Source organism: Lytechinus variegatus, chromosome 6, assembly GCF_018143015.1.
Source record: "Lytechinus variegatus isolate NC3 chromosome 6, Lvar_3.0, whole genome shotgun sequence".
In the NCBI taxonomy this organism is placed as follows: Eukaryota; Metazoa; Echinodermata; class Echinoidea; order Temnopleuroida; family Toxopneustidae; genus Lytechinus; species Lytechinus variegatus.
The window spans coordinates 39,888,875-40,033,053 of NC_054745.1; the positions used below are offsets into that span (position 1 = coordinate 39,888,875).

Consider the following 144,179-nt stretch of genomic DNA (forward strand, 5'->3'; position numbering starts at 1 on the left):
ATTGCCATGTTAATCCGTTTAACTTTTCTGTAAACATGGGGCAAAATAGCATTCATGTCTGGCTTAAGTGCTTGAACCCAGAAGTGCGATCTCACAGTATACATATATTCTGGCCTGTTTAATCTCGCCAGCTGATCGCGAAACATATATACCTGCTACAATGAGTGAGATGTACCATGAATTTTGAAAATTTTCCTAACGAGATGCAATTTTTGACATACCAAAATGCAATGTTGATGTTATAGTTTGAATTTTCCGATTTCTGCCGTATTTGCGAAGCGAAATGCAAGTTGATCAGATTATTTGGTCTGTAGAAACAGCTTGGTTTAAGAGCGATAAGGTTATTCGAGTCCAGAAAAGATAAACTGTTTTTAATGATTTACTGTAGAAACACGCCAAAAGTTTATCATAAATACAATAAAGATAAATTAAGAAATAAATAATATATCACACATAGAAAGAAAATATAATGAAAATAGGGAAAGAAAATTATTCAATTTGGAACACTAAAAAACATAAAAAATAGAGACCTCTTTTTGCAAAATATATAGAAAATAATATATACAAGATACCCACTTATTTCTTTTCTGTCTAATTTTGCTGTGCTGAATCAGATGAATAACTCAACTATGTGTGAGAAATAATATGATTATTGTCTTACACAGAATCAGTAGTCAATTGTAAGTTTTTACAACCTAGCTTGGACAAAATTTGAATTCATATAATACAAAAAATATATAAATTGTGATTTTGTATATTCATGAGGACTTGAAGAGAACAGTTTTACCAAAAAATAACAACTTTAATTCGTCATAACTTCGTTAATCCGCAACAAATTTTGATGAAATTTTCAGTGCTTTTTGTTTGTCTGATGTACACTTTGAATTGTATCACATAACTTTCAGTCTCGAGTACCTCTAGCCCTCCAATCAAATGGGTTGGACGACCGGTTACATTTTACACATGAAATAGTTATAAGGAGAATGAAGGGGACCATAGAAAGAAAGCATGAGAAAATGGCAGATTTTGGTAAGGAGAGAATGAATCAGAAAAGCATCATGCTGAAAATTTCATTAACATCTAATAATAACAAAGTTATTGAATTTGAAATTTTAACAATATTTTGGTAAAAATTAACCTAATGTACACATGATCGTCAGGAATATTTGCTAGGCTTATTGTATAAAATGAAATCATAATTATTTAATATTTTCATACATGTGTGTATGATATGTCCCAAGTATCATATCATTATTTCCAGCAATGCATATCTTCACATTAAAGGTCAAGTCCACCACAGAAAAGGTTGTTTTGAATCAACAGAGAAAAATCAGGCAAGCATCATGCAAAATATTTCATCAAAATCGGATGCAAAATAAGAAAGTTATGACATTTTGAAATTTCGCTTATATTTCACAAAATAGTTATATGCACAATTTACCCACATGCATATGAGAGAATCGATGATGTCCCTCACTTTTTGTTTTGTTTTTCATTGTTTGAATTCTACAATATTTCAAATTTTACAGATTTGACAATAAGGACCAACTGGACTGAACCAAATAATGTTAAGCAATGGTAACTCCACATGTTCAGTGAGAAATAAAACTTTATTTCATAGGTCAATGGGGAGAAAATTATATTTCATATTTAAAAAAACAAAAGAAAAGTGAATGAGTGATGTCATCAGTTCCCTCATTTGCATACCGACCAGGATATGCATATAACTATTAAGTGAAATTGAGTGAAACTTAAAAATGTCATACCTTTCTTATTTTTCATCCGATTTTTATGTTTGATTTTTCTCTTTTTAATCAAATCAACTTTTTGTTAGGGTGGACATGTCTTTGAAATAAATTTTCACTCCATTTTTTAGAGTTCTCGGAGGACAAAGTGTAAATAAGCACGACTTCTTGTAATAAAATACAAAAGAACAAGTGGGGATATAACATCAGCTTGGGTACGTCGTGGTCTAGTGGTTCTGACTCTCACCTTACAAACAGAGGGTCATGAATTTGAGTCCTAGCCATGGTGTGTTTTCCTTCAGCCCAAAATTTATCCGCACTGTGCTGCACTAGACCCAGGTGAAGTGAATGGGTACCCGGCAGGATCAATTCCTTGAAGCTGTAATAAGAAATATTGGATGAAAACAATGCAAAGGACAGTATATTAGCTAAGGGTTCAAAACATCAATGCTTGTCGTGTGTGTAAGCTTTCTTTAGAAGTTCATATATTTTTTTAAATATCGAGAAATTTGCAGTATACACTACCATTCAATTGAATGGCACCAATTAACAAATATCAACAAAACATTTTGTAAAATATGATAAATAAATTTATGTTTAACCATAGATGGGAAGAAAATAACCTATTATCTCATGGGAGGCCCCAATGATGACAAATACCACAACAAATGAATACCTGAGGACAAAGTGTCCACCCCTCCCCCTCAGCCAACATACTGATTTTTTTTCAGCTATGCCACTGCAGGAATACAATCTGTTTTATCTCATGAAGCTTTGCAATTTTTCCTACTGAAGAAAATTCTTACACACATACCTTTCATAAACTCCATTCTTTTCTTGTACACGGCACGTTTTCTGTGTTCAACACCCGTCGTGTCACTCCCAGATAAGGCTGGACCATTAACCTTATCATCCAGTGTATCCGTCGTCCAAACTTTGAAAATGAAATAAAATCAATTTGAGTGTTGTAAAATCTGCATGTATGTGCAGAATGCAGATACAAGCAAAAATAGAATACTAATATAGTAAAAGAAAAAGAATGATCTTAGAACTTTAATTTTAGAGATATTTTTCATGGATCTCTGATTATCAGCCCAGAATTCAGGAAAACAATAAGGAAATGTGATATTGTTCAGCTTAGTTCAGACAAGGCTGTATTATAACTATGCATGCTTTATACTAGTAATAGCTATGTCATCTGAAATCAAATTTCCAGAGCAGCAATTTTCAAAAGGAGGGTAATCGATGACATAAATTCCATTTCCCTGGTATTGACAATCGCAGAAGCGGATCCAAGTGGGCACATTTGACCTGGAGTCCGTTGTATATTTAGAGTTGCAATAAATCGCAACTCTAAATATCATGCGCAACTTGATTTTCAACCAATCAACAGCGCGCATTTGGGACTTGCGATTGATTTTTTACCTGCGTTTAAACGCAACTCTTTCTGCAATGGACCCCTGTGCCCCCACCTTGAGAGCAAGATAAAAATGTGGCTTTCTTACACAAGTGTTCACCCCCCCCCTCGATAGTTACAGCAAATATTTATATTGAAAATATTGTCTCATACAAGAGGATCTCTTTTTTGGTTTGCTTGTTATTTAAAGTTTCCTTGGGGAAAATCTGCCCCACTACCCCCTTTGAGAAATCATGGATCCGTTCATGGAAAATCATATGCCAGTGGATGAATTCCAGACATTGTTTTAGGCAAGTTTTGATCAGTAAATAAATAAAAACAGATAAAATGTGATCACAGGACAAACTTAAAAAAGGGATAAAATTTACTTTAAAAATTGATATGCCTAGCCCCATGAAAAGATCTAATAATATCCTCCCGCATTAATGCTTCACAAGTTTCACACAAGCCAAATGCGAGCAAAACTCCCCACCAGAAATTGTCTACACACATTTTTCAAAATATTGCGGATCGCTTGGATTTGCCGTCATGTTGATATGGACCGAAGTTATGCGACCAAAAGATTCGCATGCGGCATGTTGGCTGTTTGTTCGCCACATGTAAACATCATTTGTTCGCTAGCTTCAGTCCCAATAAACATTACAGCGAATCCAAGCAATCCGCGAAGTGATGTCTACGGATTAGATCAACGCGTCGAGATCGAAGACTAAATACAGCCGTTCCAGATATTTTGAAAAGCGGTGGTATTCACAACGAACAACTGTGTACAACAGATAGCGGAGCGTGAACGTAGCGGTCGTGTAGTTTTGCTTATTACATGACGTCATCCAGCCCCTGCCGAGAACCAATTTATGAATGAAAATATAGTAAGCATGCGCAGTGCAAGCCTTTTATTTCCTCACACAGAATTCCACCAAAACAAGTGTGCAATTCTCTATCACCTCGTACCAAAATCGACCTAGAATTTCACTTTCCCGTATTTTATATGAATTATGAAAGGTATTCTCGGAGGATCTATTTTCTCACCGATACTGCACAGGTAAGCAAATTTCGATTACTTCTTGCTTTTCCGTCAAAATCTTACGAATTAGCGTCTATATGCCATCGTGTTCGTTGGAATTTGTAGAGTCTATCGCAACGTGCACAAAGTCAATTGGCTTCCGGGTTTCGGAGCGTCGCCTGAATATGCATGAAATTGCAGAGTTTCGATAATTTTCGATCAATACCGGAGCGATCCGATCACGAACCAAAACTATTTACGGCGTACACAAAGTGACCGGATATCGTTATCGCTATCGATACTTCCGCACGCAGTCCGAAGGAATTATTTTTGGGACCACGTGGTCATGACGTGATCTGCGCGATTGACCAATCAGCGGTCTTCGAATCGCTGTGCGGAGACGATCTATCCGTTGTACACAGTCTATGGACAATTGTTCGTTGTGGTATTAACATCGAAATGTGACTGAGAGACCTGTCATGACATTTGGGAACAAATTTTGGTGATGAGGTATGCTGGTAATCGGCCGGTGCAAAACTGCATTAGCGCCACTGCATAATTATTGCAGCCTCTGTAGAAAAATTGAATAGGAATCGTTTGTCACTATGTCCAGTCACAGTTCCACACAAGTGCTCATTTCACCATATGTGCCATGAGTGGTACAGTGTAACTTTATAGGGGCTGCGTAGCCTTTATCATTTTTTAAACTTTAGGACCCCTTCCATGTTTCACCTCCATTTTATCTCATTTACCAACATCTATCAACAACAACAAATTATAGACCTAATTCCAACACTATTTGTCGGCAAGTTTTCAATTTCAGTGAATTAACGTTGTGCAGTGTTTCACAATTAACGCTTTGACAGTCTTGACATTAGATTAACAAATCATTCATTCGTGAATTCAACGTATTCAGAGATGGTTTTTGTAAAACATTGACAATAAACATCAGGCAATATGAGCGAATTACTAATCTATTCAATGCTCGCCGAGCTAAACTCAGCCAACACAAAGCATAAGCACTCCCTATCGCCATAGCCACGTCCCGGCCAGTAGAGCAGCGGCCAGCGCCAACGGGGCAATGGCGGTGGCAGTGCAGTGGTCGTGGCAGTACACCGACATCTAACATTTTGAGACAATTTGAGAAATAAATCAAAGAAAATTGTTATAGAACTTACTGTTTAGCCTTCTACAAATGACTTTGAAGTCGCTGTCCGAATCTGACCCGTGTTCCTGTATTAGTTTTTGATGAATTATCGACGGACTTATCAACAGCAAAACGGCGGTCCCGGTAGATGGAGTTTTCTTTTTCAAATATTGCAATCGGCGGTTAGACGTGCGCGCGCGCGTGCGTGCGATAGAGCTAGCTAGCAAGCAGCCAAGCGGCCCTGCTTGCCAACGCATATGGGGGGGGGGGAGGGGGTGAATTAAAACCAAATTAGGGGTGTCTCCTTTTTCCTCTCGATTGGTTCTGGGTTGGAAACCATGATGGCGTGAGTGCCACTGTTTTCCTTGGATCTTGGAATCTATGAAAAAAGTTTTCGATCCCTTCACTTTTTTTTCCTGTTCTCTCTCTTATATTTTCTTTTTTATTTTCGCTGTCTTTTTTTCTTTTCTGTTGATTTTTCTTTTCTTCTTTGCCTTTTTTCTTTTCTTGTTTTTTCCCCTTTATATATATATTATTTAATCACTCCTCTTCCCTTTTAATTTGCTTTTGTAATGATTGAAATTGAGATTTCATTCAGTAGATTTCTTTTCTGTTACATTGTTCTATACCCTGTATGGCGGCAGGGAATTTTGATAGGGGTGAGGGAGCAAGACCATGTGGATAAATCATTTCAATCAAGTATAATGACCGGCCTATAGAATAGCTCTCCTCTTTATGAACGCCGTCCACAAGTGGGAAAGAATATTTAGGGCCTAAAAAATAGAATTAGAATTTTTAAAATATCATTTGTAAAAAAAAGAGAAATAATTCATGATTGGAAGCAGCTATAATAGCGTACAAATGGGTTCAGAGGGGGTTTTGACGTTGCAGACAGACCAAATCAGGGTTGCGAATGGGAATTTGATAGAGGTTAGGGGACCAAGACAACCAACAGTGAATTCATTTTGAGCAAAATATGGGGCATTGCAAGAAACTTGCAATCGAAGCAATCGAACGCAAATCAATTTCAGACTCCAAAATCATGAGAGTCATACTTTTCATTGCAAACTTGCAACTGATCCATAAAAAAATCCAAATTGATATGTTCTATAGATAAACTTAATGTATCATCACCTGTAAATTTGCATCTGATCGAATTTTGGGATTGATTGCCAATATCTTCTTGGAACACTCAATACATAGTTCTCTTTATAAAAAGCGGCCATAAACAAGCAAAATGATTATAAAAATAGAATAAAACTTATTAATTAAAAATTAAAACCCTTTTTATCAAAAAAGATTCATTGACCGATTGATTTTGTTTTTGCACCCATTGCATCAGATTTAAATTTAGAAGGTAATATGTACAATTGTAAAATATAACAAATTTATGATATTGTATCATAACCACTGGATCAATAATATTTAAACACATATAGACCTTTTACTTTAAATAAGGACAAAGGCAATTTAAAAGAATGCAAGAGATCATGTTTACAATCATGAGCGATTACACTTGATTTGGGGAAGCTGCTCGCATAAAAGTCACAGCTCAAATATTTAATTAACTCTAAATACCTTTTAATCTTTGATACATTTTCTTTAAACCTTCGGAATTATGTTAATGGGTAATGCAATTGGGCATACCATTCACCATTAACACAAATGGCATTCATTAGGCAAACACCACTAAGCCACTATGGCTTTACAATTATCCAACATGATTATATATACCACTAGGCACTTACTACTAAGACACCATATTGATACCAATCATACCATTATAGAGGCACATACTACTGAGACACCATTGAATACCACTGAGACACCATTGTATACCACTGAGACACCATTGGGTATATAATGGTATACCATGCAGTCATACCATTAGAGGCACTTACTACTCGGCACCATTTGACACCACTGAGACACCATTGGGTATATGGTATACAATTCATCATACCAGTCATACCATTATAGAGACACATACTACTGAGACACCATTGAATACCACTGAGACACCATTGTATACCACTGAGACACCATTGGTGCATGGTATACCATTCATTATACCAGTCATACCATTAGAGGCATATACTACTGAGACAATATGGAATACCACTGAGACACCATTGTATACCACTGATACACCATTCGTGTATGGTATACCATTGATCATACCATTACAGGCACATACTACTGAGACACCATTGAATACCACTGAGACACCATTGTATACCACTGAGACACCATTGGATGTATGGTATACCATTCATTATACCAGTCACACCATTAGAGGCATATACTACTGAGACACTATTGAATACCACTGAGACACCATTGTATACCACTGATACACCATTCGTGTATGGTATACCATTGATCATACCAATCATACCATTACAGGCACATACTACTGAGACACCATTGAATACCACTGAGACACCATTGTATACCACTGAGACACCATTGGATGTATGGTATACTATTCATCATACCAATCATACCATTACAGGCACATACTACTGAGACACCATTGAATACCACTGAGACACCATTGTATACCACTGAGACACCATTGGATGTATGGTATACTATTCATCATACCAATCATACCATTACAAGCACATACCACTGAGACACCATTGGGTAAATGGTATACCATTCATCATACCAATCATATCATTAGTCACATACCACTGAAACACCATTGGGTATATGGTATACCATTTACCATTAAATAAACTACCAATTACCATTAAGAACTTACCATTGAAACACCACTTAAATACCATTCGCGTACCATTTACCATTCAGATCACCATTCAACTACCATTCGGCACCATTCAAATACCATTGGCGATTTTTATAAGGGATACGTCACTGTACTTGGAAAACGGTCTTATATATTACGTAATTTTACGTAATTCTCGATTCGCTATCTCTATTGACGCCGCACTGTAACATACACATTTTTCTAACGGGTAGATTCGGTTGAATCGCACATACACACTGCAGGCACAGGCAATTATTGGATTATCGCGTATATCAAGAAGATATGATACACGAAAATGGTAAGTTCAATTCTAAAATTGTTCTTACACATGTCCTATCTGTCATTATATATGCCAACTGTGAAATAAATCACTAGGTCACTTTTCACTGCCGTACACATTAGGCCTATACATTTCCCTGTTACGATCCACGCTCGCGGCGTAGTATTGAACTCGGCCCGGCTGCTTCGAGCACCAAACGAAGATAAACGAATGAATTGGAATCATGGACCTACTAGATACAACTACCTGTTTTCATGATTCATTTTTTTATCGTTTATGTTCGATGTTAGTCGAGTTTGAATCCGTTGGGACTCCCCGGCGACAGCCACATTTGAACAATAATATTGCATTATTATTTAGCTTCAATGAAGCAACGAAGATGTAATTCGTATACGAGACATGAAGACCATACATGTATTTCAAATGTTATATAATGCAAGCGCGGAGCGCGAGCTTACATTTTTTTTGACATTCAGACCTAAAGTAATGACATTCTATGCTCTCTTTTTTTAAAATCATTAATGGTATGGGTATTATACACTCTTAAAACAAATCAGTCAAATTGACTATACCAGTAGTCAGCTGGCCGGGAGCAACTGATATGGCAATCACTGATATTCATATTTCTGACATATATTCTACTCAGAAATAACTCTGTTGCACCCAGCTGACTATTAGCTTGTCATTTTTGACTGATTTATTTCTAGAGTGTATCACCCCCCCCCCCCGCTCGCATCAATAATTGTTTGGTTTTATACCGTATAAAACCAAACAATTATTGATGCGAGGGGAAAATTGAGATTTTAGACCTAAAATGGGACACTTAATTCACGTTTTTGTAAATCATGAAAAAGGATGGGTAATTTTTTGTCTTCCTACATTAAAAATGTGAGCGCAAACCGCGAGCAGAACATTTTTTATATTCTGATCTGAAACTGGATAATTTTAGCACGTTTTGAATAAAGATCAAGCTGCGTATCTCAATAAATATGTGGGTGCGTGTTATAGAGTAAGACAGAATGTGGGCACTCTGAATACATTTCATTTTTTATCATGAAAATCAATAATGCGAGCGGAAAATACTTGATATTCCGATATGAAAAAGGTGAATTCAAGCACTATCTAAAGCACTGTATAGGGAAATTGTGAAGTGGATGTGAATAGCTATAAATGATGCGAGTGCGAAGCGCGAGCTGATATTATTATCATGATTTTGACCTAGGACCAGGACATTCTAGGCCTAAGGGCATTTTGTCATCATACGAAAATGATATGTTCTGTCTTCCTATTCCTCTCCCTAAGCGCGATATAAAACTTATAGATATTTCTTTCTGAAAAAGGGACAATTTAGTCATTAGGAATTCCTGAAAATTTTATTATCATATTTATCTAATGTAATAAGCCTAATGAGTGGGTGAAATTTGTTGACATCGAGGCCTAAAACCTCCACATTTTAAGCACTTTTGTAATCATTAATAGGGTTTATGAGTTGATATATTTTCAACAATAGTGTTAGCGCAAATCGCGAGACGAAAATTTTGATAAACTGTCATAAAGGGGGGGGGGGGAGGTATTAAGTAGTTTGTTATATAACTAATATATAAAGAATCTTATGAAATAAACTAAGACATTATGTAGGCCTACTTGGCAAATCAAATAATGCGAGTGCACAACGCAAAAAAAGCTGCAAATGGTATTCACACAACGAAACGGACCATTTTACAGAGCACATAAATAAATCAATTTGTAAATCAAACAAAATAATGAAGGCTTGATGTCCGAGCTGAAATATGCTTCGTATATTGACTTCAAAACTTCATATTTTAAGCTACATATCAGCCTATATCCGCGCCTGAATAAAATGTGTACACTCTAAATTTCAGGGACTTAAAATTTAAGTCTCAGTCGGGATTGAAATGAAATTAAATCTAAAAGATTAAATTTAAGTCCTGAAAGATTGCTAAACGTAGTTCTTTATCCGAGATTCCAATATTTTTATTTAAGTCCCGAAAGACTAAAAAAGTTTCGAAGATAAATAGAAAAGTGGCCAATAGGAAGATGGATATTTTGTCACGTGACTTGTACTTGCAAGCGCAGCGGGAACTGCAGCGGGAAAAAAATTATCTCTCGCCGATCGAAATCATCGCAGTAATCCATGGATTGAAAATGGCCAATCTGGATGGATTTTTGGAAAAAGTACTGGGCACGAAGGCCGAAGATACTAAACGAATATTGGAGGGTAAGTTCATTTGGTGTTAAGTATGCTAACTTTATTAGAATAACTAATTATATGGCAGCAAAACGGGTGTTTTATCAAGTTGGGAATAGTCAACCTCAGAAAAATCGCATGCGCAATTTTGCCATTCACGTGAATGGCAAAATTGCGTGTGCGATTTTTCTGAGTCGCAATTTCGCCATAGTCATAGACAATTGACTTGTAGAAAACATCAAATAATACATTTTTCACAGATATTTGTTTCCAGAATTGTGACGCATGATTATCAAGCTCTCATTTAAGCCAAGTCTTGTTACCAATTGGGCAATTTTGGTATTTTTGTGAGCGTTCCTAACGTGCCTAACGACCGTCGTTACATACTGCAGCCCATACACACGAAGTGCGGGCTGGACAGTCGTTAAGTTTTTGTAGGGCCTACCGCCCGGTGCAGCGGTGGTGGTTTACCTGGCTCCCATGGGTTGATAAACATTACTGCCAAACGACATTGCTAAAGACAGTCTTGAAAAAAAAGTTCCACCATATTGAATAAGGGGTTTACGTATGCTTAAACATATGCTATGCAGTGGTGACGGTTACCTGTAGAAACCGCCATCGGCACCGCTGCAACGGGCGGTAGGCCCTACAATTACAAAAACATCTTTTGCTCTGGATTTTCTCAAAATCTGTGCAGTAAATACCAAAAATATTTGCTAATAAAAGTAATATGTGTGCTTTGTTATATTGTCAAATTAGAATCTACTTTCAATCGATTAGGCCTAGAAATCTAACGTTAGGCCTAACGTTGGCGAAGGGGCCTAATGAAATCACAAAGTTCCTAAAAATTTCTGTCTTGTCCGGACAAACAACCCGTCCGGACACAACAACCGGGTATAGATTCTAGGCCCTAACGTTAGGTCTAACGTTAAGTTAAAGCCTGTAACTTAGACCAAGGGTCTAGATCTATAGCCTATCTACCCGGTTGTTGTGTTTCCGGACGGGTTGTTTGTCGATCCGGACGACATTTTATGAAGTTTGTGATCAATATTCTAGACTAATCGATTGAAAGTAATACAGACAATAGAATCTAGATCTAGGACAAAGCACAAATATTAGCAAATATTTTTGGTATTTACTGCACAGATTTTGAGAAAATCCAGAGCAAAAGATGAAGCTTTTATCTGCTTAACAGTGAGTTAGACCTAACGTTAGAGTCTAGGGTCTATATAAGTATCCGGACAACGGACCCCCCCCCCCCCCCAATCATACGTAGGCTGTATTGCCTAGATCTAGATCTAAGTCTGCGCAACTGAAATTTTATCTCAATTTCAATAAAAAGTAAAATATTTTTTTTACGATTCATCAATGTTAGATTTATTCCATTCTTTATATTCTAATGATCAATGAAGCAAAATATCTCAAGAAATCATTTAGAAAGAAAGTCTACAAGAACAGTGTTATTTTACAATTTTTAGACAGGCTTGTCGTTTCGTAAAATAACACACACTTTTGTAGTATCTGGATATGCAAAAAAAAATGTGCTCTATGAAATGGTGACCATAAGGTATCCTTTTTGGTGATATTAAATTGAAATGCTCTGGCACATTTCTAAACATGTCACCAATTTTAGCATGTCACATTTACATAGTAAAACCCCTCATGGATCATCCTGAAATAAACATGATAGCGGATTTTTTTTTGGGGGGGAGGGGAGGGGGGAGGAAAGTGATGTTGAAAAAGCAAGTGAAGCATAAAATAATGAAGAAAAATAGTAAGGTTTATACCATCATCTCAAAATGGCTTTTGAATTTCAAGTTATTGACTTGTTTTGTTGCATTGCATATGGTACCAGTCTGCTTGATGGTCAAGACTATAAATGACAATCTTGAAAATGAGATAGAGGATTGATGTTTGTAAAAGTTTTTATGCAAATTTTCAAAATTCCAAGCCATAAAATAAATGCATGTCAAACTCCTCTTTCTATGTAAAAGAAAAAGTCTGTAGCTACTGTATACTGGCATGATTTTCCCTTTTTCTATTTCAAACATTCCTGAAGGTGGCCAACAGCTAAACAGAAGACGTTATTAGCTAAGGAAATAGTGCAGACATGGCCTGTAACCAAAGATACCACACCGGGAATTGAAGGGCATGTAAGTAAACATTAAAGATAAACTCTGGTAAAAAAAAAAATCACATAATTGAACAACATATAAATTTAATTGCATAATTAGAAATTACGCAACAGTTTGAAAGTGCATATCAGACCCAAAATTGCTCAAAAACATGATTTTGTGTACAAAGTCGATGCAAATTGTGTTTTCAATTGTGGTATTATATCCTTAAGTTGGAATTAATTTTTTCTTGTCTTTTTTCTTTCTTAAATGAAGGAACATTTCTTCTCGCGTGATGGCTCTGGCTTTATCCAGTTTAGGTTAAAAAATGTAAGGGCATCGCAAAGTGAGAGAATTAAGCTACCGAGAAAAATGGAACCTGAGAAAGAAACTAATGAAGCTGTAGCAGATAAAGCAGATGAAGTAGCCACTGGCCAACAGCTGCAGAATATTCAGGAAAAGGTAATGAATGTGATGTTTCATGAGAAATTGTATCAGAGATACTTTTGGATAATGTTTATCAAGAGATTAGTATTAAATTGAAGTTATATTTGAGAATCGTCATGTATGCATGCTGTTTGGAACCTGATGGAATAATGGGAATATATTTAAACAGCATACCCTCTCTCCTTTATCTCTTTTCTTATTCTATCACATTGATCTCATTTATAATGTTTGTCCATGATGCTTTGCATCTTGGATTCTGCCTTGATTTTGACGCCTATAACTGAAAATGTCTGATCAGCTCAAAGTTTTGAGTATGAAGATTTCACATATAACTAGGCAACATGTCAAAGAAAAATCACTCATTTATTACAAATCATGTTCATATTTACTTTGAATGTATTTAAATGACATAAAAATATGTGTACTAAAAAGGTGTGATATTGGCCCCAAAAAAATATGCAAAGAAGTGCTCGCTTGCTTTCCTCAATAACTCGGTTTAAATCCTCTCTTTGCTCATTTAACACTAATCTACTGAATTACAAAGAACATTTGTTGTGAGCTTAGTAACATTTTCACTTCCAATATCTTATTCCTGTTTCAGATTGACTGGATGAAGTTTTCTCCTCCCCACCGTTCCAACATGGCCATGCATACGCAATACTTTCAAGATGCACACAAGTACCGGCGACAGCTGGTGATGGATTGTAATAATCCTGTCTCCATAACAGACATGGTGACTACATTTCCCAGATACCAGGACATTCCACATTTGGTAAGCTATTCTTGTTATGAGGAATAATCATGTTAATACTCCCATGGCATTGTTACTTATTAATTTCATTTGTGTTCTATAGGTGGTCAGGAACAAAATTTTGTTTTAGTTGCATTTAAATACAATTCTTTCTGCAATGGGCCCCAGATTTATATCACATTCCATATGCACATGTGGGAGGACAGGTCAGGTTGTGACAGTTAACCAATAGCGGGTATTTAGATACTGTAGTTTACAACTACTGAGTTTGGTCATGAAGTGTTAGTGATCAGGGGCAGCAACCAGACCTTAGGGAATAAATAGCTTGATATTCTTGCTGCTGCATTCCATCTAGGTGCATACACTAGCTGTGGTGCATGTTGGTTGGGCAGCACCACCATGCATACTAGCTTTCCCTACACTAGAATTTACTATCATGATCAGTAGCAATGGCAGTTTCATACTACAAAATTCTTTTGTATTTCAAAGCCAGCATACCACATGCGTGTAGTACACATAAGATTGGAGCAGCTAGCTAGATAGCCTCTCTGGCTTAGCTCTACCGTGCCAGCCAGCCAGACCTAGTTTTGTTAGTATTCCTGTATTTAGATATTTTTTTTATGTGTATGGATTAAATCTATGCATGCATAATATTGTACTTCTCAAGTCCATCAAACTTAAAGCTATTTTATCTTATTTATTTGTTTTAATATTTTGTTTGCTATTTGCCTAATTTTCTTAGATTGGCATCGATTTTGCGTTACTACATGAAGATGCAGCCGACAAACTGCTGTCAAAGTGGTCAACCTTGAGGGAGAAGATCATATTGCAGGGCCATCAGGAATCTGAAAGCATCAAGGAAGTAGTGAAACGCTACGAAGATACAAACAGTAGGTTAATGATTTTACCGCATCCTGTGAACCTGATTCAACTTATAGGGTCCTAAGATGTCTTAGGACCCTGAAAGGTCATGGAAATATTTTCCCAGATTACTGTGTTTAGAAATAAATAGTTATTCAGGTTGAGTAATGTTACATAATTTCAGCAAATTTATCCTTCATATATTTATTGATGTCATGAAAACATTGGTGTATCTAATGTTCTTAAATCAGTGGACTTTTAGTGTTTGGTGACTGGTTGGGCTGGAACTTCCTTGAGTTTAAACCCTAAAAAGGCAGGCAGGGAGAGAGGGAAGGGTGCTTTCATATTTAGTCATTAATGTATTATCAGAATGCAAATTGCAGAGGAGCCGGCAACACTTGTTGTTCTACTTCTCCATCTGAAGGGTAACACATGATCCAGAAATTACCTTGTTCTAAAATGTAAAGATTTCATTTATGAATTTTCATTCATCTTTCAGGAGATCTTTGTGCACTACTAACTGTGCTCTACACACTGCATCGGCCGGTGCCAAAGTCGAAGGGCGTAAACTGTAGCAGATCTGCAGCAGTACACTACCTTGTACAGCATGTGCCAGTGAGTAATTTGATTCTGAAATATTGCACTTTTTTTTAGGGTTCTTTTATAATTCATCAGGGGGTGAACAGCAAATATCAATCCTAACTATAAAGTGAAAATTGTTCTTTGGCCCAATATCCCTACTAAGAGCAATATCCCTTTTTGTATCTGATTCACTAAAGTACTTGGGATTGATATTAGCAGTAAAATCCCTATTAATTAGGCTTAGAGTGATTTGGATTGCTTGCAACTCCTATTGCAAACGACCAATGCTCTTCATTCCCTTCAGACCCACCCTGTGCGCCTTGAGTATGTGCCTCCATGTGTGTCTCCTGCCTGTTTTATTGTAGGCCTAAGCAGTGAAAGTGTGGTCAAACGTGAATAAATGCTTGAAAAGGGCCAAATTTTAAAACAAACTTAAGGTTGAATAAAGTTAACTGATACCTACACAATTTGATGCAATACCTGCACTACTACAAATGGTCCTGAAATTTTTTCAAGCTTGTCCAACGTCTTAATAAACGTATGCTCTCTTTAGTTTCAAGGGGGAAGTTGACGAAAAGTTGAGTCATGACCAGACAAGCTATTGATTATTAGATTGGGTGTCCATGGTGGTGACTGAAATTTGAGGAATTTGCATGCTTTGATTGGATGGATTAGATGCGCTCATGAATATTGATATGCGCTTAGCCTTATGATAAAAATTATTGCAGCCCAACAACATTTTAGCGAACCAGTGAATCAGGATTAATATTTGCTGGGAATAATACTAGTCCTGAGAATCATTAAATTGTTCCCAGTTAGTGAATCACCCCAGTGGGGTATTTACAACTAATGGCTTATACATGTAGGGATTATAACGTAAACGTTACAGCCTCTTCATAGTTTTAGGCAAACTACATGAGCTCAAAGGATATTGGAGTTGTGATGAGGTAAATTGATCTTTTAGGGGGTCTATGGTAACCGTTTGTGCTATGCATTTTTATTATTGACTTTTTGTGGTCTGATATGCCACCAACACTTAAAAAAAACCCTGATGAAGAAAACATCCTCTTTAAATAGGGTGATGTTGTTAAATTGAGCAAGATGAAGGATAATGTTATTTATTTGAAACATGTTTTCAAATTCTAATTACAGGAAGGAACAAGCATCAAAGAAGCCATCAATCATATCAAGCAGACATACAGGCAGCCCCCTCATAGTGGCCATCGGGAAGGAGACAGGACAGCAGCAATACTTCCTGTGCCTCAACAGTCTGCCTTTCAGTGCTGGACAGACGATTGTAGAAGCGTTCGACAAGCTATTCAAGAGTTTCTTCGTCTTTAATGTACATTATCCGGACATCCTCTCACATTTCTATGATTTCTTTGCGGCTTTTGTCTACGAAATTTGGCCCACCCATAAGGTGAAGCCTATGGTGCGTTCCTTCGCATGTTCTATCAAATCTACATAACTTATCCTTTGTCAACCATTTCTCTTTCCCATGCTCCCAACTTAATTCCTGATAGAAGGAGTGGGCTATAAATGGGTGATTTTTTGTTTTACCCTGGTAACAGTTTTATTCTGTTCCATATATCCTACCTCAACATAAAATGACAAAATTTTTGACCACAAAAAAAGTGCAGGGCAAAAATCCAAGATGGCCGCCGTTTTCCTGAAAAATCACATTTTCAGCCATAATTTTGCCATTTTGGGATCTTTTTAGCTGGTTTTGGTGTCTAATCCTATATTGGAGGGAGAGCAATATGTTTATGCTACAAGAAGTAGTATCAACCCTTCACCTGTATAAATAACCCTCTATATCCCTGCTTTGGGGGCTAAATTAGCCCCGCCCCTCTTGACATTTTTCTTGATAATCTGTCAATGCAAAAATATTTCGGACAAAAATATTCTGGACTTTTTCAATTGACATTTCACACCCATTTTAAGACCCTATTTGCGAAAATTGGGGGTAACGGTTGCAGAAAAAAAAAACACTTCATAACCAATCTTTTAAAAAAAAAAAGCGATTTTTCAATGCTTTTGTGTGTAAAATGTATTGGTGCAAGTGCATGTACATTGATCTAATTTACTAATTTTCCTCCGTTCCATCCTGAGATCTCATCTATTTATGAACTGACTGTGACCAAACTTGGTGTGTCCAAATCTCATCATGTATTTTACAAGAATACATAGTCAAATTTATGATATCTCTTGTTATTCTGCAATAAAAAACATTCTTCTGACAACATTTATGGTAAAACCATGTACATTGTACACATATAAGCATTGGAAACCGGCCTATTTTTTGTGATATTGGTCACAAAAACGTGCTATATCTCTTCAACCCTACCCCTGATTTTGGTGAATAGGGTCTTAAAATGTGTGTGAGATGAAAAATAAAAAAGTTATGAAATTTCAGCCCAAAATATTTTTGCACTGAAAAGTTATAGCGAAAAAAGTTAAGAGGGGCGGGGCTAATTTAGCCCCCAGAGCAGGGATATTGAGGGCTATTTATACAGGTGAAGGGTTGATACTACTTCTTGTTGCATAAACAGATAGCCTGCCCTCTAATACATAGGAGTAGACACCAAAACCAGCTAAAAAGACCCCAAAATGGCAAAATTATGGCTAAAAATGTGATTTTTCAGGAAAACGGCAGCCATCTTGGAATTTTGCCCTGCACAGTTTTTTGTTGGACGCAAGGTAAAAAATTTTGTCATTTCATGTTGAGGTAGGATATATGGAACAGAAAAAAACTGTTACCAGGGAAAAATAACAAAAAACACATTTTGTACCTACTTATAGCCCACTCCTACTGATAGTTTTGATCCTTTTGATTATGTGGAAAGTAATGGAAAATACGTAGTTCCTGGTATTTCCAGGTTTTTCAGCGTCATGTTATTTGAACTTTGACCTTGTAGTTATAACATTACCTACAATTTGACACAATTTGAAGAAAATTATGTTTATGTTAATGTAGCCTGACCTTTGACCTCCATTTCAGGTCACAAAAGGTCAATTAAAAAATTGGCAACATATATTTTCTGATTCGTGTGATCAAGTAGAACATATTTTTAGATGTTGCCAAACTTTAAAGACCGTTGACGGAGTAAATACAACCTTACATCGATTGATAGCTAAGTAGGCGTATAACATAAATACCCCCAAAATAAATTAAATTTTCATAACAGTACCGGTATTCATAAAAAGATGATTGAACCTCAACCAGGCCATCCCTCCCAAATACTTGAAAAGTTACCCCTATTTTGATGGCGCGGTTGATGAAGTCAAAGAAGTTTAAGGGAATGTGCTACTGCCAGGCATGATTGGGTTTCGCCTTTAGAAAACACGTTTGTATTGCTATGTCAGAACAATAGAATTCTAGCACACATGGGGTCTGTTGTTCTGACATAGCAATACAAACATGTTTTCTAAAGGCGAAACCCAATCATGCCTGGCAGTAGCATTCCCTTAAACTTCTTTGACATCATCAGCCGCGCCACTATAATAGGGGTACTTTTTCTAGTATTTGGGAGGGATGGCCTGGTTGAGGTTTGATCACCTTTTTAATGAAATACTTTCTAGATGGAAGATAAAAATGCTTAAATTGGGAATTGTTGTATTATGAAGAAATATTAGCTTTCATTTTATATGTCATTTTGGTTTTCATTTCTCGGTCCGGTCTGGGACTTTAACATGACTTGCAAACGAACCTACATTTGGATGAATGAGAGTTAAAGGAAAATTAATGTAAGAGAACTTTACAGACTGTTAGAAAAACAAATTGCTCCTGGAAATCTTCAAGGGCATTAAAATTTTGCCTAGGGTTGTTTAAATTGTTACCATGGACCCTTGGAGCTAGTATATGATAGTGGAACTTGGTCCAAAAAAAGGGTAAAAAGTATACTCGTAATTTGAACAGGATATGAAAACTATCTTTTCTTGCCACAGATGAGTGCAAGGTCTGTGGGCCTCTTGTTATTCTATTGTACAGTGTATAGATTGATTCTAAAATTGTGTTAATGTAGTTTCAAAGTTGTGGTTCATTAAAATTAACTTTGATGTAATGCAAAATGCAGTGTTCTAATATTTAGTCCAGACAGGTTGAGAGCTCAACATATTGTGTGAAATATATTTTCCTCTGACATATTTTAAGCTCAGAGGTAAATAAGACATATTTTGAAAGAAATATCTTAAAATTTGCGTACAAAACAAATGAAGAGTTGTCCATAAAATCAGCCATTTTGAAGCCGATGTTGCCAATTTGAGGATCCCCGTAGAAGGTACAACGAGACTTTTCAAACTTCCATAAATCTCTTATTTTATAACCGATTTTGATGAAACTTTTTTAAAACTGTTCCTCTCATTGTGCTATTTCATTAAAAAAAGTGATTATTTCCATGGGTATTGGTCCCCTTTAATATGAACAGCAGTACCAGTTTTGCCTTTGTATACTTGGCAATATTTCTGCCATTTAATATTAAATCTGAAATGCATCTTGTGTTTGAATAGGGGTAATATTTGACAAAGTTTGAAATGTCAAACTATCATTGAACTTTCCATGAAAAACATTGCTTTAATTTGCATTGTTATGTAGACATAGTACCTTTTTTTAGGACTGTATATAACTAGTCTCTTTACCATGATGTGTGATATATATAAGGGCACATCCACACGGACATTCCTTTTTTTGTGTGTCCATAATGGAGATAAATTACCTGATATTCAAGTAGGCAGTACTGTACAGATTAAGCGAAGGGATATTCTTGCTTCTTAGATATCAGGCTGCTTATCTCTTTTAACTTTAATAACAGGAAAGAATGTTGGGCGTGGAATTTCCCATATACTGAAACGTTCCCATAATTCCATCAGGTTCTAAACAGCATGTGCGCAATCAAAATTGCTTGCGCCGCCATAGGAAGATTTAACCGTAACTTGGCGGGATTTTGGGAGATCATATGGCGGGGGGGGGGGGGGGGTGAAGCCTGCAAGGCCCCTTCACTTCCAAACGTGCCAAAATACCCTGGCCTAGTTATAGGGTTGAACCAGTAAAATTCTGAAAATGTCATAAAAATCAGATGAAATATAACATATTTATTGAATTTTAAAATTTTTCATCATTTTAGGGAAACAGTTATAAAATATGCATATCGAATATGCACTGATGACGTCATTTCCCTACTTTTTCTTCTGTGTATTATATGAAATTACAATTATCAGGATTCAATAATCATTTAATGTGTAAGATCATCATTGTTTTAACATGTTTTCTTGCAAGGAAGATAATTTTATGAATGAACTAATGCAATGTGTATTTTGCATTTTATGTAAATGAATTTTTAATGACATTATTAAATTAAACTTACCAGAATTTAATTTTTGAGTGTTTTGTGTTCAATTTCATTGCTTCAGTATACCTAAAATACAGACACTTTAATTTAAATCTATTAGGATTAAAAAAATATAAGTCCCATACAGGATTGCTTTTAAATCTCTATCAGACTAAATTTTAATCCAATAAGACTTATAATTTAAATCTATTAGACTTATTTTTAAGTCCTTTACAGATTAAAATTTTTTAATCCCTGCAAAGACTTATTTTAAGTCCACATCGATTGGTCCCTACCTACACTCCATGAAAGACTTAAAAATAAATCCTTTAGATTTAAATTTAAGTCCCTGAAATTTAGATGTGTATCCCATCGAACAGGCAATGCGAGCGGCGAAGTGCGAGCGAAAATTTAATAAGTGACATGAAATATACATTTTTAAAAATCGTTTTCCAAGTCCTCCCCTGACCATTTCGTCTTCTTTTGTCCTCCTTTCTTTCCCCTACTTTTTCTTTCTCCCCCCCCCCCTTTTTTTTTGCTCCGCCAATATTTATTTATTTATTAAAACATCTTTATACAGGATAACATGTTCAGATAAAATACACTGTTTTCAACACGGTCCTGTTACATAAAAAATATCAAACAACAATAAAAATGCATACAAACTTAATGAAGTTAAAATACTGGGTATTCACCAAATCTTGATAAGAACCAGTTTGGGAGCGTTCCAAGCTCCTCTACCACCTTAGCACTCATTGATCTGTGTCATCACTGGTATCAGGAAACGGATGCTAGTAGACTTCCAAAAAGCTTTTTGACCGAATTAACCACAAGATTCTTATCGATAAACTTGTTAACATAGAGGTACAAGATTCTTATCGATAAACTTGTTAACATTGGTATAAGTCACAAAATTGTCAATTTGATTCGTTCATTTTTGTGTCAAAGAAAACAAAGAGTAAATATAGGTCAAATTACATCTGATTGGTCATGCTGTCATGGAGGTATACCCCAGGGGACTAAACTTGGCCCCCTCCTCTTTATTATTATGTTGTCCGATTTGAATCTGAATTTTCCCCTAGTCAAATATGTAGATGATACTACTATCTATGATGTGTGTAACGTTAGGAACCAAGATACACTCCAGAGTGCGTTAGATGAATTGGTGTTATAGTCGAATAAAAATGACATGCATATAAACTCAAAGAAAACTAAAGAAATGATGATTAACTTTACTAAGATGGATTTGACACACGCATTAACCATTGATGTCGTACTAATGCTAGATCGTGTAAGTGAAACAAAGTTGTTAGGATTATGGATAAATGATCGGTTGAAGTGGGATACCCATACTGATGCAATTTATTCCAAAGCTGCAAGACGACTATTCCTCCTGGTTCAGTTACGCAGAGCCGGCCTTTCTAGTAATGAATTATGTATGTATTACCATAGAGCTATTTCTCCATGGTATTACAAAGCCTGTATACGTTCTGTTCTTGAGAATGCCTGCCAAGTATTTCATGGGGGGTTAACAAACGAACAGTCGCAATTACTGGAATCTGTACAAAAACGAGCAATACGTATAATCAACCCACAATTATCGTGCACTAGCTGAGGCACTCAAAGAATTAAACTTAGAATTGTTATCTGACCGTAGGAAAATCATGTGTGAAAAGCTATTCCTCCAATCACAAAATTCAGATCATATCTTGGATAACCTCCTCCCATCAAAGAAAGAGTATAAGTATGATTTTAAGATCAAAAAAAAATTTCCCTTGCCAATTTAAACAATTGTCATTATACCACTTATCAATTTCATGTAAACATACCTGTAAATCGCGTTGAATATTACTTAACTTAGAATCGGAAATATACACAATAACATCATCAGCAAAAATATTACAAACAACAGTCGAAATGCATTGTACAATATCATTTATAAATATTAAAAATAAATCCGGGCCTAATACTCCCCCCTGTGGAATTCGAACTGTTAAATCAATAGGGTTTGACTGTTTACCATGACATCTTACTGATTGCTTCCGGTTTGTTAAGTAACTTTTGAACCACATAAGTTCTGTACCAGATACTCCATACTTTTCTAATTTAAATAATAACATTTCATGATTAATTGTGTCAAAACATTTAGATATATCTAAAAAAAACAAGCGCCTACCATTTCGTGATTATTTAGTGCATCATACCAGTCATCAATAACACGATGGAGACAAGTTACTGTCGAGTGATGTTTTAAAAAAGCAGACTGATCAGAAGTTATCAAATCATTTTCAATTAAATAAGAATGAAGACATTTCTGAACTAATTTCTCCATAATTTTGGCAAGATGGCATACAACTGAAATCGGTCTGTAATTTAAACATGAATCCTTTGACCCCTTTCCTTTATAAATAGGTGTTACTCTTGAATACTTCCAGTCATCAAATACGATTCCATTTTTTAAAGAGTAATTAAAAATACAAGTCAACGACGAAAGTATGAGAGGTGATGATATATTAAGAAGTTTACTATCAAAATCTAACATGTCTAAGGTGCTGTTGCAACTAAGATTAGATAAAAGCCTCAAAACCTCACTCTCGGATATAATTTTCATATCAAAAGTATGAATACATTTTGGGTTTTTCCAATTCGGTAGTTTACAATGATTAAAAGAATTAGTCATATTTCGTCCAACATTAGCAAAGTATTCGTTTAGGTTTTCAGGACTTAGGTCATTATGAACAGTTTGAATATTTCATATTACCAGTAGCCATATTAAGTTCTTTCCAAAGCTTTTTAGAGTCATTTTTAAACTTAGATGAAATTTCAATAAAGTATTTCCTTTTTGCTTCACGAATAGAAGAAAGAACTTTATTTCTGATTTTACGATATTCATCTTTAAAGTCATCATTATCATCAGACTTGTCTTTAAGGTAATCACGTTGATATATAAGTTCGAGAATATCATTAGTCATCCAAGGATTATATCTATTCTTTACCCGTACTTCTTTAATAGGGGCATGTTGATTACATATTGATAAAAATGCTTCCTTCTATTTGAACCATATCTGATCATTAATAACTGAGCTTTCATAATCATTACCATTAAAATTGCATAAAACATCACATTTACTAATATCATTAAGAAATGAAGATTCATCAAATTGTTTGGAATCTCTAAACCTGACTGTTTTATGTTGCAATAGTAGTATACTGGTACGTATAGCGTCATAACTAATCCTATTGTTCTAAACAATAGAAATATGAATTATAATCCGATTATAAAAAATTAATCAGATTATAAATATGAAATATGAATTATGGATTATAAATTATGGAAATATGAAATATGGATTATAAATTATGGAAATATGGATTAAAATTAGAACAATAGGATTATAAATTATGGATTATAAATTAAATATGGAAATGTGGATTATAAATTGAAACAATAGGATTAAAAATAGATGGGCGGTCAAGTGACGTCACGAAGGTGTGACGTCATAGAGTGACGAAACCTGAAAAACAAATGACGTCATAGTGGATAGCACAACATCGATGACGTCATGCGCATACTCGAAACAAGAAGAAAGTAAATGGTGACGTCATAGTGGATTGCACAACATCGATGACGTCATGTCCATACTCAAAAACAAGAAGAAAGTAAAGAAACAATAGACAAGTGTCGGACATGTCCAATCATGACCATACTCAAAAACAAGAAGAAAGTAAAGAAACAATAGACAAGTGTCGGACATGTCCAATCATGACCATACTCAAGAACAAGAAGAAAGTAAAGAAATTAAAAAACATGTCTTGGACATGTCCAAGAGAACAAGAGAACGGGTGTAGAAAACAATTCAACTTTATTAATAGTGTATATCGTCACATTCTAAATATAATATCAACGTCATCCTTTCATTATAAAAAATATACGTTATGTTTACCTAAAATAGGGTTACAAAAATGCATAAAAGAGCAAGAACGATGTCGAAAGAAAATAGTGTAGAGAGGACATACAACAACATGTACAGTTATTATAACATCCATAACGTTAAAACTATAGGAGACGAGATGGAAGGTGAATCACGAGAAAATGGATACGAGGGTTTTTCATCGTCTGTACCTCTCTTCATAGAAGAGGGTCAATCGGACATACAATCAGTGAAACAGATCGACCAGAGCAGAAACGTGGAAGGGAAAGATACCACAAATCATCAGAGTATCAATGGTGATCGAAAAGGCATGGAGACTGGTAAAGATATAGTAAGCAACACAGGTGGACGCAATGAGAAAAATGGAACCCACATCGCCAAGTACCCAATCAGTGGAAAAGATGATCGAGCAAAGTACGTCACCGTTCGAAATTTCAGAGGACAAGTCTACGTCGATATCCGAGATTTCTACGAATCTGGCGGGGAATACTTTCCATCCAAAAAGGGGATCACTTTGACAGCGAGGGAGTTCAAGGCAATCATGATGATTTCGAAGAACATAACAAGAGCAATGTACAGCGGTCAAAATAAATGACATCCTTCTGACAGTTTATAAAACGCATCGACTATTAATAGTAGTATTACCATAATCATTATTACACAACAATTTTATTGGTCTTATACTTACAAGTCATGATATTTCAATTTTGTTCTTAATGTTGACTCCTTGCTATACAATATGATTACGATTGTGTTTGGTTGATGATTATTTTGAGCAAACGAATGGCAAGAATAAAGTTTGACATAATTTAACTTTACATTATTTTTTTCTTTTTTAACATATCTTTGGTTGTAAATGTTATAGATGGACAGTAAAATAGATCAATACAGATGAAGCTTTTGTCAAATAAAGAGAGAGAGGGAGAGAGAGGATGGGCAAACGATGAGCACACATTCGAACGTTCGCTAAATGTTTATCTTCTTCGCTGCACTTAACCACGAACTTTATTGTCAACGCTATGAGACAATAGAAATTTAAAATGCTGTGTAAATGTTTTTCACGATGCGGGGATCGTCAACTCCACCCTAAAATGTTGACCTTTCCTCTCGACACTTCACCACGATCCCATTTGGATCTATTTATGGTAAAGCCCCAGTCACATATAGAGCCCGGACCATCCCGGATCTAATCCGGGGTGGTCCGGGGAGAGATCCGTGTTGGCGCCTTGGGCATCCTTGGAGGTCCGGGGTGGTCCGTGTTGGTCCTTGAACGTCCGGGAGGCCAACACGGCAGTTTTTGACTGTCAAAAACATCCGGCGTCATCCGTGGACTGCCGGGTTGGCAAAGCCATCCGGGATGGTCCGTGTGGCTGCCGTGTAGGTCCGTGTGGCTGCCGTGTAGGTCCGTGTGGCTGCCTGGAGTATCCTTGGCAGTCCGTGTTCTTCTTTCCCATCAAATCTTTACAAATCTATTTACTTTATGAACTTTTCAGTAGTTGTTAAACAGTGCTAAATTTATTTATGATTAAATGGATGATTAAATGATTCAGGATGTTTTCTTACGCTTTGGAGATTGGCCCCAACCTAATATTTGTAAACTTAGTGCATATATGAATAATTCGTTTTCTCTTTTTTTTCTAATATTTATCCCAACTTTGTCTGTTATTATTATTTCACATTTCATTTTTTTTATATGTTATATGTATATGTTATGTACCTGTTACATCGAAATTGTACATTAAGTTTTATACTACTGCCCTTCATCGACAGTTATGTGTCATGACCTGGGCCTATCTTAATTTTTATTATGTTTTCTATTGAATTGGAAAATTTATTTCCTTTATTGTGATTTCAATAAAGTGATATCAAATCAGTGGCGTACCTAGGATTTTCCACAGGGGGGGGGGGGGCAAAATCGTTCGCCAAAAAAAATTGACAAGCCAAAAAATAAAAATAAAAAACGGTTTTCAATCCCAAATAAAAGATTTCGTACCCGAAAAAATTGACAAGCAAAAAAAAAGGGTTTTCAATCACAAATTGGAAGTTTTGAGTTTTGATATATTTTTGAAAAACATCATAATACAATGTTGCGACAAGGATGAGAAAAAATGAAACAAATGAATAAATGAATAAATAAATGGATATCAGTTCATTATTATGAGCAGATTTTAATTTGCTGTGTTGATCCTTGAGCTGACGTGTTCATCCTTGAGCTGACGTGTTGGTCCGTGTAGCTGACGTGTTGATCCGTGTAGCTGACGTGTTGGTCCGTGTTGCTGACGTGTAGGTCCGTGTTGCTGACGTGTTGGTCCTTGTGGCTGACGTGTTGGTCCGTGTTGCTGACGTGTTGGTCCCTCCCAGAAGGAAAAACCAATTAGACCAGTAATTTTTTTTTACTGGTTTCCAGTATAATTTTACTGGTTTCCAGTATATTTTTACTGGGCCAGTTGATTTTTAACTGGACCAGTAAAAATCAACTGGAGACCAGTTCCAACAATTGCATTCCAGTTGAAGCAATTAGTCATACCAGTTAAATTGTTTTTCATTAAACTGGTGTTACTGGTCCAATAAATGGTTTCCAGTAGATTTTTACTGGTTTCCATTATATGTTTACTGGACCAATTGATTTTAACTGGAGACCAGTTCAAACAATTGCATTCTGGTTACTGGTCCAATAAATAATGACTTTCAAGTCAGATCATTTATTATGAAAAATGAATCTTGCAATTCAGAGAAACTTATTATCGTTATCATTTATCATTGCTATCATCATTGCTCTTATGATTATCACAATTATTATTATTATTATTATGATTATTATGATCATTGTTGTAATCATTCTAATTACTGTTATTATTGTTATTGATATTGTAATTATTATCAATATCATAATTATCAAGTATTGATATTAACATTAAAATATTTATTTCCTCTTATTATGATTAAGTTCAAAGCAAAATGTATTCCTCTGATAAATAGTCAACTGGTATAAAGTAATTCTATGTTTGAAATTAAACTGGTCAAGACCAGTAATACCAGTAATTCTGATGATGCTGATCACGTGGTTTACCTCATTTGCATATTTCCTGTTTTTTAAAGAAAAATCAGGATTTATAATGGAATATCCTTGCAATAGCACTCATTGTTGCTTGAAAACCTTCAAAATAAGTGTGTGAACTAATTCACAATGAAAATGTGTAATTTCAGACATCACATTCAAAATAACAGCAGAAAGATTAATTTACTAACTATCTTTTCCATCACATTTCACTGGCCATGGTATATAACAAACCAAATGCATGTAATAAACTGATCCAGTAAGACCAGTACAAGGACCAGTTCGACCAGAAACAAGACCAGTATAAAATTCCAGTATTTCAATGAAGACCAGTTTAATTTTTCACTGGACCAGTATGACCAGTTAGACCAGTAAACCGATTTCCAGAGTTACCAGTTAAAATTATACTGGTCTAACTGGTCCAGTGGCTGACGTGTTGGTCCGTGTAGCTGACGTGTTGGTCCGTGTTGCTGACGTGTAGGTCCGTGTTGCTGACGTGTTGGTCCGTGTTGACGACGTGCTCTGCCGGCATGGTCCGTGTAGATCCATGTGAAGCTGCCGTGTTGATGCCGTGCTTACAGTCATCCGGGGCAGAACTATCCCGGACCTCCCCGGATCATACCGGCATTGCCGTGTTGATCCGTGTCTATATGTGACTGGGGCTTAAGTTCCAGTTTACCGATAGACCCGTTTCATAGTTTAGAACAATAGGGATTAGTTATGACGCTATACGTACCAGTATACTACTCGCGCAAGAGAAAGAAAAAAAGGATGGAAAAGAAAAGAAGGCGAAGACCACGCTGGTGATAATGAAGAAGAAGAAGAGGAAGAAGAAGATTGAGCTTGCGAGGTCAATGCAGAATCATGGTGGTTTTTGGCGGGAAGCTTGTACATACACATCTCAAGAAGTATTTGTTTAGGATCGCCCGTCATTCATGTGTGCTCTTGTTTGCGGGCCCGACATTCATGTGTGCTCTTGTTTGCGGGCGGATCAGGGGTATAAGACATCGCAGATTTTAACATCGCATCATCAAACTATCTCCAGACTAGCTTAGCGTTCACACCCTTGACAATTCGTCTCTCCGATAAACATGTCCTCGAACAATTCTAATTCTCAGCGTTCCTTGACTTTCAAGGAGAAACTGCAAAATCTGGTGGCATCCTTCTTTCCTATGAGCTCTTCTCAGCTACAATCTACCGTGGAGAGAGCCGTAGAGAGTGTTCAAGCGGGTGTTCATGCTAGATCATCATCCATCGATGATACTCATCATGGTGAAACAAGCGGGGTAAGTGAACGTGATGCTCTTAACGAATATTCATCAAGAGATGTGGGGTTTTCTTGTAGTAGTAGTAGTACTAATGTTTCCGATACACCTGCCAACACTGACCATTCAGTACCTGAAATTGCTGCGCGTGAAATTGCAGCTCCTTCCCATCACCATGGTCCCGGTTCGATCTACACCCGTCGTGTACCTCCTCCGCATGTTAATTATAACCTCTCTTCCGATGAAGATGAAACACCCGGGCTAGCCCATAGAATGGAGAAACAAGTTGGGGGTAAACGCAAACGTTCTAACAGTGTAGTCGGTGGTAAGAAAAAAACAAAGACAAAAAACCTAACTCCACCCAACAGTGTGGAGGTGGATCGGTAAACTGGAACTTACCATAAATAGATCCAAATGGGATCGTGGTGAAGTGTCGAGAGGAAAGGTCAACATTTTAGGGTGGAGTTGACGATCCCCGCATCGTGAAAAACATTTACACAGCATTTTAAATTTCTATTGTCTCATAGCGTTGACAATAAAGTTCGTGGTTAAGTGCAGCGAAGAAGATAAACATTTAGCGAACGTTCGAATGTGTGCTCATCGTTTGCCCATCCTCTCTCTCCCTCTCTCTCTTTATTTGACAAAAGCTTCATCTGTATTGATCTATTTTACTGTCCATCTATAACATTTACAACCAAAGATATGTTAAAAAAGAAAAAAATAATGTAAAGTTAAATTATGTCAAACTTTATTCTTGCCATTCGTTTGCTCAAAATAATCATCAACCGAACACAATCGTAATCATATTGTATAGCAAGGAGTCAACATTAAGAACAAAACTGAAATATCATGACTTGTAAGTATAAGACCAATAAAATTGTTGTGTAATAATGATTATGGCAATACTACTATTAATAGTCGATGCGTTTTATAAACTGTCAGAAGGATGTCATTTATTTTGACCGCTGTACATTGCTCTTGTTATGTTCTTCGAAATCATCATGATTGCCTTGAACTCCCTCGCTGTCAAAGTGATCCCCTTTTTGGATGGAAAGTATTCCCCGCCAGATTTGTAGAAATCTCGGATATCGACGTAGACTTGTCCTCTGAAATTTCGAACGGTGACGTACTTTGCTCGATCATCTTTTCCACTGATTGGGTACTTGGCGATGTGGGTTCCATTTTTCTCATTGCGTCCACCTGTGTTGCTTACTATATCTTTACCAGTCTCCATGCCTTTTCGATCACCATTGATACTCTGATGATTTGTGGTATCTTTCCCTTCCACGTTTCTGCTCTGGTCGATCTGTTTCACTGATTGTATGTCCGATTGACCCTCTTCTATGAAGAGAGGTACAGACGATGAAAAACCCTCGTATCCATTTTCTCGTGATTCACCTTCCATCTCGTCTCCTATAGTTTTAACGTTATGGATGTTATAATAACTGTACATGTTGTTGTATGTCCGATAGTCCAGCTCTCTACACTATTTTCTTTCGACATCGTTCTTGCTCTTTTATGCATTTTTGTAACCCTATTTTAGGTAAACATAACGTATATTTTTTTATAATGAAAGGATGACGTTGATATTATATTTAGAATGTGACGATATACACTATTAATAAAGTTGAATTGTTTTCTACACCCGTTCTCTTGTTCTCTTGGACATGTCCAAGACATGTTTTTTAATTTCTTTACTTTCTTCTTGTTCTTGAGTATGGTCATGATTGGACATGTCCGACACTTGTCTATTGTTTCTTTACTTTCTTCTTGTTTTTGAGTATGGACATGACGTCATCGATGTTGTGCAATCCACTATGACGTCATTTGTTTTTCAGGTTTCGTCACTCTATGACGTCATACCTTCGTGACGTCACTTCACCGCCCATCTTTTTTAATCCTATTGTTTTGATTTATAATCCATATTTCCATAATTTATAATCCTATTGTTCTAATTTCAATCCATATTTCCATAATTTATAATCCATTTTTTTAATATTTCATATTTCCATAATTTATAATCCATATTTCATATTTCATCTTTCATATTTTCATATTTCATATTTATAATCGGATTATTTTTTTATAATCGGATTATAATTCATATTTCTATTGTTTAGAACAATAGGATTAGTTATGACGCTATACGTACCAGTATACTACTTGCAATTCATGAACATCAAAATCAATGCAAGTAAAGATTAAATAATGGTCGCTCAACCCTATAATAGGGGGAGGGGGCTGGGGCGCCCCCCCCCCCAGATCCGCCTGTATGGAAGGATAATTATCTTCATACGAGGAGCATCCGTGCATACATACACTGTGTGTTTTTCAGGTTCTACTCTGGGGATTTCTTTTTTTGCAGCAAGAATGGTCAAGTGGATACCCGTACCCCCCCCCCCCCCCACTCCTCCGTTACGAAGGCGGGGTATGGAATTTACCGGACTTCACCCAATCCCCTCAGGGGTCGGTGACCAGGGGGGGGGGGGGTAGTCCAGATTGGACCTTGTTGTTTGGAAGTGCCCTTTCCCAAAAGCTAACATAGAGGGCACATGTCTCCCAATCTCTAATCAGCGCCAATCTACTCATCTTGTTGGGGAGTCAAGATGAGTAGATTGGCGCTGATTAGAGATTGGGAGACATGTGCCCTCTATGTTAACTTTTGGGAAAGGGCACTTCCAAACAACAAGGTCCAATCTGGACTGGGGGGGGGGGGGGCAACATCGTCCGCCAAAAAAATTGACAAGCAAAAAAAAAGGTCTTCAACCACAAATGAAGGATTTCGTACTAAATTGACAAGCAAGAAAAAAAGTCCTCTACAGGAAATAAAGGACATTTCGCACCAGAAAGAAAATTTGACACAAGCAAAAAAGGTCTTTAACTTTTTTTTTCAGTTCAGTTTATTTATTTTCTCAGCATAAAAATATGATATGTGTACATGAATGACGACTTGTATCAGAGAAAATTGGAAACTACAGAAAAGTGTATAAAACTTGTGATTAGTAGTACATTGAATGACATTATTATTGAAAAAAAAACTTCAAAGGAGGGGGTCACTTGTAGCTCTTCAGAGATCAGTGCGTGATAAGTACAAAAAGAGGGGCACAGTATGACGCGCGCGTCAAAAATTTACATAATATAAGCCCCAAGCGAACAAAGCAAGCGAGAAAGGAATTTTGTTTTCATGAGAATATAAATTTGAAATTGATTTTGACAAGGTATTCAGAAAATAACAGCATATTTGACATATTTTCTTTCTTTTTCTTGACCAGTGCTATGCGGATTGGGTCCGGCACCAGGAATTTTAATCAAGGAGGAGGCAAAAGAACACCCCCACACACACATACACACACACATATATAAATATATAGATATATTTTTTTTTTGGGGGGGGGCAACGCTAACTTTTTGCAAATTTCACAAATTCGAGCGAGAACCATGAGCTTATTTTCTCAATGTTGGCACTACTGTCTTGAAAAGGGACCTGTTAAGGGACAGCTGTTTGCATGGGATCATGGAGGTTATATAAATAAATAATGCGAGCGCGAAGCGCGAGTTAAACATTTTTGATATCCTGAGATGATAACTGGACGTTCTAAACACTTAAGTTAATGTTATCACGCACGAGCTGATTCTTTTTTTTATTTATGAAAATTATGAAAACGCAGGATGTGTATCTCGCTTAAAACGAATAATGAAAACTCTAATCGCGAGAAGCATTTTTCTTGAACGCTGGATTTTTATTTATGTTCTTTTGTTCTTTACCTTTCTTTCGACTGCTTTCCCTTTCCTGTTTCCCTTATTTCCTCTTATATTTTCTCACCCCTTTATCTTTCTCTATTTCTCCCTTTTCCCTTTTTTCCCGGTGAAAGCCGCCAGGGGAGGGGGGGGGGGGGTGGACTTGCCCCAATTAGATTTTTGTATTAAAAGGTTACATTTTTGCTAGCTCGCATATTTGTTTATTTATTCAATTATTTTTTTTATTTATTTATTTTTTATTAATATATTAATTCATTTACTTATTTATTCATTCATTTATTAATTTATGTATTTATTTATTCATTTATTTACTTTATTGTATTATTATTATTTGTAGGGGGAGGGAACAATATGCCACAAGGGGTGGGGTGCGATGGGTGAATGTAACTACTAACGGCTAGATCTAGACTCGGAACTGTACTATGAAGACTTCGTCACAATTGCCGCAATACGACTCTACTAATGCAATTCCTCACGTTTGTGTTTGTACCCTTTCCCCACAGTCCACATCAAACTCATCAGTAGATCATACAGGCCTATATCTTATACAAATAGTGAACAATACAGTATACTGGATTATATACACGACAAATATAAAAAATCATCCCGAGTGCACCGAACCCGTTGATTAATTCACAAAACTGCATGCTAATAGTTTACACGAAAATGGTAAGTCCTGTTTTCTTCCTGTACATTTTCGAATAGGGCCGACATGTAATTGTCAAGCTGGGTATATTTGCCCAATATACTGTGTTCGCATTGACCGTGAACCAAATCGCCAGGTCACTGTTCATTGGCGTAGGCCTACATATAAATTTCCCTGTTACAGCCATGACCGTCGGTCGCGTTGTGTTCTCGGACGCTGACCATACGGGGAAACTACCACTTCCCGACCGTGTACACAAAGGGAGTTCACAAGAGGAGCAAAGATGATACGAATCATTTGACGATGCCGTCTAGATCCTCCTCCAGAGAGAGGATCTTCGAGGCGCCGAATGGAGATAAACGCCTCACTTGTATTATAACTGTTTGTTTGTATTTATTTCCATAAAAACAGATTATATACATAATCAAATTACAAGAAGAAAAGAAAAATCGTCAAGTAAAATATGGAGGATTGCCCATTTCAGCGGTATTAACATAATGCCGCTGTTCTTCCGGGGGCCCTTTGCAACGTAAATACATATTATAAAAAATATATATACACTGTAAATACACAATACTTAGTAAGTACATTACAAGAAAAAAAAATGCAAAGACAAAACTAAATTACGGTTAAAAAATATCACATTGTGAAAATGCCCCCTCCCCTTTAATCCATCCTATATAACTGTTGATTACTTAAACGCCCAATTTAGTCTGTTATTACACTGATTGCTATCGTATGGCAGTGAATAGCGGATTTCAAATATCGAAATAGTCCAAAAAACTCTGAACGATATAAGAATATTCCATTTAAGTTCAGGGTCCAAATTTAATCCAAGATATTTGAAACTTGTCACTTGATTCAGTCTAGTTGAATACAACTTGATATTGAGAGTATGACGTTGAGAAAGCATACTCTTTGTTCCATTTGACATGCATACTGTTTTACTAGAGTTTATCATGACATGAGTCTATTTGTATTCATCCAAGATTACAGGTCACCTAACTCTTCATATAATACAGATTGAATCTCATCAACATCATTATGGGAATAATACAGAATTGCACTGTTAAAAATACCCTGATATTACACAAAAAATAAAGACTATTTTGCAAAGAGCAATCACAGAATCATTCTGTAAATTCATAAAACAGGAATTTTTCTGCAATTTAACAGATCAGGTCTGTTTAAAAAGGGGAAAAGGGTGTTTTATTAAAGGAAATTTGTAAGGTTCCATACACCCAATACCAATTTCCTGTAAGATTACGCAATTTGGTAAGATTACAGGTGTTCTCGAGACTCTGCTGCAGGAACTTCTTTTATTTTAAGGACAAATTTTCTAACAGTGTGTATCATCGGCATAGAAATGCATCTTACACTTTGTAAACCCCCCAAAAAACAATGGTAAATCGTTAATGGAAATCAAGAAGAACAGCGGGCCTATTATTGACCCCTGAGGCACTCCATAATCAAGGGTTAATACATTAGATAATGTTTGCCCAATTGAAGTTACAATACGTCTATGAGATAGTCCTGGAACCATTTCAATGTTGTTCCATTAACAATATAAGTAGTTTTTAATAAGGACATGGTTGTCGACAGTATCAAATGTCTTATGTAAATCTACAAAGACACATCCAGCATATTTCCCTTGATGTGTTATCGTGTAATTTAAAGATAAATTCCAGTTTTGGTAACGATCTCAAAATGACTTTTTACAGAATCTAATCTAATGACCACCCAAGTGTCTGGTTGTATGAATAAAAAATATGTGCCGAAGGATTCTGGAAGAAATTGTGTAATTGCTGAGAAATGAACCTTTATATTTCTGACAAATGCATCATCTTCAATATTTATTGTTCGTGTATATACCTGGCCCGAAGAAGACGTGTTTGGGTCGAAATGATAATTATTTTCCGAATATTTTGTCAAATTCTATGTCAGAGATTATATTTTTGCCTTACAAAATTACAATTTTTTGCTAGCTCGCATATTTAGTTAGGCCCCCTATTAATATACTTGTTTTATCTATTAATTTAAAGGACAAGTCCACTCCAACAGAAACTTGATTTGAATAAAAAGAGAAAAATTCAACAAGCATAACACTGAAAATTTCATCAAAATCGGATGTAAAATAAGAAAGTTATAGCACTTTAAAATTTCGTTTCGTTTCATTTCACAAAACAGTTATATGCACATTTCGGTCGGTATGCAAATGAGGAACTGATGACATCACTCACTCACTATTTCTTTTGTATTTTGTCAGTGAAATGAAGTTTCATTCCTCCCTGAACATGTGCAATTCCATTATTTTAACATTTTGTGCTTCAGGCAAGGAGGTCCTAATCGTCAAATTCGTAAAAAATGAAATATTGTATAATGCAAACAATAAAAAACAAAAGAAATAGTGAGTGAGTGACATCATCAACTCACTCATTTGGATGTAACTGGCTCGTTCATATAACTATTTTGTTAAAAATAAGCAAAACTTTGAAATGTCATAACTTTATTATTTTACATCCGATTTTGATGAAATTTTCAGCATTGTGCATGATTGTCTGATTTTTCTCTGTTGATTCAAATCAACATTTTTCTGAGGTGGACTTGACCTTTAATTAATCAATTTACTTTATTTTATTATTCATTACTTTTTTTTGGGGGGGGGAGGCATTATGCCACAAGGGGTGGGTTGCGATGGGTGAATGTAACTACTAACAGCTAGATCTAGAACTGTACTATGAAGACTTCGTCACAAATATGACACTAGCTGTGTTTATACACCTTCCCCACAGTCCACATCAAACTCATCAGTAGATCATATAGGCCTATATCTTTATAAATAGTGAACAATACAGTTTACTGGATTATATACACGACAAATTTAAAAATCATCCCGAGTGCAGGTTTATTTCACCGAACCCGTTGATTAATTCACATAACTGCATGCAGGCTGTCGCTAATAGTTTACACGAAAATGGTGTATTCTTCTTGTACATTTTCGAATAGGGCCGACATTGTAATCACTGTATGTGGTTATATACTCCTAATACTGTGTACGCATTGACCGTGAACGAAATCGCTAGGTCACCTTTGTTTGATTGGTGGAATAGGCCTATATACATTTTCCTATTACAGCCATGACCGTCGTCGCGCCGTGTTCTCGGCCTCTGACTCGCACAAAGACCAGATCAGAGTACCACTTCCCTACAGAGACCGTGTACACACAGCGAGCAAGAAGAGCAAAGATGATACGAATCATTTGACGATGCCGTCTAGATCCTCCTCCAGAGAGAGGATATTCGAGGCGCCAAAAACTAGGATAAACGCCTCACTTGTAGTATAACCAAAACTTGATATTTCTTTGCCTGTTCTCAAATTCATTTATGATCGTTGGATGTTAGTGAGAGTTTGAATCCCTTGAGATGGCCCTGACGACATCCATGCAGCCACATTTGAAAAATAAAATGTACAACATTGTACAAGTTACAATGATTATTATGTTAACTCTGCATTATCTAGCCTCAGTGAAGATGTTCCTCTTTGAAACAGACCTGTTCTGTAAAATTGCGGAAAAAATCACTTTTTTTAATGAATTTACAGAGTAATTCTGTTTTTGTTTTCTGCAAAATCGTCCTTTTATGCTGTAAAATCAGTTTTTTTTAACAGTGTATGATATTGTGCTATACGTATGAATGAGAAATGAATCAATTTCGGATAGATGCAATATCTTATATATTTGTTCATCTTCCCTGCCCCGAAGAAGACGTGTTTGGGTCGAAATGTAAGTAATGTCTTCTATGCATCGCTAGAAATGAATTGTAATTGTTTCTTCTGTATATCAGAACCAAATATTCTGTGCCGACGATTTAATATTCCCTAAAGAACTTCGCTATAAATTGGTATAAGTCGAAACCAATTTTTACGTATCCCATTTGTTGTCCTGATCAAGTACCGGGATCAAGTATGACATCATTTTTAAGAAAATCGATAGGAAAATCGGACTACGCCCCCCCCCCCACCAAAAATGAGGGGCCGTGATTTAAAAATGCTGAGGATGAACAATGTTTTGAAAGCCAAACTAGCATCCCGTTCTACATGTATGTCAAATTTGCAGTTGTTATTGATTTCAGCTCATTCTATTCTTGTTTTATACATCAAACATTAATACTGGCCTTACATTAATACATGTATACCATTTCATTTGTTTCGTTTTCTTCTCAATCTTTGTATGTTTTATGGAAATAAATTAACTTAATTACATATTCATAACCTTCTGATATTTGCTCGTATAGTTCGATCCATGACCGGTAACACAAACACGACCAATAATACAAAGCTTCGTCATCGTCCTAGAACATTGTTTTAGGATGATTGTATTGACTACAACTTACAAGAATGTACGATTCATCGTGAAAATAAAGATACGATATTCGATACCCTTCGCGTTACGTGAGGTGGCGAGGTGCCGTGGCCGAGAGGTCGAAGGCATCTGGCTACACAGTAAAAGAAAATTATAGAACGCTGTTTACTATATGAACCTTATTATTGTTTTAACAGTTTTAACAATTGTTTAAATCTTAAGCAACAAAGTTTAATTTTCAATACCTAATCTTCAATTAATTAAACATTGATTGTTTAAATAGTTAAACAAATACTGTAAGGTTCATATTAGTAAACAGCGTTGTATAAAATCTTAAACAGCGTTTTTACTGGCCATATATAAGCCGTGGTACCTATGCCCGTGAGCAAATCATTCAATCATCAATGCCCTTTTATCCTGCTTTCCAAAAAATGGATATGCTATATGCATTATTGGTAAATAGGTGTGCACTTGTTACAAAAAGAAGTTACGGGTTACTGCACAAGGATATAAATGCAGTTGCAATGTGGCCTACTCACGTGATAGGGAACCTTTTCACACAACCTGTTTTTATTGTTATAGAGTGCGTTCATGAGGGGCGCTGGAGGGGGGTAATTGGGAATGCGTTTCCCAACTTTTCTGATGTAAAGGATACTGTGGATAATAATTACCCTCTATAATGTTTCAAAGGTAGAAAAAAAATAATAAACGAAATCCCGAATTGATTTATACTCATCATCATCATCATCGTTATCATCATCATCATCATCTTCATAATCATCACCATCATCATCATCATCATCATCATCATCATCATCATCATCATCATCATCATCTTCATAATCACCACCATCATCATCATCATCAACATCATAATTATCATCACCATCATCATTATCATCACCATCATCATCATCATCATCACCATCATGTTCATCATTACCACATCGTCATCATCACCATCATCATCATAATCATCACCATCATCATCATCAACATCATCATTATCATCACCATCATCATAACCATAACCTATCGTGAAAAAGACATCCTTTTTTGGTCGCGCATTGTATCCACTCGTCAATGTAAGTGCCCCCCTCCCCGGGATCGAGAGATTGTCAAGTGTATACCCGTACCCGTGTGGGTGTGTGCGTGCGGGGGGGGGGGGAGGTGCGAGGGTGTGTATATGTGTGGATTTTGGGGTATGTATTTTGCTTATATCCTCTCTGGATCATCATTGTATCACATTCTTGTTGTAGTGTTCTATATAAGGGGCCCCTCTCACAAGCTCTGCTTCTATGGGTATCCAAACCTATCATTTATTCTTATTTTTTTTGTTAAACTGTGTAATATGTCTCTTGTTCGATTGCTTTAAATAAAACTTGGACTTGACCAACCCCCGCCCCCCCCTGTATACGTATGGCTGACCGGCCTTACCCCATCCCCTGAGTCATAGGAATGAAGACCTGGTATTCGGTCAGATTCGGTTCTCGCTGTCACGAGGTCAAGGTCCACTTGGTCTCTTTGTTCCATGTCAATGTGTCTGGCTTGAATGGTACGGCAACTGGACTGGTTTTTACCAGGTCAGGCACTTTTCAATGCACGCTTGTATTCTGATTGAAATAATGATGACTAATCCATATGAATATGATATTCCTTCTGAATCTTATATATTTTTAGTATGGCACAATTTCACATGTTTATTTTATTATGTCACCCAAGAACTACATAATTTATATATATATATATATATATATTAGGGCCTCTTACAGCCTACATACTACTTATAGGGAGGGGGTTGGGCCAATATCATGGCCAATTAAAAAATGAGAAAAAGGAAAGGTAAGATATATATTTTTTTTTTTAAGGTAAAATTTATTTTAGATTTTTTTTTTTTTTTTTTTTTTTTTTGGGGGGGGGGGCATATATGCCCAAATCTTAGATAAATGTTGGTGGGTGTTATTAATGGACGTAACTCATACTAACAGACAGATCTAGACTCGTAACTACTGAGATCAGACTTCTTCGCAAGTGTGACGGCTAAATCCCGAGTCGAGCTGTGGCTTGGATCCGATTCCTGCTGACTTCACAGGGATTTGGGATTTAATACGACCTCACGTTTGTACACCTGCCATACAGGGGCGATTCCATGCTAGAAAAATCAGCCATTTTCACAACATCTATCAACCTGCTGTCCAAACGAACGAAGAAATAAAATTTGCTTTGTGGTAATATTAAAGAGAAATGCCAGTAGGTGCAGTTAACACTGATTTCATGAGAAAGTCTGTAAAACCAGGCTTAATTGTCAGTATATCATCGAGGATCTAGATCTGGTACAGTTACATAAACTGAACTTTGTGAAATCTTGAAATCTACGTTGAAAAAATGTTCAGACTGAAGATCACCAACACAGATAGGCACACGTGGGACAGTGTATTATTATTGCTTGAGTAAAAACCCGACCGAAGTGACCTAATCCGCGCTGATATTTCTCAGCAACTGCACAATTTCTTCCAGAATCCTTTGGCACATATTTTTTATTCATACAAACAGACACTTGGGTGGTCATTATATAAGATTCTGTAAAAAAATCATTTTGAGATCGTTACCAAAACTGGAATTTATCTTTAAAGTACTACTGGGTAGACTTGCACAAAGCTGACAACCAACAAAAATATGTCGTCCATAGGTGAAATAGAATATAAATTGTTGCGTGTCGCACGGGAGATTTCATCTGCGTCCCATACGACACACAGCATTTTCACCTATAATTTACCCTTAATCAGTTTGTTTGTGTGGCTTATTAGTTTTTCACATGACTACCCACAATAGCTTTATCACTGACAAAAAACATTTTATTGCTCAAGCATTCGGCTAGGAAACTAGAAATTGTTGTCAAAATGTCCTGTACGAGACGTATGGAATCTCCCACAGTCACCATGACCACCATCAGAACATAACGATTTTCTCGTTTATTCTTTCTAGCAAGACATATCGAATCCTTTTGATGACAGTGATGCTGTCCACAAACTCGGTCCTCTTGCCGAGAGGTCCTCTAAATATAACCAATGGTTGCTAGGGGTACTTCAGAGGAAGAACTGTCGGAGGATTCTGGATGCCGCGTGCGGAACAGGGTGAGGTGCACATCTATTCTGATGGTGATGTTGATGATGATGATGGTGATGTTGATGATGATGGTGGTGGTGGAGATGATGATGATGATGACAGTGGTGGTGGTGATTAGTCTGCTATGCAGACTCTGAATGGCTCGTATGGTGGTAACCAAAGACCTTATAATATATTACGGGTGGTAACCCAGCGCTTGATGCTGGTTTGCAAACCAGCCTGAAAGGACGAGCAAAGCGAGCCTGCCATAGTACACCTAGTCTGCTCTGCAGACTCGTTGAATCAGCTGTGGTACACACACTGCAGATGTGGGTCGACATTTGTAGACTAGGTGGTGATGATGGGTACGATGGTAGTGAGATCTATGGATTATACTTCGTAATTCTGAAGGTTCTTTATTCCGAAGGTTCGTAATTCCGAAACACGTAAGTTGCCTATACCTCGATGTTCGTTAATCCGAACATTTGTGCCGTTATTCCGAAGGTTCGTTATTCTGAAGGTTCGATAATCCGAAAACGAAATAAGGTTCGATGTTCCGAAGGTTCGTTAGTCCGAAAACGAAATAAGGTTCATTGTTCCGAAGGTTTGTTAATCCGAAAACGAAATAAGGTTCGTTGTGCCGAAGGTTCGTTAGTCCGAAAACGAAATAAGGTTCGTTTATCATTACATTTTCGGACTAACGAACATTCGGAAGTACGAACCTCCCTTTTTTCGGACTAACGAACCTTCGGAATTACGAACCTCATTTCGTTTTCGGACTTACGAACCTTCGGAAATACGAACCTTCGGAAATACGAACCTTCGGAATAACGAACCTTCGGAATATCCGAACCTTCGGAATGGCGAAGCTTCGGAATTACGAATGAATGCGGATTGATGATGGTAGTGGGATTGATGACGAAGATGATAGTGAAAATGACGGTGATGACGTTAGTGGTGATGTTGATAATAGTAATGATGGTGGTAGTGGCAGTAATACGTACATTTTCAATGATGATGATGTTTGATGGCGGCGGTGGTGATGATGATGACGTTGGTGACAATGGTAATGAAGATGATTTTTATGATGATGATGGTGGTGGTGGTGATGATGATGGTGGTGATGATCGTGATAATGATGGCGTTTATGATAATGATTATGATGAAAGGTATACGTAATGGTTCATAACGTTATTCAAGGGGACAACTATTAATTTGTTACCACCACCACTACTTGTATTTCTACTTTATTCACTACCACCATTTAGACCGAAATCACGAATAACCATCTTACTGCATGATTAGGATTCTATTTTCTTTCCAGGGTGGACTCCTTATTCCTGCTCAAACATGGGATGGAGGTCGTCAGTTGTGATGATGCTGAAGCGATGCTGTTTTATGCTAGATCGGAAAAGGAACGACTTGGATTAAATGACTGGGGTAAAAAATCCACCTTTTTATACTTTATTTTCATTTGGATAATTTTCTTTAATATGATTTCAATAAGAACTTGACACTTCATTTTTGTCTCACCTGCGAAGCAGAGTGAGACTATAGGCGCCGCTTTTCCGACGGCGACGGCGGCGGCGTCAACATCAAATCTTAACCTGAGGTTAAGTTTTTGAAATGACGTCATAACTTAGAAAGTATATGGACCTAGTTAATAAAACTTGGCCATAAGGTTATTCAAGTATTACTGAACATCCTATTAGAGTTTCATGTCACATGACCAAGGTCAAAGGTCATTTAGGGTCAATGAACTTAGACAATGTTGGAGGGATCAACATCGAAATCTTAACCTGAGGTTAAGTTTTTGAAATGTCATCATAACTTAAAAAATATATGGACCTAGTTCATGAAACTTGGACATAAGGTTAATCAAGTATAGCTGAACATCCTGCATGAGTTTCACGTCACATGTCTAAGGTCAAAGGTCATTTAGGGTCAATGAACTTTGGCCGAATTGCGGATTTCTGTTGAATTCCCATCATAACTTTGAAAGTTTATGGATCTGATTCATGAAACTTGGACATAATAGTAATCAAGCATCACTGAACATTTTGTGCAAGTTTCAGGTCTCATGATTAAGGTCAAAGGTCATTTAGGGTCAATGAACTTTGGCCGAATTGGGGTATCTGTTGAATTACCATCATAACTTTGAAAGTTTATTGGTCTAGTTCATTAAACTTGGATATTATAGTAATCAAGTATCTCTGAACATCCTGTGCGCATTTCAGGTCACATGACCAAGGTCAAAGGTCAATGAACTTTGGCCGAACTGGGTGTATCTGTTGAATTACCATCATAACTTTGAAAGTTTATGGATCTGATTCATGAAACTTGTACACAAGAGTAATCAAGTATCACTGAACATCCTGTGCGAGTTTCAGGTCACATGATCAAGGTCACAGGTCATGTAAGGTCAATGAACTTTGGCCATGTTGGGGTTTTTTGTTGAATAACCATCATATCTCTGTAAGTTTATTGGTCTAGTTCATAAAAAGTGGACATAAGAGTAACCATGTATCACTGAACATCTTGTGCGAGTTAGAGTAGTATTCAAAGTCAGCACTGCTGCTATATTGAACCGCGTGGTGCAGGTGAGACGGCCAGAGGCATTCCACTTGTTTATAATTTACTTTCTTCTTTCCTCCTATTTCACCTGCTTTCCCACCCCCCACTATATTAAAAAAAATCGAGGGGGGGGGGGCTCCCTGCCGCCACCCTTTCCACTGTGACGTCACTAATGTGAGGCATCATGCCTATTCAAATTTTTCTTCAAAATCATTTAAATATTCGAATTGACCTTTTTGTCTATTTTCCATCTACGCTATTTCCATTCCTTATCTTTATATTTGTTTGTTTGACAAATTATTTGCAATAATTATGAGTAGCTGAATTGATGGTAGTCCAGTTAGCTGCTTATCAAATTTGTGAAAACATAGGTGGCAGAAATTGACGATTTACCCAGCATACAATTCGCAATGTAATATAATTCGATCTTAAAAGTATTGTTTAATCTTCATTTCCTCCCTCGTGTGTGTGTGTATTTGAGTTTTGTCAGACGTGTATCAATCAGATATTATTACTTGCGTCTGGGACCTACCTTTTACGTCACCATCCGAAAGACGTGACCAGGGCTCGAACCTTGAACATCTGCACCAATTTGTAACTTCCACACGTATGCGCACGCAAAATGCCCACTTAAAGCTCAAACTCGTATTAAAGCATGTTGCGATAAAACTTAAAGGATAAGTCCACCCAAATAAAAACTTGATTTGAATAAAAAGAGAAAAATTCAACAAGCATAACACTGAAAATTTCATCAAAATCGGATGTAAAATAAGAAAGTTATGATATTTTAAAGTTTCACTTCATTTCACAAAACAGTTATATGCACATCTCGGTTGGTATGCAAATGAGGGAACTGATGACATCACTCACTCACTATTTCTTTGTATTTTATTATATGAAATATTTTGATTTTCTCGTAATTGTCATGTGAAATGAAGTTTCATTACTCCCTGAACACGTGGAATTCCATTATTTTAACATTTTGTGCTTCAGGCAAGGAGGTCCTAATCATCAAATTCTTTAAAATTGAAATATTGTATAATTCAAATAATAAAAAACAAAAGAAATAGTGAGTGAGTGACATCATCGACTCTCTCATTTGGAGGTAACTGGCTCGTTCATATAACTATTTTGTTAAAATAAGCGAAACTTTTAAATGTCATGACTTTCTTATTGTACATCCGATTTTGATGAAATTTTCAGCATTGTGCTTGTCTGATTTTTCTCTATTGATTAAAATCAACATTTTCCTGAGGTGGACTTGACCTTTACAGATTTTACTTTTCTGATATGACTGTGTCTCACAATTGTCATTATGAGTATTTATGTTTGTTGATTGTATTGTATGTTTGTTGATCAACAGCGCGAGCCCCGAATTTACGCCCGTTGCTCTTTCTTTCTAAAGGCATGGTCCGGGCTAAAAAAATATTTATATCTTAATACATAAGAGTAGAATTTACTAAGAAAAATGCCGAAAATTTCATCAAAATCGGATAAAAAATGACAAAGTTATTGAAGCTTAAAGTTAAGCAATATATTGCGAAAACAGTCGTCATGAATATTCATTAGGTGGGCCGATGATGTCACATCACCACTTTCCGTTTTCGTATGTTATTACATAAATTCATATTTTTGTCATTATTTCATACTTGTGTGAATATATGTCTCTCTTGCAATGAAATAAGTTGCAATAAATATTTAATACACTAGACTAGTTGTCAATCCATTTTTTCTATTTCTTGTAGGAAAAAATTGGAATAAACCTAATTTCATATAATAAAATACAAAAGAACAAGTGGAGATTTGACATCACCAGCCCAGAATATTCATGACGACTGTTGAAACAAAATATTGCTAAAGTTTAAAATTCAATAACTTTGTTATTTGTTCTCCGATTTTGATTGAAATTTTCCGCATTTTGCTAGGTGAATTCTACTCTTTTTTTTATTAAGCTATGAATTCTTTCAGCCCGGACCAGCCTGCTTTCTTTCTACGTCATGTACACTGCACTTCTCTGTCCCTCTCTTCTTCCCCTAACCTTCCCCCCTCCCTCCCTAATGCTATAAAACAAAATATTTCTTGCATGATCCATCTGTTACTTTTGTTTGTAAAGTGCACCAAAATTGTTTGTATTTATTTGTAAACAAAAGTTCTATATATCATTACGACCCAGTGTTTTTTGTGTGTAATGAAACTAAGTTTATTTAGGGTCTTGCCTTTTATACAAGCTTTGCTTTGTTCCGCAAGACCCTCCGTTTTACTTTAAAATACAAATGTCATATTAGGTTTTTTAGTTGTTGAATTGTGTTCCTTAAGTCTAAGATTATGTTATATATATTTTGGCTCGGTGTAAAAATGGCAGAGGTAATAAAAGCATAAGTCATAATGGCAGAGGTAACATTGGCAGAGGTCATAATGGCAGAGGTAAAAATGTCAGAGGTAAAAATGGCAGAGGTAAAATGACAAAGGTAAAAAAGGCAGATGTAAAAATGGCAGAGGTAAAAATGGCAGATGTAAAAATGGCAGATGTAAAAATGGCAGATGTAAAATGGCAAATGTAAAAATGGCAGATGTAAAAATGGCAGATGTAAAAATGGCAGAGGTAATAATGGCAGATGTAAAAATGGCAGATGTAAAATGGCAAAGGTAAAAATGGCAGATGTAAAAATGGCAGAGGTAATAATGGCAGAGGTACAATATAAAATGGCAGATGTAAAATGGCAAAGGTAAAAATGGCAGATGTAAAAATGGCAGATGTAAAATGGCAAAGGTAAAAATGGCAGATGTAAAAATGGCAGAGGTAATAATGGCAAAGGTAAAAATGGCAGATGCAAAATGGCAGAGGTAAAAATGGCAGATGTAAAAATGGCAGAGGTAATAATGGCAGATGTAAAAATGGCAGATGTAAAATGGCAAAGGTAAAAATGGCAGATGTAAAAAAAGCAGAGGTAATAATGGCAGAGGTACAATATAAAATGGCAGATGTAAAATGGCAAAGGTAAAAATGACAGATGTAAAAATGGCAGATGTAAAATGGCAAAGGTAAAAATGGCAGATGTAAAAATGGCAGAGTTAAAAATGGCAGATGTAAAAATGGCAGATGTAAAAATGGCAGAGGTAAAAATGGCAGATGTAAAAATGGCAGATGTAATAATGGCAGAGGTACAATATAAAATGGCAGCTCTGGGTAAAATTTGGCCAGCCTTAAACCCCCATGCAATGAATTGTCAAAAAGCCCCCCGCATGTACATAGATTAAATTAATTAGAAGTGCATGTCACGGTTAGGCATTTCATCATATCATTATGTCTTCATCGGCCTAACAATGCCATTTACGAATTCGTTGGAGGTGTACCGTGAAGGCTTTTTAAAAAATGAAATCAAGCGACATATATTTTTTCATTCAATTCTTCAGGAGCAAAATGAAACTGCACTATTCTCATTCATCATTGTAAAACATTCCTTTTTGTCTGGCTGTTTTTTGTATCTAAAGTTTTGCCAGGTTTACCGTTACAAAAAGGAGGAAGAGTAGACATAAGAGAGGTGCGGAAACATACAGAGAACATAGCGGGGAAATTGCGAGGAACTTGAAATTGTCACGAATGATCGTGGTTAAATATTTTGTTATTTGTAATGTCGTCTGTATTATTCTTTTTTTAATATTTGAATGACAATAAGCATGCGTTCCTAGGCTTGGCACTGAATATGTAACTAAATATGAAAATCAATAATAAGCTCGTTTTGAATGGTAAACCAATTTGGGGTCGATCGAGGGGGACCGTCTGGTTCAGATTCTTTGCATAAAAGAAGACCCGGAACCTTTACTACTGACTGCATTCAATATGAAATAAACACCTTGATGGTAATTAGCTATATGCTAAAATGTAGAACTGATAAAAATCTGTTATTTTTCAAACAGAAGAAAAAAACATTGTTTATTATCTAATTGTTATTATTTGTTGTAATTCTTTTTCTGTCTCAAAAGAACTTCATTTAGTTGAAATATTTTTTTGTGTCATTTTCCCTCTTAACCAAACCCCCTTTGATTTTAAAGTGAAAACTTTTTTTCTCGGCTTTTTAACAAACCAGCACCCCATATCTCTTTCATTTTTGCCTCTGCCATCTTTACCTTTGCCGTCTTCAACTCCGCCGTTTTTTTACACTGTTAGAAAATTTATACTTAAAAATAAAAAATCCTGCAACAGAGTCTGGAGAACGCCTGTAATCTTAATGCACTGTGTAATCTTACATGAATTTGTGTAAAATTACAGGAAATTGGTATTTTGTGCGTGTACCTTTACAAATTTATTGTAATAGAACTGTTTTCCCCTTTTTCAAAACATATCTGTTCTGTAAAATTGTAGAAAAATTATGGAAAATACTCCTGTTATTATAAATTACAAAGTCATTTGTTTTGTTTTTTTGTAAAACCTGTTTTTTTTCTTATGTAGAATCTACTGTTTTTTGCTAACAGTGTACCTCTGCCACTTTTACCTCTGCCATTTTCACCTCTGCCATTATTACCTGGCACCATATATTTCTTTGTTTTGCAGTATTTTCGACCTTGTCATGTTACATTTATCATACTTATGTTGTGAACGGAAATCAATAGAATCAAATCAAATCAAACATCTCCTACTGTACTGTGCTGCAATGCTACCACAACTATCACCAAATCGTATGAGGTTCATTTTTGTGATATGTGTGCATTAGGAAGATCAGTGATCAGAATACTGTATACTGAATCGGTGATCAGAATACTGAAATTAAATTTGTTGATCATTGGCCCTATTACCTAATATTATTGCAACTTAAAAATATCTCTAGAAAGAAGAATTCACCGTTTGTATGTATACTCTTCATTACGTAATCACAAGTTGATATACAAATACAACGAATTGAAGTCTGAAATAAACGTGCACAAGGACAGATTAATGGACCTGCCCCGTTAAGACATCCCCTTGCTCTACACAAGCAATATGACTGGTTGTCCCAGTATGAAAGCGACTTTTCAACTGGAAATAGACATTGGAATTGAATTTGGAGTAATATTAAACAGAGCTTAGAAACTTTTGTATTAAAATCAGAATTTAAAACTAGAATTTAATTCGTCATGCGGACGAATTAGGTGGTCTGTCATGATTTGTCATTCAGTGTCGGCTGATGTATGAAATAAATCATTTAGATATCATTGATAATCTTGATCGTAGACATCCTAAGAATAAGTTTTGACCATTACTAAATGTGATTATTGATGTGGTGATGACAATCGTCAGACATACATCTTCAAACAGATACATACAAGATTATACCTCACGGATCAACACGGCAATGCCGGCATGATCCGGGGAGGTCCGGGATAGTTTTGCCCCAGATGACTGTGAACACAGCATCAACACGGCAGCTTCACACGGATCTACACGGATCATGCCGGCAGAGCACGTCGTCAACACGGAACAATACGTCAGCAACACGGACCTACACGTCAGCTACACGGACCTACACGTCAGCTACACGGACCACCACGTCAGCAACACGGACGTACACGTCAGCAAAACGGACGAACATGTCAAATGCGTTATCCATTGAGCTAGCATATTCCCCATAGAGATTACACGTAAGCAAATTTGAGAATTACAATTCCAATTTTGCAAGCGAAATACGGGCATGATCCCGGCATCTGATCAAAAAATGGAGTGCATATTTTCGAAAGCTTAGAATCTCGGCTACAACATACTAAAAATTCAGGGAAAACTGACAAGAAGAAATGGAGATATGGCTCACGAAATAGAGGAATGTCGAATCTAGTTTTGAGAAAAAGTCATGTCCCATAGAGATTACACGCAAAATACATGTGATATGAAAAAAAGCAATTATAATCTGTTTTATCTTGCTAAATTTAAACTTTTATGCCTTTTAATTATCATAAAGGATGATGTAAGAGGTGGCAAAAAGAAAAAAAAAAATTGAAAAAAAAATCATCTTGTTCACCCCAGGACTCGAACCTCCGCCCTCGAGAAAGCAAGTCAAATGCGTTATCCATTGAGCTACGATATTCCCCATAGACTTTACACGTAAGCAAATTTGAGAATTACAATTCCAATTTTGCCAGCGAAATACGGGCATGATCCCGGCATCTGATCAAAAAATGGAGGGCACATTCCGAAAGCTTAGAATCTCAGCTACAACATACTAAGAGCTCAGGGAAAACTGACATGAAACAATGGAGATATGGCTCGCGAAATAGCGGAATGTCGAATCTAGTTTTGAGAAAAAGTCATGTCCCATAGAGATTACACGCAAAATGAGGAAAAATGACATGCCTCTTTTCATCGCTGTTTTACGCAATGATGCGTTTCTCAAAACGAAAATTTATGGAAACTGAGGAGAAAGAGTACATTCTAAACTACAACATATCGAAATCTGGGCGAAAAATGATCTATATTCGAGAAGTTACAACCAAATTTGCATAAATTTGATGACGTCATTTTTGAAAAAATGAAATTTTTAGTTTAGGCGCCATTTTGATGACGTCACGATATAATTTAGGGACAATGGTGACATGAAATCAAATCTACAACTCATACTCTATCGATATATGAAAAAAAAATTGGGGGTCAACGGACTATTTAAAGAGCTACAGTGAATTTACAATAGGCATGTTTTTGCCCATATATGGCCTGTAGTGAGAGCTCGCGCGCACACGTGCTGCAAACTTTAACGTGTGTTAATTTCGTTATTAATGGTCGTAGAAGGTTGATCAAGGTATCGAATTGTTCAGAATTTTATTATCAAAGCAATGATTAAAAAAAAAAAAACGGTGTTTCTGCATTGCGTTCAGGCGTTACGCGCGGAAACGCGCACGCATGCGTGCGCGCGCGCAAATTTTTGAAATGCTTAGAATGACCTGAAACGTACTCTCGTTTGGTCAAAAAGTGATTTTGAGCATTTTTAAATTTTGACGCGCGCGTACGCGCCCGTCGTGACCTCCAGGTGACCTTTGATGACATGACCTGATGACTCTTGACCTGAAGTTGATGTGATGTAAATTTGATTGATTTTTGATAATTGATAATGGAGATGTGATTGATAATGTGATTTTACAAAATGGCGCCTAGATGACGTCATCATGACCTGTTGACCTTGAAAAGCTTATTCTGACGTGTCCATGACAGATCCTATAAATGACATGAAATTCAATGAAATTGATCAAGTCGATTTTGAGATAACTTGGCGACAAAAAAATCGTTAAAAATAAATAAATAAAAAAATTCTGACGAAATTAAGAGGTGATCTGTCATAAATGACAGACCACCTAAAAAGGTTGTTTTCGTGAATCGCTAGATAAATGTGAGTTATTATTATTGATAAATTCAAACTCAAATTCTAATTCTAATCCTAATGTTAATTCAAATTCAATCTCTAATCATAATGCTAATTTTGATGCTGATTCACATTCATATTTGAATTCATATTGAAACTCAAACTGAATTTAAAATTCAACTCCAAATTCAATTCAAATTTCAATTCAAATTCGAATTCAAGTTTGAATCCAAAGTCAAATACACTTCCAGATTCAAACGCTTACTCGCATTCAACCATTTTAAAATCTTTATCATCAGCTATTTTTTTTGTAATTCTAAACGATAGATCACTCGTGAATGACACTCGACCATATCAACTATGCTTGACAATGAAGATGTTATTTAAATACCTCACCCAATTCCATTTTTGTTTGTTTTAATGTAAAAGCTTCACAACAAACTACATGCCTAACTGTTAACTCCTCGGTTTGCTTTACTTCAAATGTTGTTATTATTGTCATCATAAATATTTGATTTGTACGTTGATTATTTTGGCAGAGGTCAAACGGGCTAACTGGTTGACCTTGGACAAAGACCTTGAAGGTCACGGTCAATTTGACGCTGTTCTATGCCTTGGCAGTTCAATATTACATCTTGTTGACCGACCACCAGAACTCAAGCTCCATCGACAATGTCTGAACAACTTCCAGAAGTTCCTCAAACCGGGCGGCTTGCTCTTGATCGATCACCGTAACATCGATTCGATGATGGATCGGGGGATCGTCGTGAATAAAAACGTGTATCATAAGGTAAGTCTATGATGCACTAGCGTACCTAAGAGGGTGGGGGCAGATTGCCCCCCCCCCCCCGACGAGTCAAAACTGATCACTGACGAGCCACAAGTGGCCCCCTCCTTTGTACTTGAAGATCTTTTGTTTGCTTGTCATTTTTTTTTGCGGACGAATTTGCCCCCCCCCCCTTTTTAGTATTTGTTTTTTTGTCAATATTTTCTATTAGTTGGCATGATACATTATACACTATAGCATATTAAGTGTCATCTCTTTACAATATTGGATACATGGACACCTCATGAAGCACATAATATCGTCGGCCTTATGCCAGAAGGGCCTTAACCCGATTTAGGGGTTCTGAATATTTTATAATAAATTTAACACATTTCATGTAAAACTTAATAACTTAACACGTTTATCGAAATTGGCTTCAAAAGCAAAAAAACGACCACAAACTTTTGATTATTAGAGAGGCCAAAACCTTTATAAACGCCATTATCTCGGAATGGCCAAAAGCAGTTAAGGCCCTTTTGGCATAAGGCCGACGATATACTAACGCTTTTCAATCTTTTCTTTATTGACCCAATACAATAATAAACAAAATAATAGTAATAATAATAATACATGAGATTTGTATAGCGCACTTTCGATCATGATAACTTGCTCAAGGCGCTTCAGAGTAGAACAACAACAAACGCTATTTACATATAAACCAAATCTGAACAATATATGTCTATAAAAAAGCACTCTGAAACAGGTATGTTTTCAGGTTTCCCTAGAAGGTGGTAACTGAAGTTTGGGTTTTCAAAATCTTTTGAAGAGGATTCCACAGGCTAGGCCTTGCATGAGCAAAGACCCTTTCCCCGCATGATTTCTTAGTAACTGGAATCTTTAAGAGATTAGATGATGAGGATCGTAAGGTTCTTAAGGATTGGTAATTATGCATCAAAGACTTATTGTAATTGAGGAAAGTTCCATTGACTAGTATAAAAAAAAATCAAAAGAAAGATTTTAAAGACTATACGTTCCTTCAGGGGCAACCAGTGAAGAGTTTTCAATACGGGGGTAATGTTGCTGCGCGTGTTAGATAGAGTTACATTTGCATTTTGCAACCTCTGCAATTTCCCAAGTTAAAAATTGGGTAAGTTGTAGAAGGAAGCTATTACCAAAATCGAATTGTGAAGAAGTGAGTGAATATACCAGTTTCTCTGTTGCTGAGAAAGTGACATTTTCTTAAGTAACAAGCCAATATTGCGCAATCGATAACGAACTGATCTGCAAATGCTTGTAATCTGGTTGGATTGCGACATGATTTTGGGAGAGGGGATGTCTTTGCCTGAGACTGAAATTGAATCAATGTTGAATCTATTAATTGAAAATTTGAGTAAAAACTAAAAACTCACATTTACTATGGTTCAAAAGTAACGAGTTTGACTTTAATCAAGTGTCAATGTCCATTATGTATCTTTCAAGATTACACAGGGCTTGTGTGGCACTAGTTTGATTGGGTAAAAATGAAACAAAATATGAATCTCATCTGCATATATATGATAATGAACAGAGTGACGTTTAAACATTTCTCGAAGCCCTGTTACATAAATGGAAAATAAAGTGGGCCCTCGAACAGAGCCCTGTGGTACGCGGTAGACCAATGGCCTAGATGAAGAAGTAACATCATTTAAGAGGACTGACTGTGAATGGAATGAGAGATAAGATTTCAGCCATTGTAGGGCCTTGCCCTGAACATGCACCTAAACTAGTCAGAGTGTTCATGAGTAAGGTGTGGTCTACGTTGTCAAACGCGGCCGACAGATCTAGGACTCCCATTATACTGTGGCCGTCATGTAGCTTTATACCATTCTGTTTTTGTTTACTTATTACTTATTATGTTATATATGTGTGCATATATATATATATATATATATACATATATAGCCTACACATATACAGTGCGTCCCAGAAAAAACGAAACCGAGATTTAGCGATCATTTATCATAACTTAATCATAAGGAAAATAGACAAATGACCTACCAATTTAAAGCTTAGAATCTCCTCTTTCATCTGATATTACTTAGATTATTTTTCACTCACGCATGAGTGAGCAAATACACTTTGAAGAAAGGATATCAAAAACTCATTTGGCGGGGGTATCTGGGTTTCAAAAAGAAAACCACATTTCTGAACAGTTCAATATCTCCTCTTTAATTTGATACCTAAATTACAGAAAATGATCAAGAAATAACAAAGTTCTGGTCATTTGAAATAAAGCTTGAATTTCAATAATTTCATAAAATGAAGAGTTTCTCCAGGCTGGCTTTCAAACTCACCCGACACTTCGTTTTGTTGACGATCAGCCATGCATTAAATCTTTTGTTCACCATGCGAAAGCTTGTGTCGGAAACCAGTGGAAACACGTTTATCTCATGAAATTATGGAAATACAAGCCTTATTTCAAATGACCAGAAATTTTTTAATTCTTGACCATTTTCTGTAATTGAGGTACTAAATTAAAGAGCAGATATTGAACTTTTAAGAAATGTGGTTTTCTTTTTGAAACCCAGATACCCCCCGCAAAATGAGTTTTTGGTATCCTTTCTTCAAAGTGTATTTGCTCACTCATGCGTGAATGAAAAATAATCGAAGTAATATCAGATGAAAGAGGAGATTCTAAGCTTTAAATTGGTAGGTCATTTGTCTATTTTCATTATGATTAAGTTATGATAAATGATCGCTAAATCTCGGTTTCGTTTTTTCTGGGACGCACTGTATAACATAATAAGTAATAAGTATAAGAATAATAATAATAAACATAATAAGTAATAAGAATACATGTATATATATATATATATATATATATATATATATATATATATATATATATATATATATATATACATGTATTCTCTGAGCAAATAATTAGATGGCGGGTCGCATTGCAAGGGGCGGGGGATTCCACCTCCCACCCGCCAGATAAGAGGAGAAAAATTAAAAGCACACAAAATCCATCTATTTTGTTCGGATAAATCCGTTTGCATCTTTTATAATTTGAATTGAATGTTAAAATAATGAGAAGTTACTAAAATGTGATTCCTAAAATCGCTGAATTTCACAATATATTTAGGTTATATGTTTAAAAAAAAGTGCACACCTAGTTACCAATAATGCATATAGCATTTCCATTTATTTGAAAGCAATATAAAAGAGCATTGTAGATTAAATGCTTTGCTCACGGGCATAGGTGCCGCAGCCGGGATCGAACCCCGGACTTTCCATGTATAGCCATGCGCCTTAGACCACTCGGCCACGGCACCTCACCTTTATGTACATTTAGGGATCGATTATGTTATAGCTCTCTTTCAATGCTGTACACGATCATAATCCTAACTTTGTGTTTGATAACAATAGGAGGATACATTACCAGGCGTTTCGACGAAAACCATCACCGTTGATGGCGTCCCAACTCAAGTGGATATAATCTACGACATGCTTATGAAGGATGGCGACACGGGAAACAACGGCTTCAATAAAATCGAAAAGTAAGTCATTCATTTTCCGAAAATTCATAAGTCGGACTTGACTAGACCCAAAGATTCTGCAAGGGGGAGATCGGACAGTGCATAGAGGGCGCAATAAAATGCTCGGGAAGAGCGCCCATAGCGTTGAGTAAGTAATCCTTCGCCAGGTTCCATAAGCCCAATTATAATAATAATAATAATATTCCGCATTTATTTAGCGCTTGATACATCGGAACGACGTCTCTTAGCGCTTTACAGATATATTATTACCCCGGTCATCGGATTCTTGCATGCCCGCATACAATGTATGCACATTCTCCACTCCCTGGGGAGCATTCCAACAAGAGTTCCAAGACTTAATTGCTAGGCATTCTACATATAGGCTTTCACATCCTCCCGGGTACCCATTTAACACCTGGGTGGAGAGTGGCAAAGTGGGGATTAACGCCTTTGCCAAAGGACTCTAGGCCATGGTGGGATTCGAACACACGACCCTCTGATTACAAGGCGAGAGTCAGAACCGCTACACCACGGCGCTTCCAACAGGAAGGCTAAAGATATTCGTTCAACCCAACCCATTCGATTTTTTGTTTACAATTTGATTTTGCTGATTGACAAAAGTGTATGAATATTATTGAAAATCTAACACTGATTCTAGAAATGGTAACTGCTGAACTTCCTTTGTCCAAATTAGGAAGATATAAAAATGACTTTTGAACATTTTTTTTGACTGGCGGAAGACTAAGGGCTATTTTACTGTTTCAGTTGACAAATATAATCCCATCATAGTTATCTTCATAAATGGCGATTTATTTTTAAAATGAGCTGGCTACGATACACTTCTCTGGTCAGATATGGAATGTCAGATAAATATCCTATCTAATGGTAGTTTACATTCGACGCACGAATTTCACCTTTATTTTTTATGAATTTTTCGAAAGTGCCATTTTCAAACACAATTCTATGTGGAATGTTTTACGCACATGACACCGCCAGCCTTCGCGTATCGCCATCTTGGGGTTGTGTACAAAACATGATTCTGAGGGAAATTGTGAAGGGAGATACGGAGAAATATCCGATTTATTCATTTTAAGATTTTTTCTTCAAATCTTTCTTTCAAAATTAAGAATGAATATATTTTAGAGGCTCCTGGGCAGTAAAAGATGGAATTATTACCGTGCATCGCCCATGTGCCCTCTCCCAATTCCCTCTCTCTCATTTTCCCCTATGTTTTATATATGTTTTTATATGTGCGATGGTTTACTTACTCAACGACGTTGGGCGCATTAATCGAGAGTTAAAAAAAAAAAGAATCGCCGAAGTGTCCATCTTTCCCTTGTAGTATTTTTTGCTATACCTCACTTTTAGAGTGAGGTAGATAAGTAGATACCCACATACCCGTGTTACCGATGCCAATTGTGATTGACTGAATTAATGTTATGGTAGGCTTCTAAACAAGATTAATTTAAATCCAAATCTTGAAACAGCTTCTCACTTAAAATTTTCTTAAAGAACATCAATTTGCCTTTATTCATACGGGAATCTTCTCAATAAAGTTTGAATGAGTGAGACTGCTCGATTTATATATTTCATCTCTATTTGAATTCAAATATGACGCGCGGCTTGGAGGATTGTATTGTGCAAACGAAAGTCGTCTTATCCGGGAAAAAGGTTTGTCTAAGCCTTGCCGACATAGCAACATATAACGGATAGGCACTCATTTCATTGCATTGCAACTTATATTCCTCATTAACAAATATATAAAATAGACAAAATCAAAACAACACAGATGTGTTAAATGAAAATTATAGAGGCCTCTAACACGACTGACAGATAGCAGAGAGAGAGAGAGAGAGACTAGAAGGGGGGGGGGGGGGGGCATAAGGATGATGACTTTTTGTGAACTCTTTACAATGCGATCACCTGTTGAGCTCTGCAATTCTTTTCTTTTATTTTCCCCTCTCTTTTCAGGGTTACTATGCCTTTGGCTCCCGTCCATGTTCACAAATTTACCGCGCTTCTCAAAGACGTATTTGGAGGAAATTGCACATACACCCTCTACGGCGATCTGGAGGAAGTCAACAACGGGAACACAGAAAACATAGCGTATTTTCAACACGTCGTACATGAATAAATATCATAGAAATTGTCATTCAAGGGGAAGTTCACCCTGACAAACAGATAATTGTAAAAATAGCAGGAAAATATTTTAAAAATATTGGCTTGGGGAAGATCCATTAAAGAATAACAAAGTTATTAGAATTTTAATTACTTGATTTCTGACGTCATGCAATGTATGGTAAAAAAGTGATTTTCTCCGAAAATTCAAATGGTTTTTATTCTGTTTTCAGTGTATCAATACACAAATGATTTCACACCCGTTTAAAAAATGAAACATAAGTTATAAAGTTATACGAATCATTACAAACATTAAATTTATGCAGTTCATTATATGACGTATCGGGCAGCTGCTCATTTATGACATCACACAAAATCTTGACATTGTAATATCTTTCTTAAACTTAAATAGATTTTTATTAGACCTTCACCAATACTTTTTTTATTGCTTTCCTGCTATTTTTACAACTAAATCTTCGTCAAGGTGAATTTCCCCTTTAAAAATGCGTGATATTTAGTGAGTTGCATTCAGATAATGGTAAAAGCAATAGAAAATGGAATAAAAAAGAGGGAAATATTATGGAAATATTTGGAAACTTTTCATGAAACAAATATTCAGTCATTTTCACTTACAAGCTATATATAAGCCTGTGAAATCCATTCATCTGATTGGCTTAGAACAACAAAGTTGGTGAAAATCTCTGAGTGATTGCTCCGTGAAATGCCTCCCCTCTATTATGCCTTCCTAGATGCAGCTGATTACATCAAATCATTTATCATTCCATTTCAGTATACTCTAATACCTAGTCCCCACTTTCACGAGCAATTTGTCCCACGATTGAAACAGTGATGTTAAATGCGGAGTGAACCCTAGGTGGTCTCTCAATGACTGTGTGTTGCAAATGCACAGTCTCAAGATATACGTTTTCATATATCTGCTAATACTACTGAGAATAAATTGACCTATAATTGCATTATTTTGTATAGCAAAACAAGAATTTTTTAGAAGAAAAATAACAGTTTTTTTATACTTTGTAACACAATTATTGCGGTATAAATGTAAAGAGTAGATAATTAAAGTGTTATGATTCACGCGGGTCTATATTACTAGACTACACTAGCATTATGCGTCTGGAAAATAAGCAGGTATGAGTACTTGAGGACTCGAGGTGGCGCTATTGGTTCGCATCTGCTTTCATCGTGTAATTATCGTACTGCTCGTAATAATCAGTCGTGTGATTGCCAATCTTATACCTTACGACGAGTCGAAAACAGCCGTTTTTAACATTTATTTGTACCAGCTACATATAGGTGTTTTACTAAAAATGAATAAAACGACTGTTTTCGACGCGCCGTACGGCCGCCGAAGAACAAATGTGACCGTGTCGTTACTGTTCGCACCAAATTATTTAAATATTTCAAAAATTCTCACGATCCGTTACGGAAGGCAAATCGTGACGTTCGTATCGGATCGCACAATAGTGGCACTAGCTAATTTTCTAAAGCTGTCTGTACACTACACGATCCGATCCGATTTTCAAATGAATTGTAATAGCATATTCCACCCCGATAAAATCTCAACGTTCAAAGTTCGTAATAGAGGAATGAATTTTGAAATCGAAATTCAAGTCTATTCCGAGATCCACCCCCCTTGAAGGAATAATGCTAACTGAATTCCAAATAAATCTTTGCGTCTCTCGGATGGTGAAGCATATACGACTGGTTTGTTGCCAATACTGGTGTGTTGGCTCAGTTGGTAGAGCGTCCGTCTCACAAGCGGGAAGTCAGGGGTTCAAACCCCCGGCCGCGTCAGACCTAAAACAAAAAAGGGATATAGCCTCGTCGATCTGGCGCTGCACAGCGGCTGCCGGGCCCACGATCAATTCGGCAATGCAAATGCAAATTTTCGGAGTATTTCATGTCTATTTCGAACAATGAAATATGGATTTTCATCTATTTTATATGTTCTAGAACGATTAGTTCAAATAATTGCGAGATACGGGTGTTTCATACAATTCAATCATAATTTTGTATTCTTATTAGATTATTTTCAATTTCAATTATTCTTTCCTTCAATTATTTGTAAATAAATTATTGATACACAAAAGAAATTAACGAATCATCTTTCATTTTGTAAATCAGCGTTTGAGTGAAGTTTATTGCTTGAGAAAAGTCTGTCCAAATATCGGCATAATTATTATGCCTCAGCAATGCAGAAAAGAGAATTTCGTTGAAATATATCGGCCTATATGAAAGATAAAATCAGAGCAATATATCAAAGAAGCTTGGAGAACAATTGAATGGACAATAAGAAAGTTATGAGCATTTTTAGAATGGAGATACCTAATGCAATGTCATTCCTCCACCTATATTGGCAACGCGACCAAGCTCTGTGTTGTCACACATATACAACTTCCCCATCACCTTTTTATACATATTTCACTCAAATTTTCTCTTTTATCTGGTCTATCGCAAGACATAATTATTATGCCAACAACGCAGCAATGAAAAAAAAAGAATTTCGTTGAAATAAGAATGAATCCTTTGAACCAGTTGCCGCAATAATGATCGCAATATTCAAATGCCCATATAAACTTTCTCTGTATTTGTCCGATTTTTCTCAAATTTTCTTTGATCTTATTCTTTGATTTCTCTCTTTCCACACAAGTTCACTTGCTCTAAAGGTTTAATTCTCCTTCAATTCTCCTGCTTTCAAACGAGCCACCATGGTGCGCGAGTTTCATTCTCTTCATCCATATAAATTTACGGTGACGCGAGCTGCTCCACCGACAATTGCTCCCGGTCTATTTCGTCTACGATATAAGGTTAGGATTGCAATAGGGTTTTATGGTTTAGGTTTAGGATAGGTTATAGTGTTAAAGGGGAAGTTCACCCTGACGAAAAATTTATTGTAAAAATAGCAGAAAAAAATAATAAAAATATTGCCGAAGGTTTGAGAAAAATTCATCAAATAATTAAAAAGTTATTAGAATTTCAATTATTGGATTTGTGACGTCATATGCGAGCAGCATTCCTACATAGCGAATGGTAAAAAATCAATAAAATGTCATTTTCTCAGAAAATTGAAAATGGTTTTCACTGTACCTTTAGTATATCAATAGACAAATTATTTCACACCCGATCATGAATAGAAAACAAAATTAAGTCATCAGGAACCATGCAAAATTTGAAATTCATGCATTTTATATTACATAACACATGGGGCACCTGCTCGTTTATGACGTCACAAATCCAAAACTTTGAACTCTAATAACTTTCTTACTCTATGACGGATTTTCCTCAAACCTTCACCAATATTTTTACTATTTTTTCTGCTATTTTTGCAACAAAGTTTTCTTCAGGGTGAACTTCCCCTTTAAATCCAGCAGGGGCCATTCCTTTAGTGTATGGAATTTACAGCGGATCAATTGTCGTTGGAGTAATTGTCCTGGGGGGTGTTTCACAAAGATTTAAGTATGACTTAGGTCGCACTTAAATGTTGACGCGTACATGATATGCAACGCGCAATCGTATTGATCAATACGCAGAAGTGCGCGTCCTCTTGGCATGATCTGACCAATGCTGTCATGCCTTTTATACTACGCGCAACTAGACATTTAAGTGCGACTCTAAGTCATACTTAAATCTTTGTGAAACACCCCCCAGGAGCCAAAATCACGCGCAGTGGAATGGTTTTGAGTGTATGTGGGCGATTCCATGCTAGAAAAATCAGCAATTTTCACAGCATTTTTCAACCCGCTGTCCAAACAAACGAAGAACTTAAATTTGTTTTGTGGTAATCTTAAAGTACTACTGGGTAGACATGCAAAAAAACTGACAACCAACAAAAATATGTTGTTTGTAGGTGAATTAGAGCTTACAATGTTCCGTGTCGTACGGGACATTTCTACGTCCCGTACGACACACAAATTTACTTATAATCTATTTTTTGGTTTTGGTTATTAGTTTTTTCACATGACTACCCACTATAGTTTATCATTGACAAAAAATATTTTATTGCTCAAGCATTCAGCTAGGACACTAGGAGTTGTTGTCAAAATGTCCCGTACGACACGTATGGAATCACCCGTCTGTACGTGTGTTTGTGTGTGTGTGTGTGTGTGCGCGGGGGGGGGGGTACCATGTAAAGAATCACTATCAGATGGTATCTTTGTTGACTTTTTACACGTTTATTGAAAAAAGATGTTGGGGTGGGATTAATCCCCCTTGTTAAGTTCTCACGGGAACTCTGAGTTGACCAAGAAACCTTATAAGTTAGGTTTCTTAGTTCTGTCCCAGGCCTATTTTCATTGTACATGTTATAATAGCAAATCTGCAGTAGCAGCGTCAAGCTACTACCCATTCAATCTAAATAGCTAATTGTAGACTTGTTACAGAATTTGCTCCTGGGTCAATTTCGCTCCGTGCTTAACTTCGTCTCAGATGTACACTGTAAAAAATGAATTTAGCACTTACGGTGCTTGTATAGTGACTGCACTTCGAATATTGAATGTTTAATTCGAATTTAAACTAGATAATCAGCACTCGTAGTGCAGTCACTATACAAGCACCGGAAGTGCTAAATAAGCACTTCATTTTTTCAGTGTAGGGCTATGGTTGTAATATGGTTTTATGTTAGGTTTAGGGTAGGGTATAGTGTTAAACCAAAAGTTCAAGTTTGCCATTCGATTAATGTGTGGAATTTAAAGCGACAAAATGAGAGAAAGGGGAAACTCAAAGATTTCATTCAGAATCGCGCAGGTTTCACTATAAAGATACACAATAAGTACTACAGATTTAAATTCTATTCATTTAGAGGGATGATCCAGGCTGGAAATATTCATATCTCAATAAATGGAGTGAAGTTCACAAAGCAAAATGCAGAAAATTTGATCAAAATCATAAAAGTTATTCAATTTCAAGATTTGTATTATTCCGGTGAAGCAGTTCTAGGCATGTCTTTATGGATATTCATTAGGTGGGCTGATGAGGTATATCCGCACTTGTTCTTTTATACTTTATTGATTGAAAATAAAGTTTATTTGAAAATTTTCTACCAATAACTAAAACTAAAGTGCATTAGTTAAGTTGCCGCAAATTATTTCATCATAATACAGACACATCAATTATACATGTATGAAGAAATGAAACATATATGATTTCATGTAATAACATAAGAAATAGGGAAGTGGGGATGTGACATCATCAGCACATCTAATGAATATTCATGACGATGTGCATATTAATGTTTTCACCAAAATAGTGATAATGTTTAAACTTCAATAACTTCGTAATTTGTTATCCGATTTTGATGAAATTTTCTGCATTTTGCTCTGTGAATTTTACTCTATTTATTTAGATAAATATTTTTAAATACTTAGGCCGTTATACCATGCTTATCTGTCTGCGATTATCAACGGGATGAAGAGTAAGAAAACCATCGTATCGACCGCTGCGATGAACATAAATGAAGCGTTGAAAGAGCCTGTTGCGTCTGCCACGTAACCTATGTAAAGAACGATAAAGAACATTTTAAATCTGTGACATGCACTGTTAAAAAACCCGTGATTTTACAGAAAAAAGAAGAATTTGCAGAAAGCAATAACAAAATCATAAAAACAGGACTCTTTCTTCAGTTTCTGCAACAGGTCTGTTTAAAAGGCAAAAAGGGGGTTTATTTAATGAAATTTGTAAGATTTGATATACCAAATACTAACTTCCTGTAAGATTACGCAATCTGGTAAGATTACAAGTGTTATCGAGACTCTGCTGCAGGAACTTCTTTTATTTTAACGATACATTTTCTAACAGTATATGATGCATAAACATATGTGACAATGTCATCAGATTAAGCGGTGAGTGATTGGTTCCATGGGGGGGGGGGGGGGTCAAATATACTGCTGCAGACATGTGTGATAAAAAAAGCGCGTTTGAAGGTTTTTTTTTCAGTTTTGGACGCAGGCCGCGTGTGCACTCGTTAACGGTTTCAAAAACACTATTTTTTATAGGTGGTTTTGAAAGACTGGTTAATGTTTAATCGCGTGGTCAAGCGTATTCACTGTATGTTTTTTCAAAAAAATTTTTTAAGACAATCCAAAAGATTTTAAGGGAGGCCCTATGTTTTTCCCCAATCTTTTCCTCGGGGTTTTTCCCCCTCGTTTCTGAAAAGTGTTCGGGCCCGAGACAAAACTTGTTTAGGGGGCGTACTTCTGGAGAAAACTTGTTTAGGGACCAAAAAGTGTAAATAAATCCCGCGAAAAACTTGTTTAGGGAAACATCTTGCACACGGTGAAAAACTCGTGGGGGGGGGTGTTTGGAAATAATTTGGTCAATGCACGCATGTGTACATCAACACATTTGACTGCCCCCCCCCCCCGGTTTGATTGTGGAATTGTAGATGACGTCACTGCAAAAGTGCATCGCGCAGAATGATGTATTTAATGTTATGCTACTATTTGAAAACGGCGATATAATGTAAAAATAAACACACACACAAAACAAAGCCCCAAAAACAACAACAACGCGCAAAATTACCCTGATAAAAGTGATTTTGTTAATGGTGTTTAATTATGGTATAGGTAATAGGGTCATGTTTGTGTGTGTGTGTGGGCGCCCGTGTGGGTGTATGATTTTTGTGTGGGCGTGTGTGTGTATACATATGTGGGAAGGAGTACATTTTCTTATAAATGTAGTTCATAACAGGACGTACAAGGGACAGGAAGTCTTACCAGTTAAGGAAGATCCCAGAAAGGCTCCAACACCAAACGCAATTTCGGAAGACGCCAGTATGACCGGAAACTCGGAGAGAGGGGCTCGGTCCTTGCAAATGACCAATACCAGGATGTTCCGCTCGGCAATCGTCAGTGACGTAACAAACGAAGTCACGATCTTTATCGCAAAATTAGAGACAGAAATGTCCACAAGAAGTGACGCTATATTGAGGAAAGTCAGGAAAAGAAACGAGGACTGCCCTGGTATGGGTATATACTTCAGAATCACCCCGCTGAAGCAGCGTCCGATAAAAGCAGCAGTTGCTGCTGCGTAAGCGACACACAAAGCCTTGGAAGTAGGGACGCCAAGAGCGACCGCGCGTGGGATGAGAAAGGAGTACCAACCACCGTTCATTGTAGCGAATACCAGAGTAACTAGCATAAGAAGGATCATCCAACGATCCTGATTGTAAATGGAGTTGGTAAAGATTTGGCAACCATCGACGTACAGTTTGGAACAGTCTGTTCGGCCGATGATGGGTAAACCTGACCACGGCTTATCACCCGTTTTCTTAATGTGTCGCCGCGAAGGGGATTCTAGCATCAAAGATGTTTCCCCGTGTGTCTCTTCGTTGATATCTTCCTGCGCGTTGCTTGTTGTACTTTCATCTCGAATGTTAGCAGAGCTTGACCTAACGTTGGTGTGAATGGATCTTACTGGTGCAGACTTGCCCAACTGATGAAGCGATACTGTCTGCTTACTTGAAACCCCACACGTTGATTCCTCGTCGATCGTATCCAAGAGCTCTTCCGTCATCCGATCAGGGCTATGTGGGATTCTATGACCAACCATTTCGTCCTCCACTTCCTCGAAGTCCACCATCAAAGCCAAAGGTATCAGATGTGCCATGATGCCTCCCATGATCAGTAAGGACCCTCTCCAGCCGTAGATACCCATCAGGTAATCAGCAAGTAGTGGCACGAGGGCCATTCCGAAGGCATATCCTGATTTGCCAATGCCGTAGAAGACTCCAAAGGCATCGCCAGACTGGCTACTCAAGGTTATCACCATACTAATGGAAATGATGTTTGAACCCATTCCTGAAGCGAAAACAAAAGAATGCACACACATGAAAAATACTTCTATATTTCCTACTTAATTTTCTACAAAGTTCCCGAATGCAAGATAAAACGAGACCGAAGAGTTATTTTGATCCTACCTTTTCTTGGTAGTGTCAGAAGAGAGTTATTTCGTAAAAGAGATTACAGCTAGTTCGTGAGTATTCATGAACACGAATAGTAAAAAATATTAACGAATTTGCATCAGCTCGAGTAACTCGCCAGTGTGGCCAAAGTAGCAATGGGCCAATATCTCCATTTGCATTGACAAGATTGCGGGTTTAAATCCCAGTAAGTACGCGAAGAAGAAGAAGAAAAAGAAGAAGAAGAAGAAGTAGAAGAAGGAGAAGAAGAAGAAGGAAAAGGGGGATGAGAAGGAGAGAAAGAAGCAGCAGCAGAAGAAGAAGTAGTAGTAGAAGAAGAAGAAAACTCTTGACAAAAACAAACAAAGAGGCAACAGTTTTGAATTGGGGACGTTGTGTTTCCCCAAAATGTAAAACAAAGTATTCTTACTCTTCCCGATATGGACTGCCATTGCTTTAATGATGAGCAATCTTCCCTCTTACTCTACCACCGATCACGATAAACGTACCTGCAATTGAAAGGCAGAGAGCTAGCTCAACGCCATTGGTAACCGTTGATACAAGAAGGAGTCCTCCTGCTGCCAGGATTGCACCTGCCATCACCAGGTATCTTCGTTGGTTTCCATTGAGTCGCTGGTACAGGTATGTCACAGCTGGGCCTGTTGATGGAAGCAAAATTGAGGATTGCCGTGAAATTCCCAATCTTATAAGCACTTCATCCCACCTTTCTCTCTCCGCCCCTTACAATTTCATCATTATTGTTTTTTTTTGAGGGGGGGGGGGTGGTCATCGGAATCGATAAGGGTCTTCTAGTTACCCTTGTGGGCGGTTGGTCATCAGTGTTATTGTCAACTGTACATGAGACTGCACCGTCCAGCATACATAAGATCCAGAACACGGCATTTCGTTGTTGTATTGCTCATAGAAAAAAAAGATGCTCAACTAATATTGTTTCAACATTGAATGGGGCAGTTTGGAGAATCACATCAGCTCTATGTGTGTTCACTACTTGACACCACGGATTTCACAGAAGCAGCAAGAGAGCTAATGAACTCCGTGTTGCGTGTCGGGGTCTGAGGCATCGATTATTCAAGAATAGAGACCGCAAGTGGTATGATATCACCATAATTTTTTGGTCGAAGACTCCTGGGGTCGGAGGCGGTTTAGTACCCGGGGGATGGGAGAGGGGGGGGGGGGGCTTGAAACTACCATCTGATCCACACCAAAATTTAAGTATAGTCAATATGAATTTCAAAATTCAGTATTCATTGGGTTAAATTCCAGCCCCTCTCTCATAAGTGATTTCCATTCGTAAGGGTATGATTTCAAACTTGGTGCCACGCACTCCTACCATTTCCAAATAGGAGTAGACCCCCGTATATTTGACACCACCGAACTTTATGACTTTGCTAAATTCTTCGTGAAATGGTCGCTGAAACGAGACTAGCGGTCGAAGAACAGAGCTTAGGAAACCTGGGTGCATGGATGCGAGATCGAGTGACCTCAGTCGCGAGGCCTTTGGATACCAGTTTTTGCTTCTTGCTATGAATTATTCATGAGCATGCCGATGCACCAGTCCACACTTTCAATATAATTCAAAGAATAAAAGACAAAACAAAACATAAGTAGTGAGGGGAGGAGATCATCGACGCTCTCATTTGCATGTCACTGAGTTGTGCATAATATAACACTGTTTTGTGAAAAACAAGTTTACAATGTCATAACTTTCTTATTTTACATCAGATTTTGATGAAATTTTCAGTGTTGTACTTGTTTGAATTTACTCTATTTATTCAAATCAACATTTTTCTGGGGTGGACTTGACCTTCAAGGTCGTCCTGCCCTATCGGCACACCTTGACAGTGGCGTAACTACGGGGAAGGGGTATGGGGTTGGCACGTGTCCCCCCCCCCCCCCACTCCACCATTCGGCTGGCAAAAAAGGGGGATAGGGAGAAAGGGAGAGAGAGACGTAGAGGGAAAAAAGAAATTATTGATTATAATGTTATATTACATTATAATTATGTTATGTTATATTACATTAAAACAAAATCATAATTTTATGAAACATAATTTGATCAGGGCCTATGTCTTCATTGTTCCTGGTGCTCACAATGCCTACTTAACGAGATATATAATCCTGTTGTACTAAAACCTCCCGCTTTCAAGCCTTACACGAAATATATTTAATCGCACTTCGAAATATATTGTTTTATCAAGTGACATATGTTTCTTTCTAATGACTACTTAAAATGATTGTCACATTTTAAGGTCTTGATATGAAACAATTCTGCTCCTGCGTACTTTCGCATTTAGTAGAGGATTTGTGAGATGTCAATTTCTGATCTGAATTTCAAAAATTTTGAGTTTGCGTTTCGCGCTCGCATCATATGGTTATTGAAATACGCATGGTCTTCGTGAATTCCTGCAAAGAAGCCTTAGATTGCCCCTATTCAGGTCTGGTTAGAGAGATGCGTCAGATAATCATGATAACAATGGCTACAAAAATGCTTCATGTCTTTAGATGCATTTCTAACAGAATCAGCATGCACTTTGCTCTTGCCTTAGATGACTATGGTAAGATATGTGTACTCTCAATGGATTCCTGTAGAAAATATTCCTTAAAATATCCCTGTTTGGGTCAATATATACAAAATTTCAGCGCGCGCCTCGCGCTCGCACCATTTGGTTAGTGAAATATACGTATCGTCTTCGTGAATTCCTAGAAACAATGCCTTAAGATGTCCCTCTTCAGGAGTGAATTTCCTAACTTTTCAGCTCGCGCTTCCCGCTCGCAATATCCTTTTAGCGAGATGCGTATGTTGATCATGACTACAAGTGCTTAATGTGTTTAGATTAATATAATTCTAACGAAATTAGATAACCTTTTAGTGTATTCCTAAAACAAAGTCCTTAAAATGTCCTTTAGGGTCAATATATACACAAATTTCAGCTGGCGCTGTGGGCTGGCATTGTTTGTTTAGCGAGACAGGTAGGTATAATGATTAAAAAAGTTGCTTATAAAGTCCCTTTTATGTCCGAATATAAAAAAAATGAATAGATAAAAAAGTCAGCTCGCGCACACTTTATATGATCAGTGACATACATATCAATGACACTGTCCTTAAAATGTCTCTATTAGGTCAGTATACTGTGTCAACTGATCGTGCTCACCAAGTGATTCAATTTTTTTTTGCTGGTACCCCCATTGTCGAGACTCAAGGTACGCCAATTTACCCTGACTTCATCCTGCTCTCGACCCACTCACACTAGTGTGAAGTGTCCCTACCATATCCTAATATGTCTCCTCGTCCTCTCGATCTCTGCTGGTACCTTCGGGGACAGATCTAGGAAATCCCAGACGGGGGCACCGTCTGTTTTTTTTTCTCCCCCTCACTTTTCTTTCATTTTCTCGATCCCTTCCCGCGGCCCTTTTTGTTCTTTTTATTCTATCCCCCCCCCCTTCTCTTCCAAAAGGGAACACGGGCCGGAGGTGCCCCCTTGGATCTGCAACTGGGTACCATAGGCCTATACATTTTTATGAAAATTCACCGTCTATGGGAGCATCGACTGGAAATGTCTTCTAACATGTCTAAACTTCTAGATAAGGCGTCAGAACATTGTCTCACTGCGATACTCTGTTGTTCCCACACACACATGACACAGGAAACTGCAAGTTGTTAGTTTTTTAATTCAAATATGCTTACCGGGGCCGAATGCTAAGGCATCAAATAACCCAAGTGCCAGTCCAGCACTGGTTCGGTTAAGATTTAAATTCCGTTCCATGTCAGGTAAACAGACACCAATGGCTTTGATCGTTCCAAGAAGATAGCACGTTTGCAGAAAGAGAACCGGGGTTGATTTTAGGGACTTTCTATTTTGAAAAATCGAACAAATTTCCATTTTTAATTTTCCACCAGTGAGGCACCGGGTTCGAGCATAGATTGTGAGGAGGCAATAAAGCATTTCATGGTCCCAATGGTCTGGGGACAATAGTGACTCTATTTGCTTGTGCATGCTGGGCCCATTCATTTCTTTGTCATAGTTGATGCTGGGTATACGCTATGTCAAAGCACAATGATGTATTATGAATAGACCGGTTCGTAGTTACTTCATGAACAATTTTGGCCAAATGACCTTTCATTTCTATCATTGAATTGACCAGGTGACTAGAATAGCATACCAATGAACACTATATGAAGGTATTTGTTGCATTCCTACTTTGAATGCATATCACATCATGTACTTGGTAAATGTACAATGTAGGGGAAGGCGGGGTAAGTTGTGACAGTTTTTGCTTTTTGCATGTTAGAATTGATATGATTAATAATCTTGTCGAAATAAGTACCTTGCCTTGAAATTTAATTCTTCTGAAATATTTTCCACCTATATATAACTTTCTATCCCCACACTGGAAGTCATCGTGACCTTTGAAAAAAACGATGTCAAATGGCTCAACTTGCCCCATATATGGGGTAAGTTTGAGCCACCTTCTGGGGTAAGTTGAGCCACAAAAACTATGTACAAAATGTATGGGGGAGAACCAGCATGTCAATTTTTTGTTTAAAGTCTTTTCACTTGCTAATTCTCTATAAATACTAACATCCTGTAAAAGGAAAAGAGCAGTCATGTAAATTTGCTCCTTCAGCCTGCATTTCAATCGATTTTTATGGTTTGTTTGTTTTTTAAGATACATTACCATAGGAATTACCATGGCTCAACTTTTGGCTCAACTTACCCCAGTCCGAACTTAGTGCGATAATTTTGTATCCACACATTTATTATGCATCCATCATATAAAAGACTATGACAAGAATGAAGATCCATACCTGGACTAATAATGTTGTTATCATGTCTTTATTATATTTAAAGACGTGTGTGTTTATAAAGCACTTATCTATTTCACACTCTTTTTTATTTTTTTGGCTGAAATTCATATTTTTCCCTCTAAAAAAACTACTTTTTGTTTCAAAGTTGGAAACAATGTGGTGGGGTTAGGGGTTATGCTATGGGTCATCAATACATGACACCACCACAATGTCTGACTCATTCATTATTGGCCTGGGGCTGGTGGCTCAACTTGCCCCTATGCTCAACTTACCCCGCCTTCCCCTACTTGGCCAACTGTGAAATATCAGTCGTTCGTGGAGGCATTGATTTTTTTGGATATAAATGAAAACCACAATTCAAAAGAATAATCAAGACATCAAAGTTGGTGCTTATCTCATATTGTACACCACCATGTCACTTTAGTACAAATGACCTTCCTCTGATCATGCGTAGAATCTTTTGATCACGCGCAGAAAGGAACTACGAACTGGCTTGTAACTCTATGGAAATCCATCGGAAATAGGCAAAATTTTCTTTGTAAACAATAATAAATAATAATTAACATCATTTATATAGCTCTTATCACAAATAATGTCTTTAAGTGCTTAAGGAAAATAAATAGGAAGACAAATTACATTTCAGCTAAAATTAAATTATACATGTTGACAGTTGAAAGTAGACAGTTGAAGCTGCGTATATGCCAAGGACGATCTATTTAACGAGAAGGTGAGTTTTTAACATAGATTTGAATTTGTCAGTTGAGTCTGCTTGTTTTATGCTCTGAGGTAGGTTGTTCCAAACTTGAGGGGATGCTGAACAAAAAGATCGATAACCATAAGACTGGGTGTTGATGGCAGAGCATTCTATATCAGTACCATCAAAAGAAATATCGCCGATTGGACTACAAGTCCTATGCCTGCTCACAAAGTGCAAACGTTCTGTTTTACGTTCATTTAACTTTAATCCATTCTGTATGGACCCATTCTTAATGTCTGTAAAACATGCACTGAGTCTTTGTAGCGCCACAGCATGGTCCTCCTTCTTCAACACTAGGTAAATTTGAGTGTCATCCGCATAAGTCATACATGATATGTCATGGTGTTTGATGACATCCTCTAATGGAGATGAGAAGAGTGTAAATGCTATCGGACCGATGACGGACCCTTGAGGTACTCCGAAGTTAGAAGAGCTGACAATCGATTCAGAGCCATTAATAAAAACAGACTTGGTTCTGTTAGCGAGGTAAGAACGAAACCATTCCAGGGCTGAGTTCTCAAGTCCCAATCTTTCATGTAAACGACTTCGAAGGGCATCATGACTCACCGTGTCAAAGGCTGCAGAATAGTCCAACAGCAACAGAATCGCTTCATCGCCTTAATCGAGGAAAAGAAGGATATCGTTCAAAACTGTTAGCAAGGTATGATGCGGTCGGTATCTTGACTGCTTCTCAGAATAAAGATTATGCTCAGACAAATAAGCCTGGAATTGTTTTAACACAAGTCTCTCTACAGTCTTTCCCAGGAACTGAAGATTGGAGACATGTCTGTAGCTCTTTAGATCATCAGAACTCAGTTTTGTGGACTTCAAGAGTGGAGTGGTGTTACATGAGCATGCTTGAGAGAATCAGGAGAATGACCATTGCCGAGGGAAGCATTCACAATAGCTGTTATAACAGGAGTTAACTCATTAATTAAGTTGTTAAGTAGCTAAGTAGGTTTTGGGTTGAGTCGGGTGGAAGTTGAACGAGATTCTTTGATAGCTCTGTGAACTTGGCCCTGTGTTACAAGAGAAAAAGCATTAAACCGATGACGAGTGCTTCGAAAATTGACGTGGTCGAGATTGCTTGATGGTAGACTCTCAAGGGACCTGAAAAGGACATCAATCTTCGCGCTGAAGAAATTTGGAAAACGATCAGCAAGAGATCGATGTTGGTCATCATCTGATGGTAGGATGTTCCTTGCTGAGGTAGAAGACAAACGATCAACTCTTTGAAAAAGTTGATGAGCATCACAATCGTCAAGTTGTTCAGAGTAATACTCTGCTTTAGCCTCGGCAAGTTGGTTGCTATAGAGACGACATTCATCTTTCAGGATCTAGCGGTCGATTTCTGCTCTGGAGTGTCGATATCTTCTCTCAAGTCGTCTAACTCTCTGCTTACTTTTCCGAAGATCGTCAGTGAACCAACGTGAGTGAGGCCTAGCAGTTACACATCTAGTAATCAGAGGGGCATGCTTATCGAGTAGAGCTTGTAGTACCCTGTTATACTGAACAACCTGCTGTTCAAGGTCATAAGAAGGTGATCTGTAAAGTTCAGATTTTAGAATGTCCTCACGGAAAGCTTGGATGTCAATGTCTTTCAGTTTGCGAAAACTGATCTCAATTTTTATTGAATCCGGCTTCTTGATGTTAAGTTGGCAGCTGACAGATAAGTCGTCAGAAGGAAGAAAGTTTAATGATGAGACATTAGAAATCACATCACCAGATGCTCTTGTAAGAATCAAGTCCAAAGTATGACCCCTTCTGATGTGTAGGAAAGTCAATGTGCTGGATCAAGTTGACAGACGAAATCAGGACCAGAAACAAAATTGCCTCTCGGTCTCTATCATCGTTGACATGAAAATTAAAGTTGCCGCAGATCACAAGATGGTTGGGTTCAGAAGCCAGTACTTCAAGAAAAGTAGCAAATTCATCAAGAAAGATGGAAGATGTTGATCGTCGATCTATAGTTCTCTGTGGTCTGTAGATCACCACCAGGCGAAAAGGCTTTTCATGTTCAGCTGAAATGAGATTATTGAGATATTCAAACGATTCAAGAGTCCTTTCCAAGAATGGTGAAATTTCGATGAAGGCATACACCGACACCACCACCCGATCTCTTTATTCTTAGTGAGCTAATGAACTGGTGAGGTGGGAGGTCGTTGGAGAAATCAGAAAGATAAACAAAGGCGAACGGACCAAATTTTCGAGAAAACGATGAATGTATAAATATGCATCATATTAATATTTTTTTTTCAACAAAAATGTATTTTAGATGGGGTCATTGATGGCTCTCTATAGTTTCGATCGGCAGATCAATCCAAACTCATTGTAAGCTTAACGGCCGCGTTCCCCGGGAGATATAGTGATTGGCGACCAGCTTCGTAGATTTTTTTTTGCAACACACACAATCTATTAAAAAAAATCCGTCAAACCACAATGAACAGCTGTTCATGAATAGCCGTCCCGCGAAATTATTTTTTTCCATCGCAGTTCCACCTCCCAATATGAATATTCATGACATTCGTCTTCGGAATAAGATTATGCATGCGCGAAGACGCTGGACATGAATATTCAGTATTGGGTCCGGAACTGCGGTGGGAAAAATAATTTTGTGGGGCGGCTATAATCGTCGTAAGATTCTGCGCTGTCCATAAATTGCAAATATTTCGTTGTCTGGTCAGGAGTTCATGATTGTGTTGTGTTCATTCACCGATTTTCGACAAGGGCTGCTTTGTAAGTCATGAAGTGCTTTTTCACAATAGATTTTCTATGTTGGAGCGTTGTGGCCCACTGGATAAGTCTTCTGACTTTGAAACAGAGGGTCGTGGGTTCGAATCCCAGCCATATGGCGCGTAATTTCCTTCAGCAAGAAACTTATCCACATTGTGCTGCACTCGACCCAGGTGAGGTAAATGGGTACCCGACAGGATTAATTCCTTGAATGCACGAGCGCTAAAAGGCAGCTCGAGCTAAAGCCGGGTTAATAATAATGATAACACCGCGCCTCGGAATAGAATATTTCTAGATAGATGGCGCTATACAAATGCCTATTATTATTATCATTATTATGTTGTATAATCAACCCCCGTCGAGTTTTACGAAAAACATCCTATTATGGAAAGGCAGGGAGAGAGAGAGAGAGAAAATTATGTATATTTATATGTAGAGGGGGGGGGGTATAGTTATTAGAAAGGGGAGGGGTATGTAATAGTTTGTCTTGGATTTTCGTTTTGTTTTGGAATTGTATTTATTAAATCATTCAGTTCAAAATCATTGTAACGATTCATTGCAAAATGTTAAAATGTCACTAAACTCATTGTTCACATTAGTCCAAAAATTATTCATAATACAATTAATTTTGCAAAATATCATAGTATTTTGACAAATTTATACAGGCGGATATTTTTCGTAACAAAAAAAGTAAATATTGGCTGTTTGTAACCAATAGAAGTTCACCAAATCTTAATTTAATAGTTATGCAAAAAAGTGATTGCCCGACGTTAATGAAACTGAATGAATTTTATAATAAGAAACAAATGCGCCACTTCCCACTCACGCTAATATACCGACCCCCCCCCCCCCCACACACACACACAGACCAGACACACACACAAAAAAATGATATAGAGTGTTCGGTTTGCAGTCAATTGCGTTAATGGTGTAACTCCATCTGTAATGACATCATGGTCATGGACATAATCCCTGCACGGAAAAGGCAAGAAGAGAAATTCATGCATACCTGTTCGTGTGCTCAAAGTTCACGTTAACAAAAGTACATTATCTTTCCTACTGTTGAGGGTATTCGACGATCATCTTATCATAATAACGACCTTTAGAATGGTCATTATTATAATAATAATACGTGAAATGACTCGCGTAAACACAACGGAGAAAACCTTTCTATCGGAGCACACACGAACAGAGCTCGAAACTGCATTCCAAAGAGGTGCGTACAGACCACTATATTTTTTGTAATATGCAAGAATTTATCGATTATATTACTGGATTATTATATGATTTATATTGCTAAAGTTACACCAACGAAACACCAAACCAGCAGCTGGTATGTCATTGGAACTATTATAATAGCTTTGGCCGGCCCGGCCCAGAGTCTATTTCGCCTGTGCAACTCTAGTTAAATGTCTCTACTAGTGTAATCAAGAAACAAAATAAATTGAGTAGTGTATGGTGTGCATAAACTTGAAGTTGGGCTATAGAAGGACTAGGGGAAGGGGGGGGGGGGGTATTCTGACACTGATTGTATGATTGATTGATTTATTGATTGATTGAGTGATTGATTAATTGATTGCATGAATGATTGATTGATTGAGTGAGTGATTGATTGAGTGATTGATTGAGTGATTAAATGAATGATTGATTGATTTATTGAAGGGGGGGGGGGGTATTCTGACACTGATTGCATGATTGATTGGTTGATTGATTAATCGATTGGATGATTAATTGATAGGATAACTGATTGATTGATTGACTGATTGATTGATTGGATGATTGATTGGATGATTAATGGGATGATTGATTGATTGGATGATTGAGTGATTGGATGATTGATTGAATGGATGATTGATTGGATGATTGATTGATTGAATGATTGATTGGATGATTGCTTGGACGATTGATTGGAAGATTGATTGATGGGATGATTGATTATATGATTGATTGATTGATTGGATGATTGATTGATTGACTGACTGATTAATTGACTGATTCTGATTGACTAATTGGTTGATTGACTGACTGATTGATTGAATCTAATTCGCTTCAAATTTTCAGCAATAAAACATAATACTATGTTATATAAAATGTAAAACCGGTGGAACGATGTTGGAACTTCCTGTAAAGAGAAAGTTCTTATAAGGTTCCCTGAATAAATGAACAACTTGACATCTTCATATGCAACACAATATATATGTATGTATATATATATATATATATATATATATATATATATATGTGTGTGTGTGTGTGTGTGTGTGTGTGTGTGTGAGAGGGTGTGTGTGCGAGGGTGTGTCGGTGTGTGTGTGTAAATAGCGTAAATTTGCATTGGCAGCGTATGTGTGACTGACAGAAGTAGAGAGGCTGCGAGATGTAGCAAAATGTTCAATTCCTTTAATTTCGAAGCTTTCTATCAATTTTATTGGTCTTTGTCAGGGCTTTGGAGACGCAAAATGATAAAAATCATAGGCAAATAATAACGAAATGCATCTATTGATTCAATTTTTTGATATTTTATTTCACTTGTTTATTTATTCGATTATTTGCTATGTTCTTTTTTTTGGGGGGGGGTGTTATGTTTTAACCATTCATTCGAGGGCCAAAAAAAAAATCTTAAACAACCCATTTTAAATTCAATATTTAATTATCAATAATTGAAGCCTGGATGTTTAAAACTGTAAACAATTGTTTAAACTGTATAGTGTGAGTTGTTTAAACAACTACTGTGCGATTCACATTGTAGACAGTGTTGTTTAAAACATTTTAAACAGTATTTGTTCTCGACTGACCTCTACTACAGCCATGACAGTATATTGTGTCCTCTTTAAACTTCAGGTGCTATTGTATAATAAAAAGTTATTATTAATGTACTAAAAGTAGTGTTTATATACTCAATCCTAGGATGGGAGGAAGCTTTGGCACTCCGCCTCGGTTACCCGACATTGACTTCGGAGGGAAGACCGTAATCGTAACCGGTGCAAATACAGGTAAGTTATATGGGTTATATTCAATATTAAAAGTAGAAACTCAAATTACTATTTACACTACTTCGGAGCAAAGACCGCATTCATAACCACGGTCAAACACTGGCAGGTTATATGTTTGAATTGAAAGCTCATGATAATGCTGAAGATTATTATCGATATGACAGTTTAAGTTTGAACTATATATATATATATATATATATATATATATATATATATATATATATATATATATATATATACTGTATATATATATATATATATATATACATATATGTAGATTTTGTATTTCAGTTGAATAATTTTCTGTGGCTCCTAAATAAAGACGTGTTCGCCCAATTCAACATATTCAATCGAACTATATTTTTTTCAAAATAAAGGAATCGGCTATGAGACTGCGAAGGCGCTTGCCCAGATGGGGTCAAAGGTCATATTAGCGTGCCGTTCTGAAGTAAAAGCAAATGAGGTATGGATTAGTAGTATGCATGAATTACATTTTCGTTGCTCTTCATTTTCGGAATGGCATTCTGTACAAGAATTCACAAACTGAAACTGAAAGAGCTGAAAAGAAAAGTGGTTGCTGTTTTCACTGACATAATGTTTCTAGGTTAATTTTTTTCATCACAATGTTAATATATATGTATATATATATATATATATATTGTAAAGAAATACATGAATTTTCTCTTTCAGTTGAATAATTTTCTGTGGCTCCTAAATAAAGACGTGTTCGCCCAACTCTGTGGTCTAGTGGTTAAGGCAGCTGGGGGCCCGGGTTCGATTCCCGCCAGAGACATTTTTTCGGCATCACCAATTTTTTCCAAAGGGTAGATAGCTCTGGGGAACCTTGATTTAAGCTACGCCTACCATTGTTCTCTTCATCCATTTCTTTACAATATTTAAATAAAAAAGAGTTGTCAAAAGCTGTTGTACATGTAAAGCTTTACACATATGTATATATATATATATATATATATATATCTATATATATATATATGTATATATATATATATATGTATATTTATTTATATATATATATATATATATATATATATATATATATATATATATATATATATATATATATATATATATATATATATATATATATGTTTATATATAAACACAATATAGCTTCGAATGCGGGGGGGGGGACCCGGAACAAAGGGCGTTTCATTGAACGATCGATTCCTCCCTTTGAAACTTTTGTTTAACTACTTAAAACTTAGAGCTAGCATGCATGAAATATTTATCAGTCCGTAGGATTGAGTAAATCCAGTAGAATACCGTAGAGACCACTCTCTCCAAAGAAAACTAATTAATTAATTAATAAGTTATGTTCCTAGTATATTTGAAATACTATACTAGAATATAGCACGCTTAAATAATACACCTGTGCACTCAATGATTGCATTTACAAGACTGATTTACTCAGGGCCATTTCAGCATCTTACTTGTAGTATCTATACAGTGTACTACACTGTAAAAATTGTGGTGTTAAAACTGACACCAATTGGTGCTAATAGAGGACCAAACCCTGAGGTGTTAAAATTACACCTTAAAGATTGAACATAACACCAAAGAGTGTAAATGTAACAACCAAAGGTGTTGTAATAACACCTATAGGTGTAAAACTAACACCACCAATTTAACACCGGTGTAAAATAACTGGCGTGGTCCTCTATGTACACCGGTTAACACCACATTTTTTGCTGTGTATAGAGGTGAATACAAAGAGTTCTTTGTCAGGGGAGATGGAAAGCAGGGAAGCAGTAGAAGTGAAAGATAAGAGATGAAAGTATTGTCTTAGAAACGAGACCTTTGCAGTAAGGTGAATATCTCTAATAAATACTCATTTTCATTACATTTCTTATTGATTCGACAGGCCTTACAACGAATGAAAGACGAGCACGGCAAAGAGAAATCTTCGCAGAATGACGCAAGGATATGTATCAAGGTTGTAAACAACAGACGTAGAGGGCGTTACACACGGCCAGTGTGTCGGCCCTCTACGTTGGTTGGTTGTAAATACAATTTGTTGTTCACTTCAATTTCCCATTTCATCTCCGAAACAAAATTAAGCGAAATTACCCGGTAGTTCTTTGTAATGATCCAATTGTGCGTCAATGGAGGTGAAGATGATCTTTTTATTAAATCGTAATTAACTTTTCGAATTGGTGCACCAAAGGTTAAAGTCCATCAAAATAAAGCTTTGCTAATGGTCAGTACTGTTAATATTTTGATATTTCAAGGTTAAAATTTTCTTACCGTTAAAATCCAAATATCTGCGTTTTTCAGTCGTTACATAATTTTTGCATCTAACGCAGTATTTTGATAGTGTTGTTAAATTTTATCTACAACCACCCCTTTAGCATTTGTTTGACTAATTTATTGGTTGGATTTAAGAAAGTTAGAACAAACGATTACATCGTGATTTAGCCCGTCATTTTGCTTGAGCATGTTGAGTAGGGGTTAATGGTTAAAAACGCCAATTATTCCATTTTCATTCAGGCGCCCGGTCGAAAGAAACTGTGAAATAAATTGTCAATTTATCAAATAAAACAAGGTATTTCAATATTTTTTTGCACAAAACAGGCAGAAGATCTGGATGTAGAATTCATGACCCTTGACCTCGGGTCATTAGCAAGTACTATGACGTTTGTCGAGGAGTACAAGACTAAGGGATATCCTCTCCACGTGCTCATATGCAACGCTGGAATGGGATGGGGACCAGATGGTACGTGTTAATCGCCAAAATCGCCATCCATCCTTATTTTGAATTTATACAAAGCAGTGATGTGGAAATGGGAGATTTGATGATGCCTTAAAAATACCATTTCTCTTGTGCGATTATACCGATTTTATCATATAAAAATGCAATATTCAAAATGTAGTTGACGAGTTGTAAACAACTATCCACAATACACAGTATGTACGTGTTCTTTTCCTGAAGCCCCTGCATAATACTGATATAATGCTTAAAACCATATTTAGTTTTTTTGTAATTGGAATCAGATTTTGCCGAAATCTTAAGCGTGCCGATTCTTTTTTTAATTTTCTTCATCATATTTATTGATATTAATGAATTAATATCATATTGTTTTTTGTAATTATCAGGGAAGTAATCGATTCGCCCCTAATTCAATCAAATCTGCTACCGTGTGACACGTCCGTGTCCATTCCTCTTCCAGAGCCGACTGCAGACGGATTCAAAGTTTACTTCCGGGTCAACGATCTCTCATAATTTCTCTTCTTATTCTTCATGTACTTCTCTTTCAGAGCCGACAGCAGACGGATTCGAGATTCATTTCCAGGTTAACTATCTCTCTCACTTCCTGCTTATACTTCATTTACTTCCGGTTATGAAGTCAACTGGTATCGATACACGGATTGTTCTGATATCGTCTTTAATGTATCGGAATTCAAAGTGGGATCCGAAAGACTTGCAATGCTTCAATGAGAAAGATAAGATGATAATTTATGGGACAACGAAACTATACCAGGCAAGTAGTGTATGTTTCCGTGATATCAAAATGGTTTCTCTTGAATTAGTGTTTTTTTTAGATACAATAGTTGGTACGTTGCGGTCTAGTGGTTAAGACTCTCGTCTTTCAATCTGAGGGACATGGGTTCGATTCCCAGCCATGGTATGCTTTCATTTAAAAGGAAAATAGGTTGATAGGTTGACTAGCTTAGCCGGGGGTAATAAAGGAGCGCCTTGAGCACCTAAAAGGTAGATAAACGTATGCCTTACAAGTTCTATATCATTATTTAATGAAAATTTATTTATTTATTTGAAATATTCAAAAGAAGGGTAGCTCAATCAGCAACAAGCTGGTTTTCGTTGAGGCCCTTTGTGAATAAACACAAATATAGAATATGGTAACAACGAAAACAATACATACAAATGAAAATGGTTCGACAAAGAGCTAAATGTCGTTCTGTCTACTCTTCACCAGGTGGGTGTTTCGTAAAGCTGTTCGTAAGATAATAGCGACTTTAAGAACGACTGGTGATCCTGTCTTGTAAGTGGTAAATGGTATATTCATTGGCGATGGTTTGCGCGTAAGAAAGGATCACCAGTCGTTCTTAACTTGAAGTCGCTCTTTAACTTACGGACAGCTTTATGAAACGGCCCCTGGTATAATATCAATTTAGTTTTATATTTATTTTGTCTTTTTAACTTTCGAAAGGGGCTTCATAATTTTCCCAAGGAAAATTTAACAAGCCCCCCACAATAAGGTTTCACCCAATATAGAAGTTCATTTCTTCCACGAGAAAATTTGGCAAGCAAGCAAACAAAAATAATTAAAAATAAAAGATAATCACTTGAATTGCTTTTAGACTGTTTTTGAATAGGATTAGAGCATATGAGATGAGACAAAAATTGAAACTAGACGAAGAGGGTATATAGGAAAGTTAATTACCGGTTATTTATATATATATATATATATATATATATATGATATCTTTTTCAGTAGATCATGCAGATGTTCTGTCTGGCAAGAAGACTAGAGGGGTCAAAGGTCAGCGTGTTTTCGGTACATCCGGGTATGGTTGATACAGAGTTCAACGCACGCCCAGGTCAACCAATCACAAGAGGGAGCAGAGTTTTCCTGAGGGCAACAAAGTCATTAAGTACGTAGGTAATGTATAAACCCAGTGTCCTTCCAGCGTAAAACATCAGATAAGTAGGAGAGTAGAAAGAAGTAGCAATTATAGTAGTAATAGTACTACTATACTAGTAGTAGAATTCATTAAGTAGTAGTAGTAGTAGTAGTAGTATCTATAGTGTGCTTTTATTCAGTAAATACTACTCTTTCAGTTATTACATTACATTTTCTTCTAGAAAATAACAAATACTTGATATAATTGCATTAATTAATCTGTTTTTTTTACAGGAATGATTAGGACGCCTTTCGACGGGGCTTTGACTGGACTTCATGCCGCTGCTAACCCGGCATATGATTCTAAAACGGCGCTCTATTTCGCGAGCTCCAGGCCGCGAAATCTTACTGCTTTACCCAGGTAAAAGGTGATTTTATGTTTAACCGATCTGCATGAAATACTATTCTTGAAAAAAAAACACACGCACGCACACACCCTCAAACAGAACAGATGCCGAAAAACATCAAGAGATATAAAATGAAACAAACATGCTTACATATCATTATGTATACTTCACCATAATGTCTTTTAAATCTTTATAGACTTGACAGGATTATTTGAAATAAGTATCACATTTTGTTCTTCCAAAACACCCCAACAAAAACGTAAAAAGAGGAAGAGAGAAAAAAAGGTTATTCTCATTACTTACGATGCGACTACTTTAGCTTCCTGAAGAGTAGTCCTTATCCGAAGTAACACCCAATTCGTTCAAATTCAGCACCACTTATTTTTTATAAAGTGTATTTGATGGGTATGGGCTCATTGCCCTCCCGGAAATTCAGTGCTGATATCATCAAAGATTATGTTTGTTCTTAGTTGACTCAAGAGCTAAAGAGGTAGGCCTAAAACGTACACCAAACACATATTAAAGAAAGAAAGAAAAAAATATATGCTGACGTTTTTTTCTACAAATACATGCTAGTCAATCATTATTACAGCTTTTTTGTAAAGTTTATTATGTTTATTTTCATATTCATAGGGCCGTATTCCGGAGTCACGTTTAACTTCGACCATGGTCTAAATCTGTGCTAAAATTATGGGAAGCCAAAAATGCTTAAAAATGCTTTTATTGTAAAATGAGCTGAGAAATATAACTTCTACTATGAGAGATGCTTTACACAAATGGCTATCCATACATCCAGACCAAAAAAATCTGGCCAGAGTTTGAATTAAACCAGACTTTAGAATACAAGCCGCTATGTCCAGTTTGTTGTGGATCGTATTGTATATACTAAATAGCCTGCATATGCCTTTTTATGTGCTCAGTATGATATCATACCTCAGCACTCATTTTTCTGGATTATTTGTTGTTGATGTTTTTTGGTGTTTTTTTAAGGGCTTACCGTTTAATACTCTCATTTCATTTTTTTACACAGAGACAAGGTAAAGCAGGAGCTTTTATGGGAATACTCTCTCGATTGTCTGAAGGATTATATCACAGAAGATGTGTTAAAGGAATTGAACTGAGTAGAGAAGACCTCACCCACGGTGTCCAATGCATCATATGATTATAGGCCTAGTGTAATTAAAAAGTAACTAAATATTTAATAACACGATTTCTTGAAAGTTTCTGTCCTTTTGGGATACAGGGTGCTATGATATATATATGTATGTATATATATGTATATGTATATATATATATATATATATATACATATATATATATATATATTATATATATATATATATACACACACACATATGTATATGCACATATATATATATACACACACATATCGTGTGTGTACCCCCCCCCCCAAAAAAAAAAAACGATAATAATAATTTGACACCTCAAAATTCCCAATTTAAGGAAAATTATGTCATGAACACATAATTATCATATACAGGAAAGTATGCTTTCCTTAACAATCGATACCATATTTACGTGGTATGTTTTATCGCTTGGATGACCAGGAGGTATTCTTTGCAGAGATGCAAATTTGCGCCAAAGTAATGCATAATTACAATGAGTGAATCCAGATGTCGAGGACGTCATAATATTACAATGGTTGCATTGAAATCTATTTCAAAACATTTTATCTGTAATTTACATAAAAATAGTTTTACAAGCACATTTTAGTATCAATTCACAAGTTAATTTCATTGAAAAGGGATAAGCAAATGTGTTTACTATTCATGTAGGATCATAACATCATTGGCATCTGGATTCATTCATTGCAGTCCCGCCTTACTTTGTTGCAAGTCAAAATTTACATTACTCCAAAGAATACCTACTGATTATCCAAGCGTGGAGATATAATACATGAATATGGTATTGAATTATTTATGAGAAGATACCTTTTCAGGACATATATACTGATTATGCGTTCATGACATGTTTTTACTTAAATTAGGGATTTGTGAGGTGTCAATTTTTTTCTACTCACACGGTACACACACATACATTATCATTATTAACAACTATTAGAAATATGTATGCATTAACTATTTTTATTCTCACTGATATTATTCACCATAAACGATTGATCTGAATGGATACATCAATTTAGTTATGATCCAATGTGTATCTTCAATATTGATTTTCCATAACAAGAATAACAGCTTGTTTGCATCTTCTTTTGGATTAGAAGATTTTAAGCTTAAAATTGTCGAAACTGTATATTTGTAGGGTTTAAGAGGACTCACAAAAACTTGTAATATACGTAGAGTTTAAAATGTGTTATATGTATACATATATATATATATATATATACATACACATACATATATGAAGAGTTTGGTTGCAAAAGAGGTTAGGTACACTTTGGATCATTCAGAGAAAAATTAAATCTTTTATTCTCACTTATTGCAATATTCTTATGAGAGACTGAATTGTCATGTTGTACTACCCTATCATGTGAACATAAAATTGGGTATAAAAGAATTCTGTCTTCCTTTTGTTTCTTATATTTTTTTTCAAACATTATCATTGTGAACCTAACCCCTTTTGGAAGCAAACTGAAATGAATCCAATCTCTTTTGAATAAAAAAGGTGATTTTTCTTAGCCACTTTTATTCACATTTGATGAACAATGGACCTAACCCCTTTCGCAACTGAACCCTTCATATATATACATATATATATATATATATATATACTAATATTATTAATCCTGTCATTTACATGTAATTATTATGTCTTAAGTATATGTCGATATACTACTTTTCATCATGATATACGTTGATTAAAGCTATGCCTACTAGTCTATTTTCCATTTGTTGAGAAGTGTTTAGCTGTGTGTGTGCGTGGATGTGGGTGTCGGTAGGAGTGTGTGGGTGTGTGTTTGGGGGATGGGTAGTTGTAGGGGGTGTGTCTATGTACATTTATATATAAGCATAACTTCACATTTAGGCATGAGGCCTTCATTCTTGTCAGCAACTTTAACAGACATATGGCCCGAATTCACAACGGTGGTTTTGAAAATCTACTGTTGAGTTCATGGTTTATGCAGGTTTTACAGCATAAATTGCGCTAATTTTACCGCGTATAATTATAAAAAAAAATATCCAATGCTGATGTGCACTTTGTGACAGTGCGCCAAATTGATGCCCGTTGCCGCGTGGTTATCCACGCTATTTTATTCATGCGCCAACTGATTTGAATAGTGAGTTCACTCTTCAAACAGTGAACTTATGGATAAAATAGCGTATCTAACCATGGTAACAGGCGCAAATTTGGCTCACTGTGACAAAAGCGCGCATCAGCATTGGACATTTTTTGTACAAGCGCCCGATACGCGCTAAATTAAGCGTAATTTATACAAGAAATCTGCATAAACAATGGACTCAACCGTGGATTTTCAAAACCACCCTTGTGAATTCGAGCCATTGGCTCTGAGCCAATCAGATGCATTGATTTCATGGGCTTGTAACTACTGTTTCATTGTTTCCTGAAAACTCACCCGGTATTTAGATCACTCTTAGCCGAGAAAAAAAATAATATGAACTTGATAAATAAAGATAAATGAAAAATAAATCAATAGAAAAAAGGCCTTATTAATGTACTTTGAACCTTGGTAGGAAACCAAAGTTCAAGTGGTATTAAAGATACAATCGATCTTTCCGGATTTTTTTTATTTTTATGTTTTATTTATTTATTTTTTATTTATTTATTTTTTTTTTTGGGGGGGAGGTTAAAATCAGGAATTAGTGTACTGCTTTATACAGGACATTAAAGCACAGCCCGAACATGTAAGTTGTAATTTGTCGGATTCCCGGGTTTTTTTTTATTCCCATGAAGTTAAAAAAGATGTTTATTTAGATTTACTTACATGTACGTCCGTTTACAAGACTATGAAACAAATGATAATAAAATGATAATGAAACAAATGAAACAAATGATAATGAAAATACTTTACGGGTCAATAAAACCCCAGAAAATTATCTTAGGCCACTGAGATTAATTGAATTGTAAAGAAAAAAAAAACACAAATGATGCTTGGTACACTGAGAATTCAGAGTATATACAGAAAACCTGTTAAAATGTTAGCCCCCCCCCCCCCTTGTTAGAATGATTTTCTTTCATATAATATCACATAGATCATCGATCAACGACCTTATAGTATTAAATGTTTTGTTTGTTCGTTTTTTTCATAGAATAAAGGAACGAATATACAAAAAATTATTGAAAAAAAGGGAAGAAAAAAATAGAAATAAAAAATTAAAATAATATTATTCAATAAAATTGTTACCCAACTCTTTATAGAGTGAGTGGCAAAAATAGTCAATTATGACTTATTGTCAAATAAAAACAAGGAATGGAATGGATAAGAATAATGATAATAGTAGTATCGATAATAATGAAAATAATGATAATGATATAATAATAATAATGAAATTAGTAGTAATAAAGAGAATAGAGTAATGATAAAAGTAATAAAATTGTTTATATTTATACAAAAATGTGTTTAAGTATGAAAAAAGACGTAACGGTCTCCGGTCTTTAATAAAGTCGGGCGTCTTTAATCATGCTCATAAAAGGCTAAATATTTGGCTCCAAATTTGCTATAAATCCACGTTTGTAAGATAGCGGAAACTTCAACACACGAGATTTTTTCAAATTTTATTCAATACAGCATTACAGCAATGTTCCCGCGAAACATATTCTCTCACCTTTAAACCACGAAATATAGTTGCAATATAATATTTTACCGGCTTAATTCTCCTCACCTCTGGTAGCGAATATGATCACATGATCGATGGGTCCTAACAATGGGCCTGTAGTAGAATGAAACAGGTATGTATACGTGTATTAAGATATTGCAATAGTAATTTCATATTAGTTGTTTGTTATTGTAAGAATGTTAGCCATATTTCGGACGTGTTTAGTAACACAATGGATATCTTACTTTTTTTCTCTTTTCAAGTTTATGTAGTTACAGGGCCTAAGTTCTGTGTATATCATGTCTGTATGCAGTGAACAACACAGAGCCGCTCTCGATTTCCTCCTCAGTCGGGCTTGCGATATTATACGATTTGAATAGTCGTATGTACTTTGTTTTATCATTACCCGTGTGCTAGGTCTAACATGTCTTGATATGGGAAATAATCGTCTAGCCAATACAACGTAAAAATACGCCGTTTAATGCCTATCATACCTACATGGCTTGAGGCGAAAAGTCATCCCCTTTACCAGTGTTAAAAGAAGGGATAATATGACCTAAAATGGGAAAGGGGTCGTTCCCAGTTTGGGAGATTTTTAGGATCACGAGGAATTATTGTTGGCTCAACTGCTTTTTTAAGGACTGCAGCGATTTCTAGGCCTTCACACCTTTTTTTCTCCGAAAAATCTTCTATACTACTGCTGTACTAGTATTCCTACTACTTTACTACTATTACTACTACTACTACTACTACTACTACTACTACCACTACTACCTCTGTTGCTGCTGCTACTACTACTACTACTCAAACTACTACTACTACTACTACTGCTACTACTAATACTGTTGCTGCTACTACAACTGCTACTACTATACTACTACTACTACTTCTACTACTGTTGCTGCTACTACTACTACTACAACAACAACTACTACTACTACTAGTTCTACTACTACTACTTTTGCTACTACTACTAGTACTAGTACTATTACTACTATTACTACTACCACTACGGCTACTACTACTACAACTATTACTACTACTACTACTATTACTATCTTTCCTCTCTTCAACTTTCTCTCTTTCCATTTCTTCCTTCGTATTATTTTTCATCTAATTTATACAACATGTTGCTGCTGCCGCTACTACTTGTCTATATATACTCACTATAGCATACGGTATAGCTATAATGACCCATTATTGTTGCGGCAGTTTTTTTTATACCATTCATACAGGTATAGGTTAATATCCTGAACATTTTGCTGGTACCATGGGTTTCTAGCACTAGCATGACTAGTGTAATAGAATTGTACAATGTTTTGATCTTGTTTTGTGTATGTGATGTCTTGTGGAATCACTTGTGGAAACCTATTCTGATAACCGGAGCAGTGCAAGTAAATATGTATAACCTATTCTTATTTGTTTACTAGCTAGTGTGTGTATGTATATATTGAGGCCTATTATATACTAAAGTCATGAAAGTGCTTATTCTCGAAAAAAAATCCCCAAACAGTGCTAATACTTTTTAAGTCTTTTTTATTTTTTAATATTTTTTTCTTATTTTATGATTTTTTATATGTTTATTTTTATTATTACTATTATTATTATTTTTTTTTGGGGGGGGTCCCCGGGGGGGGGGGGCACTCAGTATATAATGCATAGTGGGTATGTGCCGCGGAGGGGACCCCCATTTTTACACCAAAATTGCCGTTCCAAGGCATAGCATTTCTGTCTTATTGAGAAAAAAGCCAAGAAAGCAGCTCCAAGGCGAAGCATTTTGTTCTTATCGAGAAAAAGAAGAAAGAAATCCGCAGCTTCGCATATGTTTCGTTAGGCCGTTCCGGTCGCATTGATCTGCTGCAATTTTTATTTGGTGAAAAGCGGCCGCCGAGCGCTGTCCGACCATCGTCTCTGTGCGAGCGCACCCGGCGGAGGCCGCGCCAGCTGCATCATGCACGCATGCCCGTTCCATAGGGGTGCATACGCACGTACTCACACGCTCGCGATCCGATCCAAGGACCCCCGTTTTCACAAAATTGTAGTTCCGAAGCCCGATCCGAGGACCCACCTTTTTACTATAAGCCCGCTCCAGCGCCCCCGTTTTTTTGTCTCGCCCGCGGCACACCCCTACCACTTTATGGGCGCCCCCCCCCCGGTTCCCCTTTGTAGAATAAAGGGATTATGTCAGTGAATTGTTTTAATCTGATAACACTACTCAGGAATGGTGACGTACGTTAACCTGACTAAAGATGGGATCCCGCCTAAGCACCCAGCCAGAATTACCGGAAGTAGATCTGAGTGGAAAAGTTGCAATCGTTACTGGAGCAAATGCAGGTTTGAGCAACTATCTTATCGCTGTTCCATCTCTTAGAAGGACAAGTCCACTCCAACAACAAGTTGATTTGAATAGAAAGAAAATCCAAGAAGCAGGACGTAGAAAATTTCATCAAAAGTCGGATGTAAAATAGTAAAATAAGAAAGTTATGACAACATTTAAATTTCGCTGAATTTCACAAAGCAGTTATATGCACATCCCGGTCGGCATGCGAATGAGGAAACTGATGACATCACACAGTCACTATTTATTTGTAACGTATTAATTGAAATATGAAATATGCTAATTTTCTCCCCATTGTCCTGTGGAACAAATTTTCATTCCTCCCTGAACATGATGAATTGCCATTGATTTACATTCTCTGGTTCAGTCAAGTTTGTCCTCATTGTAAAATCTGTAAAAAAAGAAGAAATTTTGAATAATTAAAACAATAAAAAACAAAGGAAATAGTGAGTGAGGGGCATCATCGATTCTCTCAGTTGCATGTGACTAAATTGTGCATATAACTGTTTTAAGAAAAATAAGCGAAACTTCAAAGTGTCATAACTTTCTAATTTACATCTAATTTTGATGAAATTTTCAGCATTTTTCTCCATTGATTCAAATCAACATTTATCTGAGGTACACTTGAGTTTGGATGTCGTGGTTTTCCATCTGTCTCTGTCCAGTGCTATCTCACAGTATTCGTTTTTCTTTCTGCCTGTCATCTCTTCAATATTTCCTAGCCAACTCTTCCTGTTACGCCCCCTCCCCCTTCATGCCCTTCTGATTTCAAGTTTTCCCTCCATGATTTTCTTTGGCACAGAGTCTTGTCTTCTGATGGTATGGCCATACTATGAGAGTTTGATATTAATAGTTCTTTCCTTGTGAGATCCATTAGTTTCAGGACATCATTGTTTGATTTCCTTTCTTTCCTTGATATACGGCACATTCTAGGATAAGACCACATTCAAAGGCCTTTATTATATTTATGTATTTTCCCATTTCTTTGCCCAAAATACACCACGATTTACGAGCGAAAAACCCTCTGAAAAACAGTATCATAGTCCGTATAACATGTGATAAATATGAATTGTCATTTTTTTAAGTAAAACTTACATTGATATTATCATCATTATTAATATTATGATTGATATCATTGTCATCATTATTATTAATAATGATGTTATTGACATGATCATTAATTCAAACTAGTGTCAATGTTTATCGTTGTGTTTCTTTATCATCGTATTTGTGATCATTAGTACGTGTCCCATTATTAGCAGACACAGTTTTTTTTCTATTTTTTTTCCTATTTTTTCTACTCTACGCGTCACTGAGACGCGTAGAGTAGACATGAATGAAAGTAATGATTTAATGTTATTTCATTTCATATGATTTCAACAATGATTTTTGTTCAATTAATGTCCGTATGCCCAGCATAGAACTTTCGAAATCTGATTTTGTTTTAAAGGTATCGGTTACGAGACGGCCAAGTCCCTGGCGCAGATGGGAGCTAAGGTCATAATGGCGTGTAGGTCAGAGATGAAAGCTCTTGAGGTAAGAAAACCTTCAATAGGCTCAATATGTTGTATCATTACTTTCCTTGCTGATGGGATTGAAAATGGGTAAAGATAATTTTTGTGTAGGTTAAGATCAGATGATATTCATTATTTCATTATATTATTATCTATCGTAAAAACGACGTTTTATCACAAGAAATTTATTGGGTTTCACACACCAAATAACAGGTTTTTGCAATTTTACACAATGCATGCAAGATTGAACCGTTCCACAAGATTGAAGATTTCTCGAGATTCTGCTACAAAGAACGTCTGTTATAAATGTAATTTTCATTTTCAATTTCATGCAGGCAATCGATCGTATGAAAGAAGAACATAATGATGAACGGGAGCTTAACAAAAGGTCGAGAGTGAAAATACAGGTAAGGCTCTGTCAATTCTTTTAAAAACCACCCTTTCCCCAATTACACCCACCTCCGACCCCCCCCCTCTCTATATATATATTTATGCAACAATTCAAATTCAAATTCAAAAGTTTATTGATATCAAATCCTGACATATAAGGATCATCATAAAAAACAAAAAAACATAAGAAAAAATAATAATACAACATAAACATAACATAGTGACAACAAGGTATTCTCACACACACAAAAACCATACAAAGAAAAAAAAAACAGAAGAAAAATACCAATCTTGGATGAAATGTTAGATGCGAAATATATAAATGCATACAATATAATTAAACATAATTAATATACCTAAACATTAATACACCCATATACAAATACATAAGTATAATATCATATTTTACTTTCAAGCATCCTAAGTCTCTCCACGTACATATTCCTATAACACATAATTTGCTAATATCCATGTCATCGCTACCTGATATTAATTGAAATTTGTTTTTGTTAGTTATTTTCATAAAATCCGGTAATACTTCTTTTAATTTGTTAAATAATTTATTTCAGGGTTCTTCGAGAACATTCTCTTATGGTATTTACATTTCAGGCTTTACTTTACCGGATCGAAATCAAAACAAACAGAAATTGTAAAAATATAATAGAAAGAGTGCATTCAACGTTCTACAGCTAGTGTTTGACTTCTCCTTATCACCCGTTTAATTGATTTGATTACCAAGCATTAATTCAGTACGAACTTACGATTTATTAACCAGGTGGATGAACTTGACCTTGAGTACATGAACCTTGACCTAGGGTCACTTGCAAGTACGACGAACTTTGCGGAGTCTTTCAAAGCCAGAGGAATTCACCTGCATATCCTCGTGTGTAACGCCGGAATGGCATTTGGACCGGACGGTAAAGTATAAATATACAGAAAAGGGGAATCAAGATAGACAACACCAATTAACCAAATACACGTATACACATAGGCACGCAAACACACCCACCACACACACACACACACACACACACAGAGGGAGAGAGATAGAGGGGGGGGGGGCAGAAGCCCTATGCAGCGCTATATACTATACTATGCAAGCAATCTGCCACCCGCTGGGAATTAGAAACTGTAATCAATAATCCTCGAAGTGTATTTTGAAATATTGACCCGCATATGATCGTTGACCTGTTGATCTAGATACCTGAAATTACATTCACCCAAACGCCTAAGATGTTGTATGCTTTATGAAATAATGAAATATAGAGGCGACTTTTTTCCTCAATAGGGTAAGAAGATAGAAAATTGTATACTACGAGGAAAAACGGTAAGCAGTAATTTGGTTGCGAAAAAAGGGCAATAGATACGGCATACACGTAATGGTTGACAGCCTCTGACCTTTCACCTCTCCGTTTACGAAAGAAACAAACTGATTAGCTAAAATAAAAATAAACATAGTGATTAATATGTTTAGTAACATTGCTTATTTCTCTTTCACTGATATTACAAGAACCAAGTGTTGACGGAATAGAGATTCACTTCCAGGTCAATTACCTATCCCACTTCCTGTTGACCTTGCATTTACTTCCGGTGCTAAAGAGCTCCGGTCCAAACACAAGGATCGTTCTCGTCTCTTCATTGGCGTATAGTTTTGCAAGGTGGAATGAAGACGATATACAGTGTTTGAATACTGCAAATAAAACCACAGTTTATTCTAACACAAAGCTTTACCAGGTATGTTTGTTATTATGTTTACAAGTTTAATTGTGTAACAGCTGTACAACTTTATATATATATATATATTTCAAGTTTTTTGTCATGAGGTGTTAAATTACTGACTAAATATTAAAACAAGATGGATGAAAGAGAGAAATAGAAAAGGGTAAAATGTGCTTTAAAATATAGAAAATATCATTTATTGTATTCCAAAATTATATTTTTATTTTAAAAGTCCCAAATTCTTACATGTCATCTTGTTTTACCCCTTTATTTTGTTGGATCATTATTACGCCACTTCTCAGAGTATACTGGAAGGCACGATGGATATAAAGAACCAATAAACTGTCATTAAATCTTTTGAAGACGAACTACATAGTATTTAGTAACTCCCTAGCTTCATTACCGACACAAATTATGTTTGACAATACCCCTCTTGAGCAGGTTTCTCATACAAAATTTTTAGGTGTTTTGGTTGATAGCAAGCTCTCCTGGAAGTTACATATTGAAAATATTTGCAAAACAATCTCTCGAAATATTGGTATCATTAACAGACTAAAATCACATCTCCCACAACGATCTTTGCTTATTCTTCATTATTCTCTTGTTTTACCCTACTTAAATCATGGACTTTTGCTTTGGGGAAACACCCATCAAACTCTGTTAGAAAAAATCATATTGTTACAAAAAAGTAATTCGTATAATCTGCAATGCTCCGTTTCGTGCCCACTCAGATCCACTTTTCCTTGAACATTATATTCTCAAAGTAAACGATCTCTTCTTGTTTCATCTTGGAGAATTTATGTATAAATTCATTTCTGGTGCCCTTCCCTTAGTTTTTCATGACATGTTTATAAAGAATCAAACTATTCATAAATATCCCACAAGACAGTCTGAAGAATTTCATTTACCTTTACTAAAAACACTTTCAGCACAAAATACATTAATTTTGAAGGTCCTAAATTTTGGAATACTTTGCGTATAGATTTGAAAAACTCCCCTTCACTCGCAGTCTTCAAAAGAAAACTTAAGACATTTTTATTGGCTACGTATAAAACATAGCTCTCCCTGTTGTACTTAGTTTGCCCTTTTTTATTATTATCACTATTATCATGATTGCTATTATTATTGTGAATATCAATATCATCAACATTATTATTATCTCTATTATTAATGTCATTGTTATTGTTGTTGGTATCCGAAGAACTCGTCACCACTTCTCAACTAGGCATACACTTTGATTCGTTTTCTTTGCGCGTTTGCTTCATACTCTTTTACATACATTTTTAAATTTTCTTATTTTAGTCCACATGCGGTATGTTCTTCTCATCGTCTCCCATTGTTATTCTTCGTACATTACTCATTTCATGCATCATGTTATTGTTTTTCACACTTTTCTTCTCTCTTTTGGCCACTATCATTTTAATTAATATGTAATGTAATATTAATGAATAATTTGTTTTGAGGGGTCCACGATTTACAAGCATAGCTTCACAATGGACCTCTCCATTTCCAGCATGTTATTTTCAGCCACAAATATTCCATAATCCATATTAAGTTTCAAATGTATAATTTAGATGAATATATATGTATATATATATTGTGTTACATGTTTCTTTATTAAATTTAAATTGTTATAACTGTATTTATGATGGATTTGTCTACTGTTTTGTTGGGAATGAGAAAAAAAATAAAACTGAAACTGAAATCTGTATTTTGATTATTTACTTTAGCTTTTCGGGAATTTACACCTTCTACTATTAACAAATGCAATTCCTTAATGAAGGAATGATTCTGCATAATTAATGTTGAAAATGATATTTGTTGAATTTGTAGAAAATGAATGTTTATTCGAATTAAGGTGAATTGAATTTATTATTTTTATTGAAATAAATTTGAACTTTTGCTCTCAACACAAACAAAGAAAATCCGAAGAATTGCCTGGAAATTTTCTGCTGCTAACTGCAGTCTTGACAGGGGTGGCCCTACTGATTTGACCTTGGGAAGTATTCTTATTATTTATGAACGAACGATCTTTTAGTTTTTAAATATTTTTTTGTATACAGATCATGCAAATGTTTTCTCTTGAAAGACGCTTGGAAGGATCAGGCATCAGTGTGTTTTCGCTGCACCCAGGGGTTGTGGAGACTGAGCTTGTGAAGCGTGAAGGACAGCGAATTCCTTTAATGCCTCGGATGTTTGCTAGACTTGGAATGTCGACACGTGAGTTTTTCGTGGCGCAAAAGATACAACTACATGATGCTCTCATATGTTGTGTTCAAAAATCAAATTTCGTGTTACATACAAATTTGCACAAAAATGTTAAATAAAGTTTTGCAAAAATTACCATAGTAACTCTGCCATTATTAACTCATTGAGTGCTTCGTGCACGCTACGTATCCTACTATAACATGCCACACTCGTGCTCGCACGCCTACTATAGACCAATTTCACAACCTGAGAGGGCAGCAGATTGGTCGCCATGCTGCGGTGGGCGAATCAACTTTTATAGTACACAAGTCAATAGGGTATTTGGTACATTCGTTCGATTTTTTTTTATTTTGGACCAATTGAGCAGATTTCTTGTAAGTTTCACAATGAGCATTAATCGGAGAAGTTCAGGTCGCAGCTGTGCTGTGTTCAATTGCCACAACAATTGAAGAAAGCTTCAGGATTGGAAGCAAAGTGAATGTGAAATTCACTCGCCTTGGACTCATGAAGCCTGTTTGTGTGTGAAGCCGTACTCCCTGCATAGGTTTCCAGGCCGTGATGAAGGAATGCGTCGCCAGTGGATAAAAAACATCAACAGAAAGGACTTTAAGTGTGTGTGTGTGTGTGAGAGAGAGAGAGAGAGTGGGGGGGGGGGCTGGATGACCCATAGGTAGATTTACTAAGATGAAAAAAGCATTATGTTGTTGGATCTGGACCCCATTTCATAAAGAGCTGTTACAATAACTCTTGCTGGAATGACAACTTTCACCAAAAAAGCCATTCAAGGCCCTGTTTCATAAAGAGTTGCTATGATAGCAACTCCTGCTGGAATGGTAACTACCATGGCAAAAGTGAGAATTCTGCTTCCTGATTGGCTTTTATAATAAAAGTTGCCATTCCAGCAAGAGTTGCTATCATAACTTTTTTTATGAAATGGGCATTCTCACTGTTACCATGGTAGTTAACATTCCAGCAGGAGTTGCTATCATAACAACTTTTTATGAAACAGGGCCCTGGCCCTCTCTTCCCCTTCCTCCTTTCTCCCTGTTTTATTCTCTTGCCTTGCCCCCTCCTTTTGGATACTTATAGGCCTGCATAAAATGTGGTGGTGGTGGTGGTTTTTTTTTTGTGGGGGGGGGGGGGAGGGAAGGGGGATTTATTTAATCATGCTTAGATGGAAATATCAGTCCCTCTCTCTCTCTCTCCCTCTCTATCTCACACTATCCCTCTCTCTCTCTCCCTATCCCCTTCTCTGTATTACACTATCCCTCTCTCTCCCTCTCTCACACACTCTCTCGCTAGCCCCCCCCCCTCCTCTCTCTCTCTCTCTCACTACCCCCCCCCCCTTCTCACTATTCCCATCTCACTATCCCCCTCCTCTCACACATACTCTCTCCCCCTCTCCCCTCTCTCACTCTATGTCTCGTTCACTCTCCCGCTACTCTAACACAATTTACTAGCAACAAGAAGTGAGCTCCCTGATGAAAACCAACAGCGATTCTCGGTCATCATCAACTCACTTTTACTGACAAAACTAAGGGGAGAAAGTAGCCAAAGTGAAAAATTCATTATACCTTCATCGGTCAGATATGGCCATTGTCTTACATCGTCTACCCAGGTGTCCAAGCTTTTTTTTATTGATTTATGATGAAGTTAATGACACAATATCAGAGCTTATCTGTAATCTTTCATTGAATTTGTACACAGAGCCAATCGCGGTCAGCGCACTTGCCCACCGCAGCAATGGCGTCGCCGATAGAGGGCCAAATACATAAACCGGCCGTGAAATTGGTCTATTGATTGCTTTGTGCTTGCATTGTTTCCTACCCTTGCCTGCTTCGTGCATGACTGCGCACATTCGGAATTACAATCATTGTTACGCCGTTTTGCATTGTATTGCGCATCGCATGCATGCCGTAATTAGCACTACTGTGTGCAGTGCGAACTCTGCTTTTTGACAGATCAACTTACGCGGTTTACATTCGACTTTTTCGAGTATTTCTACATTTTTTACAAGATATGGCTCCGCCTCTGAGAGGGAAGAGACCTAGGTTTTTTGATCCATACAAAACACTCCACTAAATGGAACTACTTGATACAACTCATATTTTAGCGGTAAAGATAATAACCAATCTATATGAGGACACCATTATAAGGGGTATGAAATTTCCTACAACTTTACTACACAATATTTTGTGGATAAACTAATCGTTAGAGAGTTATAAGCAATTGTAATCATGACTATTGAAAGGAGTGAATACGACTCGCGATCCCAAAATCAATGTGGCACACGGGGATTTTGCGGCTGGCACAGGGGATTAGCATCGGATTAGCACTGTGGCATTGGGTTAGTAGTGTGCGTGGCATGTTAAGAGTTAAACTAACATGGGATCCTTGAATTGTGATTCGCTGCTTAGATAAGTTGCCTTGTCATAATGTTAAAGTTACCTTAATTTCGATTTTTTTTAAAAGGGTCTTAGTTGTGTATTATGTATTATAAAGTTACAATTTGTGTGTGTATTTAATTTAAAAAATGTCATTATCATCCTGGTTTAACACATGTTAGAGAAAAAATCCTAACTGCAACGCTTAATCATGTTCTTTTTTTGTAGAATAGTCTCAGTATCGTCATTATGATATAATGGGTCACGGAAAGACGCTTAAAATACTGTAACTGGGCTCTTTCCAGTAAATTAAGAGGCTTTTATAGGAGGAGATTATAATTTGTTTAACAAATTTTCGGCAATACTCCTATTTGTTTAAGATCAGTATGCTCGATCTGTAATGAAAATCATAAGATCAGTATGCTCGATCTGTATGAAAATCATAAATCATAAGTCAGAAAAAATTGGAACCAGTGAGATTCGAACCTGCCATCTACTGCTTTCCGGGCAGCGACTTAACCACCATGCTTTTCTGGTTCACGGTTAAGCCATGCTCTGAAATCCTTGCATTCTTTCCTTTTTCAACCGAAAGTACATGTAGCCCTTAAACATCATTTCTGGAAACGATAAAAATATGCAAGAGCATATTTTGGATATAGGCCTTGGAGAATTCCTTAATGATTCTTGAAATGTCGTGTCATTTTATCACCAGATATGCTGCGCAATCCATTCAAAGGCGCACTTACTACACTCCATGCTGCTGTAAATCCGGCCTACGATGGGAAGAGCGCCCTCTATTTTGAAAGCTCGAAACCACATTGGCTGATGTCACAACCGCGGTAGGTTTGAAAAAAAAAATCGTTTTTTATTGTCTTTGTTTTTTGTTTCATTTTTTTCATGATTCTTTTATTTTAATTTATTTATTCATTCATTTATGTTCATAATTAGTATTATCATTATTATTATCTATCATTATTTGTGTATTGTTTTGTAAATTTGTCATTATTATTTTTAAAGGGGGTCCTTCTGCTATTTTCTTTGAAAAATTAATGAAAATGATATGGGGTAGGGGTTGGTCAGTAGTGAAATAGATGTTCGAAATACCATACAAGGTTTCCAAGTGTAGATATTTGCTCCATGACTTAAATTGTGTTGCACGAAAGGCTAACCGTGTACGAAATAGGAGGAGTGTTATATAAAAAAAGGGAAAGTTTAAAATTTCAGGGGGTTAGAGAATAAAGAAAATATACCCCAAAAAATGAAAGATTTTATAGCATATATATATATATATATATATATTACAAATAATTTTACAATGATTTTTTTTCGAACTTCACTATATAGACCTATTCTTTCTCTACTGTTGACAGCGACCGCTGGAAGCAAGAACATCTTTGGAAATATTCCCTTGAATGTTTGAGAAACTACACGACAGAGGATATGTTGGATGTTTTTACGTCATGAGATGGACCACCTTCAAAACTCTCAGAGATCATGATCAATGACATGCCATATATCTTGGACGTGTTTACGTCATGTGATGGACCTAGGCGCCAGACCTCTTGACGTCACAATCATTTTCCAACCAGGTAGACACAGTCACCGTAAAGTGGGGCATATGATAAAGGTTTTCATACGTCTGGAATTCTTTTAAACCTCTGAGAGATCATGGTGTTCATGGCGCATATTTTGAACATTTTTACGTCACAAGGTCATTCAAACCTCTTGAAGATCATTATCTACACTTTTATGGGGCATTATGTTTGATGTTTTTGCTCCACAATATGGACTATCTTCCAACCACGTAGACACATTCACAAAGTCAGCAAGTGAGGCATACGCTGAAAGTTTTCATATATGTCATATTATGGAACCCTTTCAAACCTCTGAGAGATCATCATCTTCATGGTGCATGTTTTTAACGCCATAGGTTCATTCAACCCTCTTAAAGATCATCATCTACATACATGGCGTATTATGTTTTTACATCATGGAATGGACCTCCTTTAAACCCTCTTTCACATCATCGCCTGCGTGAAGCATATATTGGAAGTTTTTACGTCATAGCATGGACGTTCTTCAAACCTCAGACAGATCATCATCTTCATGACGCATATTCTGGACGTTTTACGTCATATAGTTCATTCTAATCTTTTAAAAATCAACAGCTACATGGCATATTATGATGGTTATTTTTACGTCATTGCATGGACCTCCTTGGAAACTTCTTAGTCATCATCACCTACGTGAAGCATATGTTGGAAGTTTTTACGTCATAGCATGGACGTTCTTCAAACCTTTAAGAGATCATCATCTTCATGACCTATATTCTGGTCGTTTTACGTCATGAGTCCATTCGAACCTTTTAAAAATCAACAGCTACATGGCGCATGGCGATGTGTTGGCTCAGTTGGTAGAGCATCCGTCTCACAACCGGGAGGTCGGGGGTTCAAACCTCGGCCGCGTCAGACCAAAATACGTTAAAAGATGGGAGTTGCTGCTACCCTGTTTGGCGTTCAACAATTAAAGGGATAGAGCCTCGTCGATCTGGCTGCCGGGCCCACGATCAATTGGGCAAAGCAAATTTTCGGAGTATTTCATTTCATGTCTATTTCGAACAATAAATTTCGGATATTCATTTTTCATTTTCATTATGATGGTTATTTTTACCTCATGGCATGGACCTCATGTAAAATCTCTTAGACATCATCACCTACGTGAGGCATTATGTTGGAAGTTACTACGTGATAATATGGACGTTCTTCAAACCTAATAGTTATCATCATAACTTACACACGACGCATTTCTTGGATGTTTACTTCTCATAAGATGGACCTCATTCAAACTTTATAGAGTTCATCTACATGGCGCATAATTTATGTTGGAAATTTCGACGTAATAGCACGTGCGTTCTTCAAACCTCTAAGTGATCATGATAGTATGCGTACATGGCGCACTGTCTAATGTTATTTACTTTATTGGATATACATCCTTCAGCTTATCATCTAAGTGGCGATGTTTTTACGTCTTAATATGGACTTCCTAAAAAAACAGCATTCGAGATCATCATCTTCATAAAGTTTATCTTGGAAGTTCATGAAGTTTTTCAAGCCATAACATGGACGTTCTTCAAACCTCAAAGTGATCATCATTTACATGGCGCACATATCGAATGTCATTAATTCGCGGTGACACTTATGCTGATCCCGTTTAAAGTTCCATCGGCCAGTGAACCAGTACAACAGGCTCAGGGTGCCCCCTCTGCATTGAATATATCAACATGGACGAAGAGGTGTGATAGAAGCACGCCCTCTCCGATGCGAGTATGGTATGGTCCTTCTCTGTGATTAGTCTAGATCAGGGCCCCGTTTTAACTATGGAAAGCCAGCAACGTCAGCATCATATAAATGCACGTTTGATCACTTTTTTTATAGATATAATGTATATTCATAAGTTCATTATTTTCTTGACAATTTGGAGTTTTCCTCTTTGTTTACAAACGACAATCTGCAAATGTCTTGTAGGAAAAAATGACACTGTTGGATTTCCATAAAGTTACGATTGATTGAATCAGTCATAACTTTTTGTAAGACGGGGCTCTAGACGTTAGTAGTTATTTGTTCGGAAAACACTACACTCACCGCGCACAGTTACACACACAAAAACACACACTCTCTCACGCAATCTTTTCACTAGGTGAAAAAACAGTGAGGGTGTGTTTGTGTGTTAGCTGTGCGCGGTGAGTGTCTTTTCATCTAGTGAAAAGAAGTGAAAAGATTGCGTGAGAGGGTATGTGTGTATGTGTTTAGCTGCGCGCATTGAGTGAGTGTAGTGTTTTCCGAACAGGTAGTAGCATTCTGATCTAGACTACTCTGCGATGACCAGAGCTTGTTGTATTCTGTTTGCGACAGAATACAACAAGCTCTGGTCATCGAAGAGTAGTATATGAAGCAACATGACCTGCGACAAAGTCTACATCGGTGAGACTGGTAGACCTGTGGGGGAACGCATGAAAGAACATCGCCGTGATGTTCGGCTTAGGCGCACCGATAGCTCTGCTGTTGCAGAACATGCTTGGGACTCCGATCATCCACCGAACTGGGATGAGGTCAACTGCATCGCTAATGATAAGCATTGGTATACGCGGCGCATTAAGGAAGCGATCCAGATCCGTTTGCACCGAGCAATATCAACAGGGACAGCGGCATTGAGATCCCTGATGAATGGTTACCTACCATCCGACGGCATACTGCATCCACGGTTCACAGCGCGCGACGCCCGCACCAGCGGGTGCCTGACACCAGCGCGGACGCTGATTGGCCGGCTGCATCGGCCAATCACAGCGCGCGGTGCTCGCCCGAGCGAGCACCAAGCACCAGCGCGGACCCTGATTGGCCAGCGGCTCCGGCCAATCACAGCGCGGCTCACGCCCGAGTGGAGCCAGACAATAGCTCCCGACGCTATATAACCCGTGCGCAGCAGCGTCTTTGCTCATTGCCTGACGAAGTCTAGCAGCTTGCAGACGAAACGTCGCTTTCCTACTACGTTTGCTACATCGTGAGACAACTGGTTATTTCTTCTACTCAATCCTTCACCACGATGAACCTCTTCCACATCATGAAAATATTCCATGACACTATTCAACACACTGTATGGGGCCATATCAATACAACAAAGCTTAGACAACAATGGAAATGTGTTCCCAAGGACGTGACTCTAATGGTATAATCATGATTATTACGTCACAATAAACTCAATCAAAGCTCATCCTGATAAAACGAAGACACATGACAGGCCCATTTAAAGGACAATATAATGAAAACAATGACATTTATGATAGTATTGCTAATGATAATAACATTAATTTCAATATCATCATCATCAATTAGATCGTTCTTTGTGTCTTTTTTTCGATCAATCATTGTAATGACCTCAAGATTTGATAAGATCTGACACGATCACTGTGCGATTAATCTACTGTTTCAACCGTGACGCGAATAAATGGGAACTATTGGTTTTAGTAATAATTATATGTGATGTGTAATGCGCAGTGAAAGAAAGAAAGAAATACAGAAAAGGGAAGAAGACAGAATGAAATAAAGAAAAATGAAGGAAGGAAGAAAGAAAAAAATAAAGAAAGAAAGAAAGAGAGACAGAAAGAAAGAAATACAGAAAAAGGAAGAAAGAAAGAAGGCAAGAAAGAAAAAGGAAGGAAGAAAGAAAGCAAGAAGGAAGGAAAGAAAAAAAAAAGAGAAAAGTACAAATATGATAGTAACAGATTCGGGAACAATTAAGATTAGGAAACATTGAATCATGGAGCCACTACTCTGATAGAGTAGTAGGTCCATTATTAAATAAACGAGTCTTGAAGGGGAATCCAACCCAAATAAAACTTGTTTTTATAAGGAAAAGAAAAATCAGACAAGTTGATAGGTGAAAGTTTAAACAATATTGGACAATCAACAAGAAAGTTATGAATTTTTAAATGTTGTAAATAATTGGTAATCACTATACCCATGGAGACTTCAAATTGGCTTCATATGGGATGTTATAGTGATGTAAGGCAAGGACTACTCTTCCATGTACTCCAATACATATTATTACTAAAATGTCATTTTCCCAAAAGTTTTATTTCAAATTATATTTTTCTTTCATGAACTATAAAAGACATAAAACAATATACTACCTAGGCTATATTTACATTACTGCCCCAGGGGAATGGGAAACCACAAATCCCTGATAATAAAGTACATGGCCTATGTGAAAGTTGTCTTTGCTCCTTGTCATAATTTACTTACCCAGTTGCCAATTTGAAATCTACATAGTGTAAGCATGATAAGTGATCTCAATGTTAAAGCAGCTATAAATTTCTTATTGATTGTCCGATTTCTTTTAAATTTTCACCATTCTGTTTAATTTATTTTTATCCTTCCCAACACAACATTTTATGGCCAAGGCTGGATTCCCCTTTAAGCAACGCTCAAATGTGTGTACATGGTAAATGGATGTGGTGCATTCACGGATAAGCAGGGGAGATCATTCCCGAGAACAGGGCCAGCGTGAGCAAAAGCCCAAACCTAGAAAACCAGAGTTGGCTGATGAACGTAGGGACCTGACACTAATTTTAGTAATGATTGTGGTAATGATAACAATATGTCACTTGCATTGTTGACGATGATGATAATATCAATGACGTTGATATGATGATGATCATGATGAGGATGATGATGATATTGTTCATGTTGGTGATGATGATGATGATGATGATATGTTGATTATGATGGTGACAATGTTGATGATGATGGTGATGATGATGATGATGATAATGTTGATGATGATGGTGATGATAATGTTGATGATGATGGTGATGATGATGATAATGTTGATGATGATGGTGATGATGATAATGTTGATGATGATGGTGATGATGATAATGTTGATGATGGTGATGACTAAGATGAAGATGACGATCATGATGAAGAAGAGGTAGATAATGATGTTGACGATGCTGATCAACAGGCCTATACAACATATCATCTTACCGTTATGTTATGACACGAAATTGAAATAGATTAAACCAAAAAGAAATGATTATTTTAGTAGTTATTTGCCAACATTATGTGAAAACGCTTGAAATTCCCTACTGCAAGTTCCAACAACGATGGCCTTTAAATCATATTGGACCATTCAGGTATACAGTACAGGACGCTTCACATCATGAAATTATCTCATACATGTACACTTATCAAATCGGTGTTATCGTTGACCTTAAACCTATCTCATCCCATTGTTTAATTCTTTTTCATCATCCTAGATTAAAACGATTTTTTTTAAATAACACTTCATTGCACATTCAATGACTTCGACTTCCGTCTGCAGAATGCTTGTGTTATCATGGTTATATCCAAAGAATTGAATTTCCTGGTATCACCATTTTATATGTTGTTTGTCAGATCCAAAGTCCAATCAATATGTCCACATTCAGTAAGAACCCGATGTTTGGGGGGGGGGGTACTGATTTTACACGGTGGGCATCGTTTTCTGTTCTGTTCTATTTGTGGTAATTCCCGTAGGAACTCGGCAGGACAGCATTTTGCTGGTAAACGCCAAGCTGGTATATAACCAATTACCTTGGAAACATTTTACGTCTACGTTAATCAGTCAGAGTGGCTAACGTAATAGACGACAAATATCACTCTTGGGCCTTTTTATCAAAGTGGAGACAATGACAGAGCTGGGATTCGAACTCACAACTTTGCGATTATGAGTCCAATACTCTAACCACTGGACCACACGACCCGAAAATGAATACACATTTAAAAAAATCATACAGCGCTCTTTACTATATGAACCTTACAGTAATTGTTTTAACAGTTTAAACAACTGTTTAAATCTTAAGCAACAGAGTTTAATTTTCAATATATAATTGTCAATGAATTAAACATGATTTTTCAAACGGTTAAACAAATACTATAAGATTCATACAATAAACAGCGTTGTATAAAATCTTAAACAGCGTTTTACTGTGTAGACTCGGATATCAAAGGATGATAACTAATTAAGGACCTTAGTCCGGGAAGGGGGGGGGGATCGGTATACAGTGACGGGAATCTCATAAGCTAGTGGCAAAGAGGGTGGAGGGCACATCAAGCCTTGTGTATTCCTTCTGCACGAAAGTAACTCAAATAAATATGTACAAAAACTGCAAAAACTCCGGGGTTGATTTAATACCAACCCGGAATTTATATCTGTCCACATCACCAGAGAAGTGTTAAACAGCACCAGTTTCGTTTTGGTCTAACACCAGAAAGGTGTTAATACAACATCAAACAGTACTAAAACAGCATTGATTTTAGTACTTCTTTGGTGTGGACATATATAGATTCCGGGCTGGTGTTAAATCAACGCTGGAGTTTTTGCAGTGTATTGAGTGGGACACACCCCCACCCTTATTCTCGGATAACTGCCTTTGCTGTGTAGACATTCCCTGATCATCGGCGAGACAGCCCAGTTGTTATGTTACCTTTGTGAATCATTTTTTCGTGGAGACATCTTATAAACAGGGAGTGTTGGTATAATCGACATAATAGGAACATAACCCAGACGTGTTCACAAGCGTGCTAATAAGACAAGGGTAAGTCCAGTATCTTGTGTTTTTTTTTGTGTGTGTGGGCCAGGTGTATCAGAAAAACCCAAATAATCACATATTTCCCTGAGATATAAATTAAGTGACAGAATAAAACGTTTCATCTAGTATAAGTCCAATCTTTCAGCACATTTTCAATTGTCCGAAAATTAAGGAAAAGTATTTCTTATGGCTTTGGCTTTGGAAAAGTGAAAAATTGTCATTATGAAGGTGAGATCATTCGTACGCGACTCAATTTCTTTCATACACCTGCTTCGTGTGTCCCTGTCTAGATGAAAGAAATTGAGCCGTGCACAGCAAAAACTGTGGTGTTAACCGGTGTACATAGAGGACCACACCAGTTATTTAACACCGGTGCTGAATTGGTGGTGTTAGTTTTACACCTATAGGTGTTATTACAACACCTTTTTAGTTACATTTACACTCTTTGGTGTTATGTTCAATCTTTAGGGTGTAATTTTAACACCTCAGGGTGTGGTCCTCTATTAACACCGATTGGTCTCAGTTTTAACACCACAGTTTTTACAGTGTGTATGAATGAGCCCACCTTTATAAAGACAAATTTTCACTTTTCCAAAGTTATAAGGAATATTCTCAAAATAATTGTTTTGTCTTCTGACGAATGACCGGATACTGTGGTTATTGACCATTCACCAGCAAGTTGAAATCCACGAGACGTACCTGGTATCTTCGCACGAGCCAACTAACACAACTTCGTGTAAAATATCAGATATACAACCTTGCTACATTTTCGGATTGTTAATAAGTGCGTGTTAAGAAGAGGAATGTTTTTTTTATGTGGCAAATCCTTGATGTTTTTATATTCATTTCATTGTTGATTAGCAAAAAAACATATATATATATTACAAATGAAAATAAAAAAGAGAGAAATCTTCAGGAAATTGTTTGATAATGTTTGTGTGTGATTTATTTCCATTGCCTAATTTGTTTTTAGCCAGTTAGATGCAAGGATGTGCAGTAACTTGTAAAAATAGGTGGTAAAGTCATGTTTTTTTTAGTTATTGCCCAACAGATAATAGGGATATTTCGCAACCGCTGCACAAACGGTTTTTTTTTTTAGAATATGGTGAATCTATTGTCAAGGGTACTTTATGACAAAGAGGCCTTTGTCGAGAATCAGTAAAGCAATGCGGAAGTGTCGTCCTGGACCCTGTACGAACGATATGTGCGGCAATGCTTTGTCAGCTCAGAAACTGATTAGGTACGCAGCAAAAACTGTGGTGTTAACCGGTGTACATAGAGGAGCACACCAGTTATTTTACACCGGTGTTAAATTGGTGCTGTTAGTTTTACACTTATAGGAGTTATTACAACACCTTTGGTTGTTACATTTACACTATTTGGTGTAATGTTCAATCTTTAGGGTGTAATTTTAACACCTCAAGGTGTTGGCCTCTATTAACACCATTTGGTGTCAGTTTTAACGCCACGTACAGTTTTTACAGTGTAGAAACTCTTGTTCTTGGTTTACCTGTTTCCGTAAAAGACTTCCCAGCTATTCATTGTCATTTGCCGAGCATTTTCAGAACTGCGTTCTTATTTTCGTTGCCCTGCGTGGAGCGAAGACTCCCTAATAAGACTCGAGGGGGGGGGGCGTTGTGGGGGTGTCTCTCCTCTCCAAGTTCGCCAATATTCGACAAAGAGCTCTCAGCAGTTCATTTTAAGTTAAAGATCAAGTCTACCCCAGATAAATTATTATTCAAATAAGTAGAGAAAAATCCAACAAGCATAATGCTGAAAATTTCATCGGAATCGGATGTAAAATAAGAAAGACAATTTATCGTTTCGCTTATTTTTCACAAAACACAAAACAGTGATATGCACAACTCAGTGACATACAAATGAGACAGTCAATGATGTCCCTCACTTACATTTCTTTGGGTTTTTACTGTTTGAATTATACAATATTTTATTTTTACAAATTTGACAATAATGACCAACTTGACGGAACATACAGTGTTACACAATGCTAATTCCACATGTTCAATTAATTGCTGTCTCACATAGCTTTCTTGTTTACATCCGATTTTAATGGAATTTTCAGCTTCATGCTTGTTGAATTTTTCTCTTTTTATTTTTTTTTATTTGGACTTGTCATTTAATGGACATTTACTGTGTTTTTAGAAACTGTCTCAGTTGAAGTTGGGAAAACTCGATTACCTTGATTGATTGATTTCTCCGTTTTATTAGTGCTCGATTTTCTTTCGTCACAATGGGGACTACTCTAGCATCACAACGCGCCGTTCCAGACGTCGATCTGTCTCAAAAGACTGCCATTGTAACTGGGGCCAACACGGGTGAGTCCAATATAAGTAATTGTATCTCAAAGGGGAAGTTCACACTGACAAAAGTTAATGTAAATTTAAGAAGCGGAAAAAAATTGTATTGGTTACCAAATGAGTAAAACAAATAAAAGAAGAAGAAAGTTATCAAAATTTCATTTGTTTTTATATCTGTTATGTCATATGCAAGTACCTTCCCGATATATTATAAAGTAAAAAAAAAATTGAAGCTATATTTTGTTGTACAATCAATATATCAAGTGAAAAATTTCATTTCATATACGCTCATGAAAGGAAAGTATTTTTGTCTTCATACAAATTAAAGTACAGAAAAAAAGGTGAATGGGGCACAGAACACGCTTGTAAGGGGCACTCTCCTGAAGTAAAAAGGGGCAATGATTCCTGAATTGTCACTTACTTGAAGACAAGGGTGCACTTGCCCACAAAAAACGGGTCCTTCTCAGGTGGAAGGGTAGTCCACCTCCTGGACTGTTGTTATTTTGTACGACACGACTACCAAATACCCAGCACACCACAACCCCATAACAGTACACGCATACACACACCCTGATTAGTCATATGAAACAACGATTTTTTTTTTCGGGGAAAGTGAATCAGTGGGGGTAAGTGAATCAGTGGAGGGCGCGGACCCGGGCGTGTGTGTGTTGGTTACTAGTATGGTTTGCCCAATCAGTAAAAATCGTCCAGGACGTGGACTAGTGGAAGGGGCACAGAATACGTTCGAAAAGCGGCTTTATTTGGTGACACCTGAAACGGGTCCCCTACATAGGAAAAGAGGCACTTTGTAACGCTTTAAAAAAAGGTCCTCCTTTCATGAGGAGACATTCTTCTTGCGTAAAAAGGGCACTTTTCAGGTCTTCAAAGAGTGTGATGGCACTGCGCCCCCGCCCAGTGGCGTAGCTACGGGGGGGCCTGGGGGGGCACGTGCCCCCCCTGAGATTTGGCGTGCCCCCCCAGGTGCCCCCCCAGAAAAAATTGGCAGAGCAAAAAAAAAAGAAAAAAAAGAGAAAGAAAGAAAAAGGAAAAGAAGAAGAAAAAGAAGAGGAAAATAAGAGGAGGAAGACGACTGAATGAAATAATGTGAGGGGAAGACTTGCAATTCAAAAAAAAATCTTTTCATGTTTTCATCTTTTCATTACTATATGAAATTTTTGCTGGCGCTTCGCGCCATAATTGCCTGTTCGATGGGATTCATATCTTGCTCAATAGGCTGATGTGGAGCAAGTTTTGAAGTCAATATGCAAAACATATTTTAGCTCGGACATCGAGCTTTCATTATTTATTTTTTTTTTCATTTACAAATTTAAGTGCTCTGTAAAATGTCCGTGTTATGGTCTACATATCAGCATTTTAAGCTCACGCTGCGTGGTCACATTGTTTGGTTTGCCAAGTTCATATTGTCTACGTGTATTCCATAATGTTCCATTAAACAAATGTATTCAGAATGCCCAGATTTTAGGTCTAAATATTTAACATGCGTGATATAGCGTGCATGTTCTTTATTTAAAATGTACTTAAATTATCCAGTTTTACATCAAAATATCACTAATTGTCTGCTCACGTTTCACGATCGCATTATTAATGATACCCAATTGACTATATCATATTTATGACTTACAAAATATGAATAGAGTATCCTGCTTTTAGGTCTAAAATCTAAATTTTCTTCCTCTCGCGCTTCGCACTCGCATCAATTGTTTAGTTAGATACCTATAACATTGATTAATACAAAAAGTGCTTAGAATGACCATTTTTTTTAAAGATCGGAATGTCAAAAAATTTGCTCGCGCTTCGCGCTCGCATTATTGAAATATATACCGTCTTCGTGGGTAACTGTAAGCAGTCCTTAACAGGTCCCTTTTCGATAATGCTAGAACAGTTGATAAACATTTCTGTTCGCGCTTGGGGGTACATACGAATCTTGTTCAGGATCACACATAACATTGCCCAGAAAATTAAATTTCAGGAAAAAATACATATTAAAGTAAGAAAAAAAAAAATCGCTCTGCTTCGCGCTCGCACTTTTTATAAGGCTTATGAGATTATTTTATGTTTATGTTGTTTTATAAGAATAAAACTAACAAGTGACTGATATAGGTGAAGATATAATTTCGGGCCCCATCCCTTATTGGCGAAAGTCGGATCCGCCCTTGTGGACACATACACACACACCGGAAAAATGGCCGGTGCCCCCCCTGAAAAAGCAAGGACCCCCCAGTGCCCCCCCGGGAAAAAAATCCTAGCTACGCCACTGCCCCCGCCCCATCCCAGGATCACCGCTCCTGCTTGGAATGACAAAGCTTCCTTCAGCATGTTCAGTTAAATCTATGGTAAATCTGATGAATACCCTCGCAGTATTGTTTGCAAAATAGGTTAATAATAAAATCCCCCCCCCCTCCCACTTAATAAACAGTGTTTCCTTTTCCGTTGATTACAGGAATTGGATATGATACAGCTAAAACGTTTGCCCAACTTGGAGCCAAGGTCATTGTAGCATGTCGATCCGAAAGCAAAGCGAAAGAAGTAAGTAAATATAATATGTACCAGCATTTCCAGGTCTAATTATGGGGCCCATTAGGCAAGAGCCGCCCCCCCCCAAAAAAAAAAAAAATGAAATAAATGCATAAAAAATATATACCCATATATCATTTCAAATTGAAACGGACATTAATCGTTCATTTTTGTTTAAAAGAGAAGAATGTATATCCTATAAATCAACCAATTGTAATTACATTTGTTAAAAGAATAATGTTTCTTTTAATGTAAAAGTATTAGCGGATTTGATATACTGATTATATATTATTATTGATATATTAGTAATAACCTAATTTAGCACCTATATGTAATGATGCTGAGATTTGAAGAAAAAAATATATAACTAGGGTATGTAAAATTTTGACCTCAATTGTCATGATTTTACGATACGAGTATTTATTGGCGAAAGATAAAACGATACATTTTCACGAATGTTTATTTACGAATGTCATTACGTAACAAATGTTTGTCATGAAGTGATGAGTTTATAGGACAGTGTCTGAATACTTCTGGGGTTTGATAAGTCGATTCACGCGTGTATGTTGCTGTGAGCGACTCGCAAAATTTGACATGCATTTTAATTTATATTTGAATCACTTATCGAATATGTATATCATTTATTCAATGTTGAATTTTGTTCATGCTTTCATTTAAATTGAATTAATTGATCTTGTAATTATTTGTATTATGTTGAAGAATGAAAAATAAATTGAATTGAATTGAATTGAAAAATGGTCGACCATTACAATATACAAAAATATGTACTAGGATCGTATGATATATTTCTGAAAAATACAGGGAAGATTTTTTTTTACTGGACGATTATTATTTTTAGCATTATCAATATTATTGATATCACTATTATTATTATTATAATTGATGCCATTTGCATTGTACATGATATGTATGGTACAAGTAACTTGTCATCGCGTATATATATATATATATATATATATATATATTTTATTTTTATTTTTTTTTCGGCATCACCAATTTTTCCAAAGGGTAGAGCTCTGGGGAACCTTGATTTAAGCTACGCCTACCATTGTTCTCTTCATCCATTTCTTTGCACAATATATATATATATATATATATATTGGCTTAAGTGATAACAAATCAAATCAAGACATATCCAGTCTATTACCTCAAAAATTTTCGAAGATATATCCCTCGTCCTCCTGGAAGGAAGACGAACAATATATCGTTATACTTGTTTCATCCTTGTGATAAAAGCCTCTCTTAATACATGTCTTTCTCCTTTCCTTTCCTTTTTTCTTTTCTCTCTCTCTCTCTCCTAGGCGATAGATAGAATGCACGAGGAGCACAAAGAAGAGACGGCAAATGAGAAGAAATCCAATTTCAAAATTACGATATATCGTGTTGTATATACTTGTTTCATCCTTGTAACAAAAGCCTCTCTTAATGCATCTTTTTCTCCGTTCTTTCTTTCTTTTTTTTTCTCTCTCTCTCCTAGGCGATAGAAAGAATGCACAAGGAGCACAAAGAGGAGAAGGGAAATGAGAAGAAAACCAAGTTCAAAATTAAGGTAACATAATGATACGTTTGATAGTGAATTAATGATACCAATGCTGTATTTTAATTGCAATGACAACAGTTTTCTAACGATATAGTAAAATTCAAATGACAGATATACTGATTATTATTGATAAATAATAACTTCATTATCAAACAGACCAAAGTAACAAATAACAATAATGATTAAAACGCATTTTTCACAATTACAAGTTTGTAGTTTGTGCAAAATCATACCTGTTAATCCAAATAAAATTCAAATTTAAATTAATTCATATCACATCTCTCTAAAAATAAAAACAAGATAAACTGCAAATTGAACTTCCACTGGCATTTGCTTTGTTGGTTGTTTTTACTAGCGATATTGTGACGTCAAAAATAAACCTTTTCAATTGTAAGGAAAGGTTTTAACATTGATTCAAATTTCATCTCCTTTTATTCGTCGCATTAGTCATTGTGATACATTTTATCCAACTGGTTCCATATCATTATGATGTAACCATCACTTCAATTATATCACCAACAGGCCAACGAACTTGATATTGAATTCATGGCCCTTGACCTCTCGTCTTTAGAAAGTACGATGGACTTCGTAAAGGCATTTAAAGCCAAAAAGATCCCTCTTCATATACTGGTGTGTAACGCCGGCATGGCATACGGAGGAGAAGGTAATCCGATTTTTCTTTTCTTAAGGAATGAATACACCCCTTCCCTGCGCTCAAAGGGTATCACAGGCCTAATAAATTTTGCCATAGACTCGTTTGTTAAAGTGGCACTTAAAAAAATATCACAAAAAATAAGGAGGAAATTCGAGGGTTAAATGTGGATAGGATATATGTCTGACATTCCATATCTGACCATAAAAGGGTACATCGACCGGCTCATTTTAAAAATAAATCGGCATTTATGAAGACTACATCTGACGGGATCAAATTCATCACTTGAGGGAATAAAAATGGCCCTAATTCTTCCGCCAGTAAAAGTATGTGGTGACATATCTTCCCGGGGGGGGGGGGGGGGGGGCACTTCCATTCACAAGTGGATACCATGCGCGACCATGGGGTCTCGAAAAGCACCCTAAACACGTAATTTCCACATTCTGAAAATGCACCCCTTAACAAGTATTGGCATGTGAAACCCTACCCTTAACAATAATTGGAAAAAAAGTTACTCTTGGCAAATATTCACTGAAATGAGCCCCTAAACAAGTAAAGGAATGTTTTATTGTTACGGGTCCTTCGGTCGTCGGCTTTACCATAATTGGTTTAGTACGACCCACCTTCTACACCTCGCGCAAATCGGACCCTAAATACGTAGTGTTGGGGCAAAAAGGACATCATTTATAAAACATTTTAATTTTGTGTTATCATCCCCGCAAATTCGACCCTAAACACGTAATTTTTCTCGTGAAATAGATACCCTTTTTTCATTATTTTGGTGTTTTTGACACCCTTATCACGTTACGTACGTAACGTGCCCTATCGTGAAAAAGACATCCTTTTTACGTGTTTTTTTGGTCGCGCATGGTATTCACTCGTCAACGTAAGTGCCCCCCCCCCGGGCATATCTTTCCAATTTGGAAAAGAAAGGAAGTTCAGTAGGTACCCTCCCTAGAATCATTGTTAGATTGTCAGACATATTCGTTCATTTTTGTCAATCAGCAATATCAAATTAAAAAAATTGAGCTATTGGTTGGCTCGAAAGAATATCTTTGGCCTGCCAGTTGTAGTTAAGGCCAGTGTGACCATATGCATAAACCGCACGGGAAGCAGATATTGGAACCAGGCAATTGTTAGTCTGAAGGCACTGACCCTTGTTTTTCGTTTCGTGCCTAGTGCAGAGCCTGAAGCAGTGTGACTATTCACTTATGTACTGTGGCTGCGTCTAGCTTTTGTTTGACACAGACCACGCAGTGACACAGGTAGAGAGTTCGGAGTCTAGTCTTCGCTCTAGACATGTTATATTTGGTTAAAAAGAAATTTTTAAATCGTAGAAATTTTTAAATCGTCACTTAAAGCTCACCTTTTCTCATAATTTTTTTTACCGATTGACTTATATTATTATAACAACCTGTGCGCTTTGAAACGTCAGTATGAAGCGCCCTACAAATGTTATTATTATTATTATTGTTATTATTAAAAAGTCATGATCAAGTATGTTTTTGTAGACTAGGCAATTGTTACACCCATGTTTGAACCTCGTAGCGTAAAGAGAACGAGAAGTAGCTATTACTAATCCGGAAAATAAATTGCCTTCGGATTTTACATAGACGAAACAATATTATTATTTTGTAAGGAACGGTATTTATTTTGCATCTGGGTAACATCATTCAAGTGACCTGTTTGACAGGACTACACTGCTTAGAATGTTGCATTATGGGTTAGAAACCTGGTCAGAAGAAGGACTTGATGTGGCGAGAAAAGGCTACTGGTTCCCGTCAGCTTCAAATCGTTTTGGTAAATCCCAGGTCCGTCCCTGTTTAACCTAATACCGATCTCTCTCTGACCTCCTTGATCATTCTAATTTTGAAATTGTCAATTTATTTCATTTATCATTCGCACAGTGAAAACAGCTGACGGTTTCGAGATCCACTTCCAGGTCAATTACTTGTCGCATTTCCTCATGACCCTTCATTTACTTCCGGAATTGAAGTCGGCGGGCCCCAACGCTAAGATCGTGTTGGTTTCGTCAATGGCCTATCGCGGTGCACGATGGCAAGAGGATAACATGCAGGCAGTCAATAGGGACCAACTCAGCAAATATGGATTTACTAAGCTGTATCAGGTGGGTTGATGTAACAATAGAGTACCAAACCGATGAGATCAGTTGTCATGGTATCATGGCGGCCTGGTTCCAAACAAATGTACCCGCTGAATGAAATCATATATGTGTTTCTCATAGGAGAAAATGGCCGCCATAGGAATTTCATAGCTTGCAACCGGTTTCTCAGCCGAAGTCCTTTCCAAATACAGTTGTATACAGACGATCGTCAGGTGCGACTCTGCTTTTAACCAGGCCGCCACGACACCATGGCAACTGACATCACACTTCGGTAATCTATAGGGATTTTTCGCTTGTACTATGCCAAAACTCTCTTTAACGGATCGATTCCTTTGAAAATGCAATTAAAGTCACAATTTAGAGCTGAGAGGCTTTTGTTGAAAATTGATGGACCGGCACAGCAGATCATCCGTAGATTTGCACCGGACGAACAATTGCAAATATCGTTACCCCAGACTCAATAGTTTTCGATGCTGTCCGGTCCATCACCTTTCGCAAAAAGCCTCTCAGCTATCCATTGTAATTTGACATGCATTTTCAAAGGAATTGGTGCGTTGTAGAGAGTTTCCTCCAAGGAAATGCGAAAAGTCCGGCCAGAATAATACTGCCATTATGACGCAAGTTTTGTCGGCCTAATGGAAAATAAAAATTTCGTCTTGTTCATTAAAAATTCGTGCTTGCACCGAGTTAAAGAAAAAAATCCCCCCCCCCTGCGCCCTAGTCTGCAATGCAGACTCTGAATGGCTCGTAAGGTGGGATCTGCTAATGGTTTGCGAAGCAAACCAGCCTGAAAGGGCGAGCGAAGCGAGCCATCCGCATTCCACATTAATACGTTAATGAGAGACTCGATGATATCACGTGAACACTACTTCTTTTCGCATATTATTCTATGAAAAAACTGTTGCATTTGACGATACGAACAGTTTCATTGTATCACGATAGGTTAGAAAAATGACAATGACACGTGTTCTTGAAGGTATCAAAGATGCGGCTTCAGATTATTCTGGGTAAAAAAGAGAAAGTTTTAATACATGTTGTCTACAAAAATGCCTGTTTTTAAGTTTGAGACATCATGGGTTTGCAAAAAAGAATGGTACCAAGTTTTTATTTCGTCTAAAATGTGCTCCATTTCCTTACATAATGTATATATACAGAGTCTTGTATTTCGAAAATTTTCAAGTTTTGGGAAAAGTAAAAAAAAAATGTAGTCTTCGACTTACAATTTCATCCAAATGATCCTTTCATCCTTCATAGATAGTATTAAATTGTAAGAAATTCATTCATCTTTCACATGACATTGATTTTATAGCAATTGAATCTTTATGTCAAATCGCTTCGAAAATTCTAATTTCACAAAAATGGCGACTACTATGGACGCCACTTGGATTCGGAGGTTTCTTGCAACAAGTGGTTTGATGTAGACCTATTGAATGTCATTCGCTACACTCAAAGCTTGAAAACAAGCATGGTCTACTTAACGGTTTTTTTACAGGATTGGCCCTCCGATTAAACTTTTTTTCTTTCTTTATCCCTAGATTATGGAGATGTTCACACTGGCCGACAAGTTGAAAGGATCTGGGATCGATGTGTTCTCACTTCACCCTGGTTTTGTAGATACAGATATAACGAAGAAAGATGGTCAACAGATAGCTTGGTTGATGAGAGTTTTAGTGAGCGTAATAACTTATATGGGTAAGTGAACATTGGCGGCGGAAGCCAAAAATTTTAGGAGGGGACAAGCAAAAAAATTTGACAACGAAAAAAAAAAAAGGTCATCAACAACAAATTTAGGGGGGACCGTCCCCCCTCATCAAATTTAGGGGGGACACGTCCCCCCGTCCCCCCGCTTCCGCCGCCTATGTAAGTGAACATGGTGAAAGAACATAGTAACGTAGTGTTTCCCCTAGGACGTGCGGAGGGCGAACTATATTGTGTGAATCTCACTGTGAAATTATGTCGATAGTGTTATATTAGATTCGAGCATTTTAACGGTGTAAGTAACCAGTTTGAACACGCTGTAAACAGTGCAAAGGTATCCATTGGCCCGTATTCTGAAGTCGGGCTAAACTTAAACTCAGGTTTAAAGTCGTGCTTTAAGTATGGGAAGCCAAAAGTGTCAATTTTTTTATCATATTGTATGTTTCTTATGTTTTCTGTGCTCTTTCCTGATTCATCGATGGTGATGAAGACAATCATCATTCTGTTTATACTTCCTACACAATAATGAATGATTTTGGAGCCCAATGAGCTGAAAGTATGAAATCTCTACTGTTAGTGATTATGTAGCAATTGGCTGTCCATACTTAAACCACAATTTTAAACCTGAGTTTAAGTTAAACCCGACTTCAGAATACGGGCCACTGTGTTTAATCTAATTCACACTTTCAAATGTGGTTGTTTTACTAGTGCAATGGAGAGTGTGTTCACTCACTATAAATACACGGTGATCAGCCAACCTGTAGATATGGCCACAGTGTGGATCGTTTCCACACTGTGAAAGCTGAATGTTTTGACAGTGTCAATCAGATCATCACATAGTTATCTGCGTGGACACACTGATAACACACTGTAATGTAAACACAATGTGAACACTGTTTGGAAACACAGTGAACACACCGGTGAACACTATGTAAAACACACTGAACGAACTGTTAACACACTGTACACACCGATCGAGAACACACTATGAACACCCAGAACACAACGTGAACACACTGAACTGTGAACATTATGTGAACACACTATGAACACATGGTGAACACACTGCAGACACACTAGGTGTTATTCTATAGCCATGGTTTAGTTAAACCTTGGTTAACTTCCACCACACATTTATGGAGTGACAGTTGTCGAATTCATCACCAATTGAACATTATTCTTATCCTGCTGCTAAAGCTAAAAAAACAAACCAATATTTGAGACGTGAGATGGGATCAATACGAAAATGCAAAAGATAAAATGAATTTTAAAGAATTTATTGGTACATCATAATTGCCACGAATATTTGAGAAATATTTTGAAACCAGGCAGTATTCCATATAAGTGTGGTTTAAATTCAAGTTCTGACTAGGGTTAGGCCTACGATTATCAGAATACCACCCACTGTGAAAAGTGAAAACACAACTTAGTAGTGTCCACAGTGTGTTCACCGTGCGTTCATATACTAGTCTAGCATCTGAACGCACGGCGAGCACACTGTGGACACACTATGACCACACTGAACACACTGAATACACTGTGTACACACTTCGAGCACACTGTGGACACACACATTTTGAACACACTGTGAACACATTTTGAACACACTGAACACACTTTGAGCATACAGAATACACTGTGTACACTGTGGAAACACTTTGGACATCAATCGTAAAAATCAACCACTGAGCTCGGGTTATGGCAGGGCCCTGGTTAACAAAAAAGTACAGCTTTGCCGATGTTCATACTTTCAGTTAATTCCCTGAAAATAGAGCAGTAAACCTAAATATATCAAATAACAATATATAATAAATCGCCATTTTGAAAGCTAGAAGAAAAATATGGATGAATAAGAAATAAGAAAGTTATAGGGACTATCGAACCTGAGCCTTAGAAAACATTAAGGTGATTTCGAAATGGTATTTTGTGTAGAGGTTTTGACGGTAGGTGTGTGGTCCCGGGCTTTTGGTATAGACAAATTGATTCTCCGCTCGACATTTAGTAAATCATCAAACATTTATGATTAACTTGGAAGTAGGACTAATTTTTCCCATCTCGAAACGTTTACGAATAGGCCTATAACATTGATAGCATAAAATTGTATTTCGTCGTAAAAACATACTATTTTGAATGAACTTCCCTCTGAGCAATTCATATAATAGCAGGCAATGAATAAGAGTTGAATGTTGAGACTGTCACATTGCATTATCGAGCTGAGTAACATGATTATGCCTCATGATGCATAAAGTTAGAATCTACTCGCGGTTTCTCTCATATTATAGGGCTGGCCCGAACCACTTTTGACGGAGCTTTGACAAGTATCCACGCCGCAATCAACCCGGAGTTTGATGGCAAGACAGCGATTTACTTGGAAAACTCAAAGCCAGCCACTCTCCAGAATCCACTTGCGACGTAAATACCCTTTTTTTAATTCCTCGATCTTATCGTTTAACTACCTTTGAATATTCTCCAATTCTCTTACCCTACTCCTCCTTATACAATATAAATTTCATACAAACATGGACTCCCATTAAATTGCTTAAAGGTCAAGTCCACTTCAGAAAAATGTTGATGTGAATCAATAGAGAAGGTCAGACAAGCACAATGCTGAAATTTTCATCAAAATCGGATGAAAAGAAGAAAGTTATGACATTTCAAAGTTTCGCTCATTTTAACAAAATAGTTATATGAACGAGCCAATTACATCCAAATGAGAGAGTCGATGATGTCACTCACTCACTATTTCTTTTGTTTTTTATTGTTTGAATTATACAGTGAGTCCCAGAAAAAACGAAACCGAGATTTAGTGACCATTTATCATTACTTAATCATAAATAAAATAGAAAAATGACCTACCAATTTAAAGCTTAGAATCTCCTCTTTCATCTGATATTACTTAGATTATTTCTTATTCACGCATGAGTGAGCAAATACAATTCGAATAAAGGATATCAAAAACTCATTTGTCAGGGGGTATCTGGGTTTCAAAAAGAAAACCACATTTTTGAAAAGTTCAATATCTCCTCTTTAATTTGATACCTAAATTACAGAAAATGGTCAAGAAATAACAAAGTTCTGGTCATTTGAAATAAGGCTTGAATTTCAATAATTTCATAAAATGAAGAGGTTCTCCAGGCTGGCTTTCAAACTCACTCAACACTCCGTTTTGTTGACGATCAGCCATGCATTAAATCTTTTGTTCACCATGCGAAAGCTTCTGTGGGTAACCGGTGAAAACAAGTTTATTTCATGAAATTATGGAAATACAAGTCTTATTTCAAATGACCAGAACTTTTTTATTTCTTGACCATTTTCTGTAATTGAGGTACCAAATTAAAGAGCAGATATTGAATTTTTCAGAAATGTGGTTTTCTTTTTGAAACCCAGATACCCCTCGCCAAATGAGTTTTTGATATCCTTTCTTCAAATTGTTTTTGCTCACTCATGCGTGAATAAGAAATAAGCTAAGTAATATCAGATGAAAGAGGAGATTCTAACCTTTAACCCTAATTCTCCCGGGGGGGGCATAATGCCCCCCCCCCCCTCAACAATTTTCGCGATATATCTGCTGCGCGAATTTTTTTCACCTCGCAGCTCACTGACTTTTTACATTCAAGTCTCGCGCAAATTTTGAGACCAAATTTGTGACGCCCGAGTAGGCGGTTACGACATTACGCAACATTATGCAAGTGCATGTCAGACCCAAAATTGCTCATAAACGTGATTTCATGTACAAATCCAATGCAAATTGCGAATTTAGCCAAAATTCATAAATGTATCATTATTTCTACTTTTACTGATTATACTTAATTAATTTTGCCTTGTTTATGATCAGAATTATGTCTGGAACAATTTCAGTTGAAAAAACAATAATAAACAAAAAGTAAAAAAACAAAGAAATACATAAGAAATTCATAAAACAATAAAATACATTTCCAAACCAAAGTTTTTTTGAATTACGATTGTTAAGAATGCTACAAAGAAAATTTTTACCAAAAATTAGCATTCTAGGAGCTTTATTTAGTGAATTAGAGCAAAAAGTATGATTTATGCATAAATTAGCATATTTAATTCATATAAAATAAAATCTCATTATTTTGGAAAATTTTACCATCGCACACTACCAGCGTGCATTTTTTTGCGTCGCTCGCGCGATCGGCGGCCGAGATCTTAAGGGGAGGGGGCCATAATGCCCCCCCCCCGGGAATGACAAGAATCAAAATACCCGGGAGATTTAGGGTTAAATTGGTAGGTCATTTGTCTATTTTATTTATGATTAAGTTATGATAAATGATCGCTAATTCTCGGTTTCGTTTATTCTGGGACGCACTGTACAATATTTCCATTTTTACGAATTTGACAATTAGGACCTTCTTGTCTGAAACAAAAAATGTTAAAATAATGGAATTCCACGTGTTCAGGGAGGAATGAATCTTCATTTCACATGACAGTGACGAGAAAATAAAAATAATTCATATAATAAAATGTAAAAGAAAGTGAGTGAGTGATGTCATCAGTTCCGTCATTTGCATACCGACCGAGATGTGCATATAACTGTTTTGTGAAATGAAGCGAAAATTTAAAATGCAATAAATTTCTTATTTATGAAATTTTCAGTGTTATGCTTGTTGAATTTTTCTCTTTTTATTCAAATCAAGTTTTTGTTGGGGTGGACTTGTCCTTTAAGATTAACAATTTTTTTGCACTCATAAATAGGATGGGTATCTAATCAAACAATTAATGCGGCGCGAAGCGCGATCTGACTTTTTGTAGTTAGAAAGGGCATTCAATACTGAGATTAATCCTAAAACAGGTCATTAAAAGCAATGTTAACCAAGAACGGGATGGGTACATAATCTACATAATTGACGCGAGCGCGATCGAAGAGCGAGCTGAAAATTTTGATTTTCAGATATAAAAAACTGATCATTCTAAGCCGATTTAGATACCATGAACAGAATGGGTAACTCAACAATCGATGCGAGCGCGAGGGGCGAGCTAAACATTTTGATTACCCGACCTGAAAACTTAAAACCTTTGGTAATTATCCATATTCTTTGTTTTACCGGTAGCTTAGGAAGGGGGGGGGGTTGGGGGATAACCCCCCCCCCCCCCGTAGATCCGGCACTGGATTTCGCCCCGCGACCTACGCTTGATTCAAGAATACAGTAAATGCATTTAATATGCGAGTCAAATGACAAAAGAAAACCGAGTAAATTTGGATTTGATTCAGTGTTGATTGACAAATATTCGACGAAGCCACTTTCTTGGTTCCTCGTCATGAAGGACATTTGGCAATGCACAGGCCTATTCAAGAGGGTTCGTACCCCGTACTACGTTGGGCGAAAACTCTCTAATAATGTATTTTTTAAAGAGTTTTTCATGAAAGGCATGGGGGCATCCTTATAAAGAACACATCAATTTAATGATAAAGAAAAATTTCTTCAACAATAATGAAGACATCATCACCCATTTTTATCATTGCCATAGGGATAAGGAGAAGCAGGCATTTCTCTGGAAATACAGCCTGGATTGTCTGAAGGATTACGTCACCGAAGATACGCTGAAAGATCTGACGTCACAATGAAGCTGAACCTATAGCCTCATTGGCATGGTCGCTGGATAAAGGCAGTTTTTAATGATCAACACGGAGGCAGGAATATTAATTACCTATATAAAGATTCCCATGAACTACCGAAAGAAGATAAAATCATGCCTCGTTCCTGAGTTGCTAATTGCCAATTCGTCTATCGTCAACTCGTCCTCCACCATATGGTCTACCTTTATATAGTTTCATGCAATTCCGTCCATCAACATTTCGTCTGTAGACAAACATAAGGTCCAATAATAAATTCATCTAATCACCAGTTCATCTATGACCATATCATGTCATTACCAGTTGGTCTTGCGTATTTTCATTCATTTCGCCCGATTAACACTTAGTCTAATTAGACCAAATGGCTATCACAACAACTGGTTATGAGACAACATGGTGAGAGGACGAAATTGCAATTAGACCATATTGATAATGGACAAACTGATGCTAGACCAAATGATAGTAGACGAGTTGGTAACTGGACGAATTGGCATTCGTCCAATGGAAAACAACCCACTGAGTCAATATTCAGATAGTAACTTTGCACAGGAGGCCGAGATCTAAGCACTATATGGTCTATATTTTTTTTCTTTTGACAAAAATGATAAAGACATCAACCTAATTAATTGTGCAAGATCCAAATAAAAATCGCAAATTTAATTAGTAATTATAATCATCATGGTCATTGTTGTAGCTGTTTAAGAAGTGACATGAAGGAACAGAACTTTGGTGACATTGTCATCAATGTACCTACAGTGTCGCAACAACAATAGTACTTCGATACCTAAAAGATTTCAGTGTGCTAGGCCACCTACTCAAATTGCCTGCGGGGTGCTCTCTGACGCACGAAGCCCCCCCCAAAAAAAATTTCCTTTAGGGGCTGCGCGTATTATTCTCCTTAGGCAACAATCCTAGATAATAGAAGATTTGTGAAAATGAAAATTAAGGCCACCGCACACCTTACGACTGTTCGCGTTCCGATTTTGATACAAATCGCATTTTTTTATCTTCATTTTCTGAAGATGTGAATGGAACGTATCATTTAATTTGAGGTAAAATCAATTGAAAGAATAATAATAATATAACCAAAGATGCTTCCTTATATATATATTTTTTTTTTGGAAGGAGTTTCTGCATTTTATTCAGAAGTCAATGATAAATCAATATGTTCACATAATTGAATGAATACAATTTAAATGTGACAATTAAAAAGATACATTGTAAATAATACAGAAAAGACTGATAATGAAATCATACCTAAGCATGTGATATAGTTCGGTAAAGGGGCCAGCTATTATAAGCACAGAGGTGCTTGAAGCAATAGCAGCCAGGAGAGGGGGCTACATGAACACCATCATAAATCATATTTGATAAACTGATCGTCACGAAATATAAGATTTAAATATATATATATATATATATATATATATATATATATATATATATATATATATATATATATATATATAAATATATATATATATATATATATATTGGTAGAAGAAAAAATGGTAAAATATATATATATATATATATATATATATATATATATATATATATATATATATATATATATATTGGTAGAAGAAAAAATGGTAAAAAAATATCAATACGAAAGTGAATCTTTTGTCAATGCTATATGTTCTTTGATCATTCTTTAATATGTTATTTCTTCGCAATATGAATTGATATTTTATATGTTGTATGATGTTACAAAATGAACAAAGAAGAGAATACGATAATGATTTCAATGCTATCCTATGTTTATACAGCTTTGTAATCGAATAAAACTTTACTGATAAGTCTTTGTTTTATGTATACGTATGGTAGTCTCCCCCCCAAAAAAAAAAAACATAACAACGACGCATTAATTTTATTGACCGAATATCGAGAAATATAAAAGACAAAGATATATACATGTAATGATCACTGGGTATTATACAGTGCGTATCAAAAAAGTTTTTATCATTTAAAGTGGGTTTACATTTCATTTTTCATGTAATGCTTGCTTCTCTACACTTTTTCCAAGCTTGTCAATGATTGACAATGAAAATCAAGCCTTAGCCATTTCATGTAAATATCGTAAAGCAAATTATTGTCACGTTGGCCTAGGTGTGTTTAATAGTGGGGTGGGGCGCAATGCAATCTTCAAAGTATTTTGGGGTTTGGTTTGGTCCTTCTCTGTGATTAGTCTAGATCAGGGCCCGGCCCGTTTTAACTATGGAAAGCCAGCAACGTCAGCATCATATAAATGCATGTCTGTTCAAAATATTTTTCTAGATATAATGTATATTCATAAACTAATAGTTTTCTTGACAATTTGGAGTTTTCCTTTTTGTTTACAAAGGACAATTTGCAAATGTAGAAAAAATTATGACACTGATGGATTTCCCTACAGTTACGATTGATTGAATCAGTCGTAACTCTTTGTAAGACGATGCCCTGGACGCTAGTAGTTATTCGTTCGTAAAGCACTACACTGACCGCGCACAGCTACACACACAGACATACACACACGCTCTCACGCAATCTTTCCACTTCTTTTCACAAGGTGAAAAGACAGTGAGGGTGTGTTTGTGTGTGTAACTGTGCGCGGTGAGTGTCTTTTCACCTAGTGAAAAAGAGTGAAAAGATTGCGTGATAGGGTGTGTGTGTTTGTGTTTAGCTGCGCGCGGTGAGTGAGTGTAGTGTTTTCCGAACAGGTATCTAGACTACTCTGCGATGACTAGAGCTTGTGGTATTCTGTCGCAAACGCGACATGGAAGCAACAGAAAAAATATTACATGACACAATTCAACACAGTATACGGTATGGAGCAATAGTGTGAAGAATTCAGTAATTCCATTGATTGTCTTTTCAATCTTTTGTGACGTATTATGACGCTTATTACGTACGTGTAATTTTTCAAAGATGCGTCATCGAAGGAAACACCCTACGCGCAGTATGATTTGTCATTGATATTCATTATAAGTGCACAAATTTGTTGTTTTATTTACTTAAAATATTTATTACCAAAACAGTATTTTTGGTATTGAAATGCGCATATTTGATCACTTTTGAATTTTACATGCCAAGGAAAAGTCGGCTGACATTCATCTCAGACAGATCTCCCGTTATTTGAGACTGAGCATTGTTGGTTTCAGAGAAAGAATCAGGTGAATATTAATTATCTCTTTTGTGACATATTCCTACCAACACGTGACTTCGTGACTTCGTGACACGTGACTTCGTAGGAAGATGGTAGCGTATTCGTGATTTGGAGTTAAATAACCTCGCTTTGGTCCTGGATTCGTAATGTATTATTTCTAGAACTTTCCCCAAGTGTACTATGAGTGATCCTGACAAGGAAAAGACAGTAAGACAACCATATTTTCTTCGTTCGAGAGAGGAAAAGGATAAAGATCCTGAGCAAACTTTAGAACCACGAGGCCAGACTTCGTCTACACACACGCACGGAACACTTGCCCTCGAAGACGCCGTAACTTACCCCGTTCAGCCCGACACGCTTTCTACGTCTGATTCTGTAGGCCCAACTACCGTCACTATGCCTAAGGCTAATGAGAAAGAGTCGGTAGGTCGCAGTGGCGGATCCAGAGGGGGGCGCCCCGGGCGCGCGCCCCCCCTATTTTCGCCGGATTTTTTTTTTTTTTTTTTTGATGGTTATATTTACTGGATTGGTACAATGTAGTCAATTTCAAGGGCTAGATCTAGTCAAAACTATATTTCAACTTACGCTCATGGCCTTTGTGTTCGCACAAATGCACCTCTGTCATACTGTATTGCAATATGTAAATTCCGGAATTCCAGGGCGCGCAAGTCGATTGGTTGGAAAGTTGCACCACTTGTAATCGGGAGTTGCAGTGCAGTGACCAGTGTGAAGATGTTGGATTGGATATCATTTTTTCCCGAAATTTTGTGTTTTTTGTAACATGCGTTTGTCCGTCTTTATGGCAAATACATGTAAATTGTAAGTAACAGATCGCGAGAGAAAGTGTCAACGATGCGAATGATGTCTATCCCCGAGATTATTCTTCACTCAAAGATGAAGCCCTGTATCGGGCGCCACGTGCGCAGCATTATCATTCTGCCTTGGTCATGTACGTTTTCACTGAAATGTATAGGTCAGACATATTTGTATTTAATGTAAACTAACTTTTACACTTTCTGGTAGATTCAGAGGCATATTATCCAGGGCGCCCCAACCATAGGCGGATCCAGGGGGGCCCGAGGGGCCCGGGCCCCCCCTATTGGCGGAGCAAAAAAAAGAAAAAAAGGGGAAAAGGAAGGAAAAATGAAAAAAGGAAAAGAGAGGAGAAAAGAAGGAAGATGAGTGAATAAAATAAGATAAGGGGAATTAAGACTTGGAAATTATTTTTTTTTAAATCTTTCATGTCGGGATATAAAATTTTCGCTCGCGCTTTGCGCTCGCATTGCCTTTTAGGTGATATCTTGCTCATTATCACCCGTATCAGACATCTGAGCGGGTGGGTGTTTCATAAAGCTGTTCGTAAGTTAAGAGCGACTTTAAGAACGACTGGTGATCCTTTCTTGTGGTAAATGGTATATACATTGGCGATGGTTAAGCGCGTAAGAAAGGTTCACCAGTCGTTCTTAAAGTCGCTCTTATCTTACGAACAGCTTTATGAAACGGCCCCCTGGTCACCGTATTGCCCTACATTTTCTTAATATCGGGAAGGGTAGGTATATTGTTTGTATTTTCCTCGGTCTCAATGTGCGCATTTAATTTGCATGCAGAGACGACGCAAAATATACCTTTGTATTTTCCCTGGTCTCACATCCGGGCATTTGTGGATGCGTATAAAGAGATACGCTTCATAAGGATCCGCGCACCAACAATATACGTCATAATAAAGACAACACTGGATCCGAGAGCTTGCAAGTACGTCATAATGGTAAAGTGCAGAGACTAGACCGATATTAACATGACACAATAGAACTCTATTTTTAAAAGAAATATCCCCATTATCATGATTTTTGCTCTAGATATCTGATTAGGATGATAATGAAAATATTGACTGGCTCTTCTTTCGGGGAACATCAAATATATTGCCCTTAAAAGACCCATATTGCCCTCGTCTAAAGACTCGGGCCAATATGATTCTTTTGCTGGCAATATATTTGATGTTCCCCTCAAGTCCAGTCAATATTATATAAATATGGACCTTAAAATATCAAATTCTGAAGTCAATATACAAAACATATTTCAGCTGGGAAATTGAACTTTCATTATTTTGTTTTATTCACAAATTGATTTTTTAAAAGTGTAAAAAAATTCTGTTTTATGGTCTGAATATTAACAATTTCTGCTTGCGCTGCGCGCTCGCAAAATTTGATTTGTCAGGTACCTATTATTTTCCTGTATTCCATGAAGTTCTCAAAATATCCCTATTTAGGTCAGATTGTCAAAACGTATCAGCTAGCGCTGCACGCTTGCATTTTGATTAGTGAGTTATGTATATCTCAATATTAATTCTAAAACAAACTACTTAAAATCACCATTTGATGACAATTAATCATAAATTTCTGCTCGCGATTTGGGCTCGCATTGATAGATTTTAAACTCGTGCATCTTATGCATAATTACAAAAGTGCTTAAATGTCCAATTTTCAGGCCATAATATTAATAGATTTTGCGCTCTCATGCTTAGGAAGAGAAATAGGAAGATAGTCATCATTTTCTTATGATGACATAATGTCCTTATAGAATATCCCGGTCCTATGTCAAAACTCAAAGTAACAATAATTGAAAATATCAGCTGTTTTAACTGTGATCCTTCTTCACCTCACAATTTTTCCACAAAGTGCTTGCAATACAGAGCTTAAAGTGACCCCTTTTCAGATCTGAATATCATATATTTTTAGCTCGCGCTTTGCGCTCGCTTTATTGATTTTCATGGTAAAAAAAAGGTATTTAGAATACCCAAATTCTAGGTCGATATCTCAAACACACGTTTATTCAGATACGCACCTTGTTCTCCATTTAAATGATTATCCAGTTTCAGATAACAATATAAAAAATTGTCTGCTCGCGCTTTGTGCTCGTGCTCGCATTATTAATGTATGAAAATTTCCAATAGCTTAACCTTTTCATGATTTACAAAACATGAATAGAGTGTCCAGAATTTTTCCGCTCGCGCTTCGCGCTCGCATCAATAATGTTCAGTTTTTGTCTTATCCTTTCCACGATTACAAAAAGTGCTTGAAATTTCCATTATTCAGGTAGAAATGTCAAAAATTTCAGCTTGCGCTTCGCGCTCGCAATATTTGAATGTTGAAATATGTAACGTCTTCATGGCTAAGTTCAAGCAGTCCATAACAAATACGTTTTCGATCAGCTCAAAACGTATATAAAAATTTTCCGCTCGCGCTCTGCGCTCGCATTATTAATGTAAGGAAGATCCCCACTTCCTCATCCTTTTCATGATTTACAAAACTTGAATAGAGTGTCTCGTTCAGTAGGTCTAAATCACGAAATTTTTTGCTCACGCTTCGCGCTCGCACTAATCGTTTAGTTATATACCTATTCTGTTAAGTTACAAAAAATGCTTAGAATTTCCATTCCTTAGGTAAAAATGTCAAAAAATTTCAGCTCGCGCTTCGCGCTCGCATTATTGATTTTTAAAAATATGTAACGTCTTCATGGCTAACTGCAAGCAAGTCCTTAACAGTACCTTTTCCATCAGTTCATTTTTGCTCGCGCTTCACGTTCGTAATAATTATTCACTTGCATACACATCTTTTTTCAGGATTGCCCAGAATGTTCAAAACTTTTAGAAAAAAGTAAATAAGATTCCCCCCCAAAAAAAAATAGCTCGCGCTTCGCGCTCGCATTATATAAATAATGATTATGGTATTATATATTTATGTTTATTCATAAGAATAAAGCTAAGAAGTGACTAATATATGACTACCCCTTTAAAGATACCAAAAATCCCGGCAAATATCATATTCGAGTGGCCGATCGGGGAAAATATGGCTGAAAAAAAAATTCCGGGCCCCCCTATTGGCGAAGGCTGGATCCGCCCCTGCCCCTAACTAAGTTTCGCCGAAGCAATCATTCCAACGAATTATCAAGGAGCAAAATTGTATATTCTCAATCACCAGTCGACCCCACTCCGCAGCTATATGTCAGCGTAAGGAGCGAAGATTTTATGTGACGGGGGGGGGGAGAATAAAAATACTTTCGTGCAAGCAAGTGAAGAGCCTTTGCCAAATGTATGTTTTGAATGACCGCTTATACGGTGTGTGACTGGAAACCAGCTCCTAAATGAGTCAGTATGTGCCTTTTAGTCATGAAGTTACAGTGATTTAAGTGTGCATTTTTCTTCTAAAGGTGCTCTCAAAATACGACTTTTGGACATTTTTTTGAAAAAGTCCTTGCCGTGGGAGGGGGGTATCCCCCCTCCCACACCCTCCCCCCGCTCGGTCGCTTCGCTCCCTCGCCGCTGGCGCCCCCCCTATTTCAAAATACTGGATCCGCCACTGAGTCGTGATGAATTTTTGCAAACGTCTAATAAAATTCTCGAAAAACTTGACTCACTAGGTTCAGATATTTCGGCAATGAGAAAGGAAGTAAGAGAAATTCGTGCCTCGGTTGCTGACTTGGAGGTAACAACAGCTGACTCCTCAGCTAGAATCACTAAATTAGAAAATGAAACGTTACCACTCATGAAACAGGAATACAAGAGCGTTGAGACTGAGATGAGAGAGAAGATGCTTGCTCTTGAAATACACGACAGGAAAGCTAATTTGTTGTTTTATGGTATCAAGCATGAAAGGGGAGAGAATGTTTTTGGTGTGGCTAAGCATGTCTTCAATGATCTAGGAATCTCCCGGGAAATCCCACTCGTAAATATCCACCGTTTGCCACGTCGTTTTCAGCAGAGCGATGATCAGCACCAAGCCAGCCCAGACCCTATCATTATCCGATTTAGCTCAATGATAGACCGAGATTCAGTATTCAGCGCATATCAACAAAGAGTGAAGAGGATGGCCAGGGTAGGAGGTGCTCAATCGCCAACTGTACCACCGGCACCTATTGCTTATCCCTCTCTTAGAATCATGATGGATCTTCCACCACAATTGAAACGTCAGAGGTACCTGTTAGAGAAAGAAGCTTTCAGGCTCAGGAAGGACCACAATAAATCAACAAGAGTGAAACTGTTCGGTGTCCAGCTTCGCCTACAGGTCAGAGAAAAGGGTTCTAATGCAGAATGGAAAAATATCAATTGATAAGGATAGCCATTACATGTTGTTTGCTAAAATCAACCTCGGATCAGGATATCGTCTAGCTATGAAACTTTTGTTTATCATATATATGGAAATATGTTAACAGGATTTTGAAGAAAACTGACTGAATGAAGCCTTATTTGATCAATTTTCTTTGATTTTTAATATCTAAGGATGGTATCAATATGACGTCATGTACATTAAAATCATGGTTATTTGTTTCTTTGTTCAGCCAAAGATATATGGCTAGCTTGATGCTATTTGCTCATGTTGTTTGCTTCAATGCTGTATCTCAAAGTTTTTTTTTTTCTTTACATCCTTGATATTATGAAAATGCGATATCAATGGTATATGAATATGCAAAATATATCACTTAATTAGAAGCATATTTTTTAAGACACTGGTTGTCTTTAAGTTGTATTATGCCTGCAATTTTACATGAGAGGTAAAGAATCTCCTTATTTATTTGATTTTGTATACAGGTGTAGACTTAAAACAAAATACAAGTCATGCATTTTAAATTTAAAAGCTTGTAAATTTAAAAGCTTATAAATTCTGTATGTTATTATAAGTTATTTATAATGCTAATACAAGTAAAAGAAAGATTCATACATTACTATAAGGTCTAGTGATGCATCTTACTGTTTGTGTTAACCTTGTATTAGAGTCAAATGCTCATATTTAAGCTTTGGTCTGTAGGCATGGTAGAAATATTTAATTTCAAACAAACGAGTTTATTGTATTTGAGAATTATGATGATCAAACCATCACAATTAAGTAAAAGCATATTTTATTTCTCACTATTATGCTTACTGTTCTGCATAAAGGGTAAAAATAACTTTATTTATATCATTTTGATTTTGTGTGTGTGTAATCATACTGTACATGTACATTTGAAGGGCTCAAAACAAGGTATATAATTAAAACATTCTAGGACCTCAAAACATTTTATTAGTATTTATATTTTGTACTATGGCTTAGTATTCTGACGATAGTCCGTAGCATTTACGCAATAATGTACAACAATAGTATACGTAATTCAAATGCCTTCTTGGTTAAATCATAGAGCTACTACTAGCTCTACGGTTAAGTCTTCGTATCTTTAGTAAGGTTTTTTTTTTTATTGTCAATGTGAGTAGCAAATAGGATGAGATTCAATGTACAGACTTCACTTTGTCGTACTTCAACATTATTCAGTTAAATCTTAAAGTACGTTTGTACAGCAGTTAGTTTTATAATTAGATATTAATGATAGGGCTGGATGCTTTTAACATCAGATAATCCTAACAGTTACGAGCCCAACTCTTGCATAATTTTTTGTTAGGTATACCATGTGTTTTTGTTGCATTTTGTTTTTTTTTATCCTGAATTCAGGACCTAGCGCAGGTTATTCCAATAATATTGCTGCCAAACATGATTGTTTTGTTCCATGTTCTTGTTATGTCTTGTTTTCATGTTACCTTTTTAAGTTTCTTGTCTGATTTTATTTCTTGTTATGCAGCTAGCCAACAATGTCTTATTATTTCCATATTTTGTTGCAATTTATTGTTGAGATTAAAGAGCTATGAATACTGTAATGGCTGAATTACCTTTTGCTGAAACAAACGACCTTGACTTGGACATTCTGTTTAATTCGTTGCAAACTGCTGATTATGATCCTTTATGTAATACTGCATATGAAAATTATATCTCTGAAAATATTGATAGGACATTTGATGAAATGCTGTTTGATTTTGATCCCAATGATATTCACGCTATAAATGAGTCTAAATACTATACTCAAAATCAATTTATCCGTATGCATAAAAGCACTATAAAAAACGATATGCATTTCTTGAATTTGAATATCCGAAGTTTAAGTAAGAACTTTGAATATTTAACCTTACTGCTGGACAACATTGATGCCAGTAATTTCATTATCGGCCTTACGGAAACATGGTTGCATGACAAGCCTCACTCATTATACTCTCTACCACATCATAATTTCGTATTTAATAATCGTGTCAATAAGAGGGGAGGGGGTGTTGCAATGTACGTTCCTGATCATTTTAACTTTAATGTACTTAGTGACCTCAATATCATGAATGAAACTATGGAAGCAGTTTTCATTGAAATAGTTCTTGAAAACAAGAAGAACATTATTGTTGGAACCATTTATCGCCCACCATCTTCTAGTCACCCCGAATTTCTACTCGAAATCCAGCACTTACTTGTTCATCCTCTCCTTCAAAATAAACATTGTATCTTAATGGGTGATTATAATGTTGACATGATAAAATGTAAAGACAATCAATTTTCTCGTGACTTTTTGGACACATTGCTTTCTTACTCATTTATTCCTGCAATATCAAAACCTACACGGTTATCGTCACACTCTTGTTCTCTTATTGATAATATATTTGTAAATATTGATCACATTAAGGTAGAATCAGGAATTATACTCTCTGATATTTCGGACCATTGTCCAGTTTACTGCAAAATTGATAGTTTTTTAGGTACTACAAAACTGCCTCCTCCTTTAAAAATGATAAGGAAATTTACGGTTCCTAAAATTGATAATTTAAAAGAGAAACTCAAAACTTCAAGTTGGTCAGAGGTGTTGGATAATAATAATATTAACGGCTCCTACAACAATTTTAATAACATTCTAAAAGACGCCCTCGATGAGTGTATTCCATCGGAGAAGTGTAAGTTTTCAAATTACAAACATGAACCTCGTAACCCATGGGTTTCCAAGTCTATACTGAGATCCATTAACAGAAAAAACAATATGTATTACAAACTTAGAGTAAATCCTACTCCAAAACGTCGTGAGAAATATAATAGATATAAAAATACATTAACAAGAATTTTACGGATTGAGAAAAGGAAATATTATTGTAATCAGTTTGAAAAGAAAAGGTCCAACATAAAAGAAACATGGGGTATAATAAATAATGCTTTGAATAGGAGGAGTCTCATTAAAGATATAACCCAAATCCGTGAGGGAAATAAAGTTTTAGATGAGAATGAATCTATATCCAATCACTTTAATGAATACTTTGCAAACATCGGATCAAATTTGGCTAAGAAAATTCCTAACGCAGAAAAAAGTTTTCATAATTTTTTGAAGAACAAAAATCAGAATTCAATATTTTTTAGTCCAACCAATTCATCAGAAATTTTACGAATTGTAAAAAATATGAAAGACAAGCGAAGTATGGGATATGATGAAGTTAGTAATTTCTTGCTGAAACATATCATAAATGAAATTACTGAACCTCTAGAGCACATTTTCAATTTATCTATAAGTCAAGGTGTCGTACCGGACGCAATGAAAATCGCTAAAGTTATTCCGATATTGAAGAAAGGTGATCCTTTAGACTCCAATAATTATAGGCCAATATCACTGTTATCGTCAATTTCCAAAGTTCTAGAAAAACTTATTTTTGATCGTACTATGTCGTTCTTTGTAAGTAATAATATTTTCGCAGATTCGCAATTTGGTTTCAGACAAAAACATTCCACGATACATGCAATTTTACAATTTGTTAATCATGTTGCTTCTGCTAATGATGATCATTGTCATACACTTGCAATATTTTTGGACCTCTCCAAGGCCTTCGATACCATTGACCATCAAATATTACTGTATAAACTTTCTCATTACGGTATTCGTGGGAAGGCCTTGGAGTGGTTTAGAAGCTATCTCATAGGAAGGTCTCAATTCGTTTCTATTAAGGGTGTTAATTCGTCTTTTAAACAGCTACCTTGTGGTGTCCCTCAGGGATCCCTCCTTGGACCTTTACTTTTTATTTTGTATATGAATGACTTTCAAAACTCTTCTCGGGTCCTGTCATTTACCCTATTCGCTGATGATTCTTCCGTTTTCTTTTCCCATAAAAACCCAAATATCCTATTAGAAACAGTTAATATTGAACTCAGACTTGTTGCAGAATGGATATGCGCTAATAAACTTTCTCTTAACATAAATAAAACTCAAGGTATGTTTTTCAGTAATTCTATTTCACAGTTACCCGGTAATGTTTACATTAATAATACTGTTATAAATATAGTTGATTCGTTAAAATTTCTTGGTCTTATTATTGACAATAAACTTTCTTGGAAAGAGCATAATTTGAATTTAAGTAAAATGCTTGCGAGGAATGTTGGGGTAATCAATAAACTAAAATCGTCATTTCCTATGCATATCTTGAAAGGTTTGTACTCAACACTTATTTTACCTTATCTGAACTACGGTATACTTGCATGGGGTAATTCGTTTAATTACCAACTGGATAAATTGTTAATTCTTCAAAAACGGGTATTGCGAATAATTTGCCACTCTGACAGGTTAAGTCACACAAATATTTTATTTTTCAACAATAAAGTATTAAAGGTGCATGATTTATATAATTTCTTTTTAGGGTGTTTTATGTTTCAATTGAACTCAAATGCTCTTCCTCATGCTTTTACATCACTATTCCAAAAGAATCAACATTTGCATACTTATCCTACCCGACAGTCGTCATTCTTTCACTTGCATAGGTTGAGAACAGTACTTAGGAAAAGGACGATAGTATATACTGGTCCAGTTTTTTGGAATTCCTTGGATATGACACTTAAGCAACTACAACATTATAATATTTTCAAACATCACTTGAAAGCAAAGCTTCTTCGATATAATGAAACAAACTGAATTGCTCTTTATTGGCATGCTCTATTGTATTTTTGTCCACAGAGCTAATCAAGAACTTTCTTAAATTCTGTTGGATGGCAGCTGCTTGTTTTATTTATTTTGTTCTTTTATTTCTTCGTTTCTTTCTTTTGTCACGTTTCTGTGTTGTGTTGTTTTTGTCGGTATAATTTGATTTATAAAATGTTGTCACGTGTATTATTCTAAAGTAATTATATCAAAAGTAATGTATAAAAAGGGAACCTTATCTACAAGCATTCTGCTTCTAAGGTTTCCTCCACTTTTCCGTTTTATGTATACTTAAACATGTATTAATATGTATTGATTAAGAATGCTTGCTATTTATACTTATATAACCTACGTGTGTAATGGTTGTTCAGCTTAGTTATGCAAGATATCAAAGTTTTGTAACATAACGGATTTGTGGAAATAAAACCTAAATGAAATGAAATGAAATGACAAATTTTGCCGTTTAAACAGAAAAGCACCATGAACGTGTGGAGGCGAAGACTGAGGCCATTTGTAACCCAAGTTCGAATTTATTTAAAATGTCACCATTCCGTTGTTAGTGTTAGTTTTTAGTTTTTGTCTCACCTGCGAAGCAAAGTGAGACTATAGGCGCCGCTTTTCCGACGGCGGCGGCGACGGCGACGGCGGCGGCGGCGGCGGCGGCGGCGTCAACATCAAATCTTAACCTGAGGTTAAGTTTTTGAAATGACGTCATAACTTAGAAAGTATATGGACCTAGTTAATAAAACTTGGCCATAGGGTTAATCAAGTATTACTGAACATCCTATAAGAGTTTCATGTCACATGACCAAGGTCAAAGGTCATTTAGGGTCAATGAACTTAGACCATGTTGGAGGAATCAACATCGAAATCTTAACCTGAGGTTAAGTTTTTGAAATGTCATCATAACTTAGAAAATATATGGACCTAGTTCATGAAACTTGGACATAAGGTTAATCAAGAATCACTAAACATCCTGCATGAGTTTCACGTCACATGACCAAGGTCAAAGGTCATTTAGGGTCAATGAACTTTGGCCGAATTGGGGATATCTGTTGAATTCCCATCATAACTTTGAATGTTTATGGATCTGATTAATGAAACTTGGACATAATAGTAATCAAGCATCACTAAAAATTTTGTGCAAGTTTCAGGTCTCATGATTAAGGTCAAAGGTCATTTAGGGTCAATGAATTTTGGCCGAATCGGGGGTATCTGTTGAATTACCATCATAACTTTGAAAGTTTATTGGTCTAGTTCATTAAACTTGGACATTAGAGTAATCAAGAATCACTGAACATCCTGTGAGCGTTTCAGGTCACATGACCAAGGTCAAAGGTCAATGAACTTTGGCCGAATTGGGTGTATCTGTTGAATTACCATCATAACTTTGAAAGTTTATGGATCTGATTCATGAAACTTGTACATAATAGTAATCAAGTATCACTGAACATCCTGTTCGAGTTTCAGGTCACATGATCAAGGTCAAAGGTCATGTAAGGTCAATGAACTTTGGCCATGTTGGGGTTTTTTGTTGAATAACCATCATATCTCTGTAAGTTTATTGGTCTAGTTCATAAAAAGTGGACATAAGAGTAACCATGTATCACTGAACATCCTGTGCGAGTTAGAGTAGTATTCAAAGTCAGCACTGCTGCTATATTGAACCGCGTGAAGCAGCTGAGACGGCCAGAGGCATTCCACTTGTATTTTTTATACTTTTTTTAGAGTTAATTTACATAGTTTTTCGTATTCAGTTAGATTAAGGATTATACAGGCTCAATTTTAGAAGAGAATAATTAAGTAGGATGGGGGTTGGGTGTCCGGACACTTTATAATTTTGAAGCCTTCTTTTTTGTCTTTGGATTACACTGAAAATATGAATTCAATAGATGTAATCATCTTCTATTTTGCTCTCTACAATATTTCCTAACATTTTGCACTAAAAATTGATGAAACTTCACTTGTAAGTTTTTCCAAATGACTTTCTAAAAATTGATCGTCCGTACACACAACAACTGGGTATACATGGAAACAGGATGATATATCATTTTTGCTTTAATAGGAATAGTCTTCGTCTTTAGGAATAGTCTTTGTCTTTATGTTGAACTTGTTGAATTGTGAGATAGGAATGGAGTAAGTCGACTGCTCTCATTCATAGGTGGTGATTTTTAAGGTTTATCTCTTTGACAGTGGCATTCAGGAGGCTGTATAGCCTTGCGGCTGAGTTGCCATAAAGAAGGAATGTTAAAAGTTCTAGATTTGCACCGACAAAGTGAGTGACTTCTACGAGACTTAGGAAAGGTAGAGAGTGAAATTCCATGTGGGGTGTAACTTGTTCTTGACAGTATTTAACTGTATTTTGGAGAAAGAGCAACAAGGCCAGTTGCTGACGGTGTCTGTTGACGGAGCTGGGGCTAGGTATATTGAATACTGCAGGCAGTTAGAACAGAGTGAACTAGATAATTTCAGGAGTGCCTAGAAAAGACTTGTTTGTTTATTGAAGTGAGAATTATAGAATTGAGTTATATGATGAAAAGATACCAATTTATTTGGTCAATTTTTATGTGCCAATTCTTGGCCTATTTTCTTCAAAAGATACCAATTTAGTTGGTCAACTTTTTATGCCAATTTTATAAATTGGTTTATATATTTTTTTCGGATGAGTAATCATTCATTGCTAGGATTATTTAATATTACATGTACTTGATTTGAGCCTAGATATGTAGATCATTTATGTACGTAGTTAAGAAATAATTCAGCTGTACAGAATCAGATTGTTGTATCATTTATTACATAATAATAAGCTTCCATCTTGGAGGCATTATTGGAAATTTAACGCAATATATTCTGCTGATTTCCTTCTTTCTGGTATTTAGTAAATTGTTTACATTCATGTGGTTTATGGTGATTTATGATTGTTGACGATGATTGATAATAATGATAATAATCCGCATTTATATAGCGCTTAATACATCGGAACGACTTCTCTAAGCGCTTTACAGATATATTATTACCCGGTCATCAGATCCTTGCATGCCCGCATACAATGTATGCACCTTCTCCACTCCCTGGGGAGCATTCAACAAGAGTTCCAAGACTGAATTGCTAGGCATACTACATATAGGCTTTCACATCCTACCGGGTACCCATTTGACACCTGGGTGGAGAGTGGCAAAGTGTGGATTAACGCCTTGCAAAGGGACGCTAGGCCATGGTGGGATTTGTATGGAAGCAGGAGACCGTCAAAAACACAGATATACGTCGTGTCGTAATTCAATTTACTACACGACGTAAATAATTACGTAGTGTAGCAATTCGAATTACCACACGACGTAAATAATTACGTAGTGTAGTAATTCGAATTACTACACGACGCAATTTCGAATTACTGCCCAACGATTTAATGTCATGACGTTAAATGAATTAGTGTCGCTACATCAAATAATTAAGGTCGTGTAGTAATTCGAATTACTACACTACGTAAATAATTAGGTAGTGTAGTAATTCCAATTACTACACTACCTAAATAATTACGTCGTGTAGTAAATAATTACTAAACGACGTAATTCCGAATTACTGCTCAACGATTTAACGTCATGACGTTAAATGAATTAGTGTAGTGACGTTAAATCAACCAATGAGGCCGTTCGTTATATGAGCGCAATGCGAAGAGCTGAGACTACAGAGTATTGTACAGTCTACCGGCAGGAATTGGATGTTCGACATTTAATATTCAAGCTGTGAAGTTGGTTTGATATTCAGGTTCGATATTCAAACGCCTGTGAAGCTTGACCAATATTCGAGTCCGTCATTGCCACGGACCCGATCCGCATAGTACTGCCCCCCCCCCAAAAAAAAAATGTTCTACAACCGAGAACAATAGGAAATGATAAAAGGAAAGAAAGGAAAGAAAGATGAAAGATACGTTATTTTATGCATACCATGTCAAAATCAATCTCAAAGTTAAAGGTGTGTTTTTTCTCGCTGGCTCGAGACTTATTACGAAGCAAATTTTTTCTGCATGCGCCATTGTGTGCCCCCTCTTTTTGTTCTTATCACGCATTGGACAATGATATGACCCCTCCGTTCTCCCTTCTCTTTCTCTCCCGTTCCCCTTCCTTTTCTTTCCAATCTCCCCCTTTCGCTTCTTTCTCTCCTATTATGTATTCTCTCTTTCCTTGTTTTTTTTTTACTCTATCCACTGGCGGCACCAAGAGATTAGTCAGGAACGTGGTTCCCCATGCTTGAAATATTCCGTTTTGTTAATTTTAGCCCCCCGTTAATGTGCATGCACGGGTCAAGCTAGTGTTTATATGGTTGCCCGAGTCAAGTTCTACAAGTTAGGATACGTGTTACCCCGGCTAGGCCGTCGGGGTATCCCTGGGGGCCCCTCGAAAAAAATTCTTGCCCTTTTATTCACTGACGTTTGTCCCCTAAATGTCCTCGTACTTGGGCACGCCAGTGTTGTTATGGTTGCCCGAGACGTGTTGCACCTGTAAAACCCCTTAGCTTTCAAAACCCCTGAATATATTTGAATATCGAATGTTGGTCCAGCTTCACAGGCGTTTGAATATCGAACCTGAATATCAAACCAACTTCACAGTTTGAATATCAAATGTCGAACATCCAACTAACTTCCTGCCGGTAGGTTCCTGTACAATACTCTGTAGTCTCAGCTCTTCGCATTGCGCTCATATAACGAACGGTCTCATTGGTTGATTTAACGTCACTACACTAATTCATTTAACGTCATGACGTTAAATCGTTGAGCAGTAATTCGGAATTACGTCGTGTAGTAATTATTTACTACACGACGTAATTATTTAGGTAGTGTAGTAATTGGAATTGATACACTACGTAATTATTTACGTAGTGTAGTAATTCGAATTACTACACAACCTTAATTATTTGATGTAGCGACACTAATTCATTTAACGTCATCACATTAAATCGTTGGGCAGTAATTCGGAATTGCGTCGTGTAGTAATTCGAATTACTACACTAATTATTTACGTCGTGTAGTAATTCGAATTGATACACTACGTAATTATTTACGTCGTGTAGTAAATTGAATTACGACACGACGTATATCCGTGTTTTTCACGGTCTCTTGCTTCCATAGATTTGAACACACGACCCTCTGATTGCAAGGCGAGAGTCAGAACCGCTACACCACGTCGCATTGATTGATTGAATGATGTTTATCTATTTGATTGATTGCAGCACGTCTCTATATTGGAGACAACTTACCCGCCATTGAACTCTGATAGGCTACCCGTGAACCCCATTAATTGATAGATTTGAATAAGAATAGTTGTGTTGTTGATATCTTTATTTACTGGAATTTATTCCAAATTATTCTGAGTTGCGGTCTCAGTATAATCTCCCGCATGGTGGCAGCATTTACAAGGAGTTTTAGGGGGTTTCACGTTACAATATTAATTAAACAAAGCTTAGACAACAATGGATATGTGTTCCCAAGGACGTGACTCAAAGAAATCATGATTATTAAAGGACAAGTCCACCACAACAAAAATTTGATTTGAGTAAAAGGTGGAAAATTCAACCAGCATAGCACTGAAAATTTCATCAATCGGATGTAAAATAAGAAAGTTATGACATGTTAAAGTTTCGCTTCATTTCACAAAACAGTTATATGAACGAGCCAGTTACATCCAAAATGAGAGAGTTGATGATGTCACTCACTCACTATTTCTTTTGTTTTTATTGTTTGAAATATAAAATGTTTTGTTTTTCTCGTCATTGTCATGTGAAATGAAGTTTCATTCCTCCCTGAACACGTGGAATTCCATTATTTTAACATTTAGTGCTTCAGGCAAGTAGGTCCTGATCATCAAATTCGCAAAAATCGAAATATTGTATAATTCAAACAATAAAAAACAAAAGAAATATTGAGTGAGATACATCATCGACTCTCTCATTTTGGATGTAACTGGCTCGTTCATATAACTATTTTGTTAAAAGTAAGCGAAACTTTGAAATGTCATAACCTTTTTATTTTACATCCGATTTTGATGAAATCTTTAGCATTGTGCTTGTCTGCCGGATTTTTCTCTATTGATTCAAATCAACATTTTTCTGAGGTGGACTTGACCTTTAAGTCACAGTGATAAACTCAGAGTTTCTGATAAAAGGAAGACAAGGGAGATATCCATTTAAAGGGCAATAAAATGGTAACAATGACATTTTTGATAGTAATGCTAATGAAGATAGCTTATTACAATATCATCATCATTATCAATAGATCGTTCTTTGTGTCTTCCAATTATCCTTGCGTGGCTCATTGCGAAAAAAAGCCTTCCAAAACACTTTTTTCAATCAATCTTTGTACACTGTAAATATGAAGGGCTAATTTAGCACTTAAAGTGCTTGTATAGTGATTGCACTACGAGTGTTGATTTTCTAGTTTAAATTTGAAGCAATTACTCGTAGTGCAGTCACTATTCGAGCACTGTAAGTGCTAAGTTCTTGCAGCAGAATCTCGAGACCACCTGTAATCTTACTGCGTTGTGTAATATTATAAGCATTTGTGTTAAATTACAGAAAATAGATATTTGGTGTATGTATAATCTTACAAATTTATTGTAATAAAACCGTTTTTTTCTTTTTTGAAACAGACCTGTTCTGTAAATTCATATAAAAATTGTATACAATTATTTGTTTTAACAATTTACAAAATGATTTGGTTCTTCTTTCTGTAAGAGCTATTTTTTAATTTTTCTTCTGTAAATTTTGTTTTTGTAACAGTGCATGTTGGATTTGGGAATAACTAGAAAACCAGAGTTGGATGAACATATAATGACCTGACAGGAGTTTTAATAATGATTGTGGTAATGATAACAAAATATCAATGGCAATGGTGACGATGATGATAATAGCAATGATGACGTTGCATGATATGATGACGATGATGCATGATGACGATCATGAAGAAGAAGTAGATAATGCTCTTAATGTTGTTGATCTACAGGCCTCTACGACTTCATCATCTTTCTTTTATGTTGTGAAACGATAATGAAAAAAAAAAATGATTATTTCAATAATCATTTGGCAGCATTATGTGAAAAAACCGATGGCCTTTAAAACATATTTGAACATTCAGGTATACATTGCAACGAACAGGACGCTTCGCATTAATTAATATCTAATCTATGTTATCGCTGCAATATGACCTTAAAACCTATCTCATCTCATTGTTGAAGTCTTTTTCATCGCCGTAGATTAAAAAGATTTATTTTCAAATCACACAATAACGAGATTGCACTTTCACTGCAAGATTTCCTTCCGCATAATGTTTGTGTATATTCAGGGAGCTGTTAACCATTCCCTGGTATCACAATTTTATAGGTTGTTTGTCTGATCCGAAGTCCAATCAGTATGTCTACAGTCAGTATGAACTCGCTGGAGGGGGGGTATCACTGATTTTACATGGAGAGCATCGTTCTCGAAAATGCATTAACATAGCTAGCTAGTGGCGAGGGAGGGGCGGGGTGGGCACATCAATTTAGCAGTGTCAATTCCTTCTGCACAAAAAGAACTCAAATAAGTATGTGCAAATTGAGAGGGACACACAACCACCCTCACGCCCGGATAACTGCCTATGCTGGGGGAGATATACCCTGATCATCGGCGAGACATTCCAGTTCTTTTGTAGCCTTTGTGAACCATTTTTGCGTGGAGACATCTTGTTGGTTTAACAGACTTTAAACATAACCCAGACGCATTCACTTGCGTGTCGACAGGAAAAGGGTAAGTCCAGTTATTTGTGTTTTATTTTTGTGTGTGGGCTTGGTGTATCAGAAAAACCCAAATAACAATATACATTTTTCCTGAAATATAAATTAAGTGACAGACTAAGACGTTTCATCTAGTATAAGTACAATTCTTTAGCATTTTTTTTTAAATTTGTCTCTCAGCTCTATATTTCTATGACCATGCACCACGTACTGTTAGCTGCCAAAGCAAAAACTCTGGCGTTAATTGATTAGTGTATGATTGAGTTCACCTTAAGAAAGACACAATTTTCATATCTCTGAAAGTCAAAAATATTCGTAGAATATATTTGTTTAATAAGCTAACACAATTTTGGTAAACTATTATTTTTGGATTATTCATAAAATCAATGGTTGATTAAACGAGGAATATTTTTAGAAAATGTTGCAAATTCTCTCTAAAAAAAAAACCTACACGAAATTATCTCTGTATCGTTTTCTAGTAAAAGAAAAAAATATTGGCCCGTATTCTGAAGTCGGGTTTAATTTAGACCATGGTCTAACTCTGTGCTAAAATTATGGAAAGCCAAAATTGTCACAATTTTTATTTAGTTGCATGTTTCTAATGTTTACTGTACTCTTTCTTGATTCATCGATGGTGAAGACAATCATCTATTTATACTTCCTACACAATTATGAATGATTTGAGAGCCAAGAGGTGAAATATTATATCTCTACTGTCAGTGACTTATGCAATAATTTGTTATCAATACTTAAACCACAACTTTATACCTGAGTTTGAGTTAAACCCGACCTCAGAATACGTTAATTCCAGTGTATATAATCAATAAAAAAAAATTACGAATCATGAGGGAATCGTTTCATGATATTTTTTGTCAGTTATTTCCACCGACCAATTTGTTTTTAATCAGATGCAAGGATATGCAATGTCTTGTAATAATAGGTTATACAATTATATATTTATTATAAATTTGTTTCAGTTATTGCTCCAGAGATGATCGAGAGTTTTTCGCTAGCACTGCGCAAATGCTTTTTGGAACATGGAGAATATATTGTGAAAAGCCCCTTTTCAATTCAATTATTTTTAATTTTCAACAGAAGAACAAAGTATAGTGATCAAAATATTTACAATGAACTTATACAGATAAAATAAATTCAGGCATGTACAGTATTCGATATTTATCTATAAAACGAAGTAAAACAAAACAGAATATATATAAGCTAATGTCATAACCATTTTAAAATAAAAAAATCTGTGAAAATGGAGGGATCCACTAAAAAGCAGTGCTTGTATTGTGTGGACCCCTCTAAATAATTATTTTAGAATTGCCTACGAAGACAGACAAGTTTACAAAACAGAGAACAGCAGAACAAAGAACAAATAACAAGAAACAATCAAACAATTGAAGCACACACAAAGGATATGAAAATAAAAATGAAAAGAAAGAAAGATAACAGAGATAAGAGCAGGACTTCAACGCGCGGATAATTATAACCAAAAAAAAATAATACGTTAAGGAGGCATGAAATGGTGAATTTAATGATAAAATTATTTAAAACTGAGTAAATGATGACCTGTATGATTTCAGAAAATTATTTTTAAGTTTCATTTTAAAAGAACAAAGGGATGGGCTTTTAATTATATCTTCACTAAGGGAGTTCCAGAATCTCGGGTCATCGTATATAAATGTTTTTTTTTTCGCTAATAATGTTCTTAAAAGAGGTAAATGAAATTCATTAGACTGTCTCGTAGAGTAATGATGAAATGTTTGATTTTGAGAGAACGTTGAATCAAATACGTGAGGAAGTGAATTGTTATTATATTTATACATAAATTGGCCTAAGTGAAACAGATATAGGTCATTTATTTTTAGCAGCTTGTTTTCGGCAAACAATGGATCTGTATGTGAAAGAAATGAAGAATGGTTAATTATACGGAGAGACTTCTTTTGTAATAAAAGAAGTCTGATTAATAAAACTTGGTGGGTATTGCCCCAAACAAGAATGCCGTAGTTCAAATACGGTAAGATTAAAGAAGAATAAAGCATTAATAAGGTTTGTGGAGGAAAATGAAATTTCAGTTTATTTATCATGCCGATGTTGCGTGAAATCGCTTTGCAAATATTTTCAATGTGATATTTCCACGAAAGTTTATTATCGACAGTTATGCCTAAGAACTTTATGAACGAAACAACTTCTAAAGGAGTATCATCAAACATAATGTTTGCCGGCAGTGTGTCTATAGTGTTACT

General features: G+C 36.5%; 7 protein-coding genes, 1 long non-coding RNA gene and 1 pseudogene across 10 annotated transcripts in view; 7 read left to right on the top strand and 2 right to left on the bottom strand.

Annotated features, from left to right (window-relative positions):
* The first annotated feature begins 8,241 nt into the window (after positions 1–8,241).
* Positions 8,242–42,327, top strand: LOC121417470. Of its 3 annotated transcripts, XR_005970356.1 has the most exons (4): positions 8,242–8,383; positions 33,174–33,339; positions 40,662–40,810; positions 42,106–42,181. XR_005970356.1 is itself a non-coding variant. In XM_041611190.1 (3 exons), the coding sequence occupies exons 1-3, from the start codon at positions 28,738–28,740 to the stop codon at positions 42,293–42,295; spliced, it is 534 nt and encodes a 177-aa protein (XP_041467124.1). In that variant the 5' UTR covers positions 28,288–28,737; the 3' UTR covers positions 42,296–42,327. The 3 variants fall into 3 exon arrangements, 1 of the variants encoding a protein (XP_041467124.1); XM_041611190.1 differs by lacking the exons at positions 8,242–8,383; positions 33,174–33,339 and adding an exon at positions 28,288–28,932 and having other exon boundaries at positions 42,106–42,327; XR_005970357.1 differs by lacking the exons at positions 8,242–8,383; positions 33,174–33,339 and adding an exon at positions 36,263–36,293.
* Positions 10,448–18,174, top strand: LOC121417469 (annotated as a pseudogene).
* On the bottom strand, positions 10,563–12,627 carry LOC121417471. The gene is made up of 2 exons (XR_005970358.1): positions 11,780–12,627; positions 10,563–11,015 (listed from the first exon to the last, which is right to left on the bottom strand). It is a non-coding gene; the product is annotated as an uncharacterized LOC121417471 (long non-coding RNA).
* Positions 42,328–51,209: 8,882 nt separating the features above from the next.
* LOC121417814 (glycine N-methyltransferase-like) lies at positions 51,210–58,340 on the top strand (the record flags this gene model as incomplete). The annotated part of the gene is made up of 3 exons (XM_041611549.1): positions 51,210–51,467; positions 54,855–54,985; positions 56,936–58,340. Coding segments are annotated over 3 exons (552 nt in total), but the record flags the coding sequence as incomplete, so codon positions are not given.
* Positions 58,341–62,250: 3,910 nt separating this feature from the next.
* On the bottom strand, positions 62,251–68,896 carry LOC121417815. Its single transcript, XM_041611550.1, has 4 exons — positions 68,701–68,896; positions 65,504–65,653; positions 63,811–64,893; positions 62,251–62,588 (listed from the first exon to the last, which is right to left on the bottom strand). Exons 1-4 carry the CDS (start codon positions 68,894–68,896, stop codon positions 62,479–62,481), a joined length of 1,539 nt encoding a protein of 512 aa, XP_041467484.1. The 3' UTR covers positions 62,251–62,478.
* Positions 68,897–74,518: 5,622 nt separating this feature from the next.
* Positions 74,519–82,592, top strand: LOC121417472 (retinol dehydrogenase 14-like). Its single transcript, XM_041611191.1, has 9 exons — positions 74,519–74,528; positions 76,217–76,302; positions 76,680–76,765; positions 78,185–78,256; positions 78,895–79,036; positions 79,579–79,802; positions 80,781–80,937; positions 81,201–81,327; positions 82,344–82,592. The coding sequence occupies exons 2-9, from the start codon at positions 76,218–76,220 to the stop codon at positions 82,432–82,434; spliced, it is 984 nt and encodes a 327-aa protein (XP_041467125.1). The 5' UTR covers positions 74,519–74,528; position 76,217; the 3' UTR covers positions 82,435–82,592.
* Positions 82,593–88,319: 5,727 nt separating this feature from the next.
* On the top strand, positions 88,320–98,249 carry LOC121417817 (retinol dehydrogenase 12-like). The gene is made up of 8 exons (XM_041611551.1): positions 88,320–88,404; positions 89,859–89,944; positions 90,258–90,329; positions 91,088–91,229; positions 91,823–92,046; positions 94,095–94,251; positions 97,336–97,462; positions 97,994–98,249. Exons 1-8 carry the CDS (start codon positions 88,320–88,322, stop codon positions 98,085–98,087), a joined length of 987 nt encoding a protein of 328 aa, XP_041467485.1. The 3' UTR covers positions 98,088–98,249.
* Positions 98,250–104,354: 6,105 nt separating this feature from the next.
* LOC121417473 (dehydrogenase/reductase SDR family member on chromosome X-like) lies at positions 104,355–122,056 on the top strand. Its single transcript, XM_041611192.1, has 9 exons — positions 104,355–104,757; positions 106,981–107,087; positions 109,531–109,616; positions 111,103–111,174; positions 111,688–111,829; positions 113,725–113,945; positions 115,478–115,634; positions 117,923–118,052; positions 121,131–122,056. Exons 2-9 carry the CDS (start codon positions 107,003–107,005, stop codon positions 121,225–121,227), a joined length of 990 nt encoding a protein of 329 aa, XP_041467126.1. The 5' UTR covers positions 104,355–104,757; positions 106,981–107,002; the 3' UTR covers positions 121,228–122,056.
* A 19,649-nt stretch (positions 122,057–141,705) lies between these two features.
* LOC121417474 (dehydrogenase/reductase SDR family member on chromosome X-like) overlaps positions 141,706–144,179 on the top strand; it is a 19,543-nt gene continuing 17,069 nt past the window's right edge. The window contains exon 1 of the mRNA XM_041611193.1: positions 141,706–141,943. The gene's annotated coding sequence lies outside the window, so the exon portion shown is untranslated. The remainder of the gene's footprint in view (positions 141,944–144,179) is intronic.

Coding starts and splice junctions, on each gene's coding strand:
- LOC121417470 (XM_041611190.1), top strand. CDS start 28,738: ATGTCCTCGAACAATTCTAATTCTCAGCGTTCCTTGACTTTCAAGGAG. Junction 28,933..40,661: donor ATCATGGTGAAACAAGCGGG/GTAAGTGAACGT, acceptor TATTCTTTCTAG/CAAGACATATCGAATCCTTT. Junction 40,811..42,105: donor GATGCCGCGTGCGGAACAGG/GTGAGGTGCACA, acceptor TTTTCTTTCCAG/GGTGGACTCCTTATTCCTGC.
- LOC121417815 (XM_041611550.1), bottom strand. CDS start 68,896: ATGGAAATTTGTTCGATTTTTCAAAATAGAAAGTCCCTAAAATCAACC. Junction 65,654..68,700: donor TGCCTTAGCATTCGGCCCCG/GTAAGCATATTT, acceptor TTCCATCAACAG/GCCCAGCTGTGACATACCTG. Junction 62,589..63,810: donor TCTGGGATCTTCCTTAACTG/GTAAGACTTCCT, acceptor TTCTTTACATAG/GTTACGTGGCAGACGCAACA.
- LOC121417472 (XM_041611191.1), top strand. CDS start 76,218: ATGGGAGGAAGCTTTGGCACTCCGCCTCGGTTACCCGACATTGACTTC. Junction 79,037..79,578: donor AATGGGATGGGGACCAGATG/GTACGTGTTAAT, acceptor CTTCTCTTTCAG/AGCCGACAGCAGACGGATTC. Junction 81,328..82,343: donor AATCTTACTGCTTTACCCAG/GTAAAAGGTGAT, acceptor TTTTTTACACAG/AGACAAGGTAAAGCAGGAGC.
- LOC121417817 (XM_041611551.1), top strand. CDS start 88,320: ATGGGATCCCGCCTAAGCACCCAGCCAGAATTACCGGAAGTAGATCTG. Junction 88,405..89,858: donor CGTTACTGGAGCAAATGCAG/GTTTGAGCAACT, acceptor TTTGTTTTAAAG/GTATCGGTTACGAGACGGCC. Junction 89,945..90,257: donor CAGAGATGAAAGCTCTTGAG/GTAAGAAAACCT, acceptor AATTTCATGCAG/GCAATCGATCGTATGAAAGA.
- LOC121417473 (XM_041611192.1), top strand. CDS start 107,003: ATGGGGACTACTCTAGCATCACAACGCGCCGTTCCAGACGTCGATCTG. Junction 109,617..111,102: donor CCGAAAGCAAAGCGAAAGAA/GTAAGTAAATAT, acceptor TCTCTCTCCTAG/GCGATAGAAAGAATGCACAA. Junction 111,175..111,687: donor AAACCAAGTTCAAAATTAAG/GTAACATAATGA, acceptor TATCACCAACAG/GCCAACGAACTTGATATTGA.